General features: G+C 32.0%; 2 protein-coding genes across 4 annotated transcripts; one reads left to right on the forward strand and one right to left on the reverse strand.

Moving 5' to 3' along the window:
• The first annotated feature begins 577 nt into the window (after positions 1-577).
• LOC137931811 (carbonic anhydrase 6-like) lies at positions 578-10,682 on the forward strand. Its single transcript, XM_068775321.1, has 9 exons — positions 578-656; positions 1,634-1,743; positions 2,301-2,384; positions 4,155-4,209; positions 4,360-4,389; positions 4,988-5,155; positions 6,129-6,376; positions 8,382-8,591; positions 10,566-10,682. Exons 1-9 carry the CDS (start codon positions 578-580, stop codon positions 10,680-10,682), a joined length of 1,101 nt encoding a protein of 366 aa, XP_068631422.1.
• A 6,645-nt stretch (positions 10,683-17,327) lies between these two features.
• Cad96Ca (tyrosine kinase receptor Cad96Ca) lies at positions 17,328-114,927 on the reverse strand. 3 transcript variants are annotated; one of them, XM_068774986.1, is made up of 11 exons: positions 114,759-114,927; positions 60,597-60,836; positions 32,160-32,374; positions 30,684-31,148; positions 28,921-29,028; positions 27,220-27,358; positions 25,774-25,925; positions 24,787-24,969; positions 21,979-22,118; positions 20,471-20,612; positions 17,328-18,597 (listed from the first exon to the last, which is right to left on the reverse strand). In XM_068774986.1, exons 2-11 carry the CDS (start codon positions 60,643-60,645, stop codon positions 18,373-18,375), a joined length of 1,818 nt encoding a protein of 605 aa, XP_068631087.1. In that variant the 5' UTR covers positions 60,646-60,836; positions 114,759-114,927; the 3' UTR covers positions 17,328-18,372. The 3 variants fall into 3 exon arrangements, with proteins under 3 accessions (XP_068631087.1, XP_068631086.1, XP_068631088.1); XM_068774985.1 differs by lacking the exon at positions 114,759-114,927 and adding an exon at positions 79,862-80,041; XM_068774987.1 differs by lacking the exons at positions 28,921-29,028; positions 114,759-114,927 and adding an exon at positions 79,862-80,041.
• Positions 114,928-144,179: the final 29,252 nt, after the last annotated feature.

The raw sequence follows: 144,179 nt of genomic DNA on the forward strand, positions 1-144,179 counted from the left end.
GTTTTTGTTTAATTTATAAATTTCAAGATTGCATAAATCTAATATTTTTATAATGGCATTACTGAGATCGAATAACATTTTAATATCACTGTACCCGATACTCTCGCAAAGATTTCCCTCGATACGGGCATGGCCTAGTGTGTATGTTCGTCGTGAAATAAAATGCAAATAACGAAGAAGTAAATATTATGCGAAAACATTGTCATACACTTGTTTATAAAGTATCTTAAAGACATGTCTTTTACTAAGCACGTTGTGTTTTTAACTAAACAGCATCAATAAAAAAAGAGAAATTTTTATGACAGCTTATTTCATGATTCGTCAAAATTTTTTAAAAAAAAAAATTCGATCAGAATTACTTGCAAAAATTTATTTTATACTTATGTGTTTTGTTTCACCTATTATAAACATTGAAAAGGTAAATTAACATTATTTACCATGAACCTTCTTATGGGGTTCATATTAAAGAAACCTGCTCGGTTTTTTTATTTCTTGACTTATTTGGAATAATTAATATACGAGTACGATTTATTAAGAACTCTAATGTCAATAAATGTCAAAAAAAGTTTTAATTAGAATGATTGATTTGAAAGGAATTGAGGTTCTGGAGTGGAGACCATCGAATGAAAACCTCAGCGTAGTGGAGAGACGAACTTGTTAACGTTGTCGAAAGTGGTTGGATGCTGGCTTGGGGGCCTCTCGTTCCCCTATTTTATTTATGGGACAGGGACGTTTTTATCTTTAATGATTAACTTTCTCTTCTTTTTTATTTCCATGCTCTTCTTTCATACTTCGTATGATCTATCTTTCTTTTCCTTACTTTCTACCGTTCATTCATCGCCTCACTTCCTTCGCCTCGTTACTTACTATCTCAGCTTTTGGTTATCACATTACTTTTTCTTTATCTATCTCTTTTATTTCACATTTTATAATTTGGTTATCTTACATTTTATCACAGATTAAATAGTTTTTGTTTTATTTGCTCAATAATTATTTCTTATTGTTTTTAGCTACTATCTGTATTTTTTTTTTACATTTAGTATATATTTTGTTAACTTTTGCAATAATCAAGGAACACTGGACTGACTGTTTTTCTTCTATTATTAAGGCGATGGTGACGTCATTTATTTTTTTACTCTGCTTTCGAAATCGCACCGAAGTCCTCCGAACGCGGTACAGTAGGCAACAAGGTGGACCACGGTCTGGTCCACGTCCGCTTCACAGAAGTACGAGAAGTCCTCCTTGAGCTTGAACCGGTCAGAGAACCTCCCTTTTCCTGTGAAGAGCTCCAGCTCTTGTTCTCCAATTCGACACTGTGGAGCATGCGGTAGGCTCAGACGGCGTCTGGGAAGAAATTCCGCGTTTTCGATGCCGTCGAATCTTCCATATATCTACTATTCCATTCGTCAAGCATTCCCAGCCATCGCTGTCTCTTGACGAATGAGATGGGGCATTTCTCGTAGTCTGGTCTTCTTTTGCACTTCAGGGCCGCGTCCATGGTTAGTTGACCCGCCCTCCATCTCCAAAGAACTAAACTGATGATAATGATAAATTTAAGATGCTTTTAATCAAAATTGTTATTTTCTTTAAAAAGTTTAAGGTTTGATTAATTACGTTAAAATTTTCATTTAAGGTAATACACAAGATCAGACTTCTACAAGACCGAATACTCTATACGACGACGCTGATGATTTACAGAAGCAGCTTGACAACGAAGCGAGGGATAAATTAAAATTTGGAAAGGTTAGCATAATTTATGATAGTTTAGGAAGAAAAATATAGTGTTATGTAGTTCGATTGGCTTCGTTAAAGTAAATAAAATGTCAAATTGTCGCTATTTATATCAGATGAAGGACAGTTTATAACACAAAGATTGCTGCTGAACTCCGATCGAGCAGGTGGTTTAGAGTTTAAAATGTTAGTTTTACAAGCTATAGATTTAGGTTTAAGTATTTAATGTGTTCAATTAGTCAAAAATCATAAAGCCGCGTAAACTTTTTCGTGACTTGTAAATGAATGTGGATTAAAAATTTAGGAAGACTGAATTATTATAGCACTGGTAACACAAAATTATTGAAGAGTACTGGTTTACTTATTTGATAAATTTAATATTTAAAAGCTGTACAAAATCGTATATCAGTGAAGTTTAATATCTACAGAGTTATTTTGGTTTATTCATTATTGTTTTTTTGGCTGAAAGCAATTGTCGTACAGTACTAGCTACTACATCAGAAACACTGTTAAGTCTTTAAATTTGAATATTTTGTTGAATAATCGTAATGTTTATATCGTTTTTATAGCCAAAAACAATTTGGGTGCTGCATTTACCGACACCATTTCCAGATATAACATATTTAATGACGAGTCGGGAATCCAGGAGTGTGGTAAGTATTATTTTTATTTATGAATCGGTTTTCTCTAAAAAGGCAATAAATTAAAACTATTACTTCATTTGTGAGAATTTAACGTCTATTGTAATACGTGGAATGTTTTGTCCTGTATTCATGAAGTAGGTGGCCCGGGCTCTAATCTTTCAGGTCAATGTTTAAAATTGTCTGTAATATAACCTTCGATGTTTGTGAGATATCATCGCGATGTGGTCAAAATGATAGATATCTACAATATAGCTAATTGATTGTAGATATTAGTGGTCGATAGAGAACGAAAAAAAGGGATAGTACCCCAACTATATCTGATATTCGTATTATGTGAAAAATCGCGTGTAAAATAATGACAATGAATCATTGCTATTATAGCTACGTAACTGTTGTCAACTACGGTACATGAAGTTGGGTCGAGTAGTTTACTATATATTATTTCATGTCTTCACACTATCATTCATACATGATATATGTATATGATATATCTGATCACTGCGGCGTACCGCAAGCGTAACGCTCCGACGCCATCCTTTCAGTCCATAGATGTTCACTGCAGGACATAGGCTTTTTCCAAAGATATATATTTGGGAATATACCCTAATCGACAAGCTAGGCAGGCAAGTTGTTCTCTATTTCCATGCATACAATCATAAATATATTACACTACATTGAGCCATGCAGTTACATTACAATTTATTTTAATTATTTATCGGAAAATTTTCCACAAAAATTTTTGTATACTCAAAAAGTGTCATATTTCTTTCGCTAAGGTAAGTGATATTTTGTAAATACTTCGTTTCTATTTTGACCAATATTATTGTAATATATATAGATATTTTCACGTTCTTCAAGCATAATGAGGTCTTATGGACGGTTTTATGTACTTTCCTTGTTAGACATAATTAGCGGTTGTTACAGCCCATAGTGCCACTGCAATGTATAAGCCAAAAGATAATGAAGCCCAAAGATATCTTCAGGGGGATGTACCATAATCGTGTAGTACGCAGGGGATGCTGTTGCCTATCCTCTCGAAACATATTTGTGAACAGTGGTAATCTAATATAATTAATGCCCAAAGTGTGAATTGTACAATATTGTATCCCGGGAATCGAATCTGCGACCTATGACCGCAAATCTCAGTTGTATACCGCGGAAAACTATCACTGCTTTCTTTTATCATCGTATTTAATCTCGTATTCTCTCTCTATCACTCTAGCTTACTTTAATGATTAAATAAATGAAATCCAGAAACTTGACGTTAACTTAAGAGAGAAACTTGGTTCTCTTGAATGTTTGTGAAGGTCTATTTAGATTGCTTGGCTGGACTTGACTTGCCGAGACACTAAGACCTAACATAATATTATAAAGTGTAAACTAAGTGAAAACTTGAACTTAGCTCTTCGTTTCACTATAATACTATTTTGTACACACATACTACTATTTTGTACTACAATTACCGACATAAGTTTTCTATACAAACAAATAAATAACATTGTTTTGATTTAGTAAATAATAACTGGCTATAAGTTTGAATCACGATTTCGAAAAAATACTGCTTCCGACTTATATTTATTTTAAACTTTGTGCATTAATTACATAGGATTGCCACTGCACATAAACTAGTTTCCAGAAGATGGACAGCAGCGTCTTCTACGTATCATAAAACATACTGTGGTTGCCAACCCGCTTGCCAAGTGCAACGATTATGGTATACCCGGCGACTATTTGCTGAAACGACTATGATGATATAATATAAAAAATATATATTTTAAGGATTTTCGAGAACCCACGGTGAGTTTCTACGGAGCAACAACGAGAGCACCAAATGGTAAATAAATTTATATTAAATATTTTTTTGGAACAAGTAGACTAAGAATGTAACTTTTGTAATTTTTAGCTTACATTGTTGTTTCTTTACTTAAAAACTCAATAACTGTAATGATCGATTGTTACTGATGTTCTATAATTAAAATTACAGCCGTCACCGTCATTGATTGGGACTATCAGAGTAAGTATATATTTCGTTACTTTTTGTTATAATTTTTTATTCTATTTACTAACTTTAAGTCCTTATTTTTTCGTGGGGAAATCCTGCATGGGATACTCCTCCACTGCGGGGACAACAAAAGTGTTATGTCGGACTTTTACCGGCTAAAATACCACGGTGTTTTTCGACGCTCTTTGTTTAAACCACGGGAACGCCTTTGTTTACATTAATTTTAAATTCTATCGGAACTGCTGTACCACGTGTTAAAAAACGCGCATATCTAATGCGGTTGTGGTCAGACATATATAAATCTAATATTTTTCTCAAATTCGCGTACAATTTAATTTGTTACTTAAATTACTATTTTGCGGCCTATATTTAAATTTAATAGACGAGTTATATTTTGTAACCTTATTCTTAAGTGCCTGGAGACCACGGGTTTGAAAGCGTATCGTAGAACCTCCACCTTTTTTGTGGACAGATGACCGTGTTAAAGTCTTCTTTTTAAAGATGATAGATGCAGCCCGCTTCGAATCTAAATGTACGGGAGAAGCTTAAGTTCATCTTACGATTAATATTATGACGACGATGATGATTGTTAAAGTGTTTACCTTCCCAGGTCAAACTGAATGGAAAAAAATATTCCCGGAATGCGGTGGGCGGATGCAATCCCCGGTGGATCTCCCTGTACAAGGCTATTACCGGGCGAAGGGTGCCCGGAAACTGTTGTTTACCAACTTCGACGTAAAACCGGAGAAAATAACTATCAAAAACGATGGCAAACGTAGTAAGTAAATGATCACGTAAATATATTTTTAGACGATGCTTAAACACTTCAGCTCGGTTGTTTAATTAGACAACCCTTCGTGTTTGATAGTGCCTTAAATAATTTGCGCAGTACAACTCTTCTGTGAACATTTGTAAATTTTTAATTACGAATGAAAAACAGATTCTTAAAAACAAATCTAAATAGCGATCAAGTAACTTTATGTTAAGAATTATTCTTCATAGGTTTTATTCATAGGTTCTTCTTATTCTTCTTCTCAGCCGATGGATGCTCACTTCAAGACGTAAGCCTCTCCCAAAGATCACCGCTGTGAACAGTCCTGTGCTACCCGCGATCTTAACTATGTCATCGGTCCACCTAGTAGGGTCGTAGGGGCCCGGCATAGAATAGGCCCATCCCATTCCCTCTCGAGGGTGTCGTACAAGGCGACAGAAGGCACAATTTCCAGAGGATGGACTACAGCGTCCTCTGCGTACTGTACAGCACACTGTTATCGCCAACCTGCCTGCCAAGCGTGGCGATTATATGCCCCCTATGGTACACCTAAGTAATCAGTTGGTTCTCTCTTATTAACTAGCTTAGGTTAATGAAAGGTTTGTTCGAGAAAAAATATCTAATCACTGTTAAATAATTGTCAAACTTTGGGCTTGTTTTATATTAACGGATAATATTTGTTCCAGTTTATTGTATTGCTATATATGTCTCTTTATAAAAATAAAAAGTATTAACTTGTTGATAAAGGAAAACTTCGGGCGTCTTATTTATATTTTTATGAACACGTTAAAGTGTTTTAGCAACTCAAATCATATTAAACAACGATAAACGAGTAGTTAATTTAAAATTAAAATTTATTCAGGGCTCGCTTTCATAAACACAGGAATAAAGGAGAAACTAGTACTTATGGTCGTGTCGATAAGATTAATCAGTTTTATAATTATGATAAAAAGAAGTGAATAATGAAATTAATTTTCAGTTTTTTTGTATGGAATTTGGAACTCGAAACTGGTGCCCGTAGTTCATGGCGGGGCGGCACATAGTCGGCGCTATCTCTTCCATTCGTTGAGCATTACTTGGCCCTCGGAACATACCGTGGGCGGTCTGCAGTACCCAATGGAAAGTCAAGCGATTCATATTTCATCTGAGTACAAAAGTATGCAGGAAGCTCTCGATGCAGCTCCAAGCGATCCGCAGGCGTTTCTGGGTATTGTCAATATCTATAAGGTAAACCCAAACTTTGTTTTAACTATCATTCTCTGACCATTGACCAATCTTTAGCAAAGGGTTTATTTATAAGGTTATAGATGTAAAAGATGAAAAGGTGTGGATATGTACTTCATTTGCTGTAAATTAATATATTGTACAATCTATTCCAAAGTTAATAGTTTCAGAAATAATAAACAACGTCATGGTAATATGATAATTTTTTTTCAAAATTCGAACAATTAATTTTAATTTTTTAATACGTAGTTTTTATCTGTCCCTGCTATTTTTTTACTGCCTGAAATCACAGACCTAATGCGTTCAAATAGAGAATATAATGTAACATATTTGAGATTGATATATACAGGATAGTTGGCAATAGGTATAAAATTAAAAAAAAATTTTTTGCTGATAAATGAGCTTCACATTCACCACTTTAAACTTGAACCTTTTTTACCAATAACCAAACAAACTGTAATATTTTAAACATTTAGAAGTGCCTGCAAATGTAACTTTTAAATAAAACAAAATAGGCTGCTTAAGTGTAATATTTTGCCTTTTGTCAGACAAAAGGAATCAGAATAGCACAAAGCTGACGCTTTGACGTCCGCAACGTTAAGCAGATGACGAGTAGGAGTCATGTCACTGGCTCAGCGATACGCATAAAGTGAACAGAATACTCGCCTCTTTGTCAGCTTACAAATTTTACACGCGATAGAAACGATCTCATGTAAAAATTATTACCATTTAAAGAAAAATCCAAACATTTTGAAATATTTTTTTGTCGACTCAAACATTCTTTTCCTCGTAAGAGATTCATCACAAAATATATATAACCATACCGTCTTAGCTTAAAGTCCACTCAGAATACATGAAGTGCCTATTTGGAATCAAACCTACGACTCGTGATAGTAAAATTGCCCTGTATGTCACGACACAGTTCTAATACCTCTTATTTCTGCCATAAAAAGTTCACAGTTGGACAGAGACCTCCTTCATAGATTTACAATAGACCAGTTGGAAGCAGCCTGGCTTCACGCGCGCTAGTTGAAGTCTCATGACGACGATTTAAATAACAAACGCTAAGTGTACCATTATACGAGTCAACATCAAGTATCCTAGTTTTATTAAACAAAAGCAACAAGCAGAAGATGATATAATCTGCATCTAGGGTCTTCCGATTACTTTAACAAGGTATTTTGTCCACCTTGTGGACTCGATATCTTACGCTGCGCTTGCTGGTTTATCGTATCTCCAGAACTTTAAGGCCCCAGCGGCGGTCTGTTCTGCGTGGTATTTAGCCTGCCTATTGCCACTTCAATCCGTCAACTCTCTGGGCAATGTCGGTTACTTTGTAAACATATGTAGATGCATGTATATGTAGCCACACGTTCTCAACTTAGCCAATTTAACTTTTAATCATGTTAGAAAAGAGGAGACTTAACTTCTTTAATTACTTTGAAATTTCTCTGTGTGGACTTAACAGCTAGTGTTTAAAAAGTTCCTAGTTTTGAACGTACTCTAGTCGCAATGTTTTTTTTTCATCACCGGATCGGAGAAAGTTTTTAAACGCTTCGAGCAACTTTTGCACAATTTTTCAAACACTCTTTCTCTCAAGGCAGCCTTTCCTGATTTAATATTTCAACATTTTTGTCGAATTCAAATAGATACCTGTTAAAAATAAATTCTAAGATCTTTGAGCTAGTGTAGTAGAAGTTAAAAAGGTCAAGACAACCAAAACTCCTTTATAAAGTTCCAAAGTTTTCGGAACCACTGTAACAGATACAATTTAGATTTCAAATCGCATTGAACCTGTTAGTTTATTTGTGACCAACTAAAGAGTAGCAATCCTTAGAAATTTAAAGATTGTCTATGCAGCCTGGATACAGTTTGCTTCCAACCGGTCTCATTAGAAATAAATTAGCAGCAATAAACGGATGGCGACTGAAATAATGCTAATGAATAGAAAAATTTAGATAGAACATTTTATATATAGACATATTTACGCTTATTTTATATATTACAGTACGGAGATCATACGCAGCAAGGATTGAAGGAAATATTTGATGTTGTTCTGAAAGATAATACTCTTGATGCTTCTGGCATATTTCACCCTTTGAACATCTTCATCCCGCCATTTAAAGATTATACGAGCTACCAAGGATCGCTAACCATGCCGCCGTGTACTGAGTCCGTATTATGGCTTGTAAGAGCTAGAAGTTTGCCTGTTACGAGGGTGAGTAATTATCTAACATTTATGCTTTTTCATTAATCACTTCGGTATAAGCGTTAACTATAGTCGACGGCTATAGGTAAATGCGCACAGTCGGCTTTTATCTATTGTTTCTGAAGATGTTAATGCTGTTAACCCTAAGGCTTTTACAGCTTCATCGGTACTGAGTTAACGGAGCGGAAGGGTCCGTGAACTAGATAGTTTCTACCTACCGCGTCACTAAGCCTGTCTTGCTTTTTAACTTATTTGTGATGGGAGTGTTTAAAAACACTAGCGGATACTACTTGTAATTGTTTGTAACTAGTTTTATAATTATTAAAGTTTTATTTTTATAAATTAAAATTTAACTTAAAGTTTGTTTTATTTATATCGCAAGTTTATATTATAATAATACTTTATATTATGATGAATGTTATTTTTGATGTCACACCAAACACATCTTGATACGGTGCATGCCGTGCATCTAATATAATCGAAATATACTGTAATTGTAGAGATAGGTTAAAATTCTTGGTTGGCGACTAAAGTCGTCGTTCAATGTTCAATGGCCTACGATGCTCGGTTGTGGGTACGGTTTTGTGGCTGACGACCACCAGCAGACCAGCAGTCCCTTCAGAGTGGGTACGAAAGGTGCATCTAAAGGACCAGCATCGTTTGGACGATCATCATCTTTATGAATTCCACCAGTGTACAATTAAAAATATCTTTGTTCTATTAAACTTTATCAATTAAAAATGTAGCGAAGTATTCATTATACATTTATTCGCCTTGTCTTCGGGAAAATGGATGGAATGAAGTCAAAATGAAAAAGGTTATTTTATCTCGAAAAACCTGAAATACAGTCTTATATTTGGCTAGTACTTAACGATAAACTTTTAATTTAGAGTGTCCGGCCACCATCGTTATCATTTCAGTCGTAAGTCACCCGCTGCTGGACACCACTACCCCTCTCACACGTCACACCAGTTTAAAGTTTTCTGCATTCAGTGTATTTATACAACCTTAACGTCATCTAATGGGTGAATATCCTACGCTGCATTGGCTGGGCTATATTAAAAATTATTTTGTTCCTAACACGTGCATGTTTTAACATGTTTTCTTATATCGTTTATGCACTGTTATAATGCTGTTTATCTAATCCTGGAATCGAACGATCAACTAATATCGCCCATAACTATAAATGTTCACTTCTAAATATATATTTATTAATATGGCAGAAATCTTTAATAGCATGTCTATAAAACTGTACCCTGTGGCATTAATATTTTTAGTCTGTAAATTCTGCGAACATGTATTTATTTAAAACAAAACGATTTGTGTTCATAACGATGCGATTTTTGTTATTGTTCTGGAAGTAGAAATAATAATTTTAAATTAAAAATGATCGCGCTGATAAAATAATCAACAGTCCATGTACAAACGTGTGCTTGGGTGCTGGCTCCTTAGTAACCTTTTTTTAATGATATAGTAAAGTTTGGTAGTGAATTGCTTTAGCTATTGAATTAAAGATTATGTGTAAGTGACCACAAGAAATCCTGTCTAAATTTGTTATGGTCTTCTGCTTTGATGCAATAAAATTAGGATAGTAGACGTTGACTTGTATAATGTTAGAGACCAGCATATTTTCTATGCGTGTTGTGTGTCTACAAATAGTGCGTTTAAGGTAATGATCTCAGAGACGTTAAGATAGGGTTTGGGAACATTAGTTGTAAAGAGTACTAGAGAGTCGCAACAATCTCTTCACAGGTCAGGGCGCAATTGGAATGCACTAAGTTTAAGCTAAAGGATGTGGTTATAGAACTGAATGTGACTCTAGTTACAAATTGAACTCTTCTCGTTTTCTTTTGATGACGTAAACAAGTTGAATGATCACAAATAGAAAAATAAAAATAATAATTAAATAAATAGTTACTTTATTATATCACTACCACAAAAGATTTGTATATGTTATAATGATGAGAACTTGTTCATTTTCAGACATTGATAAGCGCAGTTCACAGACTTCGCGATCCTTATGGAGAGCCGCAACGTTTCGCAGTCCGCATGACGCAACCGCTCAATGACAGAAAATTGTATTTATTTAATCAAAAGTAATAAATTATTTAATAAAATATTTTTTGTTATTATTATAACTTTCTCTCTCTAAGAGCTTTCTGTAGACTTTATCTTTTGGATTATCACACGAAATTGCATTGTAAAAAGCTGTACTTCTTAATCGATTACGGTATATTATATACACGTGCACAGTTATTATCACACTCCCATACATTCATACATAAGCAAGAAAAGGACCAATATTTAGCCACTTTCGCACATGCAGTAGTAGTCGTGCAAAAAAGTGCACCGCCCGCCAGTCCGCTGATAAATCGTATGCGGCAAACAATGCGAATTACACTACTGCCATCGTCAAATCACTCAACACGTGTTTCACCTCTCCACGTGGCATTTTCAGGAGTTATGTTACACCGATTAGTGCCAAACACAGAGTCTGACTTCCGCAAGGTTACGCCTTATTCCATTAAACATTCATACATAGACAAGCTTTTCAATGTTCTAATTTTCATTTTTGTAACCGAAGTTGAGAGCGGTTACTTGTGATGCCGTTACATTAACTACTGCAGTTAGCGGCTGTGTATTTATCGTCATGTATGTTTTTGTGCCAAATTAGTAGTATATATAGTATACATTTATTAAAATTGGATGAGAATTGTTGTATTATCGAACATTCCTGTCGGGAATTGAAGTAGAAATCAATGTTCCTGACCCACATTACTTAACTAATTACGCTACCGTAGCGTTGTTATAAATGTTTATGTCGCTCAAAAATATTTGTTTCAGTTATATAGTATAAGCAACAGAAAAATATTCTCATCAGCGATTTTTAGCAATTCCATTTATAGTTCTATGAAGTCGGTTGATGAAAGTACGGTCTAGTGACCATAGTCTCATATATTTCAATACAAATAATGCCTTTTTACTTGACACGTTTCCTTATGGGCAATGAAATGAATATTCATACAATAAGGATTGTACATCGAGGAAAATAAATGTTATGTCGGTACTCAAAAGTCTACTAAGATCAGATAATATGATAAAGTATGGGGATGAATGGACCAATGAGAATTAATGTATGACAATTATTTGATTTTTGACTTATGATAAATTTTTTATGTGTAATGCTTTACGGACAATGATGTTACATAATTCATATTGTTTGAAATAGGAATCTTGTCTTCGACACATGATCGAAATAAAACCAAAACAACCTGCCGTTTATTTTAATAGTCAGTTTATGATACAAATTCTAGTAGCCAGTATATATTCTAGTAGTGGTTGTCAAGTCAGAAAAAAGGCAATAAAGCACTTTTTAACACATTGTTTTGTTTACAAGAACGCAAGAAAAATTTCAATTTTCAAAATTAAATTACTTCTCTTTGTTTGGTTTTAGAAAAGTTAATCAATTTTACACGGCCGTGTCAAGCATGCGACGTCGCGTGTCAAAGCCTGTGCATAATTGATGTGGACAATGGCGATATTCGTAACTGTTTTTTTATACGTGATAAATATGTTAAAGATTATTAAATAATCGTCAGTCACTGAAGATTCTTAATTTAGTTTTGAAACTACACACAATAAAAGTTATGATATATGTTATTTATTAAGATACATTTCATAATTTGTTTAGAAAAGGTTATTTGGTTAAAAAAGGAAAACTTTAAAAAAGGAGTTTTTATCAATATAAGTTTCATCTGTTTTCATTTCTGGTTTTGTTTTATCTCTATGTATTTACCGATTTCAGTCACTTTTTTTAATAGGTATTTAAAAAAATTACACCGAAACTTAGGAAACATAAAAAATGAAAATGAAAAAACATGAAAATTTAAATTTTTGTTAAAAAGCTGTATCAGCCAGTATTTATTGATGAAAAAAGTAATTGCTCTCCAATTTCTTACATTGATTATTTTTCTATGATAAATGCGACAGTCTAATAAATTCTGACAGTACTATCGCTCAATATAATTCATAGATACGTCCTTGGCACACTATTTTATACATACAATATTTTATAAATGTTCATACATAATTACTATAAAGACAATATTTTCAAAATTAAAATTTTAAGGTCTCTTAATATATATGAAAGAAAAGTTTAATTATGGCAAAATAATATTTCCAAATTACAAATGATTACACCACATGAAGCGATACATGAGCATTTTATATTGCCGATAAACGATTATTGATAATGTTGTATTCGGATAATATTTCAAAAGCAATGCAGCCTCCGTTTACAAAGAAGGTACGAACCATAATCCATCATTGGAGGTCAGGGGAGATAAATGTCAAGTATCTTTAGAATAAAGATGTATTATGCTAAAAAAGATGTAATTAAAAATCGAATATTATTATTTTCCTGCTGTTAGTATCTTTGTTTAAAATTTGGAAAATAATCGTTTATTTAGTAAATTATCGCCGTTTTTGAGTTACAATCGTAATAAAATATTTTTTACTTTGACTTTTTTTATTAAGCGACATATTACAGCCTTTTTAATTTTGCAGGACGTTATTTTATTTAAAAAAGTGTTCCTAAAGATTGTGTTCTTAACTTTTTTTACGTGCACATCATGTGCAATAAACAGAAATAAAAAGACACGTTTAAACTTTTAAGTCCTCTTTTGGGGGACTCTTAATTTCAAGCACTTAGTGGCCACTTATTTAGTAAAATATGTAAATTAGTGGTTTTTGGTATCGAAAATAAATGTATTACGTGAAAAAAAGTATGAAATGTATGTGTATGTATGTTACGCGTCAGATCTCCAACAGAGATAAAGTAATCACGCCTGCTAGTGTACCTCTTATACATTTCCTATGATTGATGTAACAACCAAAAGTAGGTACCTAAAAATAAAGATCGAGTTAAATTTGTAAATAAAGGTACAGGCATCAAAGTTAATATGATATACCCGAAAGACAATAAAAAAGTGTATAAAATCAAATTTATTATTTTTTACCCGCCGTGTAAAATGACGATAAAGAACAAAGGAAATCTTTCAGCTTAAAATTTTACTGCTCCAAGGGAACCTGTCTGGATTTATTTATGTTATAAGTGCCGGGGAGAAATTGCTTTTTTAAGCACTGGTTATGTTATTATACGAGTTAATATAACGGAATTTATATCATTGACTGTGTCAAAAATTCATGAAACCTGTCTCAAAAATTGTATAAGGTTTAAAGAATAATAAACCAAAAATACCACTGTTACCAATTTACGTACCTCTCTGGCTAGATCTAAACAAGCATCTGAATTACCACACTGAATTTCGTGGCATCAGTTTTAATAGCCGCTGTCTCAGACTGAGCCTCAACCTGAGCAAACCACACCTCTGGATCATCGTGCCAAAAAGGGGGTAATCTAACCACCACGCGGTTGATACGAATATTCTCGTCATCGTTTCCTGCACTTCTGCTCGCTGGTGCGCCAAGCGCGGCGCCTGCACTTGCTGGCATTCAACTTCCACACCAAACATTACGTGGTTTAGTAATCTTGGGTCATTACTATGGCTGGGCAAGACGTGTGTTGTTCACTAGGACGTTATGCCATCTGGGGATGCGAGCGCGCGCCGAGCCGGATGAGCTGCGCGTGAGTCGGTCCCTGCGCAGGGCCGTACTCGTTACAGGGCCGCACTCTGCAGTCCCCACAAATATATTACGTGATATATATTTTATACGCGATTTTTGGTATTTGCATCGTAAAGCCGAAACATATATTTATTTTTATTCTAGAAATAAAATTGAGGTTTTTGTTAAAAAATTCGCAGTACAACGTCTGAAGGTACAAATAGTAAAGTTTATTTAATTATGATATATGTTAATCCAAATTTAAAATAAATGCATTTACTTACTATTTTAGAACCTAGTTATTATTTATCTGTGAAACCATTGATTATTTGAATGATGTATTGAAGTTGTACTGAAGTGCCTGGGGTGTCCCTATAAAGCTTTTAGTGATATCTTTATTATTTCTGCTTGTTAACCAACAACTATCTTTTTAACGGAAGGTCCTTATTGACATTTACAGATTTGTTAAGTTTGAGGTAGCAGAGAGATGAAGGCGCTTAGGCTAGACCATATTTCAATAACTTAACTCAAGGGTTTTCTCAGGAATCTCGGCTTTGCTCGTTACGTAGATTTCTTGAAGAAATTTTGTTAGTCCGTCAACTTTTTTTGACAAAACCAAAAAGTATCTAATTTTGTTTTTCACATTTCCTTATGAACTTGACTAGTTGCGTATATATAACAATTATATAGATACAATAATAACAGTTTAATAATAACACAGCTGTGCAAATTCACAACGTCTGTCATGATGATAAGTGGCTGTAATGTCGTGTTTCATGATTTGATCAATCTGACACGTGAGTTTATATTATTTAACTTATATAAATTATGAAATTTTATGTGATTTTAATAAAATTTTCGCTTGTTAATTTCAAATTTCTGGGAATTACTGGAATTAAATTTATTATCTTTCTAAAAACAGAACTTATGAAAACCTTAAAAAAGAAGTTGAGCGTTTTTAACATGAAACGCCGTGTAAACGAATTGATTTAGTTTATACAGATTAAATTTCATTTAGATTGAATAGCCTTTATTTTCTTAGAAATTACATCTCCGTTTGTTTTTAAGTTTGAAATAAGATAGATTTTTTTGGGATATTTGAAAATGCGTAAAACGTTATTTTAGAAAATTCTTAAAATATTTCTTATATTTTCCAAAGCTTAATCTCAGGGACTTCAACTATTTATCTTTATTTTGGTCTTGTGAACCCCTTAACTAAAAGCATATGGAAGCGTGGCGATTTCTTTACCGTCGTTTTATTTACATAAACATCGCTTTGACTTGTTCCAACCATTCCATAGTCGATCAAATGCTCAAATGTCTCATACTCTTTCTCACACCTGCGAAATTATCTACAAATACATCATCATGTCTAAACAAGCGACCAAATTACGCAAGAATATGACGTCGGAGAGAGACGAATATTGATGCTGAGTACGAGATATTATTCCGGTATACGATTTAGACAGCTGCAAAAACCAAATGGGGAAGTAAAAAGAAAAATATTGTTCCATCATTTTAAACAAAACATTTTATCTTTCCATCCAACATGTTACCTTATTTTTTTGGCGCAAAAAAGGGGTATTTGAATTGTTTTCTAGAAATGTGGTTTATTAAGGGCATCGGAAGACATTGGATGCAGCCCGTTACTGGCCCTATTGGAAAACTGTGGGCTGTGCCCAGTGGTGGACATCTTACTGCTGAAATTATGATGATGTTGGCGAAGGAAGTCGGTTGTCCATAACCTCTACAGATTATAGAGAAAATAAATGTTAGATAACTCAGCTTTTAATAGTTTATTTCTTTAATTTCAACCATTTGAAAATTACAATTTAGTGACACTGTCATGTTATTATGACCGAGTGAAACAGCGTATATTTTTAATTAATACATAAAATACTAAAGTAAATAAAGAATAGTTGAAATATGCTGTTGTTTGTATATTAGATGTTCACACTCGGTTCGTTGAAATGACCTTGCCGAGAAGAAGTATTGTACTACGAAAGTTTTCTTTAGAGAATCAGAGTCACACTGCACTCGGCAGATCGTCGATACAGCTTGGCCCGTGTACTCCGAACTACTACGCATAACTGTTTTCTGATCTCCTTTGTGTATATTCTTAATAACAGCATCACAATATTCAAAAGAGACAGTACAGTAAACTGTTGTCTAATTAGTTATTCGTCAAATTCTACAGAGAGACTATAAATTCAATTTGAAGATTATAAAAAGGTTTGAAAGAAATTGCAAAGCCCTTTATTTCGATAAGTACTTTGAACATAATCCCAGATTGGAATTCGAACACTCAGTCTGCATTGCGCTTGTGTCCGTTAAAATGTTAGGATGAGAAAACTTTAGATGCAGAGGGAGTTTTATATCGTACTTGAAATGAGTTTGTTGTGTGGTGTAAACCATGTGGCAACTTTCTAAATACGACGTACCTAGAGTCTTTTGCGTCACTTTTTGACGAGGGCTGCTTGAAGACACGACTCGTTTTAGAAATATTGAGAAAGATACAGAGACAGAAATTCGATTTTTTCGTACATCTATGTAACCTACAGTATGTATAACATTATAGAAAGCAACATCAACTGCACTGGTTTCATTAAATTAAAGCAGAAGACAATATCCAATTCCATATGGAATGCTATTACCATATTCCTAATTACCTGGATGAATAATATTGTGAAGAATTTCCACGGCCTCGCAGCTTATGTTCTTTTGCACTTCAACTCAAAGCCTGTCCACCAAGACGAATTTTCTCCCTTCGCTTGAAATATGGTCGGGACTCCTGGGTTATTAATTAGTAATAGAGCATCAAGTATCAAGCGTGGCTGGTACAAGTATTATAATAACCATGTATTGATAGAGTCATAAAAAAACAAAATACAGAAACAAAACATTTTAATGGAACTATATTAATTTAATTTTAAAATTACACATGAAATCGCTGTACATTATCTAATAAGTGACTTAAATTGTAATATATAAGTTTATATTTTATTATCACTAAAGACTAGTATCTACAAATATTTTGTGAACGATATTTTTTAATCATTTTGGATTTCCCTTAAACCATAATCTCATTATCGTTAAATTGTTTTAAAATTAATTTTTAAACATTAATCTTTGTCAAGATTGACAGCTAAGTGTTGCCACTGTTTATTAAATTAAAAAAAATCAAATTATACAATAGGTTTTACCGAGTATTGATGGAAATATACATCTTTTACTAAGTTACTTTTCAGATCTTAGAGGACGTTTCAAATCTGCACTTTTTATTTACAGTGAACCTTTTTTTTATTTCATAAATAAAACATAACATTAGATGGATCCATTCTTTATTTAAAGTTATTAACTTTATTAATGGACGGTTTATCATAATAGCCAGTGATCGAAATAGATACATCAATTTTGACACTTGCATCGTACTCATAAAATGGATATAGTTTTGTTTGCAGTAATTACAAATGGCGGTCATTTTGTTAACTGTAACAACCAATATATATTTACAATACAAATGCTGCAGTGACAACTGACAAAATGACACTGTTACTTTAAATGCTTTATAATCATTTCTTAATTGGTTCAAAATAAATATTGTGTTATATTTACTAAAATGACAGTCGTGAAAATGATGCAACGGATTTTCTATCGTCAAGTTCACGATGTTGGTATCTTTAATTGAAAGCAAATATCCGTCTTTCTAGTATTAAATACGTCTCGTAAACGAACCTGACTTTTAATATCGATATTTTAGCTAATCTTTGAAAAGCAAATAAGAACAAGTCAAGCTTTCATCTTTAAACTTAATGCTTCGTGTCATTTCAAATAGAAATTTATCTCGTGTGTATGTCAAATATTAATATATAAGTATGACATCATTATTATCTTGGTGGAATGACGAAGTAGTCAAGGTCACGGGAAGTCGCTGGCGATTGTAGAGATCTTTAGGGAGGCTTCTGACTTTCAGTGGCTTGAAGTCTATCGACTGACATAATGATAATAATGACGTCATTTGCGAAAAATCTTTTTACTTAGAACTCCGATTAAAAAACTTCTAGCTGATTGTGATGTACAATCCTGAACACAAATGTTTTATAAGAAAAATTAACTTTAATAAACGTGTCCTTTTCATCTGAGGGCTAATATCTATCTGCTGCAATCACACTTTCTCGCCTTCTAAGTTCTGCACGTTATAGTAGGAATGATCAGGGAATCGTTCCAACTCTATGTAATCCATTTCGGTACAGAGCAGACGTTCCAACATGGAGACCACCTCCTTGAAGTCAGGCCGGGAGGAAGGTTCCGCTTCCCAGCAGTAATACATTATGTTGTACAGTTCGCGACGACAGTGATCAGGTTTCTCCAAACGATGTCCGTCACGGACCTGGAATGTAGAGATACAATATACAGGGTGATTATATGTAAGAGCAAAAATTTAAACGAGTGAATGTACAGCCCATTTTTGACAAATCAGCTATTCATTAACTTCTGTAGATATTTCATAATGCCCTCAATTTTCTTTTGATCAGGCTATCGCTCCATGGAAAATTCCAGCGTCCTCTATGGGGTGGTACCGCCTACGAAATCTATACTTCCAACGATTAAATGGAATGAATACAAGGATGAATACTAGGTGTATTATATTAATATCGGGTATGGTGTATTCATTCGATTGGGGATTGGTTTAAATGAAGCGTATACTGATTAGAAGAATTCCTTATCAATTGAAATTACTGGATTGGCGAAGATAGTAAATATCTTGCATTCAAAAATCAAGGTTTTTATTCTTCCTAAAGCAGCATCTACTTTAAAAAAAAACTAATATTAAAAGCTTTTAGAAGTCGATTTAACGATTCTGATCGAAAATGTTTTTCACGCAGATTTATTTATTTCTCTTTAAAAGACTCATAATTATGCGAGAATTATCCCTATAAAAATGTGGATTAAAATATTTTCACAAAGTTTATAATTACATGATACTGATAGAATAATTGAAAAACAATTTTTTTTTTTATCATAACAGATAATTAAACTTTTAATTAATCAGATTTTTAACATAAATTGTAACTTTTCATGGCTACACGTATAAAACAAAAAGTCACAAGATCAAAATAGCTATTATCTTTTAATCTAAAACTTCGGGGTCTAAATATAGCTTTAGCCAAATAAAACGAATAGCTATAAAATAAATACCTTCTTGCTTTATCAATTATTTATCGAAATGTCGTTACTGAGATAAATCATAGATATATTGTAATAAAAAACACATCAATTGTCTCAGTTCTCCTCATTTTATATGGCCAAAGCTATTTACTTTTCTACTAGTGAATAAAGATTTATAGCAGAACAGCGTCCCACGACAGCTTCGCGTCGCTAACAGTGATTTTTTGCGTAAATTATTGTACTATAAGAATCTTTCTAAAATAATAGTAGCCAAGTTACTCCGTATTACATCAGCTACCTTCCAATATAAATCCTGTCAAAATCGATCCAGCTATTTTAAAGGTTAGCCGGAACAAAAAGATAGACAGTCAGACAAAAATAAAAAAATGTGATTTGGATACATGTCCCGTACACACATATATATATACATATATGTGTGTGTTTGTGTGTTTTGTAAAACGCGGTTATTTTAATATTACAATGACACTCCAATTTAATTTTTTTATATAGATAGATCATAGACACGAAGGAAATTAGTTGAATATTACATTATCCACAGATGTAACGTATAATGCACGTAAAATATTTAACCTGGGATGATAACGAATAAAAAATATTTCTGAAATTCATTAGCTACTTAATTTTAATTATTATCTTAATTAAAAAGTGAAAATGAAAGTAGAGAATTCATGTTCAGTACACGCTTATATTGTAGTCACAGTATATAAAATAAAAATTCTTACCAATGTGTTCTATAACAATGTAATATATAATCACAGAATTAATATTAGATAAACGCGAATTCAGTACGAATCGTGATCATTGGTGTTACGAAACATTTAAACCGCGATGCAATATGTTAAAAATAAAATTTATTTCAGTAGTACAATCATATCCTAGTAATTTAAATATCTATAGTCATTACTTTTTTCTAGAAATACACAAATCAAAACTTTTTAGAACATCAGGCTCATGGAAGACTTCGTTAGCTCGAAGACTAGTTCGAATTTTGTCCTAATTTTGTTTCCGTTATTTAGGTTGTGTATTGAATATTGTTATTAATTAAAAATATGTTTTAATTTAGTCGATTTTACCTTTCGCATAACATCCCCCGCTGATAAGCCCGGGTAGGGCGTGGATCCGAGCGTGACTATCTCCCAGAGCAGTACACCGAAACTCCAAATATCTGATTTCACGCTGAATATATCATCGTAAAGGGACTCTGGAGCCATCCATCTGTTGGGAAAATAAGCTTTCTTTATTGTCTTATGTTTATGTCTAAAGAGCATATATGAGGTGTAAATGTACAAAAGTATAAACTACAGGGGCTTATTTTAATTGCTTAATAGGTTAAATATATTCGATAATAAAATATATTACTATATAAAATTAGTTCAATAATGGTTACTAAAAAGTAAAATCCACAGTAAAGTAATAATTAGTTAATGGTTAATTTTATTAATAAATATTAAATAATATTTTTATTTATCTAACTCGGTGTTTGGCACTGGTCGGTGTAACATACGGTGTAACACTAAGGATGCCCCGTAGAGGGGTGAAACACGCGTTGAGTGAATTAACGGTAGTAGTTGTGTAATTCGCATTGTTTGCCGCACGCGCATTTATCAGCGGGCTGGCGGGCGGTGCACTTCATTGCACGACTACTGCTGCATAGCGGAAGTAGCTATATATTAGTCTCTTTCTTACTTAATATTTTTATCATCATATTAGCCGTAATCTACCGGCCATAGGCCACCCCTATATATTTTCAAGAGGCACTAATTTTTTGCAAAATATTTTTAATTGGTTTCAACTGCTTTATAGAAGATACTGTTGAATTTGTTTTTAATTCTGCCCTTTTTCCATGTACACACACACACATGTACATATACGAGAATATATTACTAGAGTCGTTAATCTTTAAAATAAATAGTTTACCTGTAATCGGATTAGGAACGATTTACTAAAATGACATCCAAAATGTATTTCGTGTCTGTAACGTAAAAAGGTCTCTCGTATATCGTAATTTCAAATTGGAATTCCGGAAACTTAAAACTATTAAGTTGATAGTTGATCGATACTATTTTCTTTGATTTTCGATTAGTTTGAAAATCGATACAAAGATTTCGCCAAGGAGCATCTTAATATAAAAGAGTTGCATAAGTTTTTAATTAAACCGAGCATAGTGTAGTTACGAGCCGAGTTTCTGTGGAAGTTCGAATGGCAAACGTAAAGATCTGTAGAAGAAAGTAAGTAAGTAACATAGCACAGCATGTAAGTAAGTTGCATTAGGCTAGTAATATAACGCGCAGAACAGAAAACCTTTTGGGGTCTCGGAATTTTGAAGACTGTTCACTCATAAGGTGGACACATGACGTGGTCAAGATCGTCGAAAGTCGCTAGATGCAGGTGACTTTCAACCGTAAGAAATCTTTAAACAGACCTATATTCAACAGTTGGCTGAGATGGTGATAGTTGTTACAATTACAGTTTGTGTACTGGTGAATAATTTACCATCTATTCCGATCACTGTTTAAATAATAATTCTAAAACCACAAAGAAATATATTACTACACTTTGAAATATATATTTCAGATCTTACCTAATTGGGAGGCGGCCGTCACTTTTCCTTTCATAAACATGTGTGCCAGCTACGTCCCTCGCTAGCCCGAAGTCCGCGACTTTACACGTTCTCTCCTCCGTAATTAAAACGTTTCTAGCCGCCAAGTCTCGATGTATTATCTGTTCAAAATAATTAAATTTAGAACACGATCTTCCTATGTAGATATTTCCTTTTAGCGAACTGTTATCAAACGAGAATTCATTATACCATCTAGAAGTTTAAAATTGTATTACGTAATAATAAAAGAAATCATGAATTTGATTTTTTTCCTTTCATCTAAAATAAATACGAAACAAAGAACTCTGGAAGTATTAATTTTACGTTTTAATTTAATTTAACAATGAATTTTACTAATTACATTATCTAAACGAGTACAATAAAGAGCACTAAAATTAAATTTAATTTTTTAAATTAAATTATATTATTTCGTTTATTTAATAATATTTGAGCAGCGGTCGCCACTTCGTATTGTTAAAGGTCAAGCATTTCAGAGACATTGGTCGTCCCGTTCATGAAATTTAAACTTAAATATGTAATAATAATTTTTTTGACGAAATTTGGAATAAATGTGTTTCCACTTGATATTAAGTGATGAAGTGGCGTTCTAAAACGCAATAATCTTGTAATAAAGTATTGGCTCTATATTTGAAAACATTCGAGTATCAGTACGTACGGATGCATAAACGCAGTCAAACGATTTCATATCCCTTTGCTGTTCGCAATAGAAACGTTTTGTATGATATATCAGACAAAGGAATGGATATCTCGGTATTCACTGATAATATTACGGTAATACAAGAGTTTTATTATTATATACAGGTAAATTTGATTAACGACTATGAAACATTATGACAAGTCGTGAATTCAATTCTCGGGACACAGTACTATTTATGTGAATTATACGTAACTGTTCATAAAGGTTAAAGTAAAAATTTGTTCTATCTTATACACTAAAATTGTCATACTTAAGATAACATATACTTAACAGCGTTTAACCAATTATTCCTAAGCAAGTTATTAATAATCAGTGGTCTACTTAGATTTCGTAAAGGCGAAGGTTATTGCGATGTCAAAAAAAATATATATTTCAGAGTGATAATTAATTTAAAGTCTTGATTATAAACAAAAATTACTTCCAAAAATATGTTTACCTTATAAAAACTTCAAGAATAAAATAATTAATGTAAATATTTAATTTTTGGATTACATCCTAGTAATTTATCTTTTCTAAAAAGTTCCCTGAGAATCGGCAGGAACGTCCTCTGCCGACCAAAATACTACACTACAATCAGTGGAGGATTCGATTCCCGGAAAATAATCGAGTATATTATACACACTACATGCATTAATTATATGGAATTGCCACTGCTCACGTATGTTTCCAGAAGATGGACAGAAGCGTCCTCTGCGTGCCATAAAACCACATTGCGATCGTCAACCTGCCTGCCAAGAGTGCCGATTATGGTATAATCATAGTTGGCTAGCTTTCTATATCTTTTGGGGAGGCAGTGTCTAATTGCAAGCATAGACTTTTCAATGCTTTTTAACCATGTAATTTGTTTTGACAGCCAGAAACAAGTGTTTTAGATTATTTCATGACTTAAATGGGGCAGAAAAGTGATGCCCTTACATTCCTCTTGTTCCGACAAATATCAAAAACAATTAGTGGGAACAGTATAGCCGCTTTAAAGTTTTGCGCTTTGCAAAACATTTAGGAATTTTTATACGTCGTATATAAAAAAGTATCACTTTCACTAACCTTTTGAAACAATTTCAGAAACCACTTAAACTATAATAAATTTATTAGTTAAAAGTCCTAAACAACGACAAAAAAAAATTAGTGGGTCAATTTTTTCATTAAATGTTACAAAGACGACCGAGTTGATTGAATCAACTTTACGAAATAGGCAATAAAGTTTTGATATAAGCGTGAGATACCTGTTCATTGTTTACTGTTCGTAAAACTTTATTGTTACAGTACAAAGTGAAGTTGTAATTTCCTTTAGGTCTTTTTATTTACCTCCATTACGAGGTTCACTTTCTGAAACCTTTATTGCTTGTGACGATTTTAAGTGCTCTAGATCTTAACCCGAATACAGAAAGACAGCTGGCAGACAGGTTTCGACAAGCTTATCGGCGCTGGTTTTCTGCTTTGTTTAGAAACTCGGTGTCTTAAACCAGCGCAGATTACTCGCGCTGGCTAGTTTCGATAAGCGCTGGTAGTTGCCCAGTTGCAAGTTTTCGGGGTTATGTAAGACTAGCTGTTCTGATAGACTTTTTACTTTCAGAAATTATTGACTTGACTTAAGTTCCTATGTCCTTCAGGCGGAACAGAGAGCGTCTACAAGACATCGCAATCCCGGTCGGTCTTAAACCTCGCGTTTTAACTCGGAGTACGTTTTCCTTATATGCTCCACTCCTGTAATGACCGTCCGCCGCCAGGACTATTATATAGGGATATTATATATATTAGGGATTCAATTCTAGATCTTGCGTCGTGTCGTATTGTGAGTCCTTACGGAGCATATGGCCTATCCACCTCCATTGTTTTTTTGTTGTTCATACTTGCATCTTAACTTCACTGCTAAGGATCGTGTCCTTTTTTGGAAAGGCTGTCGCTACATCATTCGTGCCGGTCTTAAGCGGTGTGTCTTGCTAGGGCTTTTGTGGTATTGTTCGTGATTCGGACCTAATCGGACCAGCGCATGAGGCTGTAGTCTCGTGGTTGCAGTCTATTTCTTTTGTTAAAGTGTTAAACAATAAACAATGAAGGAGGGTAATACTCACTCCTTTGTTGCTAAGGAAGTCCATGCCTCGTGCCACCTGGAAGGCAAAATGCGTCAAGTCACGCGACGTGAGGAACTGGCTGCCGGCGTGCGTGTTCCCATAGTGGCGACCGGCCCTGGACTCGCGCAAGTACTGCTGCAGTTTACCCAGGCTCACGTACTCCATTATCACGAGCGTTGGCTCCTGGAAACCATTTTGTAACGTTTATGAGTAATAGTCTTCGTTAATGAAATATAAATTTAGAAATTTCTGAGGTTGTTACCCAGCACGGTTGTTTATGTTTATATTTATTTATACTAATTAAAAGTAACACTATTGTGATTTGAATCAATATTACAGTTTTAAACAGGATCTTAATTTAAAAACAAACTTGATTCTCAAATTTCATAAAAGTACTTGAAAATTATTTTTTCAAAATTGGCAAACTTGCAATATTTATGACGAATAAATTTTCACGAAATATATGTAACTTATATATATATATATATATATATATATATATATATATAACATGAACATTAAATACTATGACAATTAAAAACCTTGTGGAAGAGAATAAAATCAAAATGAAGAAGCATTAAAATATCAACCATGTTTTATACAAGTAGCAAACATTTTTATCATAATTTTATTACATAAAATATTATAAATATTTTTGTGATTAAAAAATCTCTACAAATCAAATTAATAATTTACTGTATGTTTTCAGTACTCTGTATAATTTCTAGGCAACATGGTAATCTCTAAAATCGTTTTAAATAATTAAATATTACTTGACTTATAAAACGTAAGAAGATAAAACTTTTATTACAATTTATATAGTATTGATTATTCAAAAACTACTTCAAAAGAATGTAAATAAATGAAACCCAATGCAAACGTCTTAACTTCAATATGAGTTATACTTTGTATTCGGTTTTAACTAAACATTTGATTTACTGAACAAAGTCAAAACCTCATTGTTACTAGCACTATAAAAATAATTACCTTCTCAGTGCAACAAGCTATCAGCCGCACGACGTTGGGGTGCGTCCCTAAATTCTTCATCACAATCAGTTCTTGCAGTAAATCGCTTCTTTCTTTCTCTGAAGCATTCTCTTTAAGGGTTTTCACAGCCACTGTTTGTTCGCCTTTTTTACCTAGGTATGCAAAAATCTTATTTTTATTTATTATATAACGACGCTACTATCAAGAATTAAAAAAAATATATTAGTTTTATGGTTTAGTTTACATATTGTAACGTAACATAAGTTTATCTTAATAATATCTTAATTTTTCTTTTGTTATTCGATTATTTATTTTTTTCACCTAATTTTACTAATTATCTGTACACCTTTCAGAAGGTTAACTGGCAGATAATGTATTCGGCATTAAGTTCGCGTTTGTACTACGTACATAAGAAGTGTAAATAAATATACAAAGTAATGAATTTGATGTTAAAGAAAAGGCTTGTACATTGTGTAAACAAATTTATTATTATCGTAAAATTAAAAATTCTTCATTTTTTATTAAAACACAATAATGCTTAGACGTCATATATGTTTTCATTCCCATATTCAGGACCACTATCGACCGTAGCCCTGGTTTTCGAGTGTAATGAGGGCGCCTGGCCTCTTTGTTTTTGACATGACTTTTGCTAAGTCAGTTCGTTTTACGTGTCAATGCTAATTTATGTTTTATGATAATTTGTGTTTCCTAAAAATAAAGTAGATTACTAATATCTGAGTTTTATTATGGAATCCACAGATAAAAAAGACGCCAATATCGGGTCGCTAGACCGTTCTGGCTATAAAATTTATATGCACTAGTGTAACAAATTGTTTTGTAGAGAATTTATTACGGATTTCGAACAGGTCGTTATTAATGTTTCACAGTTTATAATGGTTTAAAAAAACGAGCTAAAAATAAGGTTTCACGACTCCCAGTTGTTGCAGTTGGTGAGGTTTTATGATATCACAAGTTCAAATGCTATTATTTATTATCTAGTCGACTAAAATGAGACTCGTGAGAATGCTGGTATTCCCGATATATCTATCTATCTCAATCATGGTTAATTTGCGAAACGGGCCAAAAAGAATTAGCACTAGTAAGTCCATCATGTCTTAGCCGATCCGTGGTCTCTATTTCAGAACCTTACGGCCCCAGCGGCTGTTTGTTTTACACAATGCCACTTCAATTTTCCAATTGCCTATGCTATATCGGCATTTTACATGAAGTTTTTCAAGAAATATTATTAGAAATGTGGACAATGTATTCATTCCTTTATAAATATATCGTGTTTGAAAATCGCTGTAGTTAGTAACTCTAAATTAATAAGATATACAATAAATCAACACGTAAAGGTGTCTCTTAGTGTCGGAGTAGTGGATTGCCTCGCTCTATCGTCGGACACAGGTAGTCGCATATAAGAGAACCGTTCAGTTATATACTAACCATCGATGTCTATTGCCTGAGCTCGCCACACCTGACCAAAAGCGCCTTCTCCCAAGATATTGAATATTTTGAGTCTATGTCTGGGGAACTCCCACTCGTCAGGCGGATCTTCTTTGCTGATCGTCGTTTCTTCGGATAACTGAAAGGAAACAATGTAATTAGTATCTGTAAGACCTTATATATTTGTATCGCTATGAGAATAAAATACGGAATCGTATTCGCATTGTCTGCTCATTAGCGTGCTATTTGTTTCTATCTATTGTTCTGCCTTAATTTATGCATTACAATAACATTGTCGCTTGCCAATGTACGGTATTTATACATATATATTTAGTGAAACATATTTTAACATGTATTTTATGATATGATACGTGTGTAATAAATATTTTGGTTATCGTTTTCAAACAGAATTTAAACTATTACTACAGTCCTTAGTTAGTTTAACCGTTAATTAGTAATTATGGGCCAAATAATGTAAAATTTAGTATAAAGTATATTTTATAATACTACCGAAACCTCTATACCGCGCCTAAAGAAAGCGCGGAGAGGTGTGGACCGAGGGAACAAGAACATACTATTTACATACAGCACTACATTTTTATACCGTGTTATGTCGCATAAGCTTTTGATATATATCAGCCATTAAAAAATATTTCTTGCGTATGTTGATATGCATTACAATAATTAAGAAAAAAAATGAAATTTTAAAACATACATTAAAGTTATGGGATTGCTTGGTAGGATACAGAGAAAGATATGAAGACATTTTGGCGCATACAATTAATTGTGAGATTTTGTTTTGATATAGTAGCAATAGTTAAACATATTTAAATTCAACAATTTAATGATTCAGATTTTAATCGTCAATTTTCAAGAAATGTACACGACCGCGAAATGAAGTAAACACAGATTTAAAAAAATTTGCAGAGATTTGATTTACAAATTTCACGTCGTGACGCTAGATGTGTTATTTGCATTAATCGAGATCGGTTTATAAATTTTTGATACTTGCACCATAAAATCATCATACGGATATGACTTTAGGAATGAAATAAGAAATTACAATTACTTATTTGAATCTTCATAACGACTTACAATACAATCTATACGTAAACAAGAACAAAAATAGTGGTCAAATGACAATATGGTATTTTATATCGTTTGACATGAATTCAGGCAATAAATGCTGCCCTTCAAAAATACGGGCAAAACGATTAGAGCTTTAGATGAAGACTTCTAAGCCTGTAGAAGAAAAATCAGATGCGATGTATTTTTATTATTTACTTTGAAAAATTGATTCACTCCAACATATAATATTGTTAAATCGCCAAGGTATGCAACAAATTTAGGTTCAACTTTAAGGTCCCTGTAGCGACCTCGGGGCTGGCCTGGTCAGTCCTCTGCCAACTTTCCAATCTGCACTCTCCTATTTATACTGACTACGATGCAAAAACTTATTCAATTTGTTATTGCATTGTACAGACAAGAGCTTTTTTATTATAAAATGAATTTAAGTTATGATATATCTGCTACTTATTGTGTTATTTTATATGTAATATAAATAATGTCCATACAAATGTAAGCGTTCAATATCGTTTCACGTCACTCCAGCTATTCCGATCACTGATTATTTAAGCGTCTGGTCGTCGAATTATGCGTCTATCAGGGATAAATGAGGAATATCGAGGTCAAGAGACTGACCTGCAAGTGACCGTTATCCCAGGACTCGTATCGATTAGAGTATGCGCGCGGCCTGTCCCACATGTTGATTGACGATTCTTGTAGCACGATGCCACTCGAGTCTTTGCTCTGTGGACAACATGGCTTTATGTATAATGATTTAGATGCTCCCAATCTATTCAAAATTAATGACTAGTGTTTTGAAACATAATTGATGGACAACAACTACACCTTGTATCTAATATATGAAGATGTAGTACTTAAAAGTGCACATGTACTCTCAGAAGAAAGTAAGCGTGTTAGCCGAGATCGACAATCGTGAAGCCGTGATTTTGTTCGATAATGATTCTTTAGCTCAATACGAGAAAGTGACGTCACTAGCAAGTCAAACGCAACCTAAGAGTGTAATTTTGTCTAGAGTTTTCAAATGTAGATTCTCATACAGCACACCGTTAATTCTTGCTATTTTGTGTCTGTTTTAAAAGCATGTTACCAATTATTTAAGGAATGCGGTATGGGTTAACGAGCACCGAACAGAGCATGATGTACAACAGCGAATTAAAGCTGCTGATGGAATACGCCATGTTTGCGGATGATGATACGGATGATGATGATACGATGATTCCGTGATAGCCTAAAGTCATAGATGTGCTTAACGATGCCTGCACGCTGGATACAGCTACCTCAGCGAAGGCTATGAACATTAAATTAATTATCCAAAATAAAACTGTTTTTGATTAAAATAGTAAAATATTTTCACTAGCTTCGCTATTCTTTACATCATTAGGTAATAGTGCGGCGTATTTTTCATTTATTTTATTACTTAAAAATATCCCACAAATAGTACTACATGTAATAATTACAATTATTACATGTAAAATTATTCTTATTTACATCGTCACATCTTCTTAAATTACAGAAGACATTATGCAAAGACCTACAAAATATTGAATATATCTCTATTAAATAGGTTTTTAAACTTACCTCAGTTGTACATATTATTAAGAACAAATGATGTTGATGACTAAATGGAGTGACTGCCTCAAGTCTATTATTTAAACACGGACTTTAGGTTCGACATAAAGATTTTATGATTTAAATCCATAAAATTAATCTATCGGAAAATGTAAGTTCATATGATTTTTATGATTAAATTTCATTATTTGCTTTATTACCCATTTACAATTTCCACGTAACAGAAATGGCAAAACACTGATCGTGCTTAGCATAAACCTTAAAGCTCTAGGGCTCTCTTAGTAGGATAGGTTTTGACTGTTATATAGATCAACTAAGAAGAAATAAGCTGTTTAATTCAGGAGCATTTAATTCTCCACGAAGTGATCAGACGCAAGGTCTCCTGAGAAAGGCCTTGTACCTGGGCCTGTTATTTAATATGCATAAATCGTATATCTGATTCAAGAATATCAGAGAGAGCCAAAATTAGACTTACATTTTTGCAATTGTTTGGGTACAGTTTATCTACGTGCTTGTATCCATTTTAATATAACAAATTACGTTTTAAATAATTTAATTTTTTTTAAATAATAATTTAAAAGTATCATAATATAATATAAGCAGAGGCCTTGTAAGCTTGAATTTGATCAAAGAAATCAAAATGACAATCAAAAACATAAGTCATTGCTCTATTGCTATTTGATTAACGACTATAACAAAACACATGCATTACCTAAATGTATTGTAACGGGTACGGATATTGAACCATTATTCATTCAAATGCTATCATTATTCATAACATTGTTTTAAGTTTTAATATTATGACTCACCATATCGTCCTTCTTGCTCTTCGATCCGTTAGAATTGTTCTTCTTGCAGACGAAAATGATCACCGCTGCCACTATGACCACTAAGCCGCCGATCGCAATTAGCGGTATAACCGTTAACGAGACGTCATTTCCTATGTGCGTCTCTTCAACTTTAGTATTATTTTTAATTTCTTCACGAGCTATTTTGTCTTGTGCAGGTTTTTTAGTTGAATAGGGCGTTGTTTCAGGTACTGTCGTTTCTTCGATATATCCTTTGGTTGTTCTTTGAGTTGTTCTAATGAACTTTGGTAGAGGCGGTAAATTGGAGAGGTCGGATAGGTTTGGATAGTTCTTCAGGCCGAACGGTGGTGGATGAAGCGATTTCGGTCTTTGACCTGTACTATCGGTAATTGTGGCCAGGACTTCCAGCCGTTGGGGTATAGAGCCATCATCAGCTGTGACCCACAACGAGAAGGATTGGTTTTCCTGTAAAAATAAAATAAGAAAACTTAAGAGTTGGGTTTTTGGATCATTGATATTAAGAATATCCGCAAGGCGTGATACGAACTTTTTACAATGGCATAAAATGGAAACGACTATCATAAAATTGTTCTCGGTGGTCGTACAACACACTTGCGTTTTGATTTAGTGGAATTGAATTTAGCATGCAATAAACTAGATTTTAGTACGAACAAAGAATTTATTTGTTGTAACCAATTTAGAGTACAAGTTTTTAAAAATGGACTTCAAAATTAAGTTTTTGTCTCGATAATAAATTTAGTTTGAATTTTTAAGTAGCGTTTATTTTCCAGGCAGATAGCCGTTAATTGCTTTAAAAAGATAGAGATAAGAGAAGAAGATTGCTGAAAGTTGTTTTACTTAGAGTAGCATTTTCGTAACCTTTTCACGTCTGCAATATGCTTAAGTCGCTGTGAAGTCTTTGTTTAAAATAAGAATAGCAATTCTCTTAAATAACAACTATTTGACCCAAAATCGGATATTTTTATACTCCTTAAAGATTATGTCGCTATATTAATATCATTAACTTGTCAGAGCGGTTTCTTCGCCATAGGTCCACAAGAATCCAAAGCGTAATGAATAAGCGTGACGTCGTGGATATGTTAAAATTGATCAACACTTACTTCACTGTCAACATTTACTGGAACCATTTCTTGACAAACTACGATAACTTAATAACAAAATGCCATTGACATTTTAAATAAAATAATCTAAGTTATTTTGTAAATAATACAATTATAAAACACGTGGTAGACTTGGAATTGTTGTCTAGTAGTTGGGTACTTTCCCCCAAAATATTACTTAATTTATATTTTGCTCGTTTTGTGCTCATACATTATAGGAAATACAATGAAGATGAAAATATTATATACTCACGTACACGAATACGTGTGGCGGATATCTTTTTTTATTTCCCCAACCTTATTCTGTTCTGTACGAATCTGATATACATATTTTTATTATTTAAGTATTAATTACCTTATCAACAAGAGAGTCATTCACAGTGACAACCCCAGATGCGGAGTCGATTTTGAAAGGCGCTGGTGGGCCGCTCGTCTCGAGACCGAACCTCACGCTCTCGTTGCCCGTGATCTCGCGCTGCACTCTAGTAACCACTGTGCCAATGGGGTCGGTGGACGACGCAAACCAATTGCGGTCCACGTGCATTATACCTGGCAGCTGCAGCGATGATCCTGAAAAAGGGATATTTCGTTAATATTAATAAAATATCGATTCAAAGTGACAAGGGATTCTTAAAGTTTGAATGCTCTTTCATTTGTAGATATCCTTGTTTTTACTTCATAAAAACTTTATTTTCTGGAACATTATGAAGGATTTAGATCTGTGAAGAGCGACTTTCAGACTTTCCTATAAAAGTATTTCAAAGCAGCATAGGAATGATCATTTAAATTTGGTCATAAAGGCGATGGACAAGGAATACAGCCGGTAAAGGTGAAAGTGTTTAATGTATTTGATAAAATAAACTGATATGGTTTGCCGAGTAGAATTTTAATACTTGGATATACCAGTATGACTTCAGTATCTAGTAAAATGGATAATTATGACGTCGTCCCTTTTGTAAAATAAAAGAAATAGTTTTGGTCTTATACCAAAGAAACCTTAGCTAAATAAGTTAATTTTCGTAACCAGCTTTTAAAGAAACATCGATAGAATATTTAAAAATATTGTTAGATGAAGAAAAAGGTCTGACCGCCAAGGTTAGACGTCAATGCATTGTAAGGAAGCCCCCATAAATCTGTTACGTGGGGCATCAGCTTCGAGCTATGAATCTGATCCCCCTTCTTACAACACGATATATTTTTAACTCACTTTTATTTTCATCAACGTGAACTGGATGAATCCATGGAGTGTTTAAAAATTACGTCTCTGTGAATCACATCACTACGTCAAATAAAGAGTTCTAACGTAATGTTAATTTCAATCATATTATAAAAACGAAATTATCATAACTGTGTTTTCCACATTGACATTGTAAATGTACATTCATACATTCATATCAATTTTTTTTGGCTCCAGTTTCTGGGGACTTCACATTTCCCTGATCCCATATCTGATTTTGAGACAGGGCATTTATATTTTTCAAATAATTCTTTTCACATACTTTTGTTTACTTATTCTTCCTTTATTCGTCACATATCTAACTTTCCTCTTCTTTCATTCTATAACTCTGTAGCATTCCTTTACACAATAATTTCTTTTCACGCATCGCTGCCTCTCTTCTTTCCTCAAATATCACAGATTTAGATATTTATCATATTTTTTAGCTTTTAGCTTTATTTTTATGCTTGACTATTCTGTATTATATTATATATTATTTCTTATGCTTATTTAATAAAGATTATCACATTTTATTACAGATGTGATTTTTAATTTATTCACAGTACTTTTGTTTGATTTATATCTGCCTATTTTGTTTGTGATTTATATGCAGCCGATAAACGACCACTGATATGCTTAAGCCTCTCCGGAAAACCTCCACAATTATGGGTTTTACTTACTTTATTATTTTGGCGGTTTACCTAGTAAATATATGAAAGTAAGTAAATACGATAGTTCGCGGACTCTAGATATGAAAGTTCGGAGATCAAATTGTAAAGCACAGAAAGGATAAAAGCGAATGAGCGTGTACAACTTTCTTTATCTAAAATTTTTTTCACTTTATAATGAGTTTCGTCTTCTATTGTAGTTTTAACTCAATCGAAGTGAAGTGAATTTTTTTACGAACAAAGTTGTTACAAAATGTTTCTTAAGATTGCGGGAGCTAAAATAAAATGCATCATTAAATTCTGAGAATACTTAAACCGTTTTTACAGAGAAGGACTCTTGAAAATTGACACAAACACAATTTTTATACCAGCCTAGGGTCATTTCAAATTAAATGTTCCGTGAAAACGCTTCCGTTGTTACAAATATAGTATATTTAATGGCTTCTTCATTCTTGCGGTAGACAGGCCCTTACATTTGTCGACAAGAGGCGAGATTAATTCTCTTAGCTTCTTCAAATACTTTATAATTTCAAGTACTTCTACAAATCATTACAAAAACATACTCAATATTTGTAAATTAATTCACATTTGTAAATATATTTCTGCGTAATTTACTTTAATTTTTTTTTATCTATTAGGTATTATTTTTATTACTTATACTCTGTGTATACTGTCTAGATGCAATTGTTTTGTGGAATAAAGGTTTATTCTAGTTATTTAACAAATAAAAATATTTTTGAATTTAAAATCCCAAAGTGCTCAAATTCATTTCTAACTATAAGCTCGTGGAATTGCTGTTTATTTTATTTACCCGCGGCAATGTCGATGATCCGTACAATGTATAAATTAATTAATAAAACTTTTTTTGTTTTGTATGTTGCTTTTACACAGCTAATATTTAATAAGCACTTGTAAATGATGTCGGTTTTGTGACGACAACATGTTATGAAAAGCTTCTTACGGAGTTATAAGCTAAGGATGATCGACAATCCTCTACTTATAAGTATCTTATATATAACCACTATGGAAATGCCTTTGGGGAAAACGTCAAAAGGGAAGACCGCTTACGAGATGGGCAGATGGGCAACTGGAGACAAACAGCACAAGACAGAAATCTGGGCTTCTTTGGAGTTATTTACTCGCGAAGGGGTTCTTGTAGATTAAATAAACAAGCTAGTAAAACAAGAAATTCATAACTATGTAACTTTTCTTCTACAATAAATTAAAGGCTTTATTATTATATTGGTTATATAATAATAAAACCTTTAATAAAGTAAAATAAACCTACGTAGTTGCAGACAAAGTGCAACATAAAATAAAAGTATTTTTAGTTTTATTTCTTAGTTAACTATGGTAAATCGAAATTAAAATGTTAATAATCAATACATGTAAAGTCATTCAATTCTTATAAAATGTCTTTAAAACTTTATAGTCCAAAGTTTTCACATTTACAACCCGGTTTGCCGACAGCATAAGCTATGAACATTATTGCAAGGGACGGAATATTTTACGATGTTCCTTGAGTTTAATTAAGATGTATTCAAGTTTATGCTGCAATTTAACATTATTAAACTCATGATTGAATGACCTCTAAACTGTTTCTTAACTTTACAAGTATATTATAGTACGCAAAGTACGCTGGCAAACTATTACAGTTAATTCACAAAATGTGAATTATTTAAAATTGGATTTCGGAAATCGAATCCCCGACGTACGATCGCAAGTCTCAGTCTACCGCTGAGTTTCTTGGCTCGTTATAACATAAAACATATTTTTAATTAATAATTACGATATTGATTATTTATTTAGTTGTATATTAGTAGCTATATCTTTATTCTATATACAATATATAATTCTACACTCTTCTGTTAAATTCCATATCTTTTCTATTTCATCCAAGGGTTGCCTTTAGAAAATAGTGGAAAGCGATAATACTGCCATTTATATTATTGTTCTAGGTCTTGATGTACAAGAACTAAATTAAACCGATAAGCAAATAACATAATTCATTGTATGAACACCAAAAACGAAAATATATTCATCAGTAGACTCACAAATACATATTTATTCATGTATTTAATATTATTGTATTTATCAAGATATTATTAGAATCTATGTACATTATCATACTTAAGTTGAAACATAATTTCCATCGTTAAAAATGTTATGATAATGTTGATATTTGCAGAAAACCCTTAGGCGTGTATGAAAAAGATTAGCATGGTTAAAATTACGTTGATATATAATTAATCTTTTTTTAATAAATTAAAGTGTGTATCTTTGTATGAGAGTAGTGTAAGTACGTAATCGAGAGTGTATGAGAGAATGTCGGGGAAGGGTATCCCCCCTTCCAGCATAGATTCGCATAAAAAATTTTGTGTGTATCATATAGACATACAAAAACTCTTAGTGTAATGATACATATACTTTTACGTTCACACTCGGAAGATTATAATAAGCAGTATAATGGACTCTCACCTCTGCTTTAGGAAGTCGTTTCTCATGTTACATAACCACAGTAGTGTGAACGAACGGTTATTGTTACACTCAAATCACAGAGACAATTATATTTAATGCAAATATGCTCTATACTGCTACGTACTGACTTTCACCATTACCAATAATGTAGAAAATTAGGGAGAAACATTTAAATGAGGCTTTTTAAATAACAAACACGTAAATAAACAGATTGATTTGTTATAGGTGTAAAAACGTTAAATTTTTGCACCTATATCAAATCATATGTATAAAGTAAAGTGGTCATGAAACATATTACATTAATTTATTTTTTCTACTGGAATGTGACACGCCAGTAACTTCTCGCAGTACAAAGTCCTGGGACAGATTTTAAAAAGTAGTAATTTGAAACGAAATTTGGAACGTATTTTTTGATAGAGTGTACCATACATAACTGGCAGCCTTTAAAGGTTTTACATATATAACCAAATACCCTTTTTATGTAAACAAACGTTAATGTTAGTATATTTTAGTTCAATTTTGTTTGTCCATTACCATTCATAGTGGCAAACTAACAACGTGGCAAAGCACTGAAGCTAACCAGCTAAAAGCTATTTGCAATAATTAAACCCCGGCAGTGTTGTATGTGTGTGTTTATAAACTTATCTGACAAACTCGACGAACCAACGTTTTTGTTTCACCTAACTTATACCAGATATACAGTAAATTCTCTTCATATTACTGCGTATATTATTTTTTAAATTACCTTTATTTGACCATCACCTGAAGTAAATAAATACCGTTGATAAAATTGACATTATATTGAATGAAATCACGTGATACGTTACGAGTCCATGCTTCGCAGTCAAAATTTTAACTAAAAACCGTGAATTTAGAATTAGAACCGATTGTTTTTTTATAATATTTTATTTAAGAACATTTAGTTAACGTGTAGTAAATATAAGTAAAACTTTCACTTTCGGGCAACATAATTAATCCGATTATTAGCCTAACAACGTATTCACTTACTTCAAGCAAACGAAGTGAAGTTAAAAAAACATTTTTTTTTTTAAATTTAATACTCATTATTGTAAACTGTAGAAAATATACACATAAAAGATCCGTATCAAATAGCGGCAACCCTCTCCCAATTGTCTGCGTTTAGTAAAGCGAAAAAAAAATTGTAAAAAAAAATACTAGCGATACAAATTAGAATTAATAAAAAAAGAAGTAAAGTACAACGGGCGTTCTTATCACACGAGGCAATTTCTTCCTGATAATCATAGAATGGAAATGTTAGAGCGATAAATAACGGGTAATGAATGTGTACATACAGACAAAACAGACTATATATATGCAGTATATATACTTGTAATAAATTCAATATTTTATAAGCTACAGATCATCATTCACTGCATTATAAAACGGTGAATGTACTCAGAATTACGCGAATGTACTATGTGAGGACTAAAATTAATTAAACTATATATATAGACGGCTAAGTTATGCTAGACATTAAACTCGACACAAGGGACGATATTCCAAAGTGATTGTTGTTTACGCGAATGTTACTCGTTCAAATAAAACTATTTCTACAATCATTAACAAGTTTTAAAGCAATCCGGAAGAACTAAGAAATATGAGCGCCCGATTATATTTATCATACAGTGTTCAGTTAATTAACTCAATATAAATCTTTTTTAAATAACGCCTAAAAGAATATTTTACTAAAAAGTATATTGTAGTATCACAGAATTTCTTACAGAATATACTTACGAGTGTAATGATTTAAATTCGTATCATTGTTAATCTAAAACGACTAACTTTTACTATGATGTATAAACCTTTACCAGATGCTTTTATATTTGTCATAATTGAATTTTTATTTTTCTCTCTCAAACATAAATATTTGGTCAACACTGTATTAAATGTAAAATTAATAAATTATTATTAATATATCGGTTTATACGTCGGCATGGGCGGAACAAAACACTCGAAACATCGAGAATATAAAAATACACGTGTAATTTGCTAATAAAACATTTTATTTAAATAATTTAATATGGTTGAATATGTTCTATGATTTTTAGAGATTTTGTAACTAACAAAAAATAAGTAAAATGGATATCAGGCTTTAGAGAAGCAATGCTAGAAAGCCAGTGATAAAACACACGTGTGTGGAAAAATGCTAATGGAGAAAACATCATTCAAATATACGAAGCGACGGCTTCCATCCGAGGTGAAAGTGCCCGGACACCTCACTTTCACTCGGCAACCTTGGATTACGGCGCGGCCACGTAATGTTACCGTATTATATCGCACGCAAACATATTTACGACACTAAAATTTCTCTACCAAAAACACAATGAGATTTCATTAAGATAATTTTTTTAAAATTAAAGTTCACATTTTTTTTATTTTAAAAGCGCTGTAGCTAGAATAATGATGAATAATTTTAACAAATAATTTGACTGTTATTATCATTATCGTATCGAGCTCTATTATTTCGTTTTTACTTGGTACTTTGACGTGGGTGGTCAGAGACTTTACGTTTAACATATGTACGCGGGTGACAGAAAAAAAAACATAATGTACCCGATTATCATTTTAAATTATTAATCAAAATCGATACAAAAGCGGATATGGTACCTTAAGATTACTGTTACCTTTTCTATAATGCCAGTAACATACGTCGTTATCATATATCATCTTATTAATAATATTAAAACAATACAAGCCTTTATATCCTCATACGATAGTCAAAGGCTCCATCAAAGATCGCCACGACGCCAAGACCGGCCACTTTCCGTCATTTCCCGTCACCTTAACTAAGTCGATGACTGAACACCTAGTTAAGACTATCCACGCCACGTTTCCTGTTACATACAAACTTTTCTGTTTTTCCTTACTGAATTAGATTTGATTGTCATCAAAATAATCTAATGACTACTTATTTATCACAAGCACCTGTAAGAACATGTCGTTAATATAACTTTTTTAATACAGCTATGCCTCAAAAGGTGTGAAAAGGAGTCGATATATATTTTTTTACAAACTACGGTGAATAGTCTAGCAATTGAAATTTTTCCACTTAAACTAGAATATCGGAAGTTCTGTACCGTTTAGTTATGCGCTAATAAAATTCGGTGTCAACGCAGTATATCATATTGAAATCATGTGTTATACAATTTTTCGTCATAATTGACGTGGTTTCAGCCCATAGACGACCACTGCAAGGTATCTATGGTGGTATATACCATAATCGCCAAGCTTAGCTGGAGGATCATCGTTCGCAATGTAGTATTCTGGTAAGCAAAGAACGCTGCTGCCCATAATCGGGAAACATGTTTGGCAGTGACAACCCTATATAACTAATGCACATCGTGTGAAAATCATAAGATTGTTTGCCTGGAATCGAGCCTACGACTTGCGACTGCAAGTATCACTCCTTTATCGCCAGGTCAACAATTAGTAACAATACATTTTTAAGTTACTCGTATTTTATTTCATAAATATCACAAATACAATATAACAGTGTATTTATATAGTTAAAATATTCTTACAACACAAACTAGTATATTTGCATTGAATAGTATTGAAAGTAATTATAACGGAACTATTTTCTCATTGTTTCTAACACAGTCACAAACAAAAGAAAAAAACTTTGTTTTCATGGAATCCGACTAACTACTTCACATATAAATATGTGTTGTATATACATGTAAAAACATGAATCTCTTTTTACCTTAGTCACGATATAACTTTTGATGTAACCGACATTATTAATCTTATCCCAAATTATTTTTTGAAATTTTTTCTAAAAATGTGGTAACATTTTAGAAAATTATATTAGTATTGTAACATTACGTATTCGATAGTTTGCGCTGCATTTTTTACAGCTGCATCTGTCATTATTTACCGATCACCATATTTATTTATTTCACATTCAATCGATAAATAAAGAGTTCACTCTTAAATGAGTTATTTTTTATTTTTATTTAACAGATTCTCATTTATATACAAAAAAGTAAAAAGGGTGGTCTTATCATACAAGTTACTTTAAATTATTTTTTTCTCTGAATGCGACAGGTCAATAGCTCATCGTAGTACGAAGTCTGTTAGTTCAGCTAGTTATCTATAGGCACGACAAGGCATAGGTTTCCCCCAAAGATATCTATGGGAGTTATACCATAATCGCCATGAATGGCAGGCGGGTAGGCAATGACAGTGTGGTTTTATGGTACGCAGAGGACGCTGCTGCCCATCTTTAGAAAACTTGTTTATGAGCAGGAATAATACCATATATGTGTAATGAGCAAAGTGTGAATTATTTAAGATGTACCACGGGAATCGAACCTGTGACTTATCGCAAGTCTCAGTCCTTGCTGCTGGTCTACCACTGATCATTTTTTCTTAACCTCAACATTTTAAATATCGAACTTCAAATATATTATTTCCTTCTGTAAAGTTTTTTTTAAAAAAACTTAAATTGTCGAATCAATGTATATTTATTACTACACTTTATAAAATTAATTAAAAAAAAACAATTAGTTATATTATAAATAAAGGAACCTGTAATACATGTGTATTAAATATAAAAATAACTACTCGATTTCTATTAAAAATGTACCCTTCAAAATCGTTCTCTTGTAAGTTAAATACACAAATTTAGGTAGTATTTTAATTAATATACATTAATTTTCTTCATTTACGTTTAACTAATCAAGTTAATTTAGATTTGAGTATTAATTAGCAATACAGTGCTTTTACATCTGCGCCTTTTTAACATCTGTTTCTTTAATAATTTATAAACATTAATTTGAAATATATACAGTACAGAAAAATAGGCAGATGGCCGAAATTCTCTTTCGTAAAACATTACGATTATTATAATTATACGACGAAACGTAAAACAAACGATTTTTTTGAACATAAGTAACTTCTTTTATGTTCTTATACGTACAAATTAAAGGTATATTTTATGCTGGTACTTATATAATCAAATTCTAATGTACTAGTCGAATATGAATATTGACATTTTATTTTTATGTTTAAAATCAAAATATGATTTACATATAGAAATATGAGGTGTGTTTTAATTTAAAATAATTTTAATAATATTGTGCTTCATAAGTATTCAATTAATTTAAAAAATCGAATGTTAAGATCATGGTCATTGTTTTCTTTGATAGCGAAGGCATAACATTATCAGAATTCGTCACAACGTTTGCGAGATGATAAACGATGAAAAGGAGAGGAAAAAATTGGAAAATTGGCAAAAATATGACTTGTCCACACCCGCCTTACTCTCCGAATTTCACCATGTGATTTCTGGCTTTTACCAAAAATAAAAATCGTGCAGAAAGGAAATCGTTCTGACACAATTCCCGACATTGAAAGAGCTATGATAGCTAAAAAAATCTTTCGATAGGAGCATTTCACAAGTGCTTCCAATCGTGGAATAAACGTTGGGATAAATAAATTTAAATTTGATATCAAATTAGTCGATATATTTTTTAATATTCCACCTATATGTTATTATAATCTCTAATCACCGTATTCTTGCGTCTACTAATAACAATGCAGCTTGCTTCTATTGCCACAATGTTGTTGCTTAACCAAGACTTTAATTCCCTTGAAGCGAATTTGGGATAATCCAGATTATGAAGTTCACCAGGACGTAGCAGTTAGCCTTAATATATATAATCTTATAAGTACTCAACATTCTATTTATTTTGCAACTACTACTGTAATATGCTTCTACAGTTATTGTTAACTTTTAACAAATATGTAGTGTTCTTGAACATATGTTCCTTATGAAAATAGCCGTCCATTACATTCCTATCTATATCTGTGCCTGTATCTATATCTGTGTACATATTTATTTATTCATTCTTTTACAATTTGTGTAATTGCGGACTTAATGTCTGATATGCATCCTCTACCAATCAACTCAATATAATATCTGTATCCGTATATGTATGTTTGTGTATATTTAACTGTACTTATATTTGTGCCTATATCTATATCTGCAACTGCATTTGTAGATGTGTCAGCATCTTTATTAGTATTTATGTCTAGTAATAATCTTTATTCTTTCTGAGGTAATTGCGATTTAAATTTAAGTTTTATGTTTTTATTTATTATTGTTTTATTTATCTATTATAATATGTATTAAACAGTAAAACGTATTATACCTTATATATATAAGTACCACATGTTATATAAGTATATATGTTATGTTCATATGTATTTATGTTTATGTATGTTTGTTACATATATATGTACGTTTTGTATACGTTAACTACCTATTATCTTAACTTTTACCCTTTTCATAGTATGGTTGTCTATAAGAGATTGCCTTGTTTAATAAGACCGCCCATTGTAATTTTTATAGTTTATTATTATGAAACTATTTAAAGGTATCCCCGCGTGTACAGTAAAGAACATTAAATAAAGTTAATAATTAATGAAATGTTGTCATAAGTATAAAAGTTGTTTGTTTTTAATGTAGTAATTCGAAAAACGATTTCCTTAAACAGAAATACATCCAATGTAAGAGAATATTTACTTAGTAAGTGTTAAGTTACTAAGTAAATAATTTTGTTAGGAATTAAAACAAACTTATTTTATTATTTTTATTATTGCGTTTTATGCGATAGAGAATAAGGTTTTTTTTTTAATAGCTGAAGTTGCTGCACACAGCGAGAAAAGTATTTTATAACGAAGTTAAAACGACCGAACGGCGAACTAACAGAGGATCTAACGACGTAAAAAAGATTGTTGGAATACTCGCCCCGTTTTCCACGCCGTTTGTGCCTTTATAAAAGAATAGTTTTACAAAATCTCCTTGTTGACTTATTAGCATTGAATTTGAAAAGTTTCAAGAAATAATCGATAATAGTTTTTGAGTTATAATAAAAGCCAACAAACACTTCACTTTTTTAATATTAAAAATGGTAAAACCATTTATAAAGGGGTTTACAAAAGGGTCTATTTCTACGGTAAATCTGTATTATATATTTATAGCAATATCGTCACAATTTCAGCCATAGAACAATCATTGCTGAATAAAAACCTTATTCATAATTTTAAAAAACACCAGTAGGAAGTGAAATCAATCAATATAAATATTGTCTATCTGCATTCCAATAGAGTTTCATAGTGATAATTTTATTCATAGTGATTTAAATAGGTATAATAAGCTCTAAAACTTTTACTTATATACAAACTTATACAAAGTATAAGCTGTAAAAATATATATTTGTATCCAATAAAATAGCGTAAATAACTTTAGTCTATGAGCTATTATTATGATATAATTAGGCAATAGGAAATACTAAAGAGTATTTCATATTGCCTGTACAATAGTATGCGACGAACGTGCCAAAACTTCAATATTACCAACGACAAAACGAACATCCGCGTGGGTCCGTTAGGAATCCATTTGTAAGCGACGTGTTAACACCGTGACGCGCATATCTTGGCGTCCTTCGGTCCTTATATGAGCAGCTTTTACGCAACAATGTCTTACTATACAAAGAACTATTAAATGTAAGCTTTGCTGTTACTATAAATATTTTTAAGTCGAGTTTCAATACAAAGATTATTTCGTAAAGTATTTTCTACTATTGTAATAAAATTTCGTTTACCTTTACGAAATTATTTCACTATATTCTGAAATTAAAATCTTCGTTATACTTGTCTATATAAATATATAATAATATAAATTCAGACGTATTGAAACCTAGAAAAGGTTCTTTCGTACATACAATTTTTGATTATCGATCACGGAATGGCAGCTGAAGGCTTAAAGTTTTTGTGAAGAAATCACGGACAAAATAGACATGACCTTGTAAAGTCGGAAAACCCTGGATACAGACTGAGCAGTAGTATCCCAGAGGTAATGACTGTGACTTGTGATCGTAGGTCACGGGTTTGATTCTTGGGACACTTACAATCAAGTTTTCAGAGCGTCTTCTACGTACCAAAATGCCACATAATGCGATCGCCAACCGGCCTGCCAAGTGTGGCAATTATGTTATATCCACTCATAGATATATTTGGAGAAGCCCGTGCCCTGTAATGGGCGTCTATGAGCTGAAACAACACCGACAGACAACACCCAAACGGTCTTATTGGAAAATTATGGGGAAGACTTACGTCCACCTGTGGACTAGGACCGAAATAGTGATGTTTATGAAGAATCATTTACAGTTGTCAAACCATGAGAAAAGATGTCAGATTTGATGGAATTTTCCATTCGTTCCTATGTTTATCGCTTAAACTTCCTTTACACTCTATTATAATTACTTGAGAAATCAAAGACGTTACGTGGGAATATAAAGAACAATAAAACCGTTAGCATTTCTACGGGGAAGAAGTTTTACATAATCTTTATTATCAGACAAACCAGAAAATTATATTTTACTAAACAAATTTGTATTAACTACATCTATTCTTAACTAATTTGCTTCTTACGTGAATATAGATTAACGTATTATAGCCAGATATTTTTAAAAGAGTATCTAAAAGTGAATGCGTCCCTTGGTATAACATCCGAACAACCTTGGACGACAAATAAGGTGACGTGTTCAAACTAGACGACCTTCATCAGTATGTACTCCTAGTCCTATTAATTTAGTTTTCATGTAAATTCCGTTCGATAAAGATATTATTTATTTATTTAAAAAATGATTTTAATGAATGATAATAAAATATGAATATATATCGAAAGAATAAAAAAATAATGCAATTTACGAATTGACAATCAAACGTTTCATTGAATATACCAAAATAACTACAACTCAAATGTAACTTTTTTTAACAAACATTGATTTGATAGAAACATTTATTGGACATATCTAGTATTTATTTACTTTTATAAATGTACAATTACAAAATTTCAATGTGATAGTAATTATAGTAAAAAGTAGAAGAACAGTGGTAAACAAAGTGTAGAGGTTCAAGACTTGCGATCGTACGTCGCGGGTTCGATTCTCACGATGCAGTCTTATATAATTACTTTTATGACATTACTAACAAACAAGTTTCAAGAGAATGGGCAATATCGTCCTCTACGTGCCATAATACCACACTGTGATTGACAGTCCGCATTCCAAGTGTGGCGATTATGGTATATCCCCCCATAAATATCTTTGAAGGAGGCGTATGTCTTGCAGTGTGCGTTTGAACTGAAACTACGATAATACATAGTCACACAATAAACTATAGAGAGTGTTATGCTAAAAATTTTCAACGACATTGTATTAGGAATTAGGAAATCCATAGTCTAAAGAAAGTACCCGGTATGGCCGAAGGGTGTTGGAGGCCATATAGAGTCCAGAACAGAAGACCGCTTGTAATATAAGATTCTATAGTGACCGGTAGTGCAGCAAGGGACATCCTCTCATAAAATGGATAGATGATCTTGTAGCGAAATAATCACAGTTGTCAAAATACTTTCGCTTATCTGTCAATCCATCGGTCTACGCATGTGCAAAAACTAAGGATGCGCGGCGTATGATTTGTAGGCGGTTGTCAAAACCGCGTCGTACGCCGAAAAATATTATGAAATATAATAATCGCGAACGGCGTCAAGTGACGCATGTGTTGTTGCTTGTGAATTTGTATTAAATCTTTAATGCTGTGATGGAATATAGAATTAAAGACTATCTTATATAATTTTTAAATCAATGTATATATATTATGTATAATAATATGTGTTTAATATTTTATAATATTTACAAATGAGCGGTCAAAGTTTTATATAAAAATTAGTTCATTCGTATGACAAATAATTTATTACGGCGTTGGTGTGTCTGAAGTTTTAGGCGGATGACTTTTAAAATAAACTGTCTATCTTTCATCTAAGCGTTTAAATTTTTGAGCTACAGCTGCGTTAGGTGTTGTCTCTTACATTGCCCACCTGTTAAACTCCACCACAATTTTATTAAGTTCGGCGAAAGACATTCGATGCCTGGATGGGCGGCTTCCAACCTTTCCTGTTGAAAATCTATGTAAGAGCAATGTGTCCAGCAAATGACGTCCTACGACTTAAATGATGATGATGATGATGAGTTATATATCGAGAATAAAACATCACTAGTCTTTTACCAATCGCGATTACTGTTTCTATTACAAATAGTAAACGCGTATGACCTCTAAAGCGAGTGGCGCACTTACAACCAGATCCAAGAACTTACAGACCTCCCAATCCGTTAAAGAACAGTATGTAGCGGCTAAAAGTTAAGTAAGTTAAACAGTTAAGTTTCACGCCAGATCTTTGTCAACAGAACTGCCTTCTAAGCCGGTGGTAGCTTTCTGCAGGACTAACAATACCGACATATGTTTATTGACGATTCAAAAACGCTTGTAAAAAATAGTGCCTATTTTAATAAAAAAAATTTTTTATTTGGTTTATTTTGAATATAAGGCTGAGCGCCATTTTTTTGGCCTTTTCAAACCGGCGTAAACTGCAAATATAATTCGCTTTTTTTAAATGTTTCATGTACAGTGTTTATAATCTTACATGAACTATTAAAACTTTAGTCGAGCTTTTTCTCCTTAAACATCAGTCACTTGACTTTGACCACAAACCGATATTATGTTAATAAGCATATGTTGTAAATATATCCCTGCCCGGAATAAAAATATTATTGAAAATGATCCACAGAATATGAACTCACAACATTAACATACAATTAGTATAATACACGATATCCGTATAGCTCCATTTTAGATTTAATGATAGATATGGTTAAAATTATATTTGAATATAATTATATAAAGAATAAATTGTAATAAATGCCAGAAGACTTGTGTATTAAATAGTCTTCATTACTTATGATACCCTGGTTATAATTATCAAATTTGGCCAAGCCACAAGCTGACAAAAAAACGTAGTTAGTAGTTAGTTTATGTTTGATTACTTATAAACTTAAGTGTAGTTATTAAGTTTGAGCTATGGTTATTTAGTCGTAAAGGAATGTAGGTTTAATTTCTGAAGGAGTCTTTCTTTGCATGTATATGATTTACATTTAACGCTGCTTATAAATAGTGTAGCAATAATAAATACAGAAATAAAACTGCCTTTTATTGTTTAACATTCAACTTAAACTTTTATTGTTACATCAATGTGGCTTGACTGAGTTACATCGACACATTCGGGCCCTAAATAAAGGTACAACGCGTTATATTAACTCTGTCAAAAGCTTAAAGTTCCGCTAATGATGTCGCAAAAGGAATTTATTTATACATATAAATAAATAAATAAATCGTTGTGCAACACGATCGATATTTATTTCAGTCTGATATGTGATTTATTTCTGAAAGCCTAATTTTGTTTATCCAAGAACCTGACTACTTCGCTAATTAGATTACAAGGATAATTCTCAAACACAAAACAAATGGGAGTATCAAATATATCTTTATCAGAAAAAAAGCTACAAATCAATTACGGTGTTCTTCAAACCGATATTATCCTCCATAAATTCCTATCTAATAACACGTTTCATGTTATACGTTACAACATTAAAAAGTCAAATTATTTTACCGCTATTAAAGTAAAGATGATGAGAAACAAGTTTTGTATCGATATTCGAATCCTTTCGATTTAATTTTGTAGTTTATTTTAACATTTCTTTTGTAAAACATATTTTGAAGTTCTTTTTTGAGCCTCAATTGGCGACCTGGCCGGTAGACGCGGAGTGGGTAGACCCTCCATAACCTGGTGTGACGACATATCATCATGGCGCTCTTTGGGAAAGGCGTATTCCTTGCAGTGGGCGTTCATCAGCTGGCATGATGATTATATGTTTACATTTGGCTTTCTAAAGATGCTTGCAGTAAATAACGCATATTCACTAAACACGATCTATTATAAACCTAATAATATTGATTATTTTAATGGCAAATACACACTATTATTTTGTTTATTAACACTGTAAAGTCTAATATCTGCAAGATATTGTATTATCACGATTAGTCCTGAGACAAAGGAACTTTGAAGCAACTGTTTCATACTCTAAATTTGACAGGATTATCAAAATAAATTGGAACTATTTCATTTTTATTGTAAATTCTTCTATATTCAGATAGAATTGTAGAGAAAAAACTAAAAGGAGTGCACCGTCAAGTAATATACCGTCTTCATAAATTAGAAGAAAGTGTTGAACAGATATGAAATACTACCTATCTTTGTAACAGCTTCATAAAAGTTCCTTTGCTCTGGAATATTCTACACATTAAATAATACAAGACAAGGTAGTAGGACACTATTAATAAGTCACTTAGAGATGTTAACCAAGGTCTTAAATCCATAGGAATTAAGAAATGTGGTAGGAGATGTTTTTTTTTAATTAACTCAAAGTCTCTGTATTAAAATGTCCCTTAAATATTTTTATGCAAAAACTCACTGGCGTATACACAATTTTCAAACTTCGTATGCATTGAAAAAAAATATACATCACAAAGAGTTGAATTAATTGATTTCAAATTGTAATAAGGAATATAAATTAGCTTTTAAGTTGTTATGAAAAAAAATTGCGTAACTTTTAACAATGAACATCTTTTGCTTATGATCGCCTGGTATAAAAATTCCAACGCGAAGGTAGAAAATTCCTCAAGTTTCCAGAAGAAAAATCGTCGTCTTGTTCGTTTAGGTTAAGAAATAAAATTCCACGAACAAATAACGCACGTGTAAGACGCGTAACACAAAAAAATATAGACCCTTTCGTATTTATTTGAATTTTATTTGATTGAACTTTATAAAAAGGCTGCATAAGATGTAATTTAATAAGAACCATTCATTAAGCCCACTATACTATTCGAAAATATCATTTATTTTTCAGTAGTATCTATCTTATAGTTACTTATCTCTCATTTGTTTGTTACCTTTTTAATAACCGTAAGTTTTTTTTCTGTTCTAATTTTAAATCTTATATAAAATGTGACGGCTGCCTTTAACAATTTATGTTTCTAGAAGATGATTTGTTACTGTCAATATAGGTTATGTAGTCAACACTGATGGCCCTTTTTTTCAATTAAAAAAAAGAATGGCAATGGCGTATTCATAGAAAGTATTCCAAATTTAAAATTTTTGCTTTTATTTATTGAATAAGATGAATTCTTAATAAAAAGAATGCTGTGTGTTTGATATGTTGAAGGAAACATCACTCCATATAACATAAATAATAGTCCTATTGGAAGAACAGAAGAAAATGTCGTTCCGGGAAAGCGCTGCAGCGCTCATAAAATTGTATTACCAATAAACGGATAGCCCCATTGAAGCGGACCATCGTAAAGAAACCGTGTTTTATTACTTATCACAAGTTCTCAGTAGTGCGTCCGCGAAAGTTCACATACTGTAGACACCATTAAGTAAGAAACGAACTCAAATGTAGACTGCCTTGTCGTACGTGTTGTAAAGCAGTAAGTGTGACGGAGATGGAAAATAACAGATACATGTGAGCGACACTATGTGAGTGACCTTGATATATGGGGACTTAGAGCCACATTGAGACGGTGCGACGTGTGTGCGTTCGAGAGTACTAGGGCGACAGAAATTCGCAGAGCTTGGAACAAACCGAGTTAAACTATTGTAGTCTCTATAAAAGCGGTATAGAACTTAATTTCGATTGAAAATATGATAAAAATTAAAGCCTTTATTTGCATAACTATTCCAATAAACTGAGTTTTTAAAAAGAAGTCGTCAACTCAAATATGTGATTGACGGCTATATTGACTAAAATTTTAATTACATCACTTCTGGCTACCTCGGTAGACTTCGTACGATTAAAACTTGTTGGTTGGTTTTAATCAAATATCTGAGGCGTATCAACATTTAAAGTCTTGTTAAAAACAATAATTATTTAGTGAGTCTATTTCTTGTACACGGCAAAGACAGTAAAAAATAATTATTGATTATAATATAATTATGAGGTTTTATGCTACATGGTACTTGTTGTTTATTTACATATATGGGCTTTATGTCCTAGCCTGGAGGTAAGTCTGGCCAATTTGATCAAGTTGGCTTACAGGTAACGATAAATAAGAAAGAGAATCCTATAATTAGTAGCATCTTATTTAAGATAACTTGGTGTTAAATCGTCGTTTTAGTCCATAGACGTCCACGGTCAGGTAAAAGAGCCTTCCTCAGTGATATCTTAGGGGGAGTGAAATACCATAATCGCCACACTTGGAAGGCAGGGTGGCGATCGCAGTGTGATATTATTGCACGCAGAGGACACTGCTGTCCAGCCTCTGGAAACTTATTTGTGAGCAGTAGGCAATTATATATAATTAGTGCACAAATAGTGAATAATATAAAATTGTATCCCGGGAATCAAACCGCGACCGATCGCAAGTCAGTCCTTACCACTGGGCTACTAGTGTTCTGGTGTAAAATAAGTCATCATAAATTTTGTGTCATCCTGACACGGCGCGATGTCAAATGTTTAACAACTATAGATGAGTGTTTAATTTACCGCAGAGGTTGGGAGAAAAGAGAATTGTTTTTTTTATTATTTTCCTCACAATTATTTCGTTTTCTCTCTTCGTGCTTTAAAGAAAAGATAAAAAAGTTAGCCGTTCGCAACTTTAGCGCAAAACTTCTGTCGATTCTTTTTTATATGTCTTTGATATGGCGAAAAGCAAAACGAAAGTGTTCTTTTTACTATTTTCTTCGCAACTTTTAATGTTTTTCTCTATTACAACCTTTTTCATATTTTAACGAAAGTATAAAAAACAAAACTAGACAAAGCAATCGAGCCGTTTTTATGACTGCCTTTTAATAAATTATGCAATTTTTTTTTTACGTGCGAGTGTACTATATAGATAAAATTATAAAATTGTAGGACTAGACATTTTATTGCATTTAAGAAACTCAAAACTTGTTAAGTGTCTCTCTCGTTCTCGTTTTTGTTTATATCGCAAATATAATTCACAAAAATATTTTTAATTTACTTACGTAGAGAGTAATTTTTTTAACCCCTTGATGTTCTGTACTATTTAAAGTTTTATTATGCCCCAAGTAGCTACTAGGAATTCAGAAATTGCTAGAACTTTAAACACCTGAGCCATTTACTGTGTAATGATACAACAAACTCACCTTTACAAAATATAGTTATATCAAAATAATGGTAAAAAACTTTCATGGTATAACTGGTTTTAAGTACACCGTCAAAGTTGCTTCCAATGTATATCAATGTGTTTCTGACGCTAAATGATAAATGACTTTGTTATAAAAACGCGGTACGTAATAAATTTAATGGGCTAATAAGACGTATTATCTTGTAGAACAACGTGGTAGGAAAGGTTTTGTATTTCAAAATCATAGATACCACTTTAATATGTTTTAAAATAGCAAATCTTATCTCTATAAGACGGAATTAATATTTTAACTAAAAAGTACACTATGGAGTTTGATGATAGACAATATACATTGTAGGTAGCAGATTATATTGGTTGGACCGGAAAGTAATATCGCTTTCTTAAATCAAATTCATACGACCACATTTTTACAAGTTTTTATTTATAATATATTCACCGTCGTTATTTAGAACCTTTTGTCATCTAGTATACAAATTCTAAATGCCGGGGCGGTAAAAATCGATCGGTTGTTCTGTAAAATATATCGACAGAAATGACATTACTTTCCGGTCCCCTTAATAGTTATGTGAATGCAATGACAATAATTATAATGAATAGCGGGTAGAAATGTCACCGCTATTTATTATAAAAATTTGAGGACTGTCATCATTATATCATTTCAGCCATTAGACGTCCACTACTGGACATGAGCTTCCTCATAAATTTCTGAAACATCCTGTTGGAAGTGGTTTAAATACTGTGTGTACGCTGCGCCTGCGCAACAAATAGGACTACGATATCTGAATGTCTGCTCTCGATTTTTCCGGACAGCAACAGTTCATCAAAATCGAGGTCTAGGCCATCCGTTCTGGTCATAAAGGTAATTTAATTTCTTTTGAGATTTTCATTCTCAAAATAAAACAAAATACCCTCAGCCTGTGAACGGGATTCCCAAAGTAAAGACAAACATACCTCGTACAATGACCGTTCTAAGAATGCAGATGTCGCTAACCTATCGCTGGAGCGTAGGAACGTGTAGCAAATATCAATGCGGGGATTTTGGAACGATTCGGTGACAGCACTAACGTTCGACTCGAATACCGAAAGCGCCCATAGTACGAGGTCCGGGTTCATTTAAATTACTATGTATGAAAGCAACGGAGTAAGTCGCTTACATTTCAAAATGAAGAATTTTACGTTAATTTACATATGTTGACAATATGTTATTACGTAGTCTGTGTACTTATATGAAAATTCTCAATATACAAGGATATTATTGTCACAGCTTTTATCAGAAATCAATAATAATATAATATTATATAATCTGTCGTTTCATAATATATAGCAATGTCACAGAAAAAAGTGACAACGAAAAAATGACTCGACAATTTAGTTAAAGAAGTAAGAAGAAAGAAGAAAATACTAAAAAGAGCTCTTGATACGTTTCCAACGAATGAGAAACTATGTAGAATCTCTAAGAATATGGTGGTGAAGTATTTTAGATTATGTTGTAGCTCATTTCTGGAACAAATTTTCAAAGCAGTGGAAAAAGCGAGGAAGAGAATGCTACGAACTGCGCTGAACGTGAACACCAATGGGTTGTCACCAGACTTAAGGAAGCCTTCTTAAATCTACTGCACGGGTCATCAGCTTCGAGCACAGTACCAGGTCCTTCTCCTTACAAGGACCATGCGTTCACACGGTGAATGCTCGAAATACTTAAAAATTAGGTCTTTATGAATCACATCAGTACCTTAAATAAAAATAGTCAACGTAATAAAATATATAACATAATATAACTGTGTTTTCCACATTGATTTCTCAAATAGACGTGCAATTATCTAAATGCTATAGTTTGCGGATTCCGGATCTGTGAATGAGGTAGATTAGTAAAGTCCATAAAGTCTAAAAGCAAATTATATATACGAATAAATTGATTATTGACCGTTCTTTATCATTAAAACTACTATCGACAGTTACTTGATTTTTAATTATAAATAATTTACACCTCCTGATAAATAATTATATCTTTATTTTTATTTAAGTTTATTGTAATAAAATAAAAATAAAAAAGTTAAAAATACAATAAGACTACGGTTATGTTAGTTCGTGTAGCGCAACATTATATATCCACGTACTTTTTTAAAATCAAAGAAGTTTGTATGACGCAATATATGAGTGATAGCAAGTCGCTGTTAGTATGTGGTTTAAAAAAAAATCGACTTTATCAAAAAAGTATTGATATCATGATAACATACAAACATTAATAAAAGCAGAGCAAACTAATTTAAAAACTAATCGGTATGACATAACTCCTAAAGATGCCCCGTGGAGGGGTGAAACACGTGTTGAGTGGTTTGGTGGAGAGGTGTGATTCGCATTGTTTGCCGCATACGCATTTATCAGCGGGCTGGCGGGCGATGCACTTTGTTGCACGACTACTACTGCATGTGCGGAAATGGCTAAATATTGGTTCTTTTTCTTAATTAATAAAAGCTTTTATACGTATAACTAATCACCCTGTATATGTATAATAGGTAAACGTTAAAAATGGTAGTTTGATAACGACCATTTGACAGTTGTTCATTAATCATCGCTTTTTCCGTTTTTTTTTTTTTTATTTTGTTCGTCTGTTTTAAGCAAAACTGTTTGTTTTCCTACGTTTTAAAAAGCTTAAATCTGCTTTTAAAATTTGCTTAACCATTAATGGTGTAGAATACTCTTCCATGTATTTAGAATTATATGAAGGTTGTAATTATCACAAAAGTTTGACGTGAGTTTCCCCTTAAACAGAAATAATAACACGAAATAGCATAATTATATTTTCTCTTATCTCTGCTAATTAAGTCTGAGATATTTCATATAAAGTAACAGGTGTTAATAATTTGGTGTAATTAAAATACGAATTTTCTGTCGGTTGAATCACATATTCTGCGGAAGGTTTAAATTGAAGGCTTTCAGTAGAAACGTACCTTTTACTTTCTGTTGCCCTAGTTTGTCGAAACTGGACATAAAGAGTTCATACAGATATAAATTAAACACGGCGAAGTTGTTTCATATTTCAATCATAATGGAATTTTATTAAGTCTACTAAGATAGTAGAATAAATAAATATTTTACAATACTGCTTATTAAATAATTTACTTAACGCTAAGTTATTAACTCCTGTGTAGATCATTTACTGTATTAAAATTTAATATAATTGTTTCCTTTAGAACTTTATTAATAACTGATGTTGTTTAACTTTCCGATAATCCCGGTAACATTCTAAATTGTTCTCTCATAGATTTTCAGTCCACAAAGCTTATCTCGATATTGCTTGCTGAAGCGGTTATTATTATTAATATACTATCTGCACCGCTAGACTTAACATTGCCGGAATGTATTTGGCCAGTATTATTGAAATAGAAAAAAAAATGTAAGTTATTTCAGATTGATTCATTTATTAAATGTGAAGTAAAAAAAATTATTTTGCGATCTATAAATACTGACCGATACAGCTTTCGAGAAGTAGAGAACTGAGACTTACGATAGTAATTCGGGGATTCGAAATTTCCGGGATAAATTATTATGTAATAAAACACTTTTTTCATTATTTATATATAAGATTGCCATTGCGCACAAACAGAGTTACCAGGGAGACAGCAGTAGCGTACGTAGGGGACATACGAAAATACCACACTGGAAACACCACCTCGCCTGCCAAACGTGGCAATTACGGTATATCCTCCCACAGAAATCTTTGAGAGAGTCCCTATATCTTTCAGCAGGCTTCTGTGAGCTGAAACAACAATTTATGTAATTTTGTTGTACAACTTGTTCTTTTGCAATAATCAATGTATAACAATTACTTTGCTATTATTATGTTGGATATCTTAGTAATCTTGGCCAATAATAAGGTGTAAATACAATATAACTATTTCCAATAATCAAGTACAAATCATTACTTCCATATAAGTTAAAGATTTGTAAACTTACAGCGCGTGAAACTAATGCGTAGTTGCATTAGCCATTATATTATATTTCCTCAATTTTTTCAAGTTTCTTCGCGCTTTATATGAAACACTTCTTCGATGTATTAAAAAAAAAAGTGAAAATAAATCAAAATGAATGAAGCCCTTTAAAGTATCAATCAAGTTATAGCATGTCCAATGAAAGTTATAATTTATTGTTAAACACATAGTTAAAAAATGGTATTGCATTAATTATATTACATAAAAATTAAGACGATGATTGAATTTATTATTTTAAGAAATATCACATGGTATTCCGGATCATTACGAAATTTTCCGCTTGATTATATGAAATATCAAACGTTAATACTTTATAAATAAATGTGCTTTATTGTATTCGAATTTGTAATAAATATAAAAAAATGTATATATTTATCACATTATATTATAAAAAGTTGTACATGCGTTTGCTAAGTAATTATGAATGGGAGCTTAAAGCTCTATGAGGAAGCCACTCGGAAACGCCGAGTTAGCATCCGGGCGAGGCATTTTGAAAGGTTACTTATAACTTAATAGGCGGTACTTAAAACTAATTTATAAGAGAACATATTTCATAAAGTGTCGTGGTAAATCTGAATTAATTTTCTTTGAAATTTTGCAACGCATTTTGAAAATATATTTTTCATGTGCCAGTAATAATTACTTATAGTATGTTTCATCAAAAAAATAGTTCCTCTTGGAAAAATCTTCGTCTCTATAGCTAAACTACTTCCTATACCTCAAATAGTTTTTTTATTTCATGCGATCCAGTTACATGTGTGACAATTAAAACACCTCCTCGTTATTTTGTTTCCTTAGTATCATACGTTCAGCCATATCGAATTCTGTATATGTCATCCTTATTACACACACGTCAGCATCATATGTCAGACAAGGACATAAAATACGAGTTTTTCTTAAGGAACCTCTTTAACATGCATCAATACTAGCTCATAGATATGTATGTATTTGCACGCTGTCTCTTTCTAATATAGCGCCTATTAAAACGTTAGAGCAAAACGGACATAGGGATCATAGAAACATGAGTATCACACGTATACGCACACATACGTTTTTGAATACGCGTACGGGTTCGCTAGGCTAGACTCTCTGCACAATCCTCATACCCTAGTACTTTCTAAGATCGTCTAATGCTTCGGAAGGATTCTAATACTGAATCGACCGCGCACACAGAGGGGTCGAGAAATCTTGAAAGATGTAATTTAGAAATCAAAGATACCAATATACTTTATGTGCTTACTGTACCAAATACATTTTATTAACTCTAATTTATGTCATTCAGTTGATAAAAGCCAACTAATTCGTTTTCACAAATGTACATGTTAATTTGCTCTAAAAATATAACGCTTTGATTTTTATATTTATAAGTTTAAATTTATATAAATTAGCCAAAACACTTGTGACGGATATAATTAAATATATAATTTACAATTGTGTATTTCAAAGTGACATATAATCATGTAACACGTAATTTTGACAGAAAAAAGCTGTATAATTTATTCACAGAACAAAACAGAATTTGCACAAATGAGACTACGACACGACGCATAAATATCACATGATTATTTAATAATATTAATAATAAATTGTCGACTGTCAAAAACTTTATTGTTTATTTATTGATTGACTTATCAAAATTAATTATAATATTTTTTTTGTAAATAACGTTTCCTGACAAACGGACAGACATAAATTTTAATTTGAATATAATGTTTGTTTATTTTTGGTGTCAGATGGTGACTGTTGCACTGTTAGCATTTACATATCGGGATTTTCGGCGGCATTAGGTTAGGTGGCAAAACTCGAGAAATCATAAGCTAGGGCGTTGGACACTACCTAACACTAACGTATTGAAAATTATTATACATAATTTGAAATTCTTTGAAATAATTAATACGTTTTGTTATCATTTTTCAATCGTGTTAACGAGATGTATGACCTTATCTATTCTTAAAGGTCTTTATATTGATTTAACTTATTTATTTCGACATTTTATGTAAAAGAATATTTTTACGTGGCTGTATTTTAATAATAATATAAAGAAAAATATGTAGTGTATGATTTGAGTATCTTCAAACAATTAATTTATTATAAATGTTGACAGCGTCAGATCTAGCTGTGATTGATGAGCAGTGGTGGTAGCCTAACGCTAGAAGACTGACTTGCGATCGTAGGTCGCGGGTTAGATTCCCGAGATACAATCTTTTATAATTTACACTTTGTGCATTAATTATATAGAATTGTCACTGCTCAAAAACCAGTTTCCAGAGGATAGGCAGAGCAGTGTATTCTGCGTACCATAATACCACATTGCGATCTGCCAAACCGCTTACCAAGCGTGGCGATTATGGTATATCCCCATAGATATCTTTGGGGGAGACCCAAGCCTTGCAGAAGGCGTGTATGGGCTGGAAAGAGAGATTGATCAAACAAAAATTACACTTCACTTCTTAAAGACGCTGGAAAAAATAGTTCATGAATGCTCCTTTCATTATAACTTTCGAAAAGTGTATTTAAAAATTAACCTAATTTTCAGAGAAGTAAGGTATATTTTAAACTGTGTTGTTAATTACGGCTTAAATTTATATTTTATCTGCAATAACTGTCATGTAACAAATCACAAGTTTTAATGGGCACTTCGCACATAAAACAAATATATGTCCATGCAAATGTACGATTATAGAATACACTAGACTTTCTATTTGGTAATTAAAATTTATTTATTTTATTTAAACACACCAACAGCATAGCATATTGTAAATATTTATATTTTTAATCTGCATGAATAGGGTGTAACATCACTACTTAACCAAAAGTGATCCAGTGGTCATTGACCTCAATATATATTTCACCCTCGTGTATGTGCAGCAATTTTCTTTTTCTTCTTGAACTTAAAGTTAAAATGTAATTGTTAGACCTACGCTTATATTTCTTTGCCTCAAACTAGTTAATTACTAAGCCTTCTGTATCGTATAATTATTAGTGTCAAATATTAATAATAAATTTGTAAGGCTGTGGAATAACAAAGTCTAACAACATATCTTGAACGACTTTACCAACTTTTCACATTAAATGTAAATTTATAAAAGTTCATTACTATAATGTTATCAACAATACAACAATCGTCTGCCAAGTTGGATATAACCATATCGATTAAGATCTCAAAGTTTTCCATTATTATCTAAATATGACAAATTTCTAAAATATTCAATCACGTTTCGGCCATGTGTCTTTAACAAACAAGAGTCGCCATAAACAAGAGACGTTTAATAGTTTAAACCTATGATGGTAATTAATAGTAGAATTATGTGAAATTATAGAAAATTTATATAGCGGTAAATTTATTATTTCTGTTGTGTTTTCCCAGCATAGCTACCTGTAGAAAAATAAAGTTTTCATTAAAAAATAAAGTAAATAGTAATTGCATATTTATTTTGTTACATAATTACTATATTTATACTACACCTATAACTATTTCACCCCCCCCCCCCCTAACTCCGCTCAACAAACGTATTGAACGCCCTCTTAACACTTTTGTGGATAGAAATTCGTAAAATCCATTTTTAGCCGACATTAACTCGGCAGGCACGCAAAAGTGATTCAAATATAAGTATATTTGCATAAACGTTCCACTATCATTATTATATTCAGCAATAATATCATTATTAATGCTTATATTACTTGTAATAACTGTTGGAAATGCCTAGAATATTTATGAATCTAGCCTGGCTGATAGTGAATTGGAGATGAAAATAAAATTATTCAACAAAGCTTTTAGGTATTGACGTCAATACTTTAAGAGCTTTGTTTTTTAAAATACACACAGATTTCACAGTGGGATTCCCCGAGATACTGGTAAATACGACAAACGGATTCGTTTAGATTAACCAAACATATAGTAACTTGATTATAAGTATGATTTAAGCAAATGAAGACAAACTTTTAAATTCAACGCAATCATCACAGCTGAAGGTCAACCAGTTCTTGACGCAAAGCAAAGAAGCTTTAAGTAGTCTTTTGATTGCTTCTTTTTATCGGACAATTTGTTTTATTTTAATCCTTTGTTTTTCTCTCGTGAATAAATCCTTAAGGTATTTCTTTAGATAATAATGCCGATCTCTTACCAGCAAAAACCAAAAGGTTTTCTTTTGACTCCTGTCAAATACCGGAACTTTTTTGCAAACTATAATCAATGCTTACCCTCGTATTGAAATGGGATTAAATATTTAAAATCATGGGGAGTTAGTTTTTGAATGAACACCCATAATATGAAACATTAATGAGATCGAATTAGTAAAAGGCACAAAAGTAGCAGTGATCAGTCGCCGAATCATAGAACGTCCACCTACAAAGTGGATCGATCTCATTAAGGAGCTGGTTGAAAGCATAACGGGAGTTATTGGAAAATTTTGAGATTTTTGGTAAAGATGATACAAAAAGAAGGTGCATAAAATAAAGGTGAATAGATAATTTTATACTAATCTTATATTATTGTAGATCTGATATTACAAGTATTTTTAGCATTGACAGGAATCGGCAGATCGATTTTTGATGATGAAGCTATAACAAAAATGTGACCTTTTTCCGGTTACCTTTATTTTTAACTTTAGGAATCTTTGCAAAGAATTAAGTGTGAGTCATCGGACTTCAATTTGTTATTCTTGGTTCCGATTTATTTAAAAATATATCGCTAATAGAGCCAAAAATGGCGGCCACGCTACATGGTTTTTTGGAATCTGTGAGACATTTATTCAATTTAAATTTTAAAGTTTATTTTAATTAAACCTCTAGGCTTTATGAAAATGATTTCATAGGAAAATTTTGGTAAACTTTGTATAGTTAACATGAGAAAATCAATGAAAAACGCACAAGGCACATTTAATTTGATTACGATAAACAACTTCATAAGACATTTTCACACTTGTAGATATCTTCATTATCATCCATTTGTCTTCTTAGGACCTTAACAAGGTCGTGTGTTTACCTTGGGTGGACGTTCTACATTACACTTGCCAGTCCGTGGTCTCCGCTTTAGAACCTTTGGACCTGAGCGAACGTCTGTTCTGAGTGCTATGTGGTCTGGCCACTGCCACTCTAACTTGCCAATTCATTGGGCAATTATTTTTGATCGTCTACAGATCTCCTTATCCCTGAATCGATTTTGCGGGGAAATCCTGATCATAGCCCTCTATGTGGCTAATTGTTCGACTGTAAGCTTGCATAGGTGACCCGAAGTAGGGGGATCACATTTCAGTGCCATAAGTTATCAATAGTAACATGAATTAGTAAGATAGTTTCAACTTAATGCATATAGAGATATCTGAGATATATTAAAATTAACCACTCACCATGGCTTGCACATCCTAAGAACAAAACCCCGATTATTTGCGCCAACATTGTACGGGGCTTACTGTACTCCGGTAGATAATGGGATGTTGCGCGGCCTCCGTCGCTTCATTTGTATGGAGGTGACTGTACACAGTGTAGTATCACTTTACTAACACATTCGTAACTGTATCCTCTCAATTAACACTTGACTTGTAAACACCCACACAACACTATCACTAGATGGCGGTAAAGGTGCTTATCTGGAACAAAAAAGAAATCTCAATTACGAAAAATACTCGACATAATCAACCATTAATTTAATAAGAGCTATTGACGACTCTATAATTATCATTAACACGCCTTCATGCCCAACGCCCAACAATATTAACATGTAAAAGGATAAATTGGAAAAGAAAGGATACGTATAAAAAACACACGCCATTTGAGCCCAATAAACTTATAATATAAGAAGGAATAAATACTATAAATAAAGGTAAAAAAGTTATACATGATTTCATAATAAGCCTTCACACTTCTTCATAGTTTAATAATTCAATAATATTATTTAACAAAGAATATTTCGTAATAAGGAACTTCTGGGAAATAATCAATACATAATTACTATAAATAATCATTTTAAATATATTCATCGGATAGATTTAACACTGCAAAATATAACACTAGCGTCATTGGTACCTAATTGTAACCTTAAATCTGTCATTAACATGGTGGGGTTTCTGATAGTTTCTGTTTATCGTATGATGGCGTAATTGTATGATGCCTGATTGTAATTAAATACTGTATCCAAAAAGTTATAAAATTCGTAGAATCAAAGACATAAGTAGTTCAAATTGTACACTGACTAAAATCAAAAACTAACACAGAAAAAGATGACGTCTAACGTCTAAAAGGTCCTTCTGAAGTCCTCGTACCCTTAGATATCAAAAGATAAAAACATTATTAAATTGCTACAACTATGGGTCCCTTGCGTTTATATATAAAAATGCCGTTAAAAGAGTTATATTAACTCTCAGACGAATATTGTACATTCTAGGGTTCTTGTCTAAAATAGACTTCTAGCTATAACATCAAATAAAACATTATAGATAAATTCTTTCCTCTATTCGTCGTTAACTTAAACAATATTATATCTCTACTTAAAGGTATAAACGTCTTATAGGGAAGCATCGCGTTTAAAGAGAGTAGTCTTTAAAGAAAATAAAGTTAATAAACTTCAAGGTAAAAATATTTGACGAGATTTTTCGATATCAGTTTACTAAAAATTATTTCTGAATTGAAAAAAAAATTAATTGTGTTTTTTTATAAGAACTTATTAAGCAGGTAACCGAGATATCTCTTTACTTCTACTTACTTATTTATTTTAGTACTAAAATGGTAAATGAATACTGTTTATGACAAAAATCCTATTTACTTTATTATATTACAAAAATATATCCAACAATAATTTAGAAAGCGCGGATTTTAAAATTTGAATCTTACAAAGTTGCACGTGTTGATAAGCAATTTCCTACGACTACAGAAAGGAAATGCCAGAAGCATTTGAACCTTTAAAAGCAATTTTAAGCTTGCAAAGCGACTTGCTATTGCCGCCGGCTTTTTGTCATAGAGATCCTGTTTTAGATTTATACTGCCTTAGAGCTATAAGAAATATGATGAATTATTGTGCGAGCTATAGTTACAATTAAAATACTAACTGAATCTTTTTCTTATCACAACGTGACGTTTGTGCTATGCTATGCTGCTATTTACAGATCGGCATTTACAACTTTACCATGTAAATCAATACATATACTTGGAAAAACAAATATCATTCACAAAAACCTATAATGACAATGAGATGAAAAGGCATATATGTAACATAGCGTGGAGGAAGTTCGGAACAGTGAAACAAATCTTAAGAGAAATATACAGCTTAAATGTGAAAAATATGATATTCTATACGTGTGTAGTATCTAGTCTACTCCATGGTAGCCAAACATGGACTTTTACTTATAGAGTTAAACTCAGATAAAGTAACAGATAAACTCGGGATAAGACGAAGTCAGAAAATCAGACGTCTAAACATAAGATGCATTACCGAAGTTTAAAACTCTCTCATTCAAGATTACAGTGGCGATGGGTTGAAAATATAGCGTTTGATACAGATAAAAGTCCAATTGGCAAAAGAAAAGTTGATCGGCTACACATAATATAGAAAGATGATATTTCAGAAATCGCAGAAAGGGACTGGTTGAACAAGGCAAAAGATATGGATGCATGAAATACTAGTGAAGGTTTACACAAAAGGAGAAGTCCAAATGAAAAAAATACCATCAACTAACAAAAATGAAACACTAAAAATACTTTAAATGTATTTTATTAAAGATTTAGAAATAAATGGTTTCATTTGTCCATTCACAACTTAACCAGATTTAAGATATAATGGCACTTCCAATCTAAAAGCTCTATAGGCGTTTAGCCTAATTTCCTATAGGTATTTACGCTCGACAGCTTCTGCCGCGTTACTTATTATATCGAATAAAAAGGCCCCCAAGCTCTAAGATCAGTAAAGAGGGCTATTCGTAGGAACAAGAACTCCCGAGGGTAAACCTCGCCTTAGTTTATCACCCAAATCGCGTTATCATTCCTATTACAGTATAATATAAAGCTGAAATTCGATTCTATCGATTGCAATTATAAAGTTAATTAAACAACCATGACACAGAGTGTTATCGTTGACATAACTGGCAGAAGAAACTTCTACAACACATCGACGGTATTCCGAGTATGTTAGAAACCGTACTTGCCAACGAGAGCGACGTGTGATCTGACTGCGAAGCTGTTTAATTTGGATCTAAATTACTGTCATCGCATGCGCGAGGCGCTTAGGTTTCCCTGAGTGAAGCGAGTAACTTATTACCGCCTGCGCCTTTTATCTTTGTTTCTGGGGAATATCTTCTGGATAAGCATGAGATACACTCTGCGAGGAGGAGAAGGTTATGTGATTAATACCCTTATTTTTTCTTTTCTTCGGGTTTCAGCAACCAAGCGCCAGTGTGTGATTATTATGAAATCCGTGAGAACTGCACGTAACAATTATAAAATATGTTACTGTTCTAACAGAAAACAGACTAAAATAATGTTCAAATTGAGTTTGAAGAAATCAAACAGTTCTGAATTTATTTCGTTCGGACGATTCGAAGATTGTTTTGAGCTCATTGAATTCAAGTATCTCTTTACTTTGTGCTCAAGTTTTATTTTATATTTTTATACGGCGTTTATTTAAGACTAATTGCCCACCGTCTACTTCGGGAGTTTAATGAACGCCTCCTCAACCCTGTGTACGGACGGAAAATCGTTAAATTTGTTCTTCGCTGACGACTTCGCAATATATTTTTTTTTACCAGATTGAGATTTGACAAACTTTGTAGTTCTTTACCGTTGATAGGTCAGTAGATAAGTGGAAATCTTTTATATAAAACGATAAATGAACTTGTACTCGTTGAGGCAATAATTAGTAGCAATGGCAGATGACCACGACTTACGTGATTGTCAAAAGAGAAATACGATGATAGGGTGCGGTATCTGTATTTTTTACTTTGTTTATTATATTAAAGTGGGAGACATGAATGTGCCATATTTTTTCATTGCTCGTCGACACTCTTCGATTCCACATATAGTTTCTATACTTATTGTATTTTACGCACTACTTGCATTATCATATTGTTTTTATGTCATAACATCAAATGGAAGAAAACTTCTACCGAGCTAAACTAAACTCTCATCAATGTGTTATTTTTTGTCGTTGAGTGCACAATAAAGAATCTGAACCCTTATAAAGTATTAAAGCAATTAGTTTTCGTCGGAGAATGTGAACAATTTAATGAAAGAGTAAATTGTAGTAAGTGTGGAGTGAAAACCTAGTTTGCTACATTCATTAAATTCTTTTAAGTAGGTTATTATGTTTCGATCGAAGTCGATATTTTTTTTTTGAATAATGAAGCGAAACGCATAGTTTTATTAAAAAAAAACTGATACTTAATTACACTTAAATATTTGAAGAATTTCATCGACATTATTTACAGTTAATTTGAAACTGAGCAATGGATTTAATTTATCATGACTTTCGAAAGTTTCTTTTGATGTAAACTCAATTTTAATATAAACGTGTGTTCTGAAGTGGCAATAATATTATCAAGAAATGTATGACATCCACTGACATAGGCTTTAGGCGCATGAATTTCTAGTTGGACTGGTCGGAACCAACCAATACCCATCTCCTTCCGGCGATCTAAGACCGTGGTTTATCTACCTTGTGAGTGGATGTCTAATGCTGCGCTTGCCGATTCGTGATCATTCCAGAATCTTAAGCCTACGCCATGTTATACGCACTAGAGGCTACAACGCTTGTATGTCATTTAAAATACATTTTAAACATTTTTCGTATACCGGCGAGAATATTACCGAATGCATACTCTGTCAGTCAACCGTTTAGACGGTGCAGAGTTAAATAAATAAAGGTAAGTGAAATTAGTTGATATTATAAAACACGAAAATAAAGTGTAAAAGTGAAAACACCTTACATAAATAAAATGGCTACTACAAAATATAATTATTACAAATAAACCATAATATTTATAAATTTATATATCTACATTTACTATTTATATAAATATAATAAAATTCAGCTATCGTGATATCAGCTTGTTAAACAAGAGCTCTCAAGAGCAACGATTTCTGATCATTCTAATGTTGAGAGGGAGCGCGTTCCAGGGAAGAATACATTGCAAAGGATTAGTGAGATAAGTCTTTACCATGGAGGGACATCGAAGTAGACTATTGTTCGAGGAGCATGTTTTTTTTTGTATTTTAATACTTCAAGTATTCATTCATTCCTATTCGTATCCCCTGATGATTATTTATGGTGATCATTCGTGCGAAAGTGATTAAAATTAGAATCAAATTACGTTTCTCCATAATGATATCCTATAAATTAATGCAAAGAGTGTCCCAAATGCGATCAGATTTGTAAACAGCCTCAACAAACTCAAACAAGTTAACCTTTTTCCTATTCAATGTATCATAATTTTCTACGCTTATTTACATTAATTCCATTGATATGTATCAAGCTCTACTTTTAAACATATTCGAAATTACTAACTAAATATAAAATTTAAAAATACATTTACTGAATAATATGTCTGTAACTCGATTGCATATTTGACAGGAAAAATGTACCATTTCAAACACATCAATAGAGAATCTATAAATTAGTTGTAACAAGCTAAAAAATTCAAATTACGCGACGAACATACATCTCTTTGTTATGGGCATTCCTTGCGGACGGAACGTACGCTTCGTCGTTTTTATTGTATACATCGAAGGTAATGAATAGTTTGCTTGCGTGTATATTTTCCAAATATGATTAAATAGGTTAGTGTATTTTAACTAAGTAGATAACTTAATATCATTTGTATTCGCAGTCATGCGCTAGTTAACTTACGATTTAAAAAGAAAGGTGCGTGCGTATAAAGTTTCAGATAACTTCTTATAGACTTCATTCTAAGTTGGATAATGAACCTATGTAGTCCAACTAACAGGTTTAAACACTTACGGTTGGGCTCTCCTCGGAAAACGGTTTTTGTAAAAGGCCCCCGGGGACCTTCCCTGCTCCTCTGTCATATGTAAGCAGGGACATTATTTACTATAAACTTTTCATAAAGTTTTTTGGTTATTACCACGCTCCTCTTGTGTCCTTAACATATTTCATTCATTACTATGTTGTCTTTCTCATTTTTTTCCAATTCTTTTTACCTTGTAACCTATCATCACCTCTCTTCCTTCACCTTCCCTCCATAATATTGTACCCATTCTTAATTTATAATTATATCTTTGTTTTATAATTTTTATTTTTATTTAAGTTTTATTTTATCTTCATTATTTTATTATCCTTTACTATTTTACATTTCTATATCACAATTTTCATTTCAGTTTTTAAAGTTTGTTGTTTTTACAGTTCATTCACAATTTTTATCGCGCTTTATTGACTTAGGTTTTTTTTTACTTTTTATTACTATTCCGATTATCCTCTTATAGTACATCAGAAAAATCTAGCGATGTTATTTTTCTCTATTTTCCATAGTTCAGAATTAGAGACTACAGTGCGTTCTTAGTACAGTTTTAATTGATAGGAGTCCCTCACAACTCTGTCTCTCTCCATAAAAGGGCAGAAGAAGTTCCAGAAATACAATAACCGGAATAAAACTTAATAAAGAAATATCATAACACCGATAAGTCCTTTTTATAGAGACTATGTGAATACAGATGTATTTATAAGTAATAGAGAATTTCTCTTTGAAGGTCTCTATAGCGTAAAATTACGCGCTTGATAGAATGTATTATTATGTCTCATTATGGTTGAAAGATGCTTCGCAATTTCGAATTTCAAAATACCGGGTATCCACCGTATTGTCTAGAGTATACTATTTATCAAAAGACGAATACTTCAAAGTAATGAAAGTATTGAGACTTTATTATGACAAGATAATTTTGAGGTTTTTATATGGTGTCTGCTATTGGGGCCTCTTGTACTGCCTCTGTCCTAGGTACATAGGTATAACAGATACAATAATAATTAATTTACTAAATTTTCTTATTTCCTTACTATTTTTTTCATTCCGTCATAATGTCATCCATTCATTACTCTTTTGTTTGTCACAATTCCTTGCATTCCATTACATTCTTTGTATTCCTTTCAAACCTTGCCTCACTTATGTCGCCTTCTCGCAAGAAATAACTACAAGTAAGACATTTTGTTTATTTGGTTCTTCTTTATTTCTTTTGCTTAATTATAGAATTCATACATTTTAAATTGTGTTTATTTACTTCTTAATACTTTATTACAGTTCGATCACATGTTTTCTAATGTATAACAATTTGTTCCTATGTTTTTGTTATACTAAGCCTATTTGTTTCACTTTATACTTCCATAACTTTCCTGCACTACTCTAGGAAGGTCTACCTTGGCTGTCCATCAGCACGGCAATGGAAATGGAAAAGATCAATGCGTATACGCATTGATCCTTTCTTGCAACCACGACTGATATTCTACTCTCAGCGTGCCAAATACCGGACAACTGGTAATATTAATGTTGATCAGTATGACTTAAAAGATATCTTATTATAAACATTTTTTTCGTATCTCTATTTGGCCCTTTACCATTGGTTTTACCTGGATTTGAAATGGCATTGAAGGTACTTAGTCTAAACCTTTTAAAAAAGTTATAATACTATGGCCGGAAGCAATAGTTAGGACTGTTGCAATGTTTGTTTTACCTTAAAAGTTAATCTATAAAGACCTCGGCGCAATTTGTCTTAATTTCAAATACGTTCTCATTCTCGACTAATCAGATTCTTGCACCGCGGTTGAATACACGCTCCTCGTCCAAGCGACATTTGTTAATAAGAATTATCTCATCTTTTAAACCATCACCATTTTATTCATAAGACTGATTGCTGAACACTGCCTTCTTCAAAGATCTTCAAAAGGGCCACTCGGAAGCGAACTGCATTCACCCTAATATAATATCATAAAAAATCTAATAAACTTAGCGACTTTTCGTTTTCGTAATTCAACTGACACTATTAAACTAGACATAGTCTGAGTCAAGTATTGATTTTAGTTCTACTGAACAATGGACTTACTTAAGCTGTTAACAATGGATTAAGTAATGAAGATCTTATCAGATTTATCAGTGGCTAACTTAGATTAGCTTAGATGGACTAACATGCTTCGAAGTCCGACAGTATTTACTTTGATTTTACCTTATTTAGAGGCTCTTAGAATGCTAAGACAGACATTCTATTGAATGATCGAATCAAGGGCCTTCTAGATGAAATCTCGACTTGGTCATCAGATGGTTGAATCAAAATCTGCTGATGTCTAAATATTTGCTGTTTTAGTCAGTGAAATTCAGTTTTGTGGTCTGATTTAGTTGATGGATGGACCAGTAGTTGTATCTACGTGATTTTCGAGACTTACCTCCGTTTAAAACAAGGGGGCCGGTATCAGTAAGAACGGTAAAAGAGTAATAACGGTGCATCGAACGATTCACGTCACTTTGAGGTTTTGTACGTAACAGAGCTGCTATAAATTAACTTCTTCCACTTTCTCACCGAGTCCTAGTTTATAACGACCTTAGCGTCGTTACGAGAAGAATACGTTTGAAGTCGACAACCGCGTAGCGAGCCGTGAAAGTTGGAGGTTTACCGCAAACCGTCCGCGCTCTAACGCTAACGTCTGCCTTACGCCGGGTATAAATTTGCGCGTTTAATTTTTCTTTTTTTTTTTACGTTGCCACGCGAAGTATTCGGGCCGCGTTTGATGTGTGACGGAGCGTTTACGCTGCGTTCCAGCAATTTCATTTTGTTTTAAACTAGTTTTACAAATAAAACTAGTTTAAAACAAAATGAAATTGCTGGACAAAACACACACGAAATGATAATGTCAATTTTGTCATGATGTTAATTTTTACAACTTTAATTAATTTCACTGTCAGTAATAATTGCATTTCATATATGAATAAGAATTTCATATTCTGTTTATATATATATATATTATATATATATATATATATATATATATATATATATATATATATATATATACTTTAAAGTAAAGTTAAAAGTACAACAACGAAACACCCTACTAACACATTAGTCATTCTTATACAAGACGGTATACGTAATACAACTTACACAGTACCTTGAGTTAATAAAGGAAGAATTTTAGACCCTCAAAAACAGTTTTCGTTTATACGCACCTTTGGGAAATCATGACCACTTTTGGAATCACTAGTTTAGTCACTATTATAAAGCAAATATTCATTTTCGTTTCAGCTCTTCGACGCCCACTACAAAGCATAGGCCTTTTCCAAAAATATCTTTTGGGGATATACAATAGTAAGAAAAAGACCCATATATAGCTACCTTTGCACATTGGTGCTTTTCTTACTTAGGATGGACCTCCGCCAAGTAACGCCTGAATATAACGTTTAGCGATCGCAGTACGGTATTATGGTACGCAGAAGATGTTGCTGCTCATCCTCTGAAAACTTTTACGTTTAATGAGCAGTGGCAACCCTATATAATTATTCACAAGGTGTGCTTTACATAAGAATGTATCCTGAAAATTGAACCAACGACCTACGATAACAATTCTCATTCCTTACCGCTGAGCTACCGCTCGGATATTACAGCTTATTACAAGTTGTAAAAACAGTGAATAAATAGATGAATATATAAATAAATATATATACAATTGGCTTGTGTAAGTAATATTTCTAATTCTTGTGTTTAATAAGTTCAATGTGTCTTATTAGAAAAATTACCTTACATCATACTGGATACTTTGCAATAATACGCCATCTTCGTCGGAAATTAACGGATCGGTGAGTTTATTTCTCCTATAAACTGAGAGAGCATGATAGTAAAACAGTTAAGTGTAATAATTTCAAGCAAAAACAATTTATTACTAACATAAATGCGGGTGCAAAAAGCTTGCTGCATAGTGGGTACATACATGCTTAACATTGCATCGTCGTAGCAAGTAAAGTTGCGTTTGATTAAACTTTTTTAAAATGATAACCTAGAATAACGAGATGTGCATAGATTGTAAGTCTTTCATTGTTGTGCTTTGATTAGTTTTATTGTTAATTGTAGACATTTAGAAGTTGAGGTAATTCATTTTTACTTCAGTTCATTGTGTTATACCTTTACCTTTTTTCGAATTCTGTATCTTTATGCATACATTACACTTACGTGCAAAGAATATTCTTATTATTATTGAATATTTTAAATATAAAGAAATCAAAAAAATCGATTGTTTTATTAAAAAATATGTACAGTAAATTATTTTTTTTATCCCCCAGAGTTGGAAGTCATCAAAAAGGAAAGTTCTTTTTAGGAAAAATTCTTCTTAAAATTTCAATTAATTCGAATTTACGTTCATAAAAAGTGTGTGAATGATTAAATTGATTAAAAGCTTGTTACATCTTCATTAATTAATGTTTCATTATTTATTTTAATGATCAACTTCAGTAACGAGTCGAGTTGTGGTTTGACTCTTTCAAACATCGCATCAAAATACTATATGTATTGAATGACTTCCCAAGACAATTCTTTTTCTGCGGTTTTTTATAAATCTTCTTAAACTTACGATCGTTGACTCTGATTACTTATATACATCATGAGAACAACGTCATAATCTCCTGTAGTCAATATCAGAGCAACATTAATATAATTTTGTTTACATGTTTTTGTTTAATAAACTTTTGTAATTTTTTTTAAGATCTATGTTCCACAGACATTAGCTTCCGTGCCTTTGCCTTTATTTAAAGTGAAATAAATAAAAAAAAATATTATTTTATTTTATTTTACTTATTATATTATTTTAATTATTTTATTTAGCTAAGGTTTCACAGACAAATTTTCAAAACAAATAACAAAACAATGACTATAAAATCGCCATTCAAAATAGTAAAATAATTTCCTCGTAATTCGATGGTTAATAAATGGATACTCCATTCATTGTACACGAGCCTTTGTATTTTAAATGAAAGCTTTTGTGTTGTTACGGACAGGCAATAAGATCACTGAGCCAAAGGTATCTAATTAATGTAACATTCTCTTTGTTATAAACAGAACCATCAGATAAATGCCAAAATCAAAACTCAATAATTTTCTTTATATAAAACAGTCAATGTTAGACAGTAATCTATTTTCTTTTTTACTTATGGATTCTTCGAATTCTCAGCCCTATAAACACTGTTGTGTTTTCTGGTTAATTTAATTCAGAAGTGTCTTTGAAAATACGTTATCAGTAAATTTTACAATATGTTTAGATTAAAAAAAAATATTTAAACACTGCTGATAATAATATTAAGTTATGTTTAGACACAATGTAATGTCATATATTTAAAGTCTTTGATAAAGTCTCTAAATCTTTCAATATCTTCTGTTTAGAGCAATGTTGATCCTTAGTTTACATGCAATTTTTCTACCTAAAGATAACCTTTGATTTTCTGTATAATCTTCGTTTCTGAAATGTCAAAAAATCAAGCTGTAATTCCTTTTATAGTACCTTTAAAATTTGTGCACGAACTGTAAAACGTTGCATAAAAATGAACGGTTATTTTTGTCACGTCATAACTTGAACGATGAATGATTTAACCTTTTTTTTACATACTATTCCTAAAACTTTCTAGGAGACATTGAAAAAAAGTAATATTTATATTACTGCTTGGATTAGAATTTAAAGACATCGTTAAGCGTTTTGGTTTGGTTATTCGTGATTTGTATTAGCTTCAGGAAAAAAGATTTTTTTTATTAATCAATCTTAGAATTGATTTTTTTAGATTAAAGAGGAAATCGTCTGTAGGGTCACCTAATGATTTATACATTATAAAGAATACCATGTAAAGTTTAAAAGTATTTTATCAATTACCAAAGAAACATGATATGTCATGTTGAAAATATTTCTTTGTATCTCCGATAACGGATCAATGTTAATTAATTTTTAACAATCTTTACATTCATGTATTTTTTTCTATTCATGTCATAATAACACTTATGCTTTGATCTTTTACTAAGATTTAATACTATTTACGCATTACTTTATTTTTACAATTGATATAAATAACAAGTAAATAGAAATTTCTGGAAAGACCTATGTCAATGTAGTCACGTTTATCCAAACACCAAATAATGTAACCCGTCAGCGTAAATCGGTACGGACAAATCCAATATCCTGTCAAGATTTTGCCTACGTTAGTTTTCCGAATATCCGTTTAAATATAACTGAATGTTTTGAAATATATTAAGCGGAAATTACATTTCTTTTGTCCCTTCGAAACTTGTTCATGATACCTGTTAAGAAAATAATAGATGCATGCCAACTAAGTAAATTGACATGACAGTGGGCAGTCCATAACGCGCTGAAAAAATTTACAAGCGCATCGTAGGACATCCACCGACAAATACCAGATGTCTACTTTCATCCTATCCTATTGGTAATAAGGCTTTCATTTGTCTACAAATAGGTCCCTTCCAGGTTCGATCTCTTGAAAAAATCTCGAGCATATCCATCTCAATGGTTCTTTCGACGACTGTAAGCTTCCCAACGAGGCCCGAAGCGAGATAGAAGATTTCAGTTATTTTTAATTTAACTATTGTTATTCAAGTACCGAGTCGAATGTACTACAGAGTGTACTCAACACAACGAGCCCGAAAAACACCAGCACAGCGTGGTTTTTTTGCGGACCCATACAAAATATCCTTCGAAACAAATGGTTTCATGAATATAAATCAGATTTTCGAAAGTAATAATAATGTAATATATTTCAGAGTAATCACTTTATACACGATGAATGAAAATAGTTTTTATATTTATAGTTTTAAAGTTTTTTGTTGGAAAATGACAACTGTGTTCACCTAAAGCTTTTACACCTATTTTTAATCAATCTGTATGTTATAAGAATTATTTAATTTTATTTCTTACCACTTAAAATATTTTAAGCATAGGAAAAGTTTCGTTCAACTTATATTGGTTTATTAAATTTTACTTATATCGCTTTATTGAATTCCGTTACTGTTTATTGAAGATGATTAGGTCATTAGCAATTAAAGAAATAACCGGTGGTTACGAATTGGATACACAAATGTGAAAATGAGTGTCTCGGTGTGAATGCGTCTTAACTAAGCGTGATCCACTTGACCACGACGCGGTAGAGCGCACAGCAACGTCTATGCCTTTCTCTACAGACCACAGATTAACAAACTACATTTAATAAATTTTTAAAATATTTTTTTAATCATCTTTACTGGCCACAAAACTTTGAAGTCACAAATCTGACGATTAAAGAATAAAAAAAAACATCTTCGTTCGTTTAAATCAATAGTAAACGATTTACCTACCTCATGAAATATACCTCAGATGAAATTTCAATGAACATTATTGAATAAAATTTTCCCTTCCACAATGAAATTTCGAAAGACCTTCAATAATATTTAGCAACTGAAACATTTTTAGAAATAGAAATTAAAATAAAAATGTTTAACAAACTTATTTCCTAGTCATATAGTGTAGTCAAAAATGAAATAGATTTAAAAAGAAATTACCGATTAATAAGGATCCTATGAAAAGTGCTAATGTTTAATAAATGTATTTTATTCTTTCTTTTATACTTATATACATACTAGGACAATATGTATATATCAAGAAACATATACAGTTGTGAGCTAAAATTAAAAATACATAAAAACACTTTCTTCTAACTCTAACATGTTAATAGTTTTAACTTAGTTTAAATTACAAATATTTATTACATACGAAAATCGAGCAGCGGTAGCCGAGCAGTAGAAGAACGAATCACACTCGTAAGTTGCGGGTTCGATTTGACGAGATTGCGACGGCAAACAAGTTTTTAGGGGATAAGCAACAAAGTTCTCTGCGTACTATATTATTACGCAAGCATGTCGATAATACTATATCCTCCCATATATATATTTAGGGGATGTCCTGTAGTGGGCATTTGTAGGCTTAAACGAATTAAGTATTTTAAATTACTACTATACCTAATTTTAAAAAGTTATTTAAGTTTATCAAAATTTAAACACAGCTTTGAAATTGATTCAATTTCATAATCAAATCAATACGTAAATTGTGTCTATTATTATTATATTACTTCATAAGAAAAAAAAACATTACATTAGATTATTATTTCTTAGAACCAACCGTAACAAGGTTATAAGGATATCATGTGAAAATTTAACCACCCTAGTCGTAGCCCATGCGCCAAGTTACTTCAGGGAGCAGCCTATTAAGCTAATGGAACATGTAATGCACAATTTAAACCAAGGCCTCCGAAGGAATCCCCTGGCTAATTAAAAATAAAGGAAATAATTTTTAACAATGCATTACAAAGTCTGCTGAACATATTACGTTAAAAATCCCGTTTGATCGCTCATAACATGGACTTGCCTCGGTACAAGCAATTTATTTTATTAAAGCGAGGCTATAAGGATCATAATAGCATGAACGTTTACTTTTAGTCCGATGTTTATTGTCGATTACAGTAACATGTTATCATAGTAATAACTTTATTCACTCTTGTTACAACATGATATCGAATGCTTTGTACTCATCGTTTGCAGTTACAAAGTTCTTTGATTAATTTGCTTTTGTTCCCATTGAGGCTTGCGTGGCGGCAAAAAATATAACGAGTCGGTAACAGTGCTTAATCTGTGGCAGTAGAGATGTAACATTCGGCATATTATCGACGCAAATAATATACCAGTAATTTTTAACACTATTTACTATATATGTTTAAATATCTCTTCCATACACTTTTTTTCTAGGGCTACATCATACGTAAAGCGTCTTGCTTGTAGGCATTTTTTATTAGTTTAGCTAGAGATAATTAGTCAGAAAATACAAATTCAAATGACCTTTATAGAAATAGGCATTTACTTCCGGTTTTGAATCGTCAATTATTTTAACATTATAAGTAGAAACCGGCTTGGAACGCTGATCTATTGAGATGAGCCGGCCAGAAACTCAATAGTTGCTCTTTTATTTAAATGAAAATTAAAAATTTTTCACGTGTACACTACAATATGAATGACGCAAATGTATTAACAAACTAAGTTCTACACATTTCGATCAACTAAAAATTGTTGAATTCTATACTAAGATTTATTTAATAATATTATTTAAAATTCGTACATTTTTCTCATCTGAACATAAACAAAATACAAAAATAATATTACGCATTGTAAATACTGCTCAAGAGTTATTACAAAATTTTGTGATTATTTTTTATAGATGTTAGTTTGAACAATAAATCAATTCTTTATTATTTTTATTGTAGGGCTAATCTTTATTTATTAAAAAAATAATGTACATAGAAATTAAGTATAAAAATTTCATATATAAACTATAGATAATCCATTAATATTAATATTAAATCCATGTAGTATAATTTTTAATTATTATCTATTTATTTTTTTGTTACATTTCCATATATGTATTTCTGTTGTTATTTTGGTGTACAATTAAGTATTAATTAATAAACAAATGCATTGAAAACGTATTTTCGGATACACATTTATGTGAAGCTGTGAAAAAAAATGGAATACTAGCGACAGAAAACTAATTCTGCTTGTGAAAGTGAGGCGACAAGCTACACTTACTCGTACCAAGTTTTTTTTGGCAGTATTAATACTGCTGTTCAAATAGCATCTTTAACTTCCGCGATTTCGAGGGAGTAGGACAGATGCAGCTGAGCCTAAAACTCTTTCATACGTAGTAAAGCTTGGGATGAGACAGTCATTGGGGTTGAAAGATTCTCGTGATGCACGCGAATCGGTAGACGCGTCATAAGTATGCTCCTCAGGTCGACCGAAGACATAGTAATAGACGCAAGAAGGCGCTGAATGCAGGAACCGTAATACCGGTCATAGAGGCGATATTTGGGAGAAGCTTATCACTTGCAACGGGCGTTTATCGGCTGACATTAACGAAAGCTTCGTGAAAGCTTTGGCTCTAGTCACTAAGTGTTTCTGAGTGTCTTGGCGTAAGACTGTCACTCGACACTTGACAACTAAAAGTTATAATATAGTTATGCAAATATTATCCTTGTTAACTATTTATTAACAAATTTTATGAGAGTTTTATTTATTTTGTAATAATACTTGAACAATACAAACACAATTTTATTACTTTCATCATCTCGTTTACATTAATTATCGTATATAATAAACTATTATTACGTATATATCTGTATAAAACGGTTTAATTATAGATATGAAACTGGGAATACTGTTATGAAGACAGTTATTATAAATAAAGAAATAATACATTACCGCATAACTTTATAATACGTTGTTTTGTTATACAGATGAACTTTATAATACATAACAAGGATATGAAAGAATGGATTATTTTGCTTAAAGTATCAATATCTTTGTATGTTGATGTATTCCGATATTCCAAGTATCAACTTCATTAAACTCCGTCAATTAATTGTTATGATAATTCCGCATTCAGCTCATCGGGAAAACTGAACGAAGAAGACCAATTATCTTCATGTTAATTGAAACAGTAATTGGAAACATCCAAACAGATGTCAGATCTGTTCATTGTCTCTTATAAAAAACATTTTTATAATTGCCATAGTCTAAGATTGTTTATAAGTCAGCAAACATAACATCATACAAATCTCAAATCAAATCAGTTCTTTTTTAATCTTAAAATTAGTATTTTTTTTTCAATTATTTCCGTCTATAGTTCATTAAGATTCTAAATAAATGCTTTGTTGCCAGCTTTATATAGAAACTTCACTTGCTTTACTGCCATATACTGGTACCGAGCCATTTATATAAAAACATGGACATGGCGCGGCTCATCTCAAAATAAATTACTCTGGATTTTGAATTACAATAATCTGAGTAGTATATTATCTCTGTATATTTTCTCAAACATGATGGTAACTGTTTTAATAGTACTAGTAAAAATAAAAAATCAGAATAAGTACCACGGTCTCACTACGCCAGAATACTGTATTGTATTCTCTTATTTTTATTAAAAAAAAATACAGTGTCGTATACATTATGGCTTTGACAAGAGAGTTGTCGTTCAAAAGTAAGAATTACTTAGAGAAAAAATAGATCTATCGCCAGTGTAAGAAACTTATCGCATGTAAAAGAGAATCATCTCCAGTAGTAAAGTTATTACCGAGACTTGTCAACTGTAAAAGTATTTCAGTGCAGTAAGTAAAACTTATTGCTTTTAAAACTGTGTTCTTCCTATTTTCTTTAACTGAGTTATTTCCAGTAAAAAAGACAGTAAAAATTAATATTAAGACACAGTTATCTATAGTAAATGAAACTTTCCGCGAGTGAATTAAAGTTATCGCTAGTAAAAGAGAGCTATCTCCAAAAATACTTATCGGTCGTAAGAGAAAGATTTTGTTCGTAAAAGATAGTTAACGTTATTAAAAGAAACTGAACTCCAGTAAAATAACTTGCTAAGAGTAAGTCATCATAGTCAATAATTGTTAAGTTGTGACTAAACATTCTATTTACTTTGTTAACCAACAATATAAAGATAATCTTAGATAAGTATTTTTCTTATTATTTAATAATATACAAAACGTAATAAAATAAGTTATTTTATATATCGTACTTTATCGTTCATTTATATAAATCTGTTTCAATATCTCATTTGACGGAACATTGGTATTTTATCGTCGATCCACGCTCCAGTTACGACGGCGGCAGTGATATTTCACAGCAGTGTATAGTTAACTACTAAATGTATCTTTTCATTTATTTTCACTTCAATTATTTAGACATGTAACACACTATCACAAAGCGTGTCTTAAGTTTTATTGCTACCTTATAATATGAAACCGACAAAATGACGGAAAAAGACAAATACGCGGTCTATTTCCGGAAGACTGAAGATAAATTAAAAGAGATATTAAGAAAACAAATTACACTTTTACTTCTTTCTTTATTTAAATTCAAACGTAATTTTGGAAAAATAACTATGGTCTATTTATCTACATATCTAAGAACTTCCCAGTGTATATAAAAACCTATATACGTATATTCCGACGTTCATCCCAACAGGGTGGCCAGAAGACTTTATTAAAGACTTTGGAAGAGTCTGAGTCTGGAAGAGCCTTCTGGCCAGTTATTTTAGAGCCTATGTGGGAGGCCTATTTCCAACAGTAGATGACCCTTACTTGATGACTTACTCATCAAGATATATCTAGAACTACAAGGTTTAGAGAATTGAAAATCGATAAAAAATATTCCTTTTGATAAAGAAAAGTCAGCTAAGGTATTTTATGAAATTTTACCCAAAAGGGGATCAAAGATACAGTTAGTATAATATTTTACATGTATAATATTTAAACACATTATTAATTACGTCAACGCACTTAATTATTTGGTATATAAAAAGTAATAAAAATGTTTTTATTCTATATAGATTGTGTAAAATTGCACAATTTGGTGAACGGCGATGAGTTACGTAACTGTAAGAAAAGTCCGTCTACCATACACCGGATTTCGGAGTAGAGACGGATGTAATCGTTGCAAAAACAACTTAGCTTCGTGCAATTTAGCTTTACAATTTTATTCTCGTAAAACAAATAATGTAATAAAAATTATGTCACGAATTAAAGAAATTTGTAAATATTTTATAGATTATTTTACTTATTAATAAGTGATCACTTGATTATATGACAAGAAAAATTACCGAAGATCCCGGATATAAAAAATAATAATAATGAGAAGCGTAAATGAATTACTATATTTTTATTAAAATACATTTTATGAAACCAGTCTAAAGTGTTTAGCTTATTATTGTTGTATAATGAAATAATCAAAAATTTCTATCTTCTATCGAATCGAGCGTTAATAGCATTACTACTTTTATTGATGTGTAATATCTAAAATATCTCTAAATAATATATATGCCAATATCGCATATAACGGTAATAGGTGTCTTTACCTTAAATTAAAACATAGAAAAAAAACAGCGAATAAAAGGGATTCTTCGTGCCCATTTTTTTTAATATGTGTTGAATATGAGCCCATCCATCCAATTATGAGTTAAATTCGTCAATTATTAATTTTTAAACAATGTAATTTGTGTTCATATACATATAAATATTACTTCTAAATTTAAAATGAGATAATGTTAGTGTAATGATAGTCAAACTTTAAGATGAATCATAAACGGATGTTATTTCCAACCAGCGACATAAAACGATAGATTAAAAAAATATTAGAAAATGACAACAGATAAAACAGACAATAGGATTCTTAGTCCGGTAATGAGCATTGTAATGAGTGTGATGGTAAATGTGATAACATAACGTCGACGTCAGTAACGCCGGCGCCGAACTGTGACGCAACTTGAACGTTAGAGAAAGTATATGAAGGAAAGCGGACTGCGTAGACATTTTAATTCACGTCCAATGTTCATTCATTAAGCAACAAACCAGCATAGAAAGTTTAACCAAACACAAATATATCGACTCTATCTAAAATAAAATGTTATTTGTGACTTTACGACTAATTAATAAATTTACTTAGTTTTCCGAGAAGTTTCCACATACATATATCTTAGATATAAATATAATAAAATAAATGCTATGACACTCTCAATTCTCCTTTTTTTTTAAAACGTTAAAAGAATTACATAGTAACTTACTGCAACTTTAGAATCGATGTTTATTTTTAACAAATAAATCAATCACTTATCAAGAAAGTTATAAATTTAAAAATCTCACGGGTTTTTTTTTAACACAATTCACGTTTAGATTTCACTGAACCAATGATTTCTCACAGTCCGAATTCCTGCGCGTCATGTAACCGATACGTTGTGAATTGAAAAATGGCAGCAAAAGCGACGCACGCGCGCGCGAGACTGCGACTGACCGCGCTCGCGCAACAACAATTGCTACCATAGTTTTAATCCCACCACCAGTGTCAACTTTTTCATTGATTTACTACTTTATTCATTACACATAAGGTGTAAAATGCTTTAAAAAATATGCATTTTGTTAGCAGGTTGTTGTTTTGGGAAAACACAGGTCTTAGTAAGTTTGTTTGGCGACAATCGTGACACGGCTATCAAATCGTTACATACTATTAACGTGAAATACGAAGTTTAGGCCATAAGTTAAGTCACATTTTATAGTTAGTTTTAAAAACGTAATAAAATTTTACTTCCTTTTGTATTAGTCACCGCTTCAATGTCAATATCAAAAAAGGAATATTCTAGAATTTTGCCCGTACACAGGCTTCTTCTTAGTATTCTCCAATTTACTATTGTTGTTCCTTTTCGTAAAATTAGTGAATGGAATCAACGGCTTTGTAATTAAAAGATATAATAGACGGTACAATTATATTTTTTTATATACAAACACACTTCGTAGTCTACGACCCACTCGAAGGAATTAACGTCTCCAACGCCAAAATCAGTCTCTCGAATGTTCTAGAGATCATTCAAGTTTATTTAAACTAACTTTTTAATTTTTTAGTAGTCTCTAGGTCTTTAATATAATTCCCTTTTTATAACATTCCCTTATAACATACTTTTATATATTGAATGTTGAAATTCGTTTACAATTTTCTACATTTCACGTACGATTTACAGTTTCTAAATTTTTATATTTTCACATATTTTTCTATCAATTTGTCAATTCAAAAAATATATTTAAAAGATGAGACGTATTTCCAATAATAGCTAAAGAAACATTACATAACACAATATGAAAAGAGGAAATGTATTTTACAATGAGTTTTGAATTTTAAAACATACATAACATATTTAACATACAATATAACATACATAACATACATATCATACATATCATATAACAAATTTACGATTAATAATATAAATGAAATTGATTAATGAATTTGTTTATGTTTGTGTCTAGGACACTTTAATGTTTGACATATTGTTTATGCAAATATAAAATATTATGATTTAATATCTAAAAAACGCAAATTATATTTATTGAGCCATATAAACTATAAAATCAATTTACGCTGTAATTTCGTATAAAGCGTGATTGGTTATAGGAGTAATAGCTTTAAAGGTGTAAATATATAGCCTATTATCAAGTAAAATGCTTTAAAACTCTTTATTTACATTCAACTAATTATATAAAGCGATCATTCTTAATTATTTTATTGAATTGCGGCAGTCCAATAACATCTGATGTTACATAGTCTGCAAGGATAGATAGTACACAATAATTCATTTTAAAATTTAGTAATCCTCATTTTCTTACAATATTATCATTACTTTATTATTTATTTCTGAGACCATTACTTTTTTTAAAAAATGGTGTACAATACAATTAATTTGACCCGTTTTAATGCCTTTGCACCTATAACCAATCATTATATATAATAAATTGACCGTAACGAACAGATACGAAATATTAGCCAAGAATATAAACGCGATATTAGTAATATATGGTAGCGGGACGCGTGCCAATCTTGTGACGAAGTTGTCAACTAAAGTCATTGGCCTTTGGGCGTACACATAAATGCTGTTTATTGATGCTATCCTGGTAGATTTCACTGCCGTGCTACTAGTACCTGAAAGGAGAATTGTTTAACAAATTGCAAGCATTAGAATTTATTTATAGTACAAACGCTTCATAGTTTATGTTGTCCTGGTAACACTAGGTATACCAGGAGACATACATATACACCGGGTTTGTGCTCTAAATAGGCAGGTAGCTAGCATTTTTTTTAAATCACTCTGCAGCTTTATGAACAAGTCTATGCCTTGTTTTATTGTAGTTTAGTGTTATAATAATATTCACATGTAGTATAATCGATAGATATACATTTTAAATGAATAAAAAATATTTTTCAACCCATCTAAATATGCAAGAAATCGCGGGATGCGATAAGATCGTCAATTAGTCTTCTGTTTTATTATTCTTATGTTTTTAAGATTGCAATATAAAATGAAGTAGAACAGTTTCTAAAGATTATTAATGCGTATTGACTAATCTATATAAGAATTGTGTGTATGAACATCCGACATTGCCGGAGTTTATATCTCAGAATTAAAATAAGGCACTATTAATAATATAAGGAGAAGATGACGTCAGTCCCAACTTTGACTCATGAATTGCTCGTCAACATTAGCAAAAAAATGAATGGATGACATTAAAATGGAAAAAGGAGAATATGGAAATAAAAAAATTATATTAATTAGTGAATAAATTATTACCATTATAACTTTATCCCTCTGTAGGGGAAGTACGAGAGAACCCAATAGTGGAAGCCATAAAAAATTATTTGCAAATCTACGTAAATTTCATAAGCGTCTTCAGTACCAAAGCTAATAGCCGGTTTAGTCTATAATATTGGTAAAATATGAATGTCGTAATAATGCACATACACTTCTGTATCTGTATTTCGTTTCGCAGGTTATAGAAATTGATATTATTATATATTAGAACACAAAAGTAGGCTCTCAAGGTGTAGCACCTTAATTTAGTTCAGGCCTTTGTTTTATCTGAAACATAAATCAATTTCGCAATTTTGAAATTGGACTAACTACGGGGAGTAGTAATATACATATTTATTTAAATAAATAACGCTAAAATTAAAATTAATAAATCAAATTTATTTATGCCATAAACATTTATTTAAATAATTCTGTTTAATTAAAACATTTTGCACCTTTCTCCTTGGACAGTATTTGCAGCTGAAAAGAATTATGAAAGTAATTGGCCACGACTCATCTGTCAATCAAATTACTAATAAGGCGATCCCGCATTCGATTCCTAGTCCAAATAATTTCGTATGTCATCTGTAACGTGGGTCTGTGAACACTTAAGCCGCATAGAAATTTATAGTTTAATTGCTTCGAAGCATAAAGTATAAAGCTTCATCGTTAAACTTTCTCTCTTGAATGAAGTTAAGCATTAAAAAGTGGGACAGCGCTACTATTGGTAACCTCAACTTTTGGTAATGGAGTTAAATCAATAATATGTTTCGTTTAATGCGCCGGCTTTGATTGGTATCTTATTTTTGACTAGTGCTTGCCCGCGGCTCCGGTTTTACATTGATTATTTATAATTTGAGCCCACCCACAGTCTTCCCCAGAGAAATCAGATAACCGATTTCCATTTTATCCTAGATACTTTATTACTATTCTTTTCTTTTAAAACAACCTGCTTAAAACAGAGCTAAGGATTGTAAAATAAAGATCAAAAGTAAAAAATAGAGTTATTACAGTATTACGGAGGGAAGACGAAGAAAGAAAGGCGATATGTGATAGGAAACAAGTTATGAAACGGAATGAAAGAGAATGAGAAGGACAACAGAAGAATGAATGAAAGATCTTAAGAAGAAAAAAAGCTCTTTTATAATGGGAAATCATAATTGTTTGAACATTGCATGGGTTATAATAATTACAAAGCTAATATTATTCCGGAGTTTATAGAATCCATAAAATCCTTTTATAAGACAAAAATCATCTATTACCGCGGTATATAAAATAGTTATCGTATCAATATATTCATTCTTCCTTCCTTTGTTTATTCATATAATTATTTACTTAGGATCATTTAGTAATTAACTCTTATGTAGGTCACGACAAGAATATCAAAAGAGGCCAATTTAATATAAACAAGCCAGAATCAAATTAAGCCATAATGGTGTGGTGTAGTCAACTTAAAATCAAGTTATGAAGGTTCCTAATGGGCGCATTATTATGTTATTATAAATAAATGTGTGTGTGTCGCAAAAGAACCCGTCTGTTTATTTTTTTTAATCACTTTTACCAAAATCCTTCATCTAGATCAATTCATTCTCAAGCTTTAATATCTCTTTATAAAAAAGTCGTTTACATTGTAATAGGATATATTTGTCGCCATCGTTGTTTCAGTCCAAGCCCCCACTGCAAGGCATATTCCTTCTGCTAAGATATCTATGGGATATACCGTAATCGCCATGCTTGGCAGGCGAATTGGCGATCGCTGTGTGGTATTATGATACAGCAAACGCTGCTGCTCGTACTTTGAACTTTGTTTTATAAGCAGTTGCAAATCCTATATTATTAATATACAAAGTTTGAATTATATTAGAATGTTTCCCGGGGATCAAACCAGTGACTTTGATCATAAGTCTCTGTTCGCTGACCTATCAATAGGATATTTTACCAGTTTTAAATAAACAGTACAAAAAATTATTATCGATTCAGAGATATTATACTCCGTATTATTATTGTATGCATATAATATATTCAAAATATAGTAATATTCTTTTGAGAATACATAAAATTATTAAACATGTCTACTATGTATTTCCATATCTTTTTATGTTAGTTTACTTTAAGAATTTTTTTAGTTTCTTATATTATACATTACATGCATAGCTGTCTAAAGTAAATTCTATCGATATCATGTTATATATGCTAGTTTAGTCATTAGAGAGAATGTCATTATAAAATAACCCGTTGGAAATAATTCTATAAGGATTTTTTTAATTGCATAAATATTTTGGGAAACTAATGTTTCAGATATTATCCGATATTTTAATGAATCGTGATAATTATTGAGTATGAATTTGTAAAGGATAAATTAATTTAATATGTTAAATAACTAAATTTAAAATATAAAATAAAATTCGTTTACGGTTCGTTAACCTTTGCAACGAAAACTAGCTGAAATACCGTTGCTCATAAATAGCAGAGCTATTATATCAACTATATTTGTAACGAATCGCGAAACAGTTGAAGCATTATCATGATCAGATTGACATCGAATGAGCACCGTCCTGACGGCTGGTAATGAATGTGCATAAACAAAACATGAGGGCGGTGTTCACTGTACTATGTTATAGCGGATTCATTGCGGTATGTGATTGAAATTAAACTTTTTCTTTTCATCTAATGCGAGTAATGTAAGACGATCTTTACGTTTATATTTATTTTGAATACTTAAAAAAGACATTCTTATTTTAAATCGAGTACAAAGTGGCATGTTGATATTAGTAAAACAAAGGTCGTTATCTATATTTGGGAACAAGTAAACATGTAGGTGAGCTATTTAGAGTTTAATATTATATGAAAAGGCCATCGGCTCAAGCCTCGTGTCTTATAAATTTTGACCTGCTATTAATAATAAGTTTCGTTGTTAAAATGTCCAATATAATATTTTTATTAGAAGGTTAGAGTTTTAAAAAAATATTTGATAATTTATGAGATATATAAGTTATCTGTAATAAGATTTATAGTCATTATACATTATGCTATTTTTCATAGTTGCTCCCTGAATTCCAAACACAAATCTTCCTATCTCTTAAAGAAAATCACGCCGGAACGGAGCACACCATACATCGCGGCCTTTTACCTAATGGGGGCATTGACTGAAGATTTTCCTAAGTCACCGAGAGGCGAGGAGCACTAATGGATCGAGCGCAAGTGCAAGCCCTTTACTCCTCTCTTCGTGAATACACCTTTGCTGCGAAAGATGACACTGACACATCTTTGCTCCAAAGCCCTCTATGTGAGCCGGTCATCCAAGTTCCTTTTAACTTCATTCTGGAGTACCCAGGCCGAGACTTCGACAGAAGTCCGGGGATTTTGGTAGGAAAATTTTTACATTATTCTAATCGTATAACTACTGGACCTAGGATTCTCCTATAGATTTAAAATAAGACCTGTTTTAACGATGTGTACCTCCACCGTTAGATTGAATGTCCGACGCTGCGCTTCCTTCGGTTCTGCACCCTACACGTCCTTCTCACTACCACTTTAATTTGCCGCAGTGTCGGTAACTCGTTCGTTTATGGATTTCTCAATCCGGATTACGATCATTTCTCTCCATGGCTCTTTGAACAACTGAAAGCTTCCAATGAGGCCAGAAGTATTAGACCAGATTATAACGCAATATATTCTACGCAATGACGAAAACTTATATGTTTATTTATTTAATAGGGATTAGTCCTGTACAGTTTAACACTGTATTTCATAACACCGCATTGCAGTTGATTTAAGCAATTGAAATACTACGGATTATTACTCTAATAATTACATGTAAAATCAATTAAATTCAATTTCGTATAGATTTACAACCTAATTAAATATTTAGTTTTAAATAAGCGCAATTTTAATATAAAGTATTATACAGAAAATTATAAGGTAATTAGTTTTAAGTGTAAAAGGTTTAAAGAGATGAATGTATAGCTCATTCGGCAATAAAAAGCTTGAAAGCTTTTACTCCTATTGCCGTGTATAACGTAATTATTTTAAAACTCGTTATAATTCCTTATACAGAGTGATTGGTTATAGGAGAAAAAGCTTTTAAGGTGTGAATATATGATAAATTTTCAGCCAAAAGCTTTAGAGCTTTTAGCATATAATCAATGTATCAAAACATGCGTTCATTGTGATTTTTTAATGAAATACGTCAAACCCTACCTACAGGCACAGGCAGTATGTCTGCAGAGACAAATATTAAACAGAAAATTATTTTAATATTAGTATTCGTAATTTTAAAAACGACCTTTCTTATTATATTATCGTACCCTTATTTATGATTTATGAAATCATTGATTTTTGGAAAGGGCGAACCATACATTAATTGACAGGGCTAAACATTGATATATTTAGTAATTTTGACACCTGTAACCACTTATCCCGTGCTAGACATATAAAAGAAATATAAAAAAAAATTATCGATATGTATTATACATGTGTATTTTATAGTTAAAATATCTACAAATAAAAAATAAAATTAGTTAAATACCGCAATGTCTGAAGACGAAAATCTTGTGTACCAATGTGTGTTGCCTATGATGACATATGGATTCGAGACTCAAGGTCGCGAAAGTGCTATGGAGAAGGCTATGCTCGAAGCGGCGCTGACGTAGTTCAAAGAATTGCTCATCTAAGGTGGCAGCGGGCGGGGCACAACGTTCGTGGAATCGGTAGCTGGTGGGGCCAAATATTCTCGAGGGTTGACCACGAGCTGGTAATCAAGGCTTGGATAGACCCCCACTAAGTTGACAGACGATATTGTTGGGGTCGCAGAAAGTCGCTGGAAGCGGTCAACCCAAGACCTGTCATCGAGGAAATAGGTCTATGTATTGCAGTAAGCATCTATCAGTTGAAAGGAAGAAAAAATAAATAGTTTTTATTAGTTTCTTTATTTAAAAATTGAGTTTTAGCTTCTGATTAACTAAAACTGTATAATTAAAACTAAAAAGTTAAAATTCGCTATTCAAAGTTCAAAACTTAACAAAATCTTACCCATTACTTGTGACCAGACAATTTCAACTCAAATCCTTTCTGAAAGTGACTTTTTTTTAAATAAGCTTGTCGTTAAAAAAGTGAGTCGAATATTTGTAAAAAAAAAACCTTTAAACTGCACGTCCAGAATCACAAATGTTTTAAAATCGCTAAACGTGACAATGCATCGACTGAGCAAAAGTTCTCCAAAGGTGACACGTGCTTTGAAAGATTCATTCATTTAAATATTATAATCTGTAACAAAAATCTTAAAATCATTTTGTATTTGGACATGAATTATTTATTTGAAATAGTTAATTGGTCCTCGATAGAATGGATTTAGTCACGTGATGTTAATATATTCCGTTTTAATTATACCAATATATATGCAACATGGCTGGGACAATTAAAATGATTTTTAATTCTTACAACAGATCTGTATTTCTGACTACCTTCGTCAGCGGAACAAGTATAATAAAATAAATGCAAGTCTATTTAGTAGTATTTATAAAAGCTGTGACTTTGTAGTTACAATGCACTTGTTTCTTATAGTGGACTTATTTGTTTATTCCAATTCTCACTCAAGACCACTTAAGACCTGCTTGTTACGCAACATATATAAAATAGGTCTTGCTTGATAAAAGCCATCAAACATGGATGTATATGAAGTTCATTTTTTGAACTTGGTAACTGTCAAGGAGTTATTTAGCGCTGTACAAAGAAACTAACTAACTAAAACATCTTGAGATATTCAAAGGCCTAGAAGAAAAAAAATAAAGATATTCAACTACCGGGTAGTTTACGCTACAACTTCGTCAAGACTGATAAATATTCATCTATCTTCTACAATGAATTTTTAACAATATTGTGGTTACAACATACGTGTTCATGCTACAAAAATTAAATTTCAACAATGAAACAATTCTACAATGCGTATAATTAATTGTGCTTAATTTTTTTTTATCAAATGTATTCGTTATTGAAATGATGTATAAAAGAGCTCAAAATTCAAAGTATTTTCAAATTGAAAGTAAATGCTATCGAAATGACTTATTGATTAATTTATTGTTAGTTAAATATGAGCGTACATACATATGGTAACGAAATCGAATATTACTATGACCAAAGGAAATACTATAAGCAGTTAAACTATTGGTGCATTATCGTGTTGATCCTACAGAGAATAAAAAAACCCTAATAATTTAAATCTTCGCATCAATTTAAATACGATCCAATTCAAGATTCATTCAAGCTCCGGCCTTCGAGATTTAACAGCGAAGAGCGAGCTTGTATTAAGGCAAGTGAAATGCGAAACGTTATCGGATTCTTCTGTACTTTTATCGAGACATAGTCACGATTTCGTGAGTTCAGTTTAAAAGAAAGAGAAAACGCGGCCGGTTCTGTATTAACGACTGTATTCACAACACCGTTAAATGGTTTCTAATGTACACACACGATTTATAAATATTTTATTTTTATGAACAGTAAACTATACTACATATTACATTGATTCAAGTAAAATTATAGTGGAGCCTCAAGGTTTTGCAGTGAACCAGCAAGTTCAGCGTAGGACCACACATTAGCAGGACCGGCGACCTTATTAAGATCGACAGGAATGCAGGTTGCTACCAACCGGTCTTATTGAATCTTTCGGGTAGGTCTACCTAAAAGTCAATACTGGATGTTCCTTCGTGAATCCACTCCAAATCGAAGAAATCCAGTAGTGGATGTCATACTGAAATAAAGATGAAGTAAAATAAAATAAAAGTTATAATGAAGATCGTAACAATAATAATTATTATTATCATCGATAGCTGAGTTATGTATAACGCTATTTTTGAAGAAATGATTTCATATTTGAGACCGTAATATTATCGCTTTCGTTACTAGCGCCGGAGTTAGCTGGCATCCACTGGTCGACCCCTGTGTACCAACGCCGAATTCAGCCAGCACCCACCTTGTAATATGAGCTTATGTGTAGATCCCTGTTATAAGATTTATAACAGTCAAAGAAATTACTAAGAATTATCCTAACTTCTATTTTTAATTAATATACCAGTAAACTCTTTAAATATGTAACACAAATGAGAAAAATCTAACATCATCTTACCGCCTTGCAATGTGCACACTTTGCGGCGCATAGGCCCGGTTCAGTAACGTCACTTCGGCGGAACGGACTACGGTAAGGTGTTAAGATAAAAAATAAATTCTTATCAAAATTCATGAGTTTTATAAACATTTTGTGAAATGTCTATCTATTGAAAATTATCTTAAATAATAAAAAGCATATACGATATTTACAAGATACAAGTGAGATATTTATCTAGGGACGAATATATTTAAAAACAAAAAAAATTGTACTTACTATTTTAGAAGGGTATAAAAGCATGAGCTTTAAAATTAATGACGCTATTTTTTATGCGAAGTGCACTGAAATTTGTTAGAGTATAAAATAATATAATAAATATGAACCAATTTATTACGTTTTTATTTAGATTATTTTTTCAAATAAGACGCCTTGACAATCTATGCATCGCTCTATCAATCTCTGTGAGAAACAATGGGTTCTTTACCATTTGGGAATCTTTTTTTATCATATCTTCATTATTATATTGATTTTTCTATAATTGCCAAATTTTACTCTGATTATTACAATAACAAGTTAAGGCATTTTTTAATAAATTGTTTAATTCATTTTGAACTTAAAAAACAAAGTTTTATCTGAAAAATTGCTATCGCTTTTTATAATCAGAACGCTTATATCGAGTGTGGTAGTCATGAAATGAATATAATTGGCACCAATAAATAAAATGTTTTCTTTAGATTTATCTAGATGGAATGCATTCATTCAGGCTTCGAAAGGATTAGGTTTGGATTGGATTCAATATATACTTGATTCCTATTGATGATCTAACGATTCAAACAAAACGTTTAATATTCTTTTAGCAAACACTATTGTATAATTTTGTGCTGCAATCTTTATTGTACGAAGCCGCATTGTACTATATTTATGGAGAATTCCTTAAGAAGCTCAAAGCTGATGCACTTTAAGTGGACATTGAACATTCAACAGTAGAGTGTTTTATCATTTAAAAGTATAATATCCATCAATTAAGGGGATTGCGAAAACTAGCATCAATCTGTACTTATTAGGAAGGCCTTACAACTAAACTTAAAAAATGTGTATTGGATAAAAACAAGCTTCTTAGAGACCTAGTATTTTTTACAATATCGCGAAAAGTTCATAATTTCTTATTAATTATATTTTTATCATTAGCAATTTAGGATGATAATTTTTACTTTTTTTTTACATCGTTACACACATACGTTTTTTTTAAACATTAAATTCAAAAAGTTTACGAATTTTATACAACTTGTGATGTATTTTTCAATTACTAAAACTAAAAATCTATTACATTTATTACTATGACATTTTTAATTTTGATATTACCATTTGAATTTTTTATTACTACAAAAACCGAACGTAACCGAACACTTTGAAAAAAATAATGTGTTTTTTGTTAATTAATTCTCCTGTCGTTATCCATCGGCCCTATTAACGATAAATCAACGGCAAACCAAAATACCTGATTCCGGTTTGCCGTTGATTTATGGAACATCCTTTATATTTTTTAATGACCATATCAGCCGATAAATTACCATTGCTAGGCACAGGGCTGTCCCAAAGATTGCCACGCCGACTGGTCGTCCACTGCTCGCATCCATCGACTTCCCTTGACCTTGACTATGTCCTCGGTCCACTTAGTGGGGTATTTGCCCACGCCGCGACTTTCGGCTCGTGATTGCCACTCGAGAATATTTCGACCCTAAAAGCGAGGATGGGGTTGGACGGTCGATATATCACGCCCACTCTCACTTCAAACTATTAATTCTTAGAGTTACATCGGTGACCCGTAATTTTTTTTATCTCCTAGTTCGTTATATTTTTGCTAACATCTTTTTACAGATAAAAGTATAGACACGTAAATTAAATTAATTAAACATTTCTTTAGTGATTATGAGATTTAGAATATATCTTTCTCCATTTGGCTGTTCGTCAAATGGCAAAATACATATAAAACCCGATATAATTAACAGCTGCGCATTGCTGCTTATAAATGGACTAATAAAACGTTTTTTATTACGATATGAAATGAATTGCGTTCATAAAGAAATGAGTCAGTAGAAACCCAAGGCGCCGTATTTGCCTTATTTGTAATTATTGCAATCAAAGTCCAATAGTGACTAATGTTTTTGTAACACGTTTCTCAACGCTGTATTAAAGTAATCTTTATCCTTGACACTATATATTTGAGGAAGAATATCATCGAAGAGTTCCAGCTAGAAGTAGCCTACTTCCAGTTTCTTCCGAAGCCCTAAATTAATGGTCCCCACCGCAAAATCTTAAGGTCCCAGCAGGTATTCGCAAGCTACGTGGACTGCCCATAACCATACAATCTAATCCGCTGAGCAACAACAACAGATTAGATGGACAGACGGACGGACGTTCTTTAAAGTCTTTGGAGGCGTGCTCATAATTGGTCTTATTGGTAATCTGTAAGGGAGACCTGCAATTTACGTCTTATGGCTGAAATTGGGATGCTTGATGATGTTTAACCTTTCGTTGACCGTGAAGGTTAAAACATGGCGCCTGTCAGTGTCGAGTAATGATTTTTTTAAAATGATAAATGAAATTTTATTGTTTATGGTCATGTGGTCTGTAGTATATCCAAAGCAAGCGATTTTCATGATTCGATATAATGTAGCCTACTCCGTTTCGGGTATATCTAGCCCGTAGTCATCTGGGCTTTATGAGCATATATGTCCAAAAGCGGTTGAGAAGTTAATGATGAAAGATAAAGGTAAAGATTAACAGAACTTACATTAATCGTCAATTTTTTTTTCTTTTTCATTTATGACTCTACCCTACTTCGCAAGATATATCATCTTGCGAAGTAAATGTAGTAGTAGTAGTAATTTTGGAGAAAAAGCAGAAACTCCATAACAATATATCTTCTAATAAAATTTAACAATTTAGATATATGCATACACACAAATGATGTTGATAAAACCTTAATTTATGAAAAATCCTTTGTAAATTTTTTTTTAGTGATGATAAAATGTTGAAATCACTTTCTTCATTACTACTTATACCCCACAAAAAAAACATCTAAATTTGTTGTATGCTCTTCTCACACGTGTTCTGAACCCTTATGCCTCTGAGCTTTAAGTTGGAGGAAGCTCTGTTCGTTTCTAATTTCTATCTAAATGGGCTCTTCTAGCGTTGTTTCTCAAGACGTACGTAGATAAGTAATCATTACAAATAATTCTAAGTGAATATTAATATGAATAAAAAAAGTTTGTGATATGCTTCTAAGTCAGGTAGAAGTAATACTGACTATAAATTTTTAAATTAAGGTCGCTTTTTTCCTTCTGCGGCATTAAGAAACAGTGTGCTCGTTCTTAACATTCAAATAGTATTTAAATTAATTACGTATTTTATTTCAAGAAAGAAACTAATCACTAAGTAATACCGTCGTATTGTCGGTGAATTATTATTGCTTTCTTCTCGGGTATTATTAACACTTTAACACGTCGGTGTACAGCACTACCAATAATCACAGTTTGTGCGTCTACTTGATGATTGTAACGATACACTAGAGCAATGGGTGCATTAATATTTATTATTAAAGCTGATTATTCCATTAAATTCAATTATTTAGGATATCTGACTAGACTGAACACTGACCTAGAAAATAACTAGTGCATTTTATTTATACGTACATTTATCAGAATTGCACTATTCTATAGAGTACTCTCGGGAAAATACTTGTAGTAAGTTCCTAGATTTATCTCGGCAGGCGTTTTTGATGTTTGTTTTTGATCTCAAAATAGGTTACTTATTTGTGGAATTCTTCCTAGGGCTGGTAAGTCTAGAGGTAGTAACTACAAGAAGTCCGAAGTAGAAGTTTGTTTATTTATTTGAGCTTCGTCCGTATTTATATCGACGTAAATGAACTGAAAACCGTTAATTGTTTCTGTGGAATTCCCATTTTTGTTGTGCCTCTGACGATGACGTCATGTTTCTCCTACATATTGGAAGATCATTTAACATCTGCCTCACCTGATGTTAAGTGATGACGAGGTCTACGAAATGCTTGCCTAGAAGAATCTATTCGCTCTTGACCGGAAGACGCCCAAGTTGTAGTTAGCTGGAAACAACGACGCCGGTGGTTTGTTCCATATTTTGGCTGTTCAAACTATAAGGACATTTAAGAAATACGTATGATCAAATATTAAGTAATGTGATTTGAAAATTAATTACAAATTATTAACATGGTGTTATTATCGCAAAGACATCGATTAATATAAATTATTGTGAGTCGCTCGCTGTAAGACAGATATGTGAAAGGAATTACATATAAAAAGTTGTATATTGCGTTTGATTAGATAAATAAAACTGTCAAATAGTTGGTAATAGCGTATTGGCAATTTCTAGTGAAAGTGGGCAGGATACATACGCGCAAAATAGATGGCCATTGGGACCTTAAGTTTTTGTAGTGGAGACCACAGAGCGGCAAGCGCAGCGAAGGATGTCCATTCATGAGGCGGAAAGACGACCTTATAAGATCGTCGAAAGATGCTGGCTATAGGCCACTTCCTACCTATTGGAAATGTAAATTTAAAAAAATATGTATTTTTATAGTAGGTTAATTGTCTAGTACTCTTTTGGAAACCAACCGAAGTGTGATAAAAAGTTATTGTTTTATATTAATTAAATAATATACAGGCATAGATAAATATATACAAAATAAAATGAATAATAATTTGCACTAATATTTTATTTAATTGTTTAATTAAGTAATCTTAGCTTATTATAAGATGATTTACTACTTGACTTATTTTTACTAATAAACTACTCAAAACAAAATAGGGCCCACCGCACTCGTATGCAAGACAACGCTCGTGCGAATACAGCTAGGGTCACTCAGAGGGCACTTTCTGATGCCAATATCTCGGTTTTACCTTTTAACATCGACTAATTGTAAAAATTTAATAATCATGTATGCACATAAATAAAGGGGCAAAATGATGGTGGGCCCTATTTTGTTTTGAGTAGTATATATTTATTGACATATAGATTAGAAGAAAAATTTTATCTGTAGAATGGAAACTAGAAGTTTAGTTATCCTTACTCAAATATTTGCTTTTCAAAACAGTTGGGAAATAAAGTACAAAGTGCCTTGAAAGACATTTGATTCCAGAGGGTCAAACATCGAGTTCCGAATGAAATAAGGAAATGCGATCATGCATGCGAATTTCGTAGATGAATCTTATTCAAGTATTGAGAAAGCGGTACAATATGCAGAGAAATCTAGTTTCGTCGGTATATAAATTCGCATATTACAGCAAATGTAAAATAAATCTTTTTTCGAGCAATTTATATGTAAAAATTGAGACAAAGTTCATTTACCGATAAAAAAACAGTCGGAGTTTCAGCCCATATTTGCCTACTGCAAGGCATAAGCATCTCCCAAAAATATTTATGACGTGATTTACTATAATCGCCACACTTTATACCATAATCGCCACAATCACACTTAATAGGAGCGTTGAGCAGTGTGATAGTACGGTACGCAGAGAACGCTGCTGCCCATCCTCTGAAAACTTGTTTGTAAGTAGTGGTAATCATACATAATCAATGCACAAAGTTTGCATTATTTATGATCGTATCTTGGGTATGGAACCCGCGACTAACGTCATAGGGCTCGTTCTCCTACCGCTGGGCTATCACTGCTCGTAAAAATATCAGTATATGTTATAGCAAAGTTACATAACAATCGAAAAGTCAATCCTAAAATCCTTAACGCTAGTTGTAAAAGGAATCATGTTACTAAATCGTATATATTGTAGATTACTAGACCAACGTAAGCTTCCTTACACTATTAAATGACACTTTGATGGATTGACTAAGATTCCAAATTTGTTACTCTGACGTCAGTAATACCATTAAGTTTACGTTACGTTATTGATAGGCTCATCTATTTCATTTACTTCCACCTCAATTAAAATTAAGAAATACATTTAAATAAAGATGATGCAAAATTAAATTTGAGTTAAAATAATATAAGTAAGAGAAAAGAAGAGGGCAAGTAATTCTACCTCGCGGGACACCGGCAGCCAAGAGTCTCATTTATTAAATAACGAACTAACGCAAAAAGTCCATTTAGGTCCTCTAAGATAGAAAGAGAGTCAGGGGCTGATGATATGAAACCCTGATTATCGCTGATACGAAAAATTTTTACAATACTGTGATAAAGAAATCAATCCTATAATATCAGTACAGATATTAATATTAATACGGATCCTAATCGGGTTAAATTAGAATAAGATACACACATTGAGAGATTATGTAATAAAGTATTAATCAAAATAAAAAAAGGAAAAATGAAAAGCTAAAACCACGGATGTAAATTAAAACAAAAGAAAAGAAGGAAAAATAAAACAAAGTTAAAATATAACAAATTAATATTCTAGGGGCGAAAACGGAGTAAAAAATGCGACATAAGAAAAAAAAATAAAGTATGGAAAGGAATGATAGAATATGTGAAGAATAATATATAGATAATATAACAGAAGAGCAAATAAAACAAACAGACAAAAGATACAGCATAAAAATAAAATTAGGAGAAAAACTGTTACGAAAAAAATTGCCTCTTTCCGCTTACGATAGAGGAGCCAGGGAAAAAATATATTAATACAGATTTATAAATCCATAATACTATAACTAAATTTAGTCCCTATTTAGAAAGTTTCAAATATGCTTGATCCTGTAAATATCTCAACTCTATAATAAGGTAAAATGTAAGGCTTTATTTCTCGATTATCAAAAAAATCTACACTAGATACAGGCAGCATTCCATTCAGTATTATTCGAAATCTACAATCGAGTCATTCGTTCAACAATGGATTTTCTGCAATGATGATGATATATATATAAAATAACCATGAAAGTCTTCGATCAAAATTTTGTGTTATTAAGATGTGTCTATATATGGCAAACACTTTTGATTTCCGGAATCGAGTTGTTTTATTTTTATTCTTCTTCCGTTACATTAATCGTCCACTTGATTCGTATAGGTCAGGGACGACATCTTCTTGTTCGTATAAATTGTTCATTAAGCTTCTCTTGAGAAATCGTACCATAGATTGTAATTATATATTTTCAACTTAAGTAATGATAGTAAAATGATTAAGGGTGACCCTCTCTTAATTTTCATAGAAAATATTTTTATTAATATTTTTTTCCACTTTATCCACACGTAGTATACTCTTGCGTATATACAGTACATACATACGGAAGTACGTATATATATATATATATATATAAATATATATATATATATATATAATTATATATATATGTGTATATATATTATACCGGAATCGCCAGCGCTGCTGAGCTATTACGCAGAACCAAAAATAAGGAAGAGAGCAGGAAGCTGATAGCCAACCTCCACTAGTTGGAGAGGCACTTCAAGAAGAAGATATATATATATATATAAGTGTGTGTGTGTGTGTGTGTGTATGTATGTATGTTTATTAGTAATAATTATTCGTTTTCATATTTCCTTTAACAATCATCATAACCTTGTCTCTTTAATAAATTGAGTCAAGTATTTTCAAGCTGAAATATCGGGGCTGCAGATTATATACTATCAGTTTATATACTGGTTACAGATAACCTGGGCACCCCTAACATAAGTTCTATTTGAACATCAACTTAACTCCTATAATATGTTTTGAGAGATTGAGCAGTTGGTTACTATGCAAGATGAATGCTTTAGAAACCATGAATTGAGAGTAACATTTGTGATACTGAAACAGTTTGAAAACCTTTACACTGAATAGAGAAAAATAAAATATATCAATACTCAATAAGTAAAGGAATAATACTCGTTTCCTCATTAGCATTTACTCATCAATGACAAAACGATAGTAATTCTTAATAAACATAGAAATTCTTAGATATTTCTTAGTGGGTTACTTGTAAAATATTGACGAGACTGAATAGTTTCCTGTAGCACACCCATGCATGCAATAAACACTAATGTGAAAGCGTTTACGTCTGGCTTCGGTACTAGTCGTTTTCATAGTTACGCTGTTTCCGTCTCCATTTTCAACTTATGTTAGAGTAGTCTCGAGGTACGAATCAGTCATTAGAACGAACATGCGTAGGCGCATAATCTCATGAGGTGTCAGAGTGGAATGACCTTGCGGTCGTTGCAGTCGTTTATTATGTGTAATGTGATTTATTATGCGTGTTAGAATAGGTGTGCAAAGTGTCACGAGACTTAGTATAAGCTGCAATCATTTTTACATGTAGCGTATATAACTTTGCTCACTAGAAAGATAATTTCTTTAAAACTACAGCAGTTTGAGTAATAATTTAAAAATTCGGAAAAGTATATGATGATATTGTTTAAAATTATTCGTGGTAGCATATATATAAATCTAAATGGCGATAGCTAGAGACCGTCTAGTTAATTACTGGTTGAAGGAACCCTCTCTCTGGTAGAGAATAACGTCATGGTACAATAGAGAATAAGCACACGTTACAATGGAGAATGCATGTTTTCTACTATAACTTGTACCTATTTTCATATATAATGTAATATGTGCAAACATATCACAGTAGAGAATAAGCAAATAACATAGTAGAGAATAAACAAAAAATATTGATCGGTTGGTGGCACCATATATATTGGATCTCGCAAAGCATCACAGAATTTCTCATTGTTAAGATCAGAAACCTATGAATCTTAAATCACTTTATATCTGGTAACTAAAGTGTTTTTGTTTGTGGGTTTAATAAATATTGACATCGTGTTTCATTCTGAAGTTATGCCTATATAAATAGAGACCAAATGATGCCAACATTATTTTATTTTCGTAATATATTTCAACTAAAACCTCACCGAAACATATTTCATTTGCGTACATTCCAAATAACTTAGAGACATTATATGAAATGAGATTTCGTTTAGCTTCTTACTATGTTATTACTTCGAAGTAAACTTTATTTCACTTAGAATTCTTGGAGCGTCCATAAAACATTTGTAATATAAGGAACTTGTACGAGGATAAACATTTATGAGTCATATTTGTTATTTGGCGACTCTTACGGATTGAAATTCAAATATTGTACTGAATATTCTGAGAGTGTATTTAAATTACATTTTTTTCCTCAGTTTTATAAGACTTCTATAAGTATTCAAATAAACAAATATTAATTTTAACAAAGCTCTAAATAGTGAAGGATTTGTAATTCTAACAATGACATATGAGATCGTCATATGTCTTTATTTTATTGTTCAGTACACTTCGAATTTAAATTTAATGTAGAACATCATATCTCTACACTATAAAATTGGCATATCTGCATTAGGTTATCATTCGTCTTTCTCTTATTTAAAAGCCTTCCTTGACTATAAATTTAGTAAAGGCCTTATAAATATCTTTTCACGTTTCCCTGTTTTGTTTAGTGTGGAATCCAGATATTCAAAATCAAATTAAAAAAATTCTTTATTCGAATTTTTAAATTGAATAAAAATATTCGTTGTTGTATCTTGACTAAAGAAGTTTTGTAAAGTAGACAATTTACGTATCCTAAGAAAAAAGGAATGTACCGCGAACTTTAACACTACAAATGAAATAAAAAGTTTTAATAATTTATTGTCTCTTTCAGAAAAAAAAGTGACTAACATTCAAAGTTATTTTTACCTTCATTGGCTTAAACTTTTCATATTTAACTCAAGCGGGAGGATTTGTATTGTTTAATTCACTTAGACACTCGACGTTTTACGCTTATTTTTTATTCTGTCGGAACTTTTAATGAAATTATTTTTAGTACTAAAGGCTTACTACTTAGTACTTTATACAATCACTTTTTATATCTTTCTTTAAAGGTGATATGGATAAAACACGGTGATTTTATGGATATTAAAAGTTATAAAGTGGTGAATTTAGTGTAGCTTATTGCCTGTTGATTTTTGTATGATGTAACAAGGTGTTTTCGATCTAAAAATTAACGGTTTCAGAAATAATAAATAACATTATAGTGAGAAAAAGTATTGACGAAATTCAAATTGTGTTATAATTAATCATTGTTTACTTTCTGTCCCTAAAGACTTTATACACACGAAAGTTGTTGACCTGTGCCATTCCAATACAATAAATAAATGTAACATTTTTCGGAGTACTCAATTTATACATGGTGATTTGGAAATAGGTGTAATAAGCTTTTTGCTGACAAATAGGATATAATCATTTAAACTTCTTACACTTACAACTTGTTGTCATATATATTACAGAATTGCTCTAATATGTAAATTCAATTTCAGTAAATAGTTATTATAAATACAATAAAGTCCGTAAAAATATTTTTAATTTACTTTATAATAAAGAAAAGGAGGACGTGAGCAGGTAGCTATTTATTTTGTTAGGTCATTGTATATTTAGAATCTGAGATATTTTTAAAGCATCATCCGAAAGGTCGATAAAGTTACTCGGCCTCCGGAACGTGCGATGCTTTTATTTAATTTTAATGCAACCTAGATTGCTTTGTAAATGGCAAAGTCCGAATTCTGTAGGCAAAAACATCGACATGACGACTTGCAAAAAAAATTGAGACAAGTTAGCTCTAGGACTGTGTAAAGGCTTTCAAGGCGGAGTTACAGCTTGAAGAACCTCGCGAAAATTCTTCATATGACCTGTAGACTGTTTTTTGTCCCGTTAGCGTTAAGATTTCGCGTATTTAGAGGGGTAGAGTTCGGAGGCACACAGGAGTCTCGGCTCAGCTCACTGCAAACTACTTTAAGCCAATTGGACCTTGTTTGTGAAGGTATAGGAATTTGCAAAGATCAAACTTATGTTCGATATACAGGGTTCTGAAACAAAATAAAATTCGGTGCACATCCTCCATCCATTTAAAGTATATTCTCGTGTACATTTAAAATTAATAAGAGAAACTTTTGTGTTTTCTATAGTGCTCAATGGTCATTGTGAACACGGTTTTCTAACATAACTATAGTCAAATTAATACATAGTAATATAGATCCAATGACGTGGCTTAACTGAGTCACAACGATTCGTCACTGATTCCTAATGCGAATACACCATAGTCACGATTATTTATTCCAGTATCTTTGCTACTTACTTTTCGAATCATTGTATTACTGTGGACACATTACAGTATTATACTAATGGCCAAAAATCGATAGTATAAGATCATATTAGAGAACCATTTCAGAAGACGTCATGACCCTCGTAATTGAGGTAGCGACAAAAGGAGGATAACTGTTCTGAATTTTGTTTTGAGGGACCCTACAGTCGTCATGGTGGACCGTAGCACCATCTTGTGGAAAAAAGTTAAACTAGAAATAAATGGCCTGGTTATCTTCGATATTACAATTTATTTTTATAATTCAAACTAGTAGTAGATGTTCAAAAGTAAGAATAGGATGAATGACAACCTTCTACAGATGTTACTAATTATAGTCATAAGAACTTATTACACACAACCCTATTACAGTCATAAGATATATTAAAAGGTTGAAAAAGAAAACGACTGGCTTATATATCTTGTCACTTCATTGAGTAGAACAGAGGAAGGGAAAAGGGATAAGAAAGAAACATTATATTCAAGTTAAAAATCTTAAAATTAGCAAGTGTACGGAACCATAAGCATTGTCACGAAATTCGTGATTCCACAAGGCCGCTCACGTAGATCTCAGATATTCGCTCGACATTTAGCCACGTCACGTCTTTGTACTGGCGTATTTATTTCTGTTTCTTAAAGTGATTTATTTCATAAATAAAATTATCGCAAAGAACCATTGTCTGTTGCAAGGGAATAAAAACGATTTAATTATAAAACTAATATTCTATTTTAATTGTTGTATCTACAGGGTGATTGGTTATAGGTGTAAAAGCAATAAAGTGGTGAAAGAGATAAAAACAATAAACCTATGGTACGTTAAATAAATGTTTTGAAAAATATCGAAAATATAAAATGGTAATATAGTACTAAAAAATGTTACAAATATTCGGTATCCCGCATATTAAAACTAATAATTATTTAATACAAGTCTCTTGTACTGCCCGAAGTTATGCAAGTTATGAAAGGTGTTTCAAAATAAGTGTAAATTAAAGCTTTTTCCATTCATTAAACAACACATTTACTCCTCTAAAACTTTTACGTAATCACATTGTTTATCGGTTTTTTTGAACTCAAATTTATTTTGACGTGGAATGTTCGAACTAAGTTTTAATTAAAGAATTATTTTTTTTATAATTTTTGCTGCCTTTATTGGTTTTCTTAATTAAGATAAATTGGAATTATTGTTTATGGACAAATATGTTGGGTTAATATTTAGGTATTAAATAATTTATATCGAGAATCTTGTTTACATTGGGGTTTATTTATGTTTTGTTTACATAAACGTTTTAATTTACGCTGGTGTTTACAATGATACTTTAGAACTTCGTTCCTTTTTGTTCTCAAATAACCATTTTTTTTAAACAAACGAAATATAATTTTATGTTTATTACCATGGTGAATTTTAATAATGCGTGTATAATGTATTATGACGCTCACTGCAAGGTATAGGCCTCCTCCAATGATCGTGACTATGATCAGTTTCGCACTGCCCACATCCAACTAATTCCCGCGACCTTGGCTATGTCGTCGCCCCATCTAGCCGGGAGCCTGACCACGCCGAGTCTTTTCCAGCGGCCATCAGTTGCACGAGCAATGTGACTCGCCAACCACCTCTTCAAAAGAGCTATTCTTTGCTTCCTCGGCGACATTTCGAGCTCAGCACTTGGAGCGTTCGGACGTGTCTCCTGACTTTCCCACCTGCCATATTGCTGACTTGCAATTAAGTTCGCTACCTTGCACCCCGGTGTAAAGAATTCCTGCACACAGCGTTTGGAAGTGCGAAAGTGTCCTCGGACTTTCCTGCCGCCCTCTCTGCTGTTTCCGCCCATCAAATCCTGTACCCCTGCGCACGGATTCGTTACGCTCAAAGTTAGGAGTGTCGGAAGTATCTTCGGACCTTCCCGCGTCCCGTAGTTGCCGTGTGATCTCATGTAGGTGACATCTGGGTGAAATCTGTCCACTCGTGGCTTCTCGCCAACGAGATGGACAAATTAAGAGTTAAAAATATTTCTAAAGGTATTATGATTAGCACGCTCACTGTCGACGACTTCCATCGCTTCACCCGCCATCTGCGTGAAGAAGGCATCTCCTTCCACGCGTACGTCCTTCCCGAGGATAAGCGACTTCGAATCGTCATCCGCGGCCTCCCGCTCGGAATTAAAACCGCCGACGACGTCGACTGTAGACTGTTCTCGTCCCGCGATCACAGAGACACCACCCACGTGTGTCCTTTGTAAGACCGAAGGCCGCCCCGCCAACTACAGGAGCTGTCTCAAGTCGCCTAAAAAACGCCGTTTAGGCGGCGAATATGTCGCAGACCCATAATTCATCACTCATTAAAAAAAAAAAAACATTGTAGTGTTTTGAACGAGAAGATGTTTCGGAGCTTAACGAACGTTGCACATGCAAGTCGGATTTGACTATTGTGTTTGCTACATATTATAATTATGTTATGCTTACACATGCCAAATAATAAGTGTTATGAATACTGTTATAAGTAAGTAATTGTAATTAATATTTTTAATGAAGTGTTTCTCTAAATATATATAAAAATATAATATTTCAAAAATGAAGCCGCGCGTTCCAACCAGTAACCCGGAAATTGCCGAATAATGTTCTCTGTTCTTATTATTGCGGGGACTTTCTATTACTGAGATTGATGTTTTGAAATTTCTTACTTATGTATGAGAGGCTTACTAATGGGGACCCAGATTATTTAAGCTTCTATGAACCTTGAACCGCTCTAACGGAAGATTCTAAAAGGTTTACAAAGATAATTTTTTTTTTTTGATATCTGATGGAGAAAAATATAGATAAGTATATTAAAACTTAAGTTATAAAAACGTATATTGAACCATTAGGCTTAGTCTAGTGTCTAAGACACGATAGAAATGTTATAAACATATATGATGATCAGCATATACCATAATAAATAATAAGTTATTTTGCGATCCGCGATTTACGCACACTATGATATGCTATGGTCTTATTAGATAGTATCATAATACTGTCTAATAAGAGCGTAGCCATACCATAGTGATATATCTAAGTTTTCTTTCATTATACATGGACAATGAAAGAATCGCGAGGAAACTGGAACATTCTAGAACCTAAATACCTCCACATAAGTAGTATTCTTCTAATTGAATAGCAAAAGTAAGTCTTAAACCCATTCCTTACCTTCTAGAGGAGATTTTTTTCCAACAGTAAGAACAATGCAACACTAATAAAATTATAACTCAAAACGTAATGTAGTATTTGATTTAAAAAATATATTTTTTGGTAACATATTTGGCAGTTTTCATTTTATTTTTGTCATGAATACACTGTCTATTTAGATTTAATATACGCAATGTAATGTGTTGTGTTTTCAATATTACTTGGAATATTTTTTTGTAATCATTTTCCAATACGTTAAAAATAAATAAAAATAAAAAACGGACATGCCGTGACTGTTGGGCGAGAAGTCATCTTTCGTGGTAATAAATAGTTTTATAATTTTTAAATAAACACAGTACTACTTACCCGTGTAGTATTATTTAGTATGACAATGATTCTTGTTAATGACTTTTAAGTGAATATTTAATGATTATTTTGTATTAAATAAGTAATTAGTATACCTATCTACCCACATGATACTAAGAAGCAATGCTGTTGACGTATATAATGCCGTCTCGTGTAGGTGACACAACCATGTTATTCAATTTTATAAATTCAATCATATTTGCTCGATATTGCAATTAGGAAATAAGCTGCACTATTTTATAAATAAATATTATAAAAATCTATTTAAATAAGTAGAAATTCTGAAAAACTTAGAAATGTATATGCAATATTATTCGGTAAATTATAATAATAAAGAATGGTACGAATATAATATTTCTAAAGACTTTTCCACTAAAACATTCAGTTTCACAAAGTGTTTGCTTATGCAAAGGGAACAACACTTCCCGTGTGCAGTAGACATGAGTTTAACTTGTATAAAATGCAAGTTATTCTAAGAAATCACCAGCGGTACTGTCAAGTGACCCAGTGGAAACCTGATCGATTGATTTAAAACTTTTTGCTGCAAACCGGCCCGCTGCCAACTCGGACGTAATAGAGAGCGACTTATTTTATTCGTTGAATTATTTTTCTTTCTACTGAGGGAAAGGTGAAACCAGAAGGCATTCACATATTCAAAAAGCTACATTAACACAAAGTCCATTTAATTTCTTATTATTTGTTGTCATTTATTTATTTTCAATAATCTTTATTAAACGCGTAACTTAAGTAATTACATAGAGGTATAACAAATAAAAAGTCCATTACAACGGCCAGTCTTGGTCAAAGTAATTTCTTACACATACTAGTATCATACTAAATAAATAAAAGAAGTAATGTAATAGGTCCTGAGAAAAATGTCATAAGAATGTATTTTGTTCCAGAATCAAAATGAGCTTCCCTATCTTTTAACTTTAACTTGGCTACGAGGGTTCCAAGTTCTCTTAGTAATAACTCAGGACAAACTCATTCTGGTTTTTTAATGCCATAACTTTTATAAATATACTGTATCCAGTAGTTCCAGTTTTCTGGAACTTTCTAAAAATCTTATACACTGTAATGTAATTATTTTTCTAGATTTTTTTTTAATATTACATTCATCATATGACATTATTCATATACCTGGGAGTATATTAGACAATCGTTCATAATTTCCATTAAAATAATTACTAGTTTTATAGAATCTAACAAAAGAGCAAAAACATCTTGTTTTTTTTATAAGTTTTAAAGTGCAAGCTTTAGGTATATGATTATTCTTCTTATGACTATTATATTCCTATGCACGTTTTTATTAAGGTCTATGTTGCACTAACATTAGCGTCCGTGCCTTTGTTTCACATTTACGTTAAATATTTCCAAATTTTTTTGGTAAGTCTGAAAAGTACGTCTCTTAATCAATTTTATCTACGCCCTAACAATGTCCAGTTTTAAAGATTACGTTGTTTCGTGCAACCACTTCCTCATCTCTACGCCATATTGCCATCCTCAGGTTGTACGCTAGTATTTGTGAGGCGGTTGCCGTGTTTGCCACAATGATGAACGTTGCGATCGCATCTTCAGTCTTGTTCGTGTGACGTGATATTGGTACCACCGCATGATGGACACTGTTATGCAACCTGAGGGTGTCTGTTCTGACGGACAACGTTGTCCACCGACCACTTAAACCTTTGAGCCTCTTGACTGATGAGCGTCCTTGAACCTGTCTCTGTACCGTAGCCTTCGCTAATGACGATTTGTTTATTAGCTTGTATGTGAGTTGGGTACAGGGTGTTTCTTTATCCTACGCACGTTAAAATTGATCTTAAAACCCATAGACATTGGGTTATTTAAACCGTTTTTTACTCGGAATTTAGTATTAAAGTACATATGTGTTTTTAAAAAGTTGGTTAAATGGTTAAGAATGTTATAGATTTATAAGTTTCTATTTGGATTTATAAATAAACTACATTGCAATAAAATAAAAATCTTCCTTAACATCCGGTTCAGGTGTTCCGTTGTCATAATAAATTTTCCGTTTCATTTCCTGAGAAAGTAAATATCGTCGAATTCGTTCGAGTGAAATAAAGTTTGATGTTATGTCTAGGAATATTAATATAATATTGACGTTATTCTTTTATTTTTCTTTTTATTCTGTAACAATGATAATAATGACAACGAAATATTTACGCACGTTTTTAAAATGTAATAGGAACAAAATACATTCTTTTTCCCATATCTCTTACATATATTATATATAACATATATTTATAATTAAGCCTGTAATAGACTGCCTTATCGCTGATATATTCAACAAGTAAATTAATTAACTATCGGATACGTAGCTACCGCTTTACATTCAAAACACAACTTGACCGTATAGAAAAATAAAAATCAAATTTATTAAATATCATGTAATAATTAAAAAGGTAAAAGGGTACATCCAAAAACCCACAAGATATGTCAAACAAAATTAATAATAATCAGATAGGTTTGTGCACAAACAATGGTAGCCCAGTGCTGGAGGACAAAGATTCGATTTCCGGGATACAATCTTATATAATTCACACTTTGTGCATTAATTATATAGGGTTGATACTGCTCGCAAACAAGTTTTTACAAAATGGGCAGTCCTCTGCGTACTATAATACCACACTGCAAACGCCCACCCGCCTGCTATGCATGGCGTTATGATATAACCCGCCATAAATATGTTTATGGCGGGTTATATCTAGATATTATATCTAGATAATTAGGACTTTCCTTTTCTTAGTTTTAAATCTTATATTAAAAGTATATGATAAATTTAATCTTGTTATAGCATTCAAGAGGTTTTTATTTAAGGAGATCAGGAGATCAGCGTTCCGATTTGGTAACTTACTACTTATTAAAATATATGTTTTCTGTCGGAGGCCAGGACATAAAAGGAAGTTATACTACATCCACTTTCAACTCTTATAATATGGCCATTGCGGTAGAACCCCAGCCCCATAGTGCTCTGCAGCTTCATTAATACTACGGTGATATGAGAAAACGATTCCATTTTTTTTAAATACCCAAGAAGATCGAGGGGATTTCGGCGCAGTGCAAAGATAAATCATAAATATTTATTCAAGATACATCAGTCAAGCTCTCGGTAAAGTTTACGTGAAGTTACTTGATTTAGTTAAAGTCGTGAGTTTTTTCCTTTACTTCGAGAACCTGGAGCAGACAGAGAATACAAGACAGAGTCATTTCTGTTAGCATCCGTTAATAACCAATGAAAAAAAATCGAGGAAATTTACAATTTTCAACCTCAAATATTCTTTATTCATCTTATGACAGATTACGTACATATATACATCAGTTGTTAATATCAAGTTGAGCCTGCCATCTGTATGATTGAAATACGACAGGTCTCAGAAAAACAGTTGAGAGAAACTCAAATAATTTACAGCTGTGTTATTTTTCATGGTAACTGCTAAGCGGAAACATGTTCGTAATTATTAATTATTTCTTAACATATTCTCTTCTTTAATATATTAATAAAACATAAAGTCCAGGAAAGAGCGGCTAGACTGTATGTGCCCTTATGAAACCGGTCGACCGTCGCCCAATACAACGCAGGCCGATTTACAAACGGCCATCTATCAAGCTGTCGCTCCCCGTTCACGCATAAGTGCGTCCATTTGGCTTTACTCAAACAGGTGGGTGGCCATAAAACGCACGAGCAAACAGCATATGCGATTTACAACCTTATATCACTGCGAGCAGTTAATCATATCAATATTATAAAGATAAATTTTAATAAATCAGAAAGTTTTGTTTGTGACTGTACTTATTTTAAAAAGGGCGAAATAATAAATACACTTACTAATACATAAAAGTTCTTGCAACTCATAAGAACATGAAATAAGAGATAATTTAACGACTATCCTAAATAATTTGAGTCTATTCAGAACCTATTGGCATGTTTACAGTGAGCCTGCCACAGGAGGGATATGCGCTGGATTACTGTACAAGTTGAAATCAGAGATTGTATGGATCTCATACATGTGGAAAATTAATCGACATAGCCCAGGGGATTGGCATTATGAAATGGCAGCTCGCTGGGGCTTTTAAGTTCTAAAGTGTAGATTATGGATAGATGTCTACCAACAAAGTAGACAGACGACTTTATTAAGTTCGTCGCAAGATGATAATGACGATGATGATTAAAATGAATTATCGGTGATTACATGTGGTTGTTAAAAAATAATTGTTGAGAATCGACGAATATTTGGGGTATAAATAATGAAACACGAGAAACACGAGCGCTTAATTCGGTAATACATACGAATGTAACGACCGGTGTCGAGTCTGTTGAAGGAGCCCTTAAAATTGTTATCTTTAAAAGTAGTACAGAGCCAGTCAAAGAAGGGCGTAAATACAGTTATCACACTAAGCACTGATGCGTTCATATCTCTTAAAACATCTTTACGTTCTTATTCTATTTTAATAAGATTCTGCAAAATTGTTTTGTATTTTAAAATTTTTTTAATCGCCAAAATTATATTTGTTATGTCAGGGTTGACATCACAGTTTCTTTAAAATAAAAACACTATCTACCCGTTATGTATAAAAATCAGCTTTTATAAAACCTAAGTATCTATACAATTCTTAAAAGTTTGTATGCGGATATTTTCCTTCACAATTTGATTTTACTTTTCTATTTTATTTTTCGTCTTCTATGATATTAAATAGTTTCATCTGTATTTATTAATTTATCTCTGCACCGCCCAAACGATCGGCCTTCGGCGTTAAATTCGCTGTTGCACAAAAAATGTATAAAAACTTTTTAAACAAATAAATAAAATAAATAACGGTTGGTGGTATCTGCCAAGTGAGTGATACTTAAGTTCAAACTTTATCTTCGGCTATGCTCGGACCTATGTTGGGAACACTTTGGATGCTAGACTTAATAATACTTTATGTGTATGAACCGTAATATTTTAAAATGGTATGTAATATATTAAAATTATACGTTTTATAAGATCTAATAGTGACTTAGTTGAATCTCGCTGTGAATAACGATAAAAGAATTTGTAGATCGGACGTCGTGGAATGTTAGTGAACGAGCGGAATATTCGTATCTTCCGTTTTTTACAACTGTTTTGAGTAGCGTCCAAACCAAGAAAGGCTGAAAGATTTATTGTTCCTATGTTTTAAACTCTATTTTATAATTTTAATTAATCATTATGGATAATTGACCACGTCAATAAAAAACGCCAGTTCAATTGATATCACATAACAACTTCAAATAAACCTACCAGAATATGGATATTTTTATAATAATTTTATCGAACATCTTTAATATACTTATAATAATATAAATCTCTTAAATTCATTCTGCATCTTCTCTTCCTTTTCTATTTTAAAAATTATAATATTAGTAAAAATTACATTTTAGGCTCTTTAAGAAAACCTATATAGATACAAGCACATGTTCTATATGATAATATTACGTAACAAATAATTATAAAGTATTTATCACGTAATATACCCGCATAAACGATTAGGTTGTAGGAAATAATTTGTATGCGGGGCTTATTGAGAAAATGTTATTTAAATCTCATTAAGCCATTCGTAAGAACGCAGGTAAGGTGTAATTAGGAACGATATATTGCTACTCAGAAGGCTTTGATGTGGCGGCGAGCGACCATATTTCCCAATCGACAACGGTAAATGATCTGTGAGAGAACTCAAGTGACAAGTCAAGGTTTCGTATCCAGCCGAGTGTGTATATTGAATAGACAGCCACTGACTCCAGTTCATAGATTATAATAGCCGCTGACGTGTTACGGGTTTTTGGAAATTAATTATAAATTCAAAATCAATCATCTCAAAACAACATATTTCTAATGTGTTTTAAACTGGATTGTTCTGTACCAAGGTAAATTTCTTGATCGAATAATTCAACTATTTGCTGAATCTGCTGTAAAATCGTTTCGCCATTTTACCAAAATATAAATCAAATTAAAAAAAAGAATTAAAATACGTTTGCGTAGAATATAAAAAGGGTAATATTTTTTATTTATTTATGTATAAAATTACTAAACGTTATACTCTATAATAAATCCAAAATGTAATATTTTTTGTTCAGATTAGTTTTTTTTTTTATTTGAAAAACTAAGTTATTGTTGAAATTATCCAAATAGACAATTTAAAAGAAATTAAATAGTGAAACAAAATAACCTAAGATTCTCCGCAGCACTCGTTTCGTATGTGAGAAAATTGACAACGCCATAATCGTGAGAAATGACTAAAGTAAATACCTATTTTCATGGCATAAGAAAAAATGGGGACGTATAAATTGACGTGGCCGCATACGGACAAGACGCAAATGGAAAGTCAACGTCTGACTCTTTAAAGTTGATTTTTTACATCAATTCGAAATTCTCTTCTTGAGAACTGTATACTGAATTGTTAACATTGTTCCGACACAGTAGAATATTTAAGAGGTGACTGTTAAAGGTACCAGGAGTTCATGAATTCGTAACCAGAAATTTATATAGTTCTTACTTAAATCACAGATATTAAGATACACCGCCAATGGATTATTTATTATAAACTTTTGTCGCATATCAACAAAGTGTTATTCTTCGTCGTTTTTCAAACCATCGTAAATGTTTACCTGTACATTTCTGTTCAAATATACCTCAGGTATCTTCAAAAGTAGAACAAATAGGTATTTACTTCTAAATGTTGGGTCAGCTTTTAATAAAATTAACTTGCAACTATGCGAAATAATTATCTAGTTCAGGAGACAAAAAAAATATGTCTTTGTAATGCGGAATAAAAATAAATTAATTATTAACCTTCTAATAATAGCCTATCCAGTACGAATAGAATATAAACAACACTAAATGTCAAGCTTTTTGTTCTTAAGGCTACGGTGAAGCCTTCAATAGTCGAAGCGGAAACGTAACTTTCAAATTTTGACACATTATAATTTAGTGAATGTTTTCGAATGTATCAAAATATCTACATCTCACTTTTATAATACGAACAAATGAGTTTTTTTATTATTCACGTAGAATCATTTACTACTAATTTATTCTCATGCACATAGACGAAATTAGCATATACATAGAGTGAGTGGTTTAAGTTGAGTCAAAACTTGAAAAGGAGAATGTAAAGCTTATTTGTCAACAACAAGCTTTAGAGATTTTTCATCTATTTCTAAACACCTGTATAAAGTGATCACTCTGGAGTATGTTACATTATTTTTTTAGGGAATGCGACAGTCTAATAACTACTGATAGTACACAGGGTGCAGGCATATATTGTCGACGTCTTTGTTTCAGCTCAAAGACACCCACTTCAACGCATAGGCCTCCCCTTAAAGATTTCTTATAGGGGATATACTATAAGGCGGATTGATCATCGCAGTGTAGTACTATACGCAGAGGATACTGCTGTCCATCCGCTGCAGGGACATATTGATATGTGGTAAACAAAATTTAATTAAAAATCTCGATATTATTTATTTTATAATCAACAATGTATTATAGGCTTGATATAAACTACTTGACTGTTACATTGTTTATTGTAGATACAGTAATAGTTGTGCAAGTGATTGCAGACAAAATTAAAAAAATATATATTATTAGCAATGCTTAAAATGTGTTATAAATTTCAATACAATATATCTGTTAACGAAACTTATGGCCGGAATCTTTACTATACATATTACTTTAATGATAATGAAATTTTAAAAATATAATCCATGCAATAGTTTTACGACTATTAAAAAAAGTGAGAAATAGATAAAGAAAATTTCACGGGCCTATCGTGAGAATATCTTCAACATTCCAGTAAAAAGTAAAAACCGTGAGACTTTATTACATTTATTATTAACGCTAAATAAAGATTCTAGATTTTAATATTTTATTTAAATATTAAATATTTAATTTTTGTTAGAAACAACTTTCACATAAATGGTAAATAATTGTACGGTGTATAAAGTTCATTGACGGTAATTTGCAAGGTCATAGTAATTTATCAGAAGATAAATTTTATATGAGTAACAGTCAATTTTACCTGTATTTAAATAAAAATTCGCGAAAATAGATAATGGCACCATCAATACGAAAATTTTACTTCATACATTCATTAAAACACGAGAAAGGTTTTCGTGACAAGAAAAAAAATTAAAAAAGAGAGAGTAAAATAGAGAACAGTATTTTTTTTTCATACGAGCCACAGAGGAAATTAAAAAACCCGTTGTTAACTAGAAAACGTGTTTTAAAAGCGAACTTTTAACCAAAAAAATATTCGAAACTACAATCCTCTGAGGAAGAGGGCGCGAGTATTAATACACTTCGTAGAAACATACCGATGTTTAGATTTTTTTTTTATTAATCATTCAACTTTTTAGCTCTATTTTATTACTATAGGACTAAAATATCCCCTGCCTGTCATAACAAGGCAACTAAGAGGGGAAAAGGATATACAGGTGTTACAGGTGTCTCGTATTGCTGCGGCACATAGAGAATGCCTCTTGAAAACAAAAGATTAACAAATTTTAACTAATAAAACATATTCACCTTAACTCTTCTAAGACATAAAATTTTCTTTAGAAACTTTTTCTTTATGATATATGGCCAGTGTATAAATTATAATATAAGACGTGCCGCTTCTTAAAGCCTCGCAAGACGATTTTCCATTATAAAAACAATAACTATAAATTATAACAGAATATGTTTATAGAAAACCTAACTAAAAATTGAAAAACCTTTTTACGAGTACTTTTTACTGAATGGAGAATAAGTTAAAATTCTTTGAGAGAGTCGTGATATTTGTCAATACATATTTTAAGTTCAGAATAAGTTTTATTTTAAACTACTCGTTATTTAAAATAAGTTTTAAACTTTTTTTAAAATATTATCAAAAAGATAATGATTATCCTTTCTACTATTTCATTATTCCTTTTTACTACATAAAAAATTGTACTAAGTAATGTAATATTTTCTCTGAGATTTAGAACCCTTGTTTCCAAGTCACAGGTGTGATTTGATGACAAACGTTCAAGGGAAACTCTGTAAGATTTATTTCACCAATCCGCACTAGACATGTGCATTATGAGTAGGTTAGTATTCCAGCTGCAAGTACTTGCAATAACATAAGATTTATTTGCCATAAGTTTATAATAATCACGTACAATAAAAATTAAGTGCATTTGTTTTTATGTTGTAATTGGCATAGGTATAAAAATGGACACTAATAAAACGTTGAGAATAAAACCACAAAATTTAATGACAGTTAAAATAAGTAAACGTATCGCTTTGGTATGTTATAAATAAATGTATTCTACTCTAATGAAATGTTACTATCAATAGGTTCTTAATTAAACTAAAATATTTTTCTCCGTTTATTACTTTCGAAACACCAAAAAGCATAGCTGGTTATTGCCATATTTGGGAAACAATATACTTGAGTGCACAATTAGAGGCGAGATAAAGCGATGACCTCGCCAGTGACACTACACCGACTTTTATGGGTCGGTGCTTCTCACAAAAAAATATATATGTTGTAAAGGTATCTCTTACATAAATCTTAATCTTGAAATGCCATTTATTTTGGTTTTAACTATTTATTTTATTTATACATAATGATATATTTATATATATGCACAGTATAATCTATATTTATATCAACGTTTTTAATGTAAAACTTTTCCTTGTTTTTTTAATAGCATTTACTTAGCATTTGCCTTCATTCTTCGTCATCAAGTTACACTGTTAAACTTTTTATTATAAGAGTCATCGTCATCGTTCATCGTTTCACCTCATAAACACCCACTGCAAGGTATAGGCCTCCCCCATAGATATAAGCAGGGAGATATATCATAATCGCCACGCTTGGCAGGTTGAGTGGTAATCGCACTGTTGTTCTTTACATGGAAACTTGTTTGTGAACAGTAGTGATCCTATATAATTAACACACAAAGTGTAAATTATATAAGATTTTCTCCCGGGATTCGAACTTGCGACCTACAATCGTAGGTATTCGTTCTAACCGCTCGGCTACCACGGCTCGCATCATAAAAATATAAGTATATAAATAAATATTTGTTTTAGGTACGTACCAATGAAAAGGATTTTTTTTGTTCCAATTTATTAAAATATTAATTTATGGTAATTATAGCCATAAATAAATAAGTGAAATAAAAACTATAAAGATTTTTATTTATACATGCTTAAAGTTTTCTTAGCAACGTAAATAAAAAAACGGCGAGTTTTGTTATCAAAAGTTTTAGCTATTTATCCTTATTCATTTTAATTTATGTATAAATTTTAATAATATTCGCATTTGGTTTAATAATTTATGAAAATTTTGATAATAATTTACGGTTATAAATTTGTTTTTGTGATTACTGTTTGTAATTTATCAATATTATTTACAACCTCTGTGTTACAATAGTATTTTCTAGCGTGTACAGAATATGATATTACTATTGTAATAACCCCAACATTGGCAATAATCGTCTGTGATGGAAAACCGTATGCAGTTGATACAACACAAGAGCAGTGCATTACTCGATAACCATAACCGCGGAAACACCGTTTGACCTACCGTGATCTCTATCCTCTTTCCCTCGCTCTATCGCAGCCAAAGCACCAAAGATCCAAAGCGCTTGTTTACTCAATCACTTTACACGTGCATTTCATACTGTTGCCACTTTCACTCGCTAAAAGCAGTTCTGTTTCGGTTTATTGGAACCGTTAAAACCGCTTGGACGGGACCGACCGACGCCCGCGTCACACTGGCTGCGCAGGCGTCGAAGCCTTCGTAGCCCCCACTTAGTAACGCCAATTTAAATAGTATGCTAACTTACTTTGACTCTTATACATTAAACAATACAGCTTAGTTTTCATTAATATATACGAAGAGTGTCAATGAAGCGATGAAATATGTATTTTATCGACTTACAATAAGATTAATTTTATAAAATACTTTAAAATTTCATCAGTAATGAATGTTATAATGAATCAGAATCTTAGTCGATCTTGCCCTGATAGATACGAGGTCGGTATTAACACAAATTTGTCATCGAGTCTTATCGAATTTGCAAGAATTTATTTAATTATGTTTTAGAATTTTTTATATATAGCTAAATTATTTTATATTGGCCACTTAAATGAATAAAAATTTACTAAATTTGCAATTTTATTGTTTTATAATCTTTAAATACTTCACGTTATTCGTATATGTTACAGTAAAAAGGGTGAATCATTTTGTTTTTGCTGTCAAAAGACATACGGTTGAAAACGCCTGAGCTCTTTGAGCCCGCAATGTCTGCACGAATTACTACTTAAAGGAAAGGAATGAAAAGCTTCTGGCGTTAGCCATTTTTATTACATACTAGCTGACGCGACAGATGTTGACCTGTTTTAGCTATCAATACATATTGTTTTTGTAATGCTTTTTGATACTTATCGTTGTTAGTTTTATTTTGTTTGCGTAAGTAATTTTGATACTTTTTCAACAAGGTCTATAACAATTTTTATTTACCACTTGAAATATATAGATAATAAAAATTATCAAGAACATTTGACAGCGGCGTATTCAATTTATTTATCCTTTTATATGTGACGTATAATTTTACATTCATCCGCTAAAAATCAAATCTTCTTTATAGAAAAGATTGATCAATAAAGAATATAATTGTATTAAAGATTATATAGAAGACAGATATGCCTGAGATTATAATGCTGATAGAAGAATTTTGCTTAGATATATAAGATTTATAACATGACAAATATTGTAAAGTTACAAGATTGACTATCGAGTTTTTGCCAGTTTTTTCGATGGAATCAAAATTTACCTGGCACTATATGGAACCTGGCATTATATGGAGAATTTAGACCTATATGTATATATATACATATTTAAATGTAGGTTATACTCTTGTAAGCTATATACGTTATATTAACATGTAGTGATGACTTTTTGAAGGTGCTTGGCAAATCCAACTTGAAAGAATATATATTTGTTTCATTATTTATCAAAATTGAAATATACGCTGTACTGGAAACTGTAATTTTTTTATAAATAATTACCACAAAGTATTGGGAAACTAAAAAACAGTTTAAAAAAATCGTTAAAGCTATTCATAAGTTTATAAAGAAAATTATACATCATTTTTCTGTATATACAATTTTATTACTTATTTTCAACTTGATAAAGTACATAAAATTACATACATATGTAACTTTATTCGACATTCACTTATTTATAAGTTTTTTTTTCATCTTATTATCTACTTTAAGTCAAGTAGTTTGATAACATGTATAAGTTACGATAAGAATTCTAGAAGAACCCAATTTAAGTTGCCCGTTAATAACACCCTTCAACTTTAAATATGAAAATATGTCGGTCCGAGAAGATCCGATAACAAATTCAACTGTTGTTTTGATATACATCTTTGCTAACATATATCCACACATGCACACACACCTGTGTAATATAAACTGTACCATTTTCATTAAGATATAAAGTATATGCGAAGTAATCTCAAACCCAGTTCTGGTATTTTAGGAAGTAGAAGTTTTCTCCTCCTTTCTCCGATCCTTAAAATAACTTTCTAGATGACAAAGGAAAGTTATGGGTATACTAAAAATACGGGTTGCAACAACCCATACAACACGATTCCCTCAAGATATCGTCACGCTGTTAGTCGAATAAAGAAGGTTATTTGAAAAAAAAAAGCTTTATTTTAAGAAAAATAATCACCGAAATTACGTTCGTAGTGTCATAACATATATATAGCGTGTTTTAAAAACACTTATAGGATTCCTATTAGAGTTATTTAAAAAAAAAACATCATTTTTATTCTCTGTCATAAATATTTATATAATGTACGCTGTAAATCATAAATTAGACTAAGTCAAGTCAAAAACAGATAATCACTGAAATTACAAACAAGATAACCTCCTTGATAATAAAATTAAAAACTTTGAACTAAAAATACTTTTACAATAGTTGTATCTTACAGATTCGCTGAAAGCGTATCAAATTCGTTTTAATCATTTTGAATTTAGAATTTGATCTATATCTCTCTATATGATTAGATTGATTTGATGAGAAATGAGAGTAATGTAAATAAATATTTACATTGAAAACAAGCATAAAGAGTTTACATGAAAACTGTTTATAAATTTTAGAAATTTTTGAAACCTTTTTTTAACGAATTAAACAAACACAAAGCCCCATATATTATTAAAGGTTTACTTCACTCTGAAATTATTTACAAAGCAAATATTTTATATGCTGTTAATAATAATGATTTCTGGTTTCATTAGGTTTATTTCACATACTACGTACTCTATATTGATCAGTGGTAACCCATCGGTAGAGGAATGAGACTTGCGACCGTTGATCGCGGGTTTGTTTCCCAGAACACAATTCCTATGTAATTAATTCATAATGTGTGCATTAATTACATAGGATTGCCACAGCTCATAAACAAGTTTCCGTAGGATTGCTTTGCGTGCCGTAATACTACACTGTGGTCGCCCGCCCACCTGCCAAACGAGGTAATTAATTTGCACTATCTTTTGTCCTATTCAATACTATTTATCCTTTCGTTAAGTATTAATGAGCACCGAGATTTTTCTTATATTTTCTCTAATTAAAACTTACTAAATTAATTTTCAAATTCTAAACATCATCTTAGCTGTAGGACGTCTAAGACTATTTTTTAGAGGAAACCAGGGTCTTTCGTTCTCTCTGTCATGTTTATATGACATGGACTTATATCTCAAAATATTTTTTTAATCTTTTTCTTTTGAGAGAGTATGTGTATTACACACTCTCTCTCTCCCGTCCATCATAGTTTCTTTATTTTTACTTATTTCATCATTCACTATTTCTATCGTTAGTTCACAGTTGTCCTGTTCATTTCATTCACGTATCGCCTCCCATCCTTCGTCACACTTCTTACAATTTTACATTTTCTATTTACTTACTCTATTTTTATAATTTATTCGTATTTAAATTTCCTCTGACATTAAAACCAAATTTATCAGCGATACTTTATATTATACAATTCCCTATTTTTATACAATCATTCCTAATTTCTATGTCACCCTTCGGGTCTTCTTACTCTGCTTCAGTTTTGTTGCGCTTTATTACGTCGCTTACAACCTTGGTACTAAACACAAGAAAATGCGGCGGTTTTTGTTATCTTCCAAGAGACAAACAATGCCGTCGCAAGTGATTTTCCTATCCAGTTCGATTAGGCACCTTACTCTCGAACCTAAAGTATGGAGGTTGACAATAAGACAATAACACCGGGTGTAAGAAGCCTGATTCAGCGTCTTCCGACGACCTTCACATCGTTCTCAGTCCACTTTAGGGGTAGACGTTCTATGCGTCGTTTGCCAGTCAATAGTCTCAACTCCAGAACTTTAAGCACCGATCTGTTCTGCGCGCTGTGTGGCTTGCCCTCTGTCTCTTCAATTCGCCAATCGGCAATATTGTGATACTTTTAATATTGTATCTATTTATAATGATATTACACTTAACCCTTAGTTTTCTGTGAAACTTTGTTGTATTATAATATTTTTGTTAACTGAAAGTGGTAGTCCAGATATCCCTTCCGTAAGTCTACGCATATGTCAGATGTATTTTTCAATTATATTAGAATCATTTTCGTGCCGAAGCTGTGTATTTGACAGTATGATGCGTAATTCCTTTGTTTAAAAATTATAAATTTGCTCTGTTTACTTGTATTAGATACTCTTACGTTTATTAAAATATATTTTCACACAATCTAGCTTAAATTTCTTCATTGGCTTGAATTGTAAATGAACCTTTAGACGTAGAGAACCATCAGTCAAGTCAAGTTAGCAATTGTGCGTTGAAATATGTAGATTCAAATGTTACAATAGCATAGTAAGTATAAGTCATAAAAAGTTGATAAGTGTACAATATAAAATAATCGAACCGTTTCAAGCACAGTTGTAATTTTTATTATACTTCTTGCAAAGATTCAAGTATAACGGGGGGATATATTGCAAAATTAAGCTTCCGAGAAACTCATGATGAAATTTCGTTTAACTTTACCAATAAGGAAAAGTGTTGGGAGGGAAAAAATTCCTGTTTTGTGACGTTTTTTATAACATTGTTACAGTAACAAATACATCACCACAATTTATTTAATGGTTTTTATTGTTTATTTTTGAACAACGCTATAATTTTTTCGTGTTTTCAGCAACACGTTTCGTTTGTAATAAACATTTATAACGTCATTTTTATTACATAAAGTCTTAAGAAATTAAAGTATAGAGGTGGACAGGACACATTGCGCACTAATGGTCGCTTGGTTCGTGAGGTTCTGGAGTAGAGACTACGGGTCCGCCAATGCAGCGCAGAAACTTATACCGATAAGGTTGAAAGACAACCTTGTTATGGTCATCGAAAGATGCTGAATACAGACCCATTCGAACTGATTCTATTCAAAATCTGTGGAGAAAGTCTATGTCTAGCACTGGACATCGTAAGTCAAAAATGATGATTTTTCTCCCCTTTAAATCTGTTTAACTTGGTCCAATATAAAGTTGTTGCTTTTTACAATTACTAGACCGGTCTGTAGTATAGCTCACTTGATGGTGAATTCATATTCATTTGAACAAATTAATAAAAAAGTTATTATTGCAATTTTAATCGACACCATATTTGTGCGACAATTTGGACGACATACAGGACGATTGGTAATAGGCGGAAATACTTTAAAGGTGTATTGTATGCCTAATTTCATGTCAAATAATTTATGATATTCTATCCTAAAATATTATCCAGACTATAGAAAATAATTAGATAAATAAATGATAGAGAAAAATAACATAATCTAGCTAAAATAAGAAAAAGCGTTTTCGAAATTAAAATCCGTGCATGTTAAAATTAACTGATTTGTTGATGTTAAAATTGACTGGTTGTACTGCCAAAAATTAAAAGCCTTTCTTGTTGTAAAAGGAATTTTAATTTAATGTAACATATTTCACAGTAATTTTAAACAGAGTAATTGAAAATATGTGTAAAGCTTTTGCGGATAAATGAGCTGTCTATTCACTCCTTTAAAACTTTTCCACCAATAATCAATCAACCTGTACATGATTTTATTTAGGTATCTAGATATTCATTGCCACTTTAATATTGTTTAGCATTTCGTAGGTAAAGTTTTTTTTTACTCTTTTCGCATATTTTAGAAGAATGTTATAATAGAATATGAAATGCTTGGTACGAAATAAAGGCAATCATTCTTTATTAAAGCAAACTGAAATTTCATTTATTTTCTGTACATTTTAACGACTAAATATTTCAGAGGCATGTTATTATTTTTATCGCGTTTTTTTTTAATTTAATTAAATTTAAGACTATGATATTGTCAAATATGATGGAAAATGTTAAGAGAGCATTTTATGTAAATTACTAGCGAAATAAAAATTGAACTAAATTTGGCTAATTAATAGAAGTTTTTATTATTAGTAGAACAGCGGTAACCGAGAGTATATTGGCTAAAAATAAAACGGGACAATGTGTGAAGATGAATTGTTCCAGATAATAAAGGTGGGCTATAAAATAAAAGAAAGAAAATAGAGAAAAAGTATTAGGTGAAGTATTGGGTTCAGCGAGTGGGTAATATAAGAGGGTCCAAGTGTAACTAGCGTAGCTGGGGAGCCCTCTCGCTATGCTCTCTCGTATTTAAGTTTATATGGAAAATAAACAAGTGTACGTACAAATTATATATAATAATCTGTTAAGTGAATATTGTAATAAATGACACATATGTACACACTACACCTTTGTCACTGATTACAATTTTTAAAAAAACTTTTCATTTAAGCTGTAGATGTCCATAGCTGAACAAAAACTTCCTCCAAAATTTTGAATATGACTGGTTGACTTCAGCCTTTATCCAGCGTCTTACAATAGACTTAACAACGTCCTTTACCCACCTTATGGGCCTTTTACTATTTGAGCAAATAAAGTCTAATTTCTATAATTTTTCTTCATTATTTTGAGTAAACAAAAAAATAAAGTAACACTGTAATTAAAATTAAGTGAAAATATTTCTTTATTAACGAAGGTAAAGGCCGCAAGCCTTTTACAGGAGCAGCTGTTTAAGAAAAGCCGTTGTTTAGAAGTTTTGTTTTCACTTCATTCATACAGCGATAACTGCTATTAACTTAAGAAATTAATTAACGAGGTTTATAAATTTCAGGGAATAACCGAATCCGTAGAGAAGTTTCGAATGCTTAACAAATGTACTTTGAGAATTACAGATGTAAAAACAATTATTTATCCTACAGATCCAAAATTTAAAGAAAACTTTTTAATTAAATCGAATAATAAAGTACTTAAACAGGCACGTCAGGTTAAAAAAAATTATTAACTGTATAAACATTATCTCAGAATCAAACTAGTAATTCTTTTTTGTCGATTTTTACGTTATTTTTTATTACATATTATAAGAGTATTTTAATGATTTGATTTCATTGTGATAGATTTAAAACATTATGCACTACCCATTAAACGCTAGGTTGATATACAAAATATTGTTATATCGTATATTGTACAAGCATGGCGTATACAACCGAAACACAGTGTAACTTGAGGCTACCTTTTGACCTAGAGGCCTAGAGCACGTTCCAGCCGCTGGACATCTACTTTTGGACATAGACGTTCCAATAGTTTCCCATTAAGACCGGTAAACCTCAATAATAGCAGTGGTAGCCTAGCAGCAGAAGTCTGCGACTTGCAATCGTAGGCCGCAGGTTTAATTCCCGGGATATAATCTTAAATTTGTTTCACACTTTGTGCATTAATTATTTAGGATTATGACGGCTCGCAAACAAAATTCCAATAGATACAATGAAGCTTCATCTGCCTCCTACAATGCCACGAAGATTATGATATATACTCTCATAGACATCTTTGCAGTGGCAGACCTATGCCTTGTAGTGAGTGTAGTGAGTGTCTTTGGGCAGAAATGACGACCTCAATAATCACTTTATAATTGTCAAGTGTCTCTAATATATTTGTCATACTGCAATAATAAATTTTAGACTATTACCCGATTTTAAAAGGCGGTCGTAATAATATCAAATATGTAGATGCAATTAAAAATTAGATGCTAGAATAATTATTGGAGCAAATATAAATTGTACTAGAATAATGATAATTTTGCACGTCGTAAATTTTATCTATGATTAGCGCACATTTTCTGTATTAAAATTCTCACTTTCAGCTTTCACAGATGATAATAGAAATATTACAAGTAACGGGTACAACCTAGGAAAAACAATCCTAAAGTTATATGACTTCCAGTAACTTGCAAAGAGCACGTGTTGAACTGTTTTAAAACCGGCCTAAAACTTCAAAGGTGTGAAGGTATTTCTCATTTGTTGTCAGTTAATATATAGTATATTCAAAAACTCAATGGTTTCACAAATAAGAAATTACCTAATGATAATGTAGCAACAAGAAGTAATTTTCAAAATTGAATTATCATCGTATCGTCGACGCATTTCAATATAAATTAATGTAACATGTTTCAAAATGATCACCTTGTACAGAATTATTAAACATGGGTGTATAAGTTCTAAGGCTGAAAACAAATTGAACATTGTGCCCTTTAATACTATTATACTTTATTTAATTAAAACGCAAAAAATCCATACAAACTCTTGAATGTATGCCTTACATCTAAAGTTTTTTACACGAGAGAGGCGAACATTCTTGTCGCCGCAGTATAAAAATATTAACACACATAAACTCTGCTCAAGCTTCCAGATATTTACGAAATGTAAATACGTCATACGGCTTATGGTGCCTACGAAAATAAAATGATATAAGCAAGGATGATAAGAGTTTCCGCAATGAACCTTTTTCATGTTTAAATCCTGAATTATTCAGACGTAATACATTCCTGCATTCTTATAAGTCTACTATGTGATATATATGATGTTACGCTGCTAGCTACTTTAGGATTTGTGTGGCTTCATTAAAATTTAGCTCACGGAAACAGAGATCCTTAAGCTTAAACTTAACTCTGGCAGATTGTATTTCAGATACAACGATGATGCTTGCATGTACAAGGACTACACCCGAATAGGTGTATAGTGTTGAACCTGAAGTATAGCGTAACTTTGTGAAGCGAGGACTACTCGATGGCCGGACGGCCACCGGTATAGGGAGTACAAGTGTAATGTGTGGTGCATAGAATTTGACGGGGAACCAATGAGTTTACTTACACATCTAACGAAAGTTTTACTACATAAAATCACACTATGTTTTTTTTTTTAATTTATATATATTTTTTCAATTATTGTACTTAAAATAGCCTGGTAAACAAGAATATAATTATACCTTATATGTATAATAAAACGCAATTTTTATTACATATGTTATACTTGCAGTGCACCCCGCATAGCTTACATAACTGAACGCTGGCAGCTAATTGTTCTTGTGTAGAGATCTTGGATCGGCAAGCACAGCGAAGTACGTAAACTCATATAGAGGACAGACGACCTTGTCGGAAGACATTGAATGAAAGGCTTGATTCTGCGTCTTTCCTACCGGTCTTATTGTTAATATATGAAGTTCTGCAGTGTATGTCTTACGGCTTGAGTTATTTGATGATGATGGTGTAACTTTTATTGTTATCATTATTTTATATATTTATCAACATTATAATATTAAAAATCTTAGTCTAAAAATAATTATAAACACATGATATAGAAGTCTATAGTCTCATGAGATGTTTTTGCTGTTAGCCTTGCGGCTTTTACAGCTTCGTCGGAAACGAGTTCACGGAACGGAGGGGAGGAACTATATAAAATTAAAGGATTCCGGTTTCCGAACCTGCATCAGCACTCGGCGGGAGGACGAGGAAGTCACATCAAGGTAGTAGCAGCGGGGCTCACCCAGCCAGCCCCCGAGGACACAAACCCAGCGCGACCCAATCGGCCGGCAGAACTCGCGGCTAGCGCGCTTAAGACAGTCGAATCAGTGTTACTGATCGTGTGCTGAATGAGAAGTTAAGTGAGGAGGGCAGCGTGGACCACTCGGCAATCTTGGAAAGGATACTGTTCCTACCTCGGATCGGTTACGCTGTTCGCGACGGCGGTGTCGGGAGGCCGCCGCCGTTTACGTAACGGACGGTGGAAAGTGTTGTGAATGATTTTTGAGCATCGAGCGTTTTTTCGTGCGTAGGCGGTCGCCAGTGGAGTGGTTGCCGTAAATGGTGAGTTTTCGCTTGTACTGTAGTGAGTGTCTGAAGCGTGTAGTGTGTGGTAAGGGGATTGTGGGAACCCTGCGATAGGATCTGTAAGGTAGGACGTCTTTAGGACGTCTTACGAGGTTTCTGAAGGAGGTGCCGGGGGAGGTCGATATTACGTTAGAACCACCTGGCGCCGGTTGAGAGCCGGGTGAAGCAGTTCTGTAACGTAGGGGTTAGAGTATGTGTGCCGGGGCGTGGGCGAAGACTACACTTGCGTAAGCGAACATGGGTCGTACGCAGGTCTTATATAAGAGTTTGTGTCTGAGGGACAGCTTACTTGAGGAGCTAAGAAGAAGGTAAAGCCTAAACATTATGGTGTGGGCTTTATTTGCGACGAGGTTATTGTGCTTTTGGAATAGGATCCTAGTGTCAAAGATAACCTCTAGGTATTTTACAGTTTTCGTCCATGGGATAGAACACTGTAAAGAGATATGGATTGTAAAGAAGTAATCTACTGTAGTATTTTAGGAGTGGAAGAGAAGGAAGGGAGGTGGTGTGTATAAGGAGGCAAGTAAGCAAGAAAGTGTAAAATATTGTGACGAATGAAAAAAAAATTAGGAAAATGTATGGGAGGGTAAGAAAATAAAAATAGGAATATGAATTAATGAGAATAAAGAGTCCCTGTTCCTCCCTAGATAGGGGGCGAAAGAATAATTTATAACAAAAAAATATCATAATTTATAAAATGTTCAATGAAAAATAATTACAAGTACATGATTAATACTTGAAACGTCCTTGGGTGAACGCACAAATAATAAAGTTCTACGAGTACAATATATCTTAAACATTCCGTTTTTAATATAATATCTAATTTAAAATTAAACGTAATTTATTAAGTAAATCTAATTGAAGCATTCAAAAGTTTTTAGTCGATTGAATTATGTGGAACTTGCATTGTTGACTCATTTACATGGCTTATATTATAAAGTACCTATGAAAGATTGTTAAATTTAATTTAAAAGAGATGTTACAACTGTTGAGTTTCTGGCCGACTCTTCTCATCAAATCAGCGTTCCGGGTATCAGTTAACTTATTGCTTATAATGTTAAAATAATCGACGATTCAAAAGTGAATGTTTAAATGTCTGTTTAAATATATTTTCAATTTGAATAATCATGGTTGTTAGTACTTAATTACATATAAAACTTCAAAATGTTCAAAAGAATCACTGCAGAAATCGACAAGTTCCTTTAATTTATTTTTCAAAGGGACTTTGAGTATTATTTATTCCTTTTAAGTTCTATTCATTGGTATAACGCAGCACTTTTACTCTGATTTACTAGCATTTGGCGCATGGCTGCTGGCGATATTCCAATTTTAAATCAGGTCCGCATTCCACTTAAAACTTCTTTAACAATTCTACGAAATAAATTTATTTCAATTTGCATTAATTATATTTTATTATTATATAATATGTACCCTTAATGAAAATGCTTTTATAAGAAACGATTATAATTTTAATATCAACGTACAAATATGTTAAATTCAGTCACTTTAAGAACTTACTACTTAACCTCTAGTTTATTTGTAGTCAGATCTTTTTACAGCCAAAAAATAAATATTTAATCTTTGAAAGGCTTACATTATAACGCTGAGCTACCACTGCTAATATTATTTATAATGTAAACAATAATAATTTTTCAAATTATTTTTTCTAGAGAGCTTACAACAAAAATATTAAATGAGCTAAAACACTGTAACAAAATATTTACATTATATTTTTACTGTTGCCAAACTATAAAGACTGATATGAACTCTACCTACAGAGAGTTGAATAAGCTCTCACTTCTTGGACTTAAATATCTATTTATTAATTTGACTTGAGATATCATAATATCACGCAATTTATCTTACTGCTGCGTTAAAACTTTTTCTGCTATCGAGTCTTTAATACCATCGCTTATTTTCTCCGTCGTGTATTAATTTTCAATAAGATTATCTAATCCATAGCTTTGCATCAAATAAATAGTGTATCACTTTTTTTTAAGTTTTTCATTGACTCAGTAATTTTTTTTTCAGCTGTTCACCAAAACATTTTTTTCCTTTCAAGTATATATAAAGTTACAGTTATATCATATTTATAAGTAATATCTTTAATAACTCGACAGTAAATACTAAATGAATCTACAATGAGGAGATACTTAGAAGAAATGAAGTAAACGACATTACCCAGCGGGTTAAAAGTTGAAGGCTGCTTTCGATCGGTCTCTTTGGAAATCTACCAGTTAGATATATGACCAGCGATGTACGTTCTATGCTGCAGAAGTAAGGGTGAATAAATTTATCTTTCAGATAGAGACATACTTTTTCATTTATATGAAATATCAAATTAAGAATAGCTTTGGAGAGTATTTATACTTATGTTTAAATTAGGTAACTAAAACTAATTTCTTATTATTTTTTAATTAAATGACGTATGTATGTATATGAATGAAGTAATATGAAAATATAATGAAGTATGTGTATATGTGTGTGTGTGTGTGTGTGTGTGTGTAAATGTAAATATTTATTATACAATATACATAAGAATTAAAAAACAAAGAAAGTAAATATTAATATTATATACAATAATAATATATTATTTAGGTAGGAAATTTTTTCTTACCGATTTTTCAATCACATGCCGATTTTGAAATATTTCGTGACCGCAATTGGTACTAAATGTCGGTGAAAGTAACAGAATAACAAATCAAAACATTTCACTAATTAACAATAGGTATTACGTATAGTAGTAACGAAAGATTAATTGTAACTTAAATTGAGATTGTTTTGTGCTGTGATACTTTATGTTTAAACCACCCGGCAAGTGTCTTCCTTACACCGGACTAACTACTACGGGAAGAAGAACTCGTACCAACAACCAACCTTCACTGTAATTAAAATGAATACATTCCCACAACCGTAGATAACTGCAACCGGTACTTAAAACATGGTCAGTGGTGGGACACCTAAATACCTATTCATTTCTTCCCTATGTATGTTCAGCAATTCTTAATCGTTCGGCTGATGTTTGAGAATTTGTGATTATTTTTAAATGTCCGATTCTTTCAAATAACTTTATTATAACTGCTACCTCGTGGTTTTCGCTTCGAACTAAGAATGTATCTACTTATATGTATATATATATATATAGACGTACATTTAGTTTGAAACAAAAATCACGAACTGACAGATCCTATCTAATATAAGCAACGAATTTACAATATTGCTTACATTAAAACATTGTAAATATAATATATGAAAAAGTCATAAAATGATCATTAAAAAGTTTTTACATGAATGACGGGTCGTGTTATTTCATGAAATTAATTTCAACTTGTTTATTCAAATAAGTAACAATAATAAATATAAAAAGAGGGATAACGTGACTGAAAAATTTCAGCAAAATTTTCCTTGTTTCATTGCGAATTCACTTAAACGATTTAATTAAAGGTTACGTTTAAGTACGGTTATTTAACATGTACCATAAATTAAAACTCATATTTAAATTTAAAACTTTTTCTTGTTTCAGCCGGTCCTTTTCTAGTCTACGAAGGATGCCCATGTCCAGCTGTGGAATTACAGCTGAAATAATAAATGATAAAATGAAATTGTAGTTAAAATAAGTAGTCTTTTATTGCCTTCTTTATTTCTTTCTCCTCGTATCGTATAATTGTATTTTTTTAATATCATTATTATTATTAATTATTGTTGCACTAATTATTATCACCATCTATCGATGAGTCTAAATAACTCTTTTCTGTATTTTCAACTTTGTCCTGTGCTCAATTTTGTAAGTTCTGCAATAAAAGTTTCATATATAAAGATCGATGAAAAACGATGGATGCTTCCAACCAGCCTTATTAAAATAATATCCATTCCCAGGAGTGGACATCCCACTGCTAAAATGATGATAATGACGACATGTATTCGTAAAATATTTTTAGGATTTTTTATAACTAGTAAAGCATTTTTCGCAGCGAAGGGAACATGAGTTCATAAATATTATTTGATGGAATCAGGCGTTACCTTGCGGAAATCCATCCTAATTAAGAAAAGGACCAATATTTAGCCACTTCCGCACATGCAGTGGTAGTCGTGTAACAAAGTGCACCGCACGCCAGCCCGCTGAAAAACGCGCATGCGGCAAACAATGCGAATTACACAACCGCCACCGCCAAATTAGTCAACACGTGTTTCACCCCTTCACGGGGCATCTTCAAGAGTTATGCTACACCGATCAGTGCCAAACACAAAGTCTCTGTATACTACCACTGCATGTGCGGAAGTGGCTAAATATTGGTCCTTTTCTTCCGTCCTTATTATTTGGTCTCCCAAGAAGAAAATATTTAGTTAGATTTTAGTTAGCTTAAAAAGTCGGGAATTTCCAGCGCTTCTCGTATTGTTCCTAAACACGTTCTAAACTTAATTTCTTCAACTTTTGATTGCTTTACTGTAAAAAGATGGATCGTCTTAGATATTTATAAATATTCAGCGACCTACTTTTCAAACAAACACGTGAATACTTTCTGACAACCTCTCCTAAAACTCTATTCTTAATTGGTCCAGATTAGATAAAGATATTATATTTATTTATCAATAAATTGGCCAATCTTTCACAGTATAAACTTATCAATAATGGAATTATTTAAAATCGTGATTTTAATACTAGGAGCTATTATTTAATATACTTAATATTTAGTCTACGGCATGTGTCAACGATACAGAAATATATGATTAAATAATAAATAACGTAGGTAGAGTATAAAACACTTTTCTTATACCTCTTAACCTCTTTCTGGACTTCGTAGGATTAGTAAATTTTTGAAAATTTTTAGGTCCGATCGAAATTCGGTCGAAAATCGTTGAGCATTTAAAGTCAAGGTTCGTAAACTGTAGTGTGTCAAGCTGATTATAAATTATTTATTATATTTATATAAAATTACAGTAAGTAGTAGCCATTAATATATTTATATAAAGTGTTCAATTATCTTAGTGATCATTTTCCTTCTCAATTTCAATTTTACTTTTATATTTTCTTTTTTTTTCTTTTATGATAATAACTTGTTTTTCTTACTTTTTTAAAATTATCTCTACACTTAATAACGGTTAACTGGTAGAGAATACTTACAGTATTAAGTTTTGAATAATTTTTTGAAGTGTTTTAAATTAAATTTGTAAATAAATTTTGAATTCAGTTTATAATAAACAGCCAAAAAACGTTAGTTTTATAATTTTACGACCTACGATATTGAGGAACCTTCTCTCTAATTCCTTTACAAAAATACCTTTAGACAAATATGTATTCAACTATCTGATGTCTACTTAAAATAAAGGCTAATAGGTGTGGGACTATTAATTTAGTTGGCTGGTGGGTTGCCACAACTATGTTAAATGCTGTGAAATATAAGCTCGTGTGGTAGAGGCCGAACCGGACCTTATCTAAAGACAAAGCATTTACATACCACGCAGGATGAAAATTGCCTGCATTTATTTACATTAAAAAAACACATTTAATTTATAGTCAAAATTGTTACGTAAATAAGTGATGATAAATTAAATAAATCTTTTAACAAGACTTCGCCTCGACTGGTTTCATAACATTCTCCAATCTAAGGCAAATTATTCTATATAAATATATTGCAAAATCAAATTAAAGGTATAAATGTTTTAAGCATTTCTACCTTCATAAATCTTTATTATAGATTTCCTATATTAACATTGCCTTTGTTATATCATTCATACAATGTTACTGTAGAGATTGGAACTCACAATATGCCAAAGAAAGGTACCCACCTTATCAACTGCTCCATATAATATATATGTGAGGCAACATACGAAAATAGCTCTGGTAATGCTGCATCTTCGTACGATGTCAATAGATGGCACTGGCAGAAGATTGCCACGAGCTACCGTTTTGCATAGTGACTAACAGCTTTAAAACGTGACGTCTTATTATTGGCAATAATAGTCGCTCAACGAGCAATGGAAACATAGCCTAACAGAATGGAAAATTGAAGTGACAGTGGGTAGGCAACATTGCAAGAAAAACGAATGATTACTGCTGCTTTGCAGTTCTGGAAGCGAAACGACAGACCAACAGGTATATTCGAATGTTGATGCGCGCTGTTAGCCGTTTTGGCTTTTACAGCTTCATCGGACTCAGGGCTCGCGGCTCCAAAATCCGCGAGCTAATAAACTAAACAAGATGCTACGTCAGATGCTTCACCTGACGTATTGTATTAGCTAATTGTTACCTAGTCGGTTTTCGGAGAATGCCCGAGCTCCGATATCTATTCAGATAAAATGTCTTCGGAGGAAAGGATCACACAGACCAACAAGCGCAGCGTGTGACTTTTTCTGATAAGATAGATACATGACCTTGTTAAAATTGTCAGAAGACGCTGAATGCAGGCCGCTTTCAACCAGTGTTATCAGAACTTTTTGAAGCAGGTCCATGCCCAGCGGTGAACAACCTATAGTTGAAATGATGGTGATGATAATTTCAAAAGAGCTCCGTTCTATGGATTTAGCAATTACAAAGAAGAAAGAACAAAGATCACGTAATAAAAAATGCAAACAAAACAATATTCTATATCTACGCTATATCTTTTTCAGCATACATTATTCGTTTAGTATAAGGGTCTTAATTCGTTGTCGTTAAAAGTCACTTAATAGAACAACAGCTGGGAACGATTATTACAGAATGGATAATAATTATTTTACAATTTCAAGTGGAGATATAATAAAATTTTTGATAAAGATATTTCTATTTAGTTATCGTATTTTAATTTTTATTCTGAGCTTATTTTTACTGAATAAAACTAACAAAAACAAAAGAATTTTGCATGTAGTCTATCGCGTAAATGTGAATAAAATATACTTAATAAAGTTGTTTTGAATCCGCACGTTTTTAAAGAGCCCAGAGGCTATGTGTTTTAATTAAGGATATCATTTGAGCGAATTATATATTAATTATAAGACACTAGAAACAGATCGCTTCCAAACAGTCCTACTGGAAATCCATTGGAAAGTCCATGTCTAAGAGTGGACGTCTTACAGCAGATGTGATGGTGATATCTAAATTGCATAATAAAACGCTCTTCTGTACCCTTTTGCACTCATAAAGTGTATGTCATAATGTTACATTAATTCTGATGTGCTGATGTACTTTAATAAACAATAAAATCTATGTTCATAAAATTTAAAAGTCAAATTTGTTGATAAGCTCAAAACTTCTCTTTTTAAAGATGAAGATCAAATTAATTAATTCAATATTGGAACTTTTAACAGAACTCTCATCAACTTATTATTTATTGATTTTTTAAATATTTTTTATTCTTCTCTGCTCCGCAAGGTGTTATAGTTGTGGAGAAGAAACAGGAAGAAATTCCTCAACAACATCGCAACTCCATCAATTCCGAAATTTTTTGAACGTTCTTTTAGGCACGAGGAAGGTACTTGAAAATTAAAATTTCGAGAAAAATCCCTTAGTTTATACTATAGATTAAATTAAAACACTTGTCAAATGTGTCGACGATCAAAAAAAAATCTTGTAATGTTATCGATCAAAAAATATGAGAGATTTATACAATGAGACATTACAATAACATCGTAATTACATTTATAAATTAATTAGTTCCTAACTAAGTTATGTGTCTCATGTATCGTGACCTGCTAAGTAATTACCTCGTATATCTTGCTTGCGCAGCAACTTCTGAACATAATTAGTTGTAGCATTCTCAAATTTTAATCACAGTAATAACGCTTTATTAGGCCATAGTAAAAATATACAATTATTTATCCTAAGGAGTTGCAGCCCACGACGAAATCCTCTCTCGAGAGTCCTTACGCGAGGTCACTCCAAGAAGCATTTATGAAATGAGCGGCCTCCCAGCCTGGTAACTTAGTAGAATATAGCGTACTTACCTACCACAGGGATTCCAAGGAAGCTCTCGAGTTGTATGAATATTCTATCATACAAGAGATTTAACACTTTCTCTTTCTTCTTCTTTTCAGCCGATATACGCCTACTGCACTGCATAGACCTACTCCAAATATTTTTATTTATACACCAATCAATACCACGCTCTGCGTCGTTTTGTTTTGAATTTTTTGGTAGTTGCATTGCTGCTTAATTAATACTGGTTTTCACCGCGCGTCGTTAGATTTTCGTGGTTGTGTTTTTTTTTTTTGGTTCTAGTTTTTATTTTTTTTTATTTAATTTTTTATTCCATTGAGATTTATTAAAAAACGCTGAATATCAATTGATACAAGGAAATTTATTTTACGTAAAAAAAAAGCTTTTCATCGAACATTGGACCAATTTTTCAATGAATGCCGACCCACGACAACATCCACTATGAACTCATCAGACTGTGATTATTTTTAATTGTGTTTTTCATAAATCAATTTAACGGTTTATTCTCTTTTAATTGAAAACGTTTTTTTAGTATTTTCATTGTTTAATTTGATCAATTTTTCCTTATAAATAGTATTATTTTCGTAACCCTGGAACCTATCTCGATCTTTATTTAATTTTCTTTACAAAATGTTAATTCACTTTGCGTCTTTTCAATTTGCTTCGTGTTTTTAAGAACGTCACCACCACGGAACCACGTAATGGTGTATTATAAGAGTCAATCTTGGCAGGTGAGTTGGAAAGCGCAGTTTGGTGAAATGATACACAGAGGACGCTGCTGTCCATTATCTGGAAACATGTTTGTGAGTAGTGGCAATGCTATATAATTAATGCACAAAGAGAGAATTATATGGGATTGCGTCACGGGAATTTAACCCGCGACCTACGATCGGAAGTCTCAGTCCTGTACCGCTGGACTACTACTACCCACAGAACTACAGAAGAGCTCAATCTGATTCAAGTTTCTATCGAATTCGGCGCTTCTGGCTTCACATGTGGTCAATGCCAGTGATCCTATGTCAATAAATGATTATAAGACATAGACAATAATTCTATTCAATAAACATCTTTGTTATGTATAATTATTATTATCATTTACAAGTAGACGTGTTATAAACTTTGAAAGCCCTTTAATAAACAGTTGCAACAAATGCAAATTATTAATGCAGTTAAAATAATTTTATATCGTTCTAACCAATGCCGAGTGTTATTAATATTAAGTACTTTTATAGTCATACTGTGACTTGAAATTAATTGATTTTAATTACTTTTAAATATAGCTTTAAGTGCATGTGTAAAATTTACTCTATTAGGGCCAAAGTATTACATTTTCGTAATATAAAACGACATTAAATATAAAATCCCTGCGATAATGGTTTTTATTACTCGGCATACGTCTATATCGGTTGAATTTGTTTTGACACCAAATAGTAAGTTAAAAAGTTGTGCTTATGTGGCAATTCACTATCAAATCAATTTTCGGCTTAACTTTACTCACATGTAGTCTTTATCATAAAACCCGATGTAACCATTTTCTTTTATAATCCTTATGTGAAACAGAAAAATAAAATCCTACTGCGACATTTTATATTCATTTACATTCGTTTTTTTTTTATTTACAAAGAGTGATAGTGATCCCACGACAAATTTAATCAAAAACCAATTCCTCTCTGTGTATATTTTTCGGCACCAAATCGTGATTCGATTACACGCAGCTTAGGTGAAACCTTGTTGAAATAGATGTTTACAATCCATGTAATTGACTCTATAAACACTGTATTTCTGTTCAAAATAAATCATAAATTAGTTACAACAATTTAGAAAAGTATAATTGTTTAAAATATATTATTCTTGCAAAATTATTGACTGATTGTACCGAACGAGGAATTATTAACAAATATGAATTCTTTGAAGTCAATAAATGAATGCGACCCTGTGTGGAGTACGGCCCTGCACTGCGACTGGCTCACGCGCAACTAGGCCGTCTCTGCACGCGCTCGCATCCCCCGTCGACCAAACGTCCCAACGTTAAACCTACTAATAATTTCCATCGCTATTTCTCTGTATTTCATTATTTGGTTCGACTAATAAAACTCATTCCAAGGAGGAAAAACACATAAGGAAACTATCTCCATAGGTTAAAGTAAAAATAATTCAATGCGTTCAGTTAACCTTAAGAAACGAAATTAGCTGGAATTTGTAAAAATGTTTCGCAACTCTGGTCGTGTAAAAATAGCTTATAATGTAAAAATTATAGACAAAACCTTAAAGAGTTTAAAAGGGTTGAATTATTAATGAATGTTAGCCGCCCGGAATACGCAAAAGAGACTCTCCTTTTACTTTTTTTGCGCCGTTTTCTTTCCAAGGTTACTCTTATTTACATAATTTACGCACCTACTGCGGATTGTAATACGATATACTATACTTTCGTCACATTTTATGATAACAGGGCTACACCAATCCAAAATAACAAATTTTATTTAAATAAATTATTCGTTAAATTGAAGTAAATCTATGTCCAACCAACCAAAATCAAACCAACGGAATAATGTAGAATTGTTTGCAGCGCTATAGGACCATGTAAAACAACGGAAAGCTTACTTCCAGCTATTATTCTCGTCTAAGGAGAACAATCTAGTAATAGTTGCCAACTGCACAGCACAGCTCGTGGATCCAACACCGTAAGAGGTAAATCAATGATAATAGTGACTACACCGTTCGCACAAGGTCTAGATAGTTCACATGGTACACACGCGTCGACAAATATAGAAAAGATATTTTTGGGTTTTTTGATGAAGAGCCGACGTTTTGCAACCAATATCAAGCGATTTTTAAGCAGCTAGCTCCAGGGGGGGCACAATTTTGATTTTGGCGATCCGTGATGGACGAATGTACGAACTTCAAAAATGACCTTCAGCAATTGGCTAGAATTTTCGCAATTCGAGTGGGAACAACGACGCTACTTGATTGGCTAATGGGAAATTGCGGTCAATTACATGAAAAAAATGTAGTGGTTACGGAACACGTTCAAATTTAATTTATAAAACTTTAATACAATAAGCTACAACAACTTATTCTATCTAAACAATAAGCAATATTGTGTTGCAAAACTTGTGTTATTAGAATTGCTGATTCATTATTATAAATATTCCCTGCATTTGCTACGTCATTTAATTAGACTAACCTAAAATTACATCGCATTAGCTATCTTATTTTTGTTATATCTCATACACTAGGTAGAGTTTCAAAAATTTAATACATCCTGTGAAAATGTCCACCTGCAACTTTAGCGCTTCTAATTAAAAATGAATCGCACCCCGTCCTTCCAGACAGTTAAAGGCAGTTTTAATTAGTTTGTTATACTCAAGAGTACTTTAAAGCTAATGACATCAATTAAAATTAAAAGTTCTTAATTATTTCTTTTCTTTCTGAATAGCGAAGTACTAATATTCAGTATTTAATTATCTGTAAAGTTTTTTTTTTAAGTATTTATTATTTTTATTATTTATTGTAAGATAGACGAATCCTGTTTTCGTACTGTCAAGTCCTACCAGTGCACGAAACCTTGCGTACAGGACTAGACTGTCTGTCGATTCTACTTTAGATTGAAATAAAAAGTTACAAAGTTGTTTAATTAGCGATGGTTTTTGACGACAAAATGAATCCACAATCTGTTTGGATGATAAATAAGAAAGTCAGCAGACATGTTACGTTTTTTAAAAACGTTCACTGAAAAATTATATATTGTAATCTTTACAAGGTTGAATTTATATAAATCTGAAACCATGACAACAATGCATTGCAACAACAAACTTAGATATGAACGTATGTACATGTAATTCTATTTTATAAATAAAATAACTGTACTGTGATGCGTGGTCGTTAAAACAATTCTTCACAAACTTCGCAGTACTAGTGGTAGATTCGGACCGTCCAGTGCTTGTAAAGATTTGTCCTACTCTACCTACCCTCGCTTCTGTCCTATATCTGGCAGTCACATTGTTGACAATACTACGCATCTTAAAATTTTAAATAAACCTTGAAATAATCTAGCGATGAACTTCTCATCTCCTAGGTGTGAAAGACTGGTAATCAAGCGGTCTAAAGTAAGCTTTAAAAATAAAGATAAAATTCGTTTAATTAACAATGGAACATACTCGTATAATAGGACTTTTATTGATCGTCAACTTATTATCTATTTTATTTTAAACTCTACTATGCTTTGCAAGGTGTTATAGTTATGGTAAAGAAGCAGAAATAAACTCCACGACACTTAATAAAATAAAGTTTAAGATAGATTTATACATACACACTTTGTCAAATATAGCCTAAGCGAGAAAAAAAAATAAGTTATAAGCTAACTATTTAGTCAGTCGTCAGTCAGTCTTGATCCAGTCTCTATCGTTACTAAATTAACATCTTAGTCATATCATTGGATTTTCACGTAACTGGTATCTGCTATTTAAAGTACTCAATTTAAAAAAAATAAACTTACTAGCCGTTCCTCCATAGCAGTGCGCTATGATAAACCTATTTAAAACATTTTCAACGTTTTTGAATCTCTTTTAAATTACAATTAATAAGTATTTTATGATTTTATGAATTAGCTAAACTTCGTGTTTAGCTAATTTTGAAAGTACAGATCAGAGAATAAAAAAGGTTATGATGAATAAAAGAGATGTAGACTATGACAAAGTAAAAGAAAGAGAAATGTTTTATAAATTATGATTTTATTTTAGCGATTTAATTTTTTTAATCTATTCTATAAAACTAAACTACGAAAAACTACTAAAACTAACGTTATTCCTGTTCGAGTCCCAGCACAATTAAAGTAAAAATGGATAGATGGATGTAAATTTTTTTACCATCTTAAAACATTAGTCTCGGTGTATTTGTTACAAAATTAATTTCAATTCTCCTAATAAATATTTCAAAGACAATGTTTTGAAATGTTTTTGATACACGTTTAAATTTCAATTTACTTGACAAATAACGTTTACGAAAGGTTCTTCGTTTAAAATCGCTTTTCAAAATTCTCTCCACAAATTCTGTTCACGTTTCCCTTTTATTGTTTTTAAAAGTTATGAGGGGTTCTGTTTATGACGGATATCTCACTTTTGATTACTTTGTTATTATTCGCGCTTGATAACATTTTAGTTGAAGTGAGGTCGTCAGTTTAATTCTTTCAAGTAATATTTTTTTTTGAGGACCTCTACCGCGTGGATTTGAAATAAATATATGTCAAAAAATATGAGATAATATCTTTGCCGACATCATTAGTATAATTTTGGTGATCACAACAATCTTTTAATGCAACAGTTTTCCGAATACTTCTTATATTCAACAAACCAATTCTTTAGAGATTCAAATACTCCGTCGGTATAAACCACAACTCTATGCTATCGATGATCCAATAATACTGACAAATATTATATATATCATTAGTCTATTTTCTACAATTTTTACCAATATAATGTTTACATAATATGTACTTTTATTTTAACAATCAAGCGATTACATGATACAGTTATGCCTATATATTCCATTTGAAGCAAAATCCTTGCGCAATCAATGTAATACTGCGATTAAAAATAACAGTCAAATTGTTTATGAAATGTAAATTATTTATTTATTCTTCCAAATCGATTTTATCTCCTTCAAAGAAATGCCTGATAAAAATCACTTGTGCAAACGTTTTTTTTTAGTTATCAAACTTGTCGGAACAGTCTTTTTCCAGTTTGGCTCCAATCGAAACTTGACGCGTCAGACAAAAACATGTGAACTCGGAGATAATTAAACCTTTTGACTAACAGACGCTTAGCAATTCTTATAGACAGTGTTGTCAACCTAGAAAAAAAAATTACCTGACTTCATATTGGCCGAGAGTTTTAAAAAACAATTTCAGTTTTATTTTTAATTACAGTAATACATGGAATACGCATTATTCTACTTACTTTAATCGCACCATTACAAACATATCTGATTTATAAAATTGCCCATAGGAAATATAAACGATGTACCTTTGAAATCAAAGGTTTTTTAGAGAAATAAGTTTAGCGTTTACAGCGAAATGAAAAATTTGCGGTGGCAACAACAACGGTGATTATTCTAATAGGACTGACCAGGAGAAATACACAAGTTGTAATACATTTGTATTAATGTGTATTAAAGAACGTGCCACCTCAAAGGGTCCAAGAACTCTGGGCTAGAACCAACTGCAGTAGATAGGGAGTAACTCTTACCATAACACAAACACTCACACACACAAACACACAACTTATGTTATAAAATTGTTTTCGAAACCACTGACCAGCAAAAATAGTGTAGGATGGTCACCAGACCGCTTCTAATCAGTTCTGTTGGATATCTATGAAAGCATAAGCCCAATAGTGGAGGTTCTACTGCTGATATGATAATTATAATTTATCTAATTAACCTGGCTATATAGAATTTGGTACTTTTAATATTTTTAAGAGATAACTTTTTATAGCCATAATTAAAAATAACAAATGAAAATGGCACTTTCCACAACTATTTGGAATCTTTAGAGAATCTCGCCTTATAGCTCAAATTATGAATAGTTAAAAATAATTATTAAATTCTGAATGTAACAAGCTTTCGTTGGATAAAAGAATCCCCGCACATTGAATTGCAATATATGATACCATATTAACTGAAATTCAAACCGCTGCTGTATTGAATTGCATGCGTACGTTTAATTTCACCTTTTTATTAAGTTATCCAGTGGTTGCACTCTGTTTATCCGCCGAAACGTGAAAGGTAATTTAAATTAAACTTTTATTTATTTCTTACCATGTACGGATGGCATATATTTTTTGCAATGTACTTTGACTAAGTTTGCTATTTTCATCTGGACACCTGAGATAATTTTTAACGCCAATATACGGGGTGATGACTAAAGATAGTGATAATGTGTAACAGATGATTGTTATATAAAAACTTTAAAAATATTAACCATGTGTATTTCATTTGCTGTCAAATGATGTATAGTGCACTCTATTCAAAAAGTAATGTAAATAATTTAACGACAATATAGTAAGAAAGTGCGTTTTTAAAATGCGGGTTCTTACGTATTGAAATTAATTATTATTTAAGTTTTTTTACTTGTTTTATCTATTGATTACTTAACAGTTTCATATTTTCAGCTGATTGACGTCTAATGCAAGGCATAGTTCAAAAGATCGCCGCAATCTTGCGCTGCCGGCATCCAGCCTCTTCCTGTGGCCCTAGCTTTGTCGTCGATACACTTTTTAAGTATTCGGGCTAGATTTTTCTAGAAATTTATATAACTTTCACAGTCGGAGTTTAAATCTTTGACGCACACGAAGAGTTTTTTATAAATGCGCAATCCCCTTACTTTAACGAGTCTGTGAAATATTCAAAACCATTCGAAACGTTTGAAGGTCTGTTGTACTTCGCGACAATACAATTTGAACTGTAGAACATAAATATCTTTATTGTTTTTCAGTATAATTCTTTAGAAATTAAAGTGTACCGAGTTTAAGTGATACACAAAAACTTTATCAAAATAAACAAAAGGAGTATAATTTATTATAATACAATGAAATAGGTCATTGCCATGCCCGAATCGTATTTTTTGTCTTAAAATATCTTTCCACGATAAAAAGTTTCGGTTTTTCTTAGGAGACTCTTAAATCTGTTTTATCGGCAACAGATTTAAGCGTCTCAGAACTTGAGAATAACATAATAGTTTTTAATAGGTTTATGTCAAATTGATCGTTAAGCTTAAGCGTAAAGTTTAATATTAGCCCGTAGCTCTTTCTCTATATTATAACGTGGTTGCGAAACGTTATTGTTGAAATTAGTCTTCATTTGTGATAAAATTTAGGTTTTAAAACTTAAAAAAAGTATATTTTTGACTCATACTTTTGATTAAGGCATTAAACTTTGGAATGAAAAGGCGGATTTATTTTTTACAGTGTTTTATCTAAATATTTTCTATCTAATTGCTCACACTGTTCAAAATAGTAAATAAAAAAATTAAACTAACAGTCTTACAAAAGTTAATATTGCGGGAATACAAATTGTCTACACAGATGGCGGTAAGAGAGAAAATTGTGTGGTTTGTGGCCTTCTTAAAATTTGTCGTTAAGTTCGTAGTTTCTCATTTACTAAGCCTTAGTATTGTCAGGATATAACCATTTAATTAATACTCGACGGGCATAAACTTTTATGTTTTTCAGTTTATTCCCTCCTCGTGTTCTATTCCTCATTGCTGAGAGTTAACCCGATTTACTCTATCTGTTGAGAATGTCGTGTAATAAGTCTCGTATGCTAGCATAAATATCGTTTAGCATTATCCTGTCAGTTGATATCTTCCCACAAGACTTCCAACGACCTTTGCGACCCTGACTATGTCGATACACCTACTGGGATGTCTACCCACGCCGCGTGTACCGTTCGTGGTCGCCACTCGAAATCGATGTGTCCCACCCACTGTTACTTCCGACGAACAATGCGTGCAACTATGCGTGAACAATCGTGTTATAATGTAGACATTGATTCTTCTGCGAATCTTCTCATTTTGGATCCGCAATTGATTTGATCTCGCAGCGAAGCTCTGAACATAGACCTTCACTCATGTTAGCATTATTTAGTCGATCATTCAATGTCAACACACTTTTCCTGCGGCAATTGCCGCGAAACATTTCTCCTAATGAATACAAGATTCTTGGTTTTACTATGTTATTATGTTTATTTAAATTACCTATGGAATTACGATTCGTAATAACTTTATAGTAAACTATACTATATCCCAATCATAAATATTGTTAAAAATTTATAACATTCAGTTTGTTTAAACTTTGTTTCTTTTTAATTCAGGGCACAAACATGAAACGGCTAAAGAGGCACGCAATAACTTTGTGGAGCTACAGATATAAAAACGTTACATAGATTATTTTTGGTTTTTTAATTAAACGGAATTTGATTTTACATGAAAAACCAATTTAGGAAGGATTTTTTGTTATCACATCGAATTAAATACGACATCAATATTCAAAAGGCAACCCTGTGTAATTTTGTGGCTTTTCTAAATTTGAGTGTTTCTGATATTTAAATATTTTTTCTGTTTGTGAAACATAATTTTGTCCGGTATTTTTGATTTAGCGTATTCTTTGCCATTGTATTCATGTCTAAATGGAACATCAGTTCTGTTACTATTGGAAACTATGGAGGTATAATAATCCAAACTATATAAGGAGGAATTATGAGCATTGGTACTGGTAGCCTAATGGTGGAGGACTATGACTTGCGATAGTCGGACACGGATTCGATTCAGAGATACAATCTTATATACATCATACTTTGTGCATTAATTATATAGGATTGCCACTGCTCATAAACAAATTTCCAAAGGATAGCAGTAGTGTCCTCTGCTTACCATAATTCCACACTACGATCGCCAACCCACCTGCCGAGAGTGGCGTTTATGGTATGAATATATTTCAAGGAGACCTATGCCTTGCAGTGAAAGTCTTTTGTTTTATATTGTTGTACAGACTTCGGAAAGCCTTATTGATATTACACACGTAAGCAGCTTATTTTACTTTGTATTAAACTAGATTTAAAACATATTTTGTATTATTGTAACATTACACATACACAGTCTGTGTTTGGCACTAATCGGTGTAACATAGCTCCTGAAGATGCCCCGTGGAGGGGCGAAACACGTTTGAGTGGTTTGACGGTGGCGGTTGTGTAATTCGCATTGTTTGCCGCATACGAATTTATCAGCGGGCGGCATGTGCGGAAGTGGCTAAATATTGGTCCTTTTCTTACTTAGGATGGACTTCCGCAAGGTAACGCCTGATTCCATTAAATATTTATTAACTATGTTTTTATTTTAATATCAATTGGTATTTTAAAAGTTTTTCATGCTCCTCGTGCATTATTCAGTGAAAAAATATTAATTTCATAAATAGTCTTTGCTACCAAGGCAGGGGAGATCAAAAGGTGCCCAGAAACAGGGAAGTAAAAATAAGTACTTACTTACGACGTTACTTACAAAAATCTTACGCGGGTTAAGTGTGAGCAGAGTTATTGATGCATATTTTTACCGGGCACGTCTCTAGGATTATATTTTAAAAACCAAATTACTGAGGTAAATTCGATAGTACTTAATTGTATTTATATTTAAATCTTTGAAGGTGCTAAATTGTTCATTAAGCTTTGTATATTTATTAAAATATGATGTGTCATATTTGAGGACAATACAAACTGAATTACGTAGCTGTATATTTTGTCAATTTGAACAAATCTAAATAAAGCGATTTCAATAACTCAACAATGGACTTGGGATTACATGAAAAAATATCGTTGGATTATGTACCTTAGTAAATTTTGAACGAAAACATACCATTGATTTATTACCAGATCATTATTTGTTTATTAAATTTAATATCGAATGAAATATAAAAATAATCACTGTAACAAATAATTCTAACATAAGACATATGAAGTTTCTATATATTGAACTAGATGGCGCTAATTGGAAAATTCACACCGTGCCATCGTTTGAAAGCAGCAGGTAACGTAACTAAGTTAAATATTTCTTGGTCCCAAATTGGCTACAGCCCAAGTTTAGGACAGGGGGAATCAAAAGAAAAGAAGAAGGAGAAAGAAAGAAAGAAGAAACACTCAATAGAACTTCGGCCGAAGCAATCGACGGCTACTCAATTTAGTTTAATTTTTATATATTTTGTTCACAACTGGAAATACTTAATAATCTTACTAAATGTCCAAATTAAACAAAAAACATGTGTACTTCCAAACAAATTGTAATGCATTAGTATGAACCAGCCAGAGCTGAGGCTTCCGAGGCCTCAAGATTTACCTACAAAAGGGGCTGAACCTATCTACGCTCTCTGTCCCCGAACCCACGAACCCTTCAAATGCAGTTTGAGCAGCATTGTTAAAATTCATGGGGTCCGCCTTGGCCAGTATTATTGTGTAGATGTAGCAGCCTAAGCCGAGGTTCCCAAGAGAGCTCTGCGTTCTGCACCCTATTAAAACAATTTTTTTGTAAGCGAAGGGCCTACTTCCATTAGAGTTAAATTTCACCTGACTTGCTGTTTTAACGCATAGACGACCACGCTCACTTTCTGACCCTGTCATAATAACTACACTTTATAAGTTTATTTATTTAAAAGTTCACGCAAAAGAGCATGTTTTTATTCTGATAACACTATGCCACAAAACATGTCATGTTAATATTATAAAAGATACCAGTCTAAAGTCGCATCAGTGAGTTTGACTGTTGCACTTCATCCTAGTTTCATCATCATGCCTACCGATAGATGCGTACTGCTAAGATATAGGCTTCCCTCAAAGATCACAACGATAGCTGGTCTTGCGTTTTCCGCATCCGATACGACCATTCTCGCTTTATACTATATTCTTTTATATTAATAATCAAAAATAAGTTATTGCCGTCGTGACATTGTCTGCTCTTTGCTCTTTCAAGTTGTGTCTCAATTACTAAATTATTGGTCAAAACAAGCAGACGGAGATGTATTTCGAATTTAAAAAAAAACGTAGAAACGATAATAAAGACAGCACGTGTTACCATCAGGTTAACGCTCTGTATTCTTTATCACTTTTCTAAATTTTATTTTGTGTAGTTGCTTCCTTTCACAGCGGTAAACTACATAAACGAGAAATTTAAATATTACAATCATAAATTAAAATCTAATTACTAATAAACTGTATTGAAAATGGTTTAAATCACAAAAAATATTGTTTGATACTACTCAATCTAATGTTATCA

The sequence above is a fragment of the Battus philenor genome, unplaced genomic scaffold (genome assembly GCF_028537555.1).
Source record: "Battus philenor isolate CCGP_79_NKW_IND1 unplaced genomic scaffold, ilBatPhil1.0.hap1 SCAF_8, whole genome shotgun sequence".
Classification (NCBI taxonomy): Eukaryota; Metazoa; Arthropoda; class Insecta; order Lepidoptera; family Papilionidae; genus Battus; species Battus philenor.

Coding starts and splice junctions, on each gene's coding strand:
- Cad96Ca (XM_068774986.1), bottom strand. CDS start 60,645: ATGTTGGCGCAAATAATCGGGGTTTTGTTCTTAGGATGTGCAAGCCAT. Junction 29,029..30,683: donor AGAGCAAGAAGGACGATATG/GTGAGTCATAAT, acceptor TGTTGTCCACAG/AGCAAAGACTCGAGTGGCAT. Junction 22,119..24,786: donor ACTTCCTTAGCAACAAAGGA/GTGAGTATTACC, acceptor TATTTTGAACAG/ATAATACATCGAGACTTGGC.
- LOC137931811 (XM_068775321.1), top strand. CDS start 578: ATGATTGATTTGAAAGGAATTGAGGTTCTGGAGTGGAGACCATCGAAT. Junction 4,390..4,987: donor CATTGATTGGGACTATCAGA/GTAAGTATATAT, acceptor TTACCTTCCCAG/GTCAAACTGAATGGAAAAAA. Junction 5,156..6,128: donor CAAAAACGATGGCAAACGTA/GTAAGTAAATGA, acceptor ATTAATTTTCAG/TTTTTTTGTATGGAATTTGG.